The sequence below is a fragment of the Magnolia sinica genome, chromosome 1 (assembly GCF_029962835.1).
Source record: "Magnolia sinica isolate HGM2019 chromosome 1, MsV1, whole genome shotgun sequence".
Classification (NCBI taxonomy): domain Eukaryota; kingdom Viridiplantae; phylum Streptophyta; class Magnoliopsida; order Magnoliales; family Magnoliaceae; genus Magnolia; species Magnolia sinica.
The window spans coordinates 9,968,757-10,112,935 of record NC_080573.1 but is presented as its reverse complement, the minus strand read 5'-3'; the positions used below and the strand labels follow the sequence as shown (position 1 = coordinate 10,112,935).

The 144,179-nt window shown below is 38.9% G+C and overlaps 4 protein-coding genes, 1 long non-coding RNA gene and 2 other non-coding genes across 7 annotated transcripts; 5 read left to right on the top strand and 2 right to left on the bottom strand.

Annotated features, from left to right (window-relative positions):
* Positions 1 to 7,644: 7,644 nt before the first annotated feature.
* On the bottom strand, positions 7,645 to 7,751 carry LOC131221820 (small nucleolar RNA R71). Its single transcript, XR_009159604.1, has one exon. It is a non-coding gene; the product is annotated as a small nucleolar RNA R71 (small nucleolar RNA).
* A 16,664-nt stretch (positions 7,752 to 24,415) lies between these two features.
* LOC131217922 (vascular-related unknown protein 1-like) lies at positions 24,416 to 25,491 on the top strand. The gene is made up of 3 exons (XM_058212919.1): positions 24,416 to 24,819; positions 25,048 to 25,113; positions 25,287 to 25,491. Exons 1-3 carry the CDS (start codon positions 24,472 to 24,474, stop codon positions 25,431 to 25,433), a joined length of 561 nt encoding a protein of 186 aa, XP_058068902.1. The 5' UTR covers positions 24,416 to 24,471; the 3' UTR covers positions 25,434 to 25,491.
* Positions 25,492 to 53,792: 28,301 nt separating this feature from the next.
* Positions 53,793 to 53,899, top strand: LOC131223311 (small nucleolar RNA R71). The gene has a single exon (XR_009160382.1). It is a non-coding gene; the product is annotated as a small nucleolar RNA R71 (small nucleolar RNA).
* Positions 53,900 to 70,927: 17,028 nt separating this feature from the next.
* Positions 70,928 to 143,229, top strand: LOC131239245 (protein disulfide isomerase-like 5-4). The gene is made up of 15 exons (XM_058236855.1): positions 70,928 to 71,107; positions 92,601 to 92,691; positions 93,241 to 93,335; positions 93,847 to 93,904; positions 101,938 to 102,122; positions 115,927 to 115,984; positions 116,090 to 116,130; positions 116,275 to 116,349; positions 120,613 to 120,669; positions 123,789 to 123,855; positions 123,996 to 124,142; positions 127,724 to 127,948; positions 142,205 to 142,363; positions 142,837 to 142,914; positions 143,001 to 143,229. The coding sequence occupies exons 1-15, from the start codon at positions 71,067 to 71,069 to the stop codon at positions 143,076 to 143,078; spliced, it is 1,455 nt and encodes a 484-aa protein (XP_058092838.1). The 5' UTR covers positions 70,928 to 71,066; the 3' UTR covers positions 143,079 to 143,229.
* Positions 106,335 to 108,230, bottom strand: LOC131239283 (protein RGF1 INDUCIBLE TRANSCRIPTION FACTOR 1-like). The gene is made up of 3 exons (XM_058236910.1): positions 107,931 to 108,230; positions 106,847 to 106,921; positions 106,335 to 106,749 (listed from the first exon to the last, which is right to left on the bottom strand). The coding sequence occupies exons 1-3, from the start codon at positions 108,036 to 108,038 to the stop codon at positions 106,591 to 106,593; spliced, it is 342 nt and encodes a 113-aa protein (XP_058092893.1). The 5' UTR covers positions 108,039 to 108,230; the 3' UTR covers positions 106,335 to 106,590.
* LOC131239277 (protein RGF1 INDUCIBLE TRANSCRIPTION FACTOR 1-like) lies at positions 108,268 to 109,103 on the top strand. Its single transcript, XM_058236897.1, has 3 exons — positions 108,268 to 108,575; positions 108,676 to 108,750; positions 108,832 to 109,103. Exons 1-3 carry the CDS (start codon positions 108,468 to 108,470, stop codon positions 108,988 to 108,990), a joined length of 342 nt encoding a protein of 113 aa, XP_058092880.1. The 5' UTR covers positions 108,268 to 108,467; the 3' UTR covers positions 108,991 to 109,103.
* LOC131239290 (uncharacterized) lies at positions 109,536 to 112,155 on the top strand. Its single transcript, XR_009168115.1, has 2 exons — positions 109,536 to 109,750; positions 109,830 to 112,155. It is a non-coding gene; the product is annotated as an uncharacterized LOC131239290 (long non-coding RNA).
* Positions 143,230 to 144,179: the final 950 nt, after the last annotated feature.

Here is a 144,179-nt window from a genome sequence, read left to right as displayed (position 1 = left end):
GAGTTAGCCCTACCCCAGCTAGGTGTATTATTCTGGTTTCATCTAATACACACCCAAAATAATAATAATAATAATAATAAATAAATAAATAAAACCTTATTCACATGTTCATGGGCATGGAGCACGGTTTGGGTGGATCCCCGGTGGGGCCCACTGAGATTTATATTCAATACATCTGCACCGTCCATCCATTTTGAAAGCTCATCTTAGGGCTTGATCTAAAAAAACAATGAAGCAGATCCAAATCTTAGCTAGACCATATCATAGGAAACAATCATGATTGAATCCCCACCCTTAAAAATTTCATGGGAGCCGCTGGAATATTTCTTTTCCATCCAACCTGTTAACAAAGTCACAAAGACCTAGATGAAGAGACCACACAGATATTAGCTTGATCCAAAACTTTTGAGGCCCATGATAGGTTTTTAACGGTCGATCATATTACCACTTTTTCCTGTATCATGGTTCACCTAAAGATTGGATATGCTTCATTTTTATACCATCCACTAAAATGAGTTTTCAAAATGGATGGACAACACGATTATAAGGTACATACATCAGGGCGGTCCCACAGTCAAGGGTCCTATTATAGAGCTGGTCGGGACAGTTTCATGGCCAAGATGGATCAAAAAAGGCTTGGTCGACAACAGAAGTGATTTGAAGTCGGACCTTAAATCAAACGTATCTCGCAATCCAAAATGAGTTATCATACCTAAAATCTAGGAGTTGCGCCTAACGTGCAAAATGCTTAGAATAATTAGGAGAACAGCTTGGTGAAGCCAAACAAGATACTATTTTTGGCTGAAAACCTTGTGCACTAGTAGACATAACGACTGTTGCGAATTCTAGGAGTTTTAATTGTAGTTTGATTATGATTTCTCTCACATTGCTTAGTATTTTTATTTGAAGGGTCGTGAACTCGTTTATTTCAATCATCATTCAATTTCAAATTTTATAGAATTTATTTTTTATTTTCTTATTTTTTTCCTCATGGATTCATAGAGTCTCTGTGAGGAGTCTAGAGAAATTTCATAGATTCGGAACAATTATCCCCTCGAGGGAGACGGTGCTCGCCCTCACGTCCTTTCCCATGATCCCACCTACCTTATTGGATCAGGGATCTGCCCATGGGCATGCATGTGCTGGCATGTGGTTGGTACTTTTCCCCCACTTGAAAGATAACCACCTATATATATATATATATATATATATATATATATATATATATATATATATATATATATATATATATATATATATATATATATATATCGAGGAGGCACTGTAGAGAGAGATGGGCCGTGGATCTGTCTTATTAGACCCAAATCCTATCTAGATTGCACCTTTGAAAAGGCCACAATGCAAAGTATTTGACCTAGAAAGGCAACCATCCTCTCAGTAATCATGTTAGATTGGGCCCACAAAAACAAACATCAAACCCAAAAAGTAGTGGCCTCAAACACATCCCATGTCAATGGCATTTATAAGTATTATCCCTATTAGGGTTTGTATTAAACTAGTATGATTTAATGTGCACGCCCCTGCGGATAGAGTTCCATGCACCTCTCTCTCTTCATGGTATACCTGCCAAACATCTCTGGTAATCAAGGCGTTGTACTAGTGGGACACCACATGGATGATATACGGGTGAAATATCGCCGTGACTAGACAACTCTAATGACTCAATTTCCATGTTGGTTATGGACCACTGCTCTAACCATTCCTTTTGCAGGTCGCTTATTAGCGGACTACGATAATCAATACCCTTGGTTTTCAGGATTTGGCCTATCCGTGTGGTGGTCCACCAGAAGAACAGTCCGGATCACCTGGCCTGTCTGCGACGTGTACCATTGGAGGGAACTACATAAAATTTCGATAAAACAAACTGCGTATTAGCATACTCTTAAACTAATGTGGCAAGGGAGTAGGTTTAGCTAATGGGGGCATGATAATCTAAGACCTTTAATTGTATTAAAATTCCCATCCAACAATGTTTAGAAAACAACCCAAGTCAATCGCAGGTATATCCAGGGATTATTGAATTTTATATATATATATATATATATATGGTCAGATGGGTTTCCTTGCTTAAAATAAGGTATATGGTGATTGTCTAGGGCTAGTTTTAGGACATATTTCCAAATCAGTAAAGGTTGTGACTCGGTCCTGAGTTAACAAGACTTACCAAGGTATTTGATTTGAATTTTGTGGATCCCAGGTGAGATATTCCTTCATCTTTAGGTCAGAAGATCTTACCCAACATAGACCACCTGATTGAGAGCTCAGATGTCTCACACGTATTTTATATTGGTGCTTTTGTTTGTGTGTGGATGGGTAGGATTCCACACACATATAGTTCTAGCAAACCTCGTAATTAACAAATGAATGCATGGAGCTTGCTAAGCCCATACGTGTGTATAAAAATGTTAGTGCACACACCATAAAACGTGCCAATCCGGCACATTGGTACAAGATCTAATCCATTCATTAGAGATATACCACTATTTAGAATCTTTCATCAAAAAATTAGGCCGGTCCAATTGTCAGATGGGCCACCTGATGAACGGAACAGACTTATTTTTGGTAGAGAACATCAACCATGCTAGCACATGAGGTGGCGTGTGCATTAGAATTATTGTACATGCAGTGGGTGTGTGTGTGAGAAAAATAAATACATATATAGATGCACATGCTCTAATAATTCTGAAGTATCATTTTTCCAGTAGAAGGCATATCAAGCTTGAAATCTAGACAAACTGAGTCAACTCAGCAAGTGATGTGGAAGCTAGAATGCTAGATGGCAGCCAGGATGTTAGATAAAACAAGGTAATGCCAAGGCCACGAGTTACAGATATGGACATGACTCCTCACTCATTGTACTGTGCATGGGACCCATGCAAATCAAGACAGAGAGAATCCTGATGTTTATCTGCCTATTTGGCGTCGAAGATGATCTAGGATGTTCTCAGACAGTTCATAATTATTGCCGCGTGTTTGGTAGGAATTGCTTGAGATTTTTCCCGAAATATACTAAGATTTTCTATTTTGATAGAAATTAAATCCATTGTGTTTTAAGAAAAGACTACACAATATGATTGCTTTGGTTAGGTTGGTGTTGCTATGTTTGTCGGAAAAGGGAAAAAGTGGTAAATGGATATTGTTTTCCACTCAACTTTGAATTTGTTCCGTGTAAATGTTCCATTTGTGGGTTTTTAATGGTGTCATTGGACTGGCAATTAGGAATTTCCAAAATCAGCCCTTTTCTTGTTGGTTTTTTTTTTTTTTTTTTCTTTTGCTCTCTCGTGCGCGCGCATGTGAGTGTATTCTATTGCCTTTATATAGTAAAATCCAATGATCGTTTTTGTTTTCTGTGATTAGCAAATTATGACAGTATAGTAATATAAAAGTGCTATATTACATTTTTATACTGTTGAGGGTCAAATATTGCATATCAGACCCAGTTGTTGCATAGATTTACACACATGATACTGTTTATCGGACTAATTTAATCGTGTTTGTAATGCAGGGTGTGTTTAAGAGCCTGGACTGAAAAATGGTGGTAAAATGCATGGATTCGACGCTCCAGAAGCACCAAGGCAAGGCACGGACTCTAGAAGACCAAGAACGAAAGAATTACGCATCAGGGACCCAAGAAAATCAAGGAATTGAAGCTCAAGTGGTCTGAAAAGTGTCCATAATGCAAGATCACAGGGTTCTCACCACCCGATCAGTTCGAAACTCCATACGTGGCCTGAGGACCATAAATGAACCGTACACGTGAAATTTCATCCATTGGATCCCTCTGGAAGTGGTCCAATGCATAGATCAGCCCCTTTAATCGTTATGTGGGACCCGCCTGATATCTGGATATGCTTCAAAGTTGGTCTAGACGGTCTAAATGAGATGGCAAAACGAATGGATGGATTAGATTTTGCTGATACATCAAGGTGGGGCCCGTATGTGATGTGTGTGTGCACAGCACACGTAGACCCGAGCCGCACCGAGCCAACAGAGATGCCGTTTCGCACTGCGTAACGGACGGACGACGTCCGTTTTGAGGATGGTAGTGGGCCCCACAGCGTAATTTTTCAGATGATCCAAGCCAGCCATCTTGTAGAGGGCCATGATTTCTTCAAACCCATGCTAAACTTTTGGACCCATGCAAGCACACGTGCATGATACAGAGGCCATAAGTGGACTGCCCTGCAACGTTCAAATTGATGTTTGGATGATTTCTTCTCTAATTCCGCGTCAATGGACGTTCAAAACTACCCATTCTTGACCGAAATTTCGTCCTGAACCCAATGGACGGGGTGGATTTCTTCAAAAACACCTCTGTGGGGCCCACCGAACACGTCAGCGCCTCTGCGTACGCTTTACGCGCGTCCGGGAAATCCGGAGATTCGGGGGAGTTGTGGGCCACGGTCATCAATCTTCTCGATGATCTGAACCGTCTAAATGATAGAGAGGGAAGATGCATCCACTTCCACGCTGGCAGAATTGATCAGAAAGTGAACAGCGGGCCGCACGAAGTCTCTGATTACTGGCTGCGTAAGCTGACCCGCGCTTCTCTTGCCGATTCCTTGCTGTGAAAGGATTCTCTTGCACGCACCGACTCCAGCCGGGACTCCCTTCCACCGGCCTTGCCGCTATTAAAGGGGAGAAAAGAAGGAAAAAACAAAAGGACGGGAAGAAGAAGGTGAGGAGAAAACGGGGCTGCTGCTGCTGCTCGCTCCCGTTTTTGGCTTGTGAGGAAGAAAGGGCGATCTGGGCTGAGTGGACGATTGAAGGAGTGACTGCTGCACGGCTTGGGAGCAAGACAGGGACGTGGAGAGTTGCTGCTGTACACGGCTTAGGAGAAAGACAGGGACGTGGAAAGGCTGGCAGCGTTTTGAGGATTGGAGGACAGACAGAAGAAAAGAAGACAGGGAGAGAGGATGAGAGAGAAAAGATAAGGAATTTTTCTTCATTTTATTCTCTTTTTCATTTTCTTTTCCTTTCTATTTGTTTTGGGTTTAGGCCAATCATGAGTGGCTAAACCTCTCAGCTGGGCCACGGTCATCAATCTTCTCGATGATCTGAACCGTCTAAATGATAGAGAGGGAAGATGCATCCACTTCCACGCTGGCAGACTTGATCAGAAAGTGAACAGCGGGCCGCACGAAGTCTCTGATTACTGGCTGCGTAAGCTGACCCGCGCTTCTCTTGCCGATTCCTTGCTGTGAAAGGATTCTCTTGCACGCACCGACTCCAGCCGGGACTCCCTTCCACCGGCCTTGCCGCTATTAAAGGGGAGAAAAGAAGGAAAAAACAAAAGGACGGGAAGAAGAAGGTGAGGAGAAAATCGGGCTGCTGCTGCTGCTCGCTCCCGTTTTTGGCTTGTGAGGAAGAAAGGGCGATCTGGGCTGAGTGGACGATTGAAGGAGTGACTGCTGCACGGCTTGGGAGCAAGACAGGGACGTGGAGAGTTGCTGCTGTGAACGGCTTAGGAGAAAGACAGGGACGTGGAAAGGCTGGCAGCGTTTTGAGGATTGGAGGACAGACAGAAGAAAAGAAGACAGGGAGAGAGGATGAGAGAGAAAAGATAAGGAATTTTTCTTCATTTTATTCTCTTTTTCATTTTCTTTTCCTTTCTATTTGTTTTGGGTTTAGGCCAATCATGAGTGGCTAAACCTCTCAGCTAGGGCTAAGGGGTGAAGCTTGTAGCCTGATGGGAGAGATATTGCTGGTGCCCTTTGATTAGATTGAAGAGATTATCTTTGATTTAATTTTATAGAAATATTTTTAGTTTTAATGGCATGTTGTGACTAAAATTACAATGGGCTTGCAATGGCTTTGAATATTTCTTTCTTCTTTTTACATTTACGAAGTCAGGAAGCCCTGTTGTTCATCATTGTCCCATGGGCATGGTAGGATGACAGTACCTTCCTGACCTTCATGGCATGTTGATTGATTAATAATTAGATTAATTCTGTTGTTTGCTTTGTCTCCTAGGCATGGTTTAGTGATGGAATCCATTCTAATTCATACACCTTTCATCTCTTGCAACCTATATCAATGGCAGTTCAGTAAATTTCCATAATTTGTGATCCTGGCACAAGGTCTCCCTAATCTCTACAAGTGGATCCTCTGAATCCCTAGCTTACTTTCTCTGAATTCCTTAAAGTCTTAGATAATTCTTCCACAATTATTTCTTAAATTCTATTTGGTTTAGATCACATCTTAGTCTGGTTCTAGTTCTACTTAGTTTCAGATAACGTACAGGTATCAGTCCCTGTGGATTCGACCTCGGTCTTACCGAGTTTATTACTACATCACAACCCTGCACTTGGGGTGTGAACAAGTTTTTGGCGCCGTTGCCGGGGACTGACGGTTACGTTTTTCTGAAATTAATTAGTTTTAGAATTAGGTTAGGATTAGGATTTTACTTACTTTAGGATAGCAGTTTTTATTTTATTTTATTCTATTCTTTTGAACTTAACCTGTTTTCCTGTTTTGTAGGATCCTGACATAAGTTCTTAAATTGGTAATTCCTTCCTAATTTCTCTACTTCTTCTGTTTTTAGAATTAAGGTTTAAATCTTAGAAATCTTCTAACTCTAGTATCCTCCCTTCTGTAGGAAATAGTTTATTTTTAGAAATTAGGTTATTTCTTTTCCTTTTTAGAAATTAACTTTCTATTTTTAACTCTTTTTAAATCTAATTTGTTTCCTCATTTATTTTTAGGATTTTTTTTTTAGGAACTAACCTTCTTATTTTGTAGGCCTTTAAGATAGAAATTTCTAATTTGGTAAGCTCTTTCCCTACTCCCTATCTTTCAGTTCTCTTTTAATAATCTACTCTCTAGTTTAGATCTTTCCTAATTTACTTTAGAAATTTCCACTTTCTTTTAAGAATTCCTTCTTTTAGAAATTAATTTACTATTATTTTTCTTCTCTTTTTAGGAATCTAACTTATTTTTGTTTTATTTTGCAGGTTTTTAACTTAGGACTCCAATTTGGTAATTTCTTTCCAACTCTCTCTTTCTTTCTAGATTTTCTTTTCCTTTCTTAGGATTAGGTTTTTAATCGAGGGCTGCGAGTGTTTCATGCCCAAGTGGGCCCGTGACGACACTCGACGTCTCTTGACTGAAGGAGGATTGGTTGAGGGGTTGACTATCCATCGCAGGACTAGACACCACTCGAAATCCCCTGAGTTAAGTGAAGTTATGGTTGAAGACCAACCTCCTCTACTTCCACCAAGGGTGGAGGATACCCAAGATGAGAATGAGGTGCAACAGGCACCCCCGCCTCGTACTTTACGAGATTTTCTACAACCGGCGGGAGTGAGTACGCCCTCATGCATGATTTTTCCTGAAAACACAGGACAAATGGACATCAAGCCAGGAGTTATCCAACTCCTTCCCAAATTCCATGGACTTGAATCTGAAAGTCCATATTTACATTTGAAAGAGTTCGATGAGATTATAGCTACATTATGTTTTCCTAATGTATCTGAGGATACAATTAGGCTGAAACTCTTTCCTTTTTCCTTAAAAGAGAAAGCTAAGACGTGGTTACATTCACTGCGTCCTAGATCCATTGGCACATGGAACGACATGCAGAGGGAATTCATAAAAAAATTCTTCCCACATCATAAAACGATTACCCTCAGAAAAGCGATCATGAACTTTGCCCAAAAGGAAGATGAAACATTCTTCCAATGTTGGGAAAGGTTTAAAGATTTGGTCAGTTCATGCCCACAACACGGATTTGAAACGTGGCGCATTACAAATTTTTTCTATGATGGACTGACATCTTCCATGCGCCAAATGGTCGAGACAATGTGTAATGGAGAGTTCATTAATAAAGATATCGACGAGGTATGGGACTACCTCGATAGTTTGGCTGAAAAGACACAATCTTGGGACTATTACCCAAAGTCGAACACCACGTCTAGGCCAACTCAATTAAAGGAGAAGGGTGGATTATATCTCTTGAAAGAAGAGGATGATCTCAAGTGTAAAGTGACTACGCTCATAAGGAAAGTTGAGGCCATGGAAGGAAAGAAGGATAAGGTCAATGAAATTGTTTGCGGCATCTGTGATTGCAACATTCACACAACTGAAAACTGTCCTACAATACCTGCCTTTCGAGGAGTGTTGAATGAACAAGCCAATGCCGTAAATAACTATCAAAGACCTTTTACTGGACCTAACTCCAACACATACAATCCTGGCTGGAAAAATCATCCAAACTTTAGTTGGAGGAATGGACAAACGGCGACTCCTCCAGGTTTCTTCAATCAAAATCCAAATCAAGTGAAACCTCAAGAGAAACCGGTTCAAAATCCCATACAAGAGCTGGCTCAGGCAATGCGGGGAATCACAGATTTTATGCAAAAAATAGATTCTCGTATGACGGTTATAGAAAAGGGGATGCTTCCTGCACAACCTCTCCCCAATCCTAAACCGCAGTACGAGAATAATGATCCCAGCTCTTCAAATCAGATGGGACATGCTAAATCCATCACCACTCTTAGGAGTGGGAAGATCATTGATAAAACTCTTCCGGTTAGGCCCGAAAAGCCTCAAGAACCAAAAGAGGACAACAATGATGGATCCAGTGATGTCCCACAAAAAGTGGAACCGGAACTTTTAGAGAAGCCAGTTGCTCCATTCCCCCAACGGTTGGTTTCACCAAAACCTCTCTCTAACTCTCAGGATATCCTAGAGGTGTTGAAACAGGTGAAAGTCAACATTCCTCTACTTGATGTCGTTAAACAGATACCTTCATATGCCAAATTCCTAAAAGACTTATGCACGACCAAGCGACGGAAAATTATTCAAAAGAAAATCTTCTTGACTGAGAAAGTGAGTGCCATCCTGAAGCAAGACGTGCCGCAGAAATTCAAGGATCCCGGTAGCCCAACCATATCATGTGTAATCGGGAACCATCGAATTGATCACGCACTTCTTGACTTAGGAGCAAGCGTCAATCTGATTCCCTACTCGGTATACAAACAGTTAGGTTTGTGGGAATTAAAACCCACCCTAACCACACTACAACTTGTCGATCGCTCTGTTCGTGTACCAAGAGGGATAATTGAGGATGTGTTGGTCCAAGTTGATAGATTTTACTACCCTGTAGACTTTATCATCCTGGACACCGAACCCATCAATAACATGAGCACTCAGATTCCCGTCATTCTTGGTCGCCCATTCCTTGCCACGTCAAATGCAATTATCAATTGCAGGAATGGTATCATGACTATGTCTTTTGGAAATTTGACATTGGAGACAAACATTTCTTCAATAACGGCGGCAACTCAGAGGATGAGGACGATTTCCACGACATTAACATGATTGACACTTTAGTGGAAGATACGACACCAATGACCTAATCCTCAGACCATCAGGATACGTGCATGGCACACTCACATGAATTAGATGAAGACATGAATAGGGAGAAGTGCAAATAGCTTGCTACTGCACCGGAACTTGAAGTTAACCGATGGAGGCCACAATTTGAAGAATTACCACAAACCGATGTAGTGCCTCTACCGTCTAACCTCAAGCCGCCAAGCTTGACCTAAAACCTTTGCCCTATGATTTGAAATATGCATATTTGGGTCAAGATGAGACATACCCGGTGGTGATCTCTGCCCACTTGGAGAAAGTATAGGAGAGTATGATTATATATTCTCTCATTGTTAATAAAGGAGCACTAGGATGGACGATAGCGGACCTCAAAGGAATCGATCCCTCGATTTGTACTCACCACATATATCTTGAGGATAATGCAAAAACCGCTCGGCAACCACAACGTAGACTAAATCCAAATATGAAGGAAGTGGTTAAGGCCGAGGTTCTTAAGCTATTGGATGTGGGTATTATATACCCTATATCTGATAGTCAATGGGTGAGTCCAACTCAAGTGGTCCCTAAGAAGTCCGGAATCACCATCGTAGCCAATGCTAATAATGAACTCGTGCCAACTAGAGTCACTACTGGTTGGAGAATGTGCATTGACTACAGGAAGTTGAATACCGTCACGAGGAAAGACCACTTTCCTTTACCATTCATTGATCAGATCCTGGAAAGGTTAGCTGGTCATTCCTATTACAGTTTTCTTGACGGGTATTCGGGCTACAACCAAATAGAGATAGCCCCTGAAGACCAGGAAAAGACCACATTTACATGTCCCTACGGCACCTTTGCCTATCGAAGGATGCCATTCGGACTATGTAATGCCCCTGCCACTTTTCAGCGATGTATGCTTAGTATTTTTTCTGACATGGTGGGGCAATATCTAGAGGTCTTCATGGATGATTTCTCTGTTTACGGTCCATCTTTCAGCGAGTGCTTGGAAAGTCTTAAATGTGTGCTGAAAAGATGTGAAGAAAAGAACCTGGTACTTAATTGGGAGAAGTGCCATTTCATGGTTCAGAAGGGAATTGTCCTTCGACATATCATCTCGTCCAAAGGAATCGAGGTAAATAAGGCAAAAATCGATCTTATCTCTAACCTACCTCCACCCAAGAACATCAGAGACGTGCGATCCTTCTTAGGACACGCAGGATTTTACAGGCGATTCATAAAGGACTTTAGTCTCCTCTCTCGTCCATTATGTAATCTTCTTCAAAAGGATGTTCCAGTGGAGTGAGCAATGCCAGGAAGCTTTCACCAAGCTTAAAGGCACATTAACCACGCACCTATCATGCACCACCCGATGGAACCTTCCTTTTGAGCTTATGTGCGACGCTTGATTATGCTCTTGGGGCGGTCCTAGGCCGGAGAGAAAAGACAAGAAGCCCTACGTCATTCATTACGCAAGTAGGACTTTAAATCATGCCCAAGTGAACTACTCGACTACGGAAAAGGAACTCTTAGCCGTAGTGTTCGCCTTGGACAAATTTAGGTCCTACTTGATCGGATCCAAGATCATTATCTACACAGATCATGCGGCACTTAAGTATCTTCTTTCTAAGAATGATTCTAAGCCCCGCCTGATACGATGGATCCTTTTACTCCAAGAATTTGATTTGGAAATTAAAGATAAAAAATGAGTAGAGAACGTAGTGGTGATCACCTTTCTCGCCTTAATACCTCGAGTCCCTTGAGGCGACTCATATCAATGACATGTTCCCGATGAACAATTGTTGAGTCTCTCATTCACCTTGGTTTGCTTGATATTGCTAATTATCTTGCTACGGGTGCTATACCGACACAGTGGACTCGCAAGATAAGAAGAAATTTTTCACGAGGTGGCAACTTTTTTCGGGATGATCCTTATTTATTTAAATATTGCGGACCAAATTCTAAGGAGATGTGTACCAGGCGATGAGCATCAGAGCGTCATCTCTTCTGTCACTCTCAGGCTGTGGTGGTCACTTTTCTGCTAAAAAGACCACGGCCAAGATTCTGCAGTGGGGCTTTTCCTGGCCCACTAAGTGTAGGGACACTCATGAGTTTTGCAAAGCTTGTGAGCGTTGTCAGAAATTGGGAGCATTGTCCCGTCGAAATATGATGCCTTTGAATCCCATTCTTATCATTGAAGCATTTGATTGTTGGGGCATCGATTTCATGGGACCATTCCCCCAATCATTTAGAAATCTGTATATTTTGCTCGTAGTGGATTATGTCACTAAATGGGTCGAAGCGATTCAATGCTGAAACAATGACTACTGCACGGTCATTAAATTCTTAAAAGAGAACATCCTTTCTCGATTCGAAACGCTTCGAGCCATCATTAGTGATGGGGGCTCACACTTTTGTAATAGACCATTCGAGAGCTTAATGAAGAAATAAGGTATCTCTCATAAGGTGAGCACCCCATACCATCCATAGATAAGTGGACGAGCTGAGATTTCTTCTAGGGAAATTAAACATATTTTTGAGAAATCGGTTATCCCAGATCTTAAGTATTTGTCAATCCGATTGACCGATTCTTTATGGTCTTACCGTACTGCATTTAAATCTCCTATTTTAATGTCTCCCTTTAGACTTGTCTATGAGAAAGCTTGTCACTTGCCTGTGGAGTTGGAACATAAAGTCTACTGGGTGATCAAAAATCTGAACTTTAACCTAGACAACACGAGCTCGGTATGCAAACTTCAGTTGAATGAACTTGAAGAAGTCCGGAATGATACATACGAGAACTTGAGAATTTACAAGGACAGGATGAAGGCGTTTCATATCAACATATTCTGTGAAAATCATTCACGCCAGATCGAAAAGTCCTTTTGTATAACTCTCGATTACATCTCTTTCCGGGTAAGCTTCAATCTCGTTAGACCGACGCTTACATTGTTGTCACTGCTTATCCTCATGGGGCTGTCGAGATAAGAGATCCCAACAATGGAAAGGAGTTTAAAGTAAATGGACACCGATTAAAACCATTTGTTAAGAAATTTGATTCAGAGGACATGTCCATGCCTCTGACTGATCTTGTTTACCAGGATTGATCTCCTAGTCTGATGGAGGTATAGGTAGGTTTATCGCTTTCATAGGATTATGATAGTTGCTTTGGTCTGCTGAAGACGTAAACTTAGCGCTCCGGGAGGCAACCAACTCTTCATTTCATTTCATTTTTATCATTAGTTAGTTCAATGTTTGTGGGTAACATTACTGCAAACCCTCACGAGACTACAACTCGTCCACTAGGGGTAACCTAGGGGTTTAAAGGCTTGTTGCATACGCTAAATGCAATCGAGAGCACCTACGAAAGTGGTATAGGTAGGATTTTATTTTGTGTCAATTTTGTTGCCTTTTCTCTCGTGTTGATCGGTGCCCAAGCTGTGATCTCTTGAAAAGTGTCTCTCTATGCATCATCCAGGTACTATCTTCCCATTACTTCTCATTTACTCATTTTGTCCCATGTGCATTGCATGCTTATTTCTTTTACATTGAGGACAATGTAGATTTTAGGTTGGGGGTGGGAGATTAGGCTTCCTAATCAGTATGTTCCTAGTCATGAGCGGAGATTGTGAAAGTGAAAATTTTTAAAAATTTTTCTAGAATTTCATATGAATTCGAAGCGATTTTAACGGCCATCTTGGATTTAGAACTACAAGATGCGTGATGTTGGTACTTTATGACTCTTGGATTCAGTCATCTATCAAATTTCAGAGCTAAGTTTGAATTGTTAATCCATTATTAGAATTTGTAAACATTGATTGAGTCATAAATCCGCAGGACACATCTCGCTTGCATATTAAGGTTTCAGTTCGATATTAAAGGATTAACTTAGTAATCACTAAACATGAAAGGAACCAACTTGAAAAATTGAAAGGATTAGGCGAATGGTCTACACCATAGGTTTGCTCCCTATAGGTGTAGATTTAATTCCCCATGAATGATATGTGAACAAGTTGGGTGTACAGTCTTTACCTTAGGTTTGCTCCCTATAGGTAAGGATTTGATTCCCCTTCTTGACATTACTTTCAATGGAAAAGTCAAAAAACTAGAAGAATAAAAAGATAATGTGTGAGACAAGTTCTGGTTATCGTGAATTCTCCTATTGGTTACCAATGATATCCTTAAATAGAGAAGTGAATTTTAATGTTTCAAGATTAGACTATGCATCTATGGAATTTAATGTTTAGAATTGTTCTAATTGATGGACTAATATTTTGAACTTAATTACGAAGTTACCGTGTGATTAAGTCTAGAAGAGAAAGTAATGCCAACATTCATGAATCTTAGAATTCGAGTATCTGAATTGTTCTTCATAAATCCCTTGAGTTCATAAAAAGTGTCCTGTATTTCTCAACTTATTTTTCGCATACCTTGCTCGGGACTAGCAAGATGCTGGTTGGGGGTTGTGTTGAGGGTCAAATATTGCATATCAGACCCAGTTGTTGCATAGATTTACACACATGATACTGTTTATCGGACTAATTTAATCGTGTTTGTAATGCAGGGTGTGTTTAAGAGCCTGGACTGAAAAAGGGTGGTAAAATGCATGGATTCGACGCTCCAGAAGCACCAAGGCAAGGCACGGACTCTAGAAGACCAAGAACGAAGGAATTACGCATCAGGGACCCAAGAAAATCAAGGAATTGAAGCTCAAGTGGTCTGAAAAGTGTCCATAATGCAAGATCACAGGGTTCTCACCACCCGATCAGTTCGAAACTCCATACGTGGCCTGAGGACCATAAATGAACCGTACACGTGAAATTTCATCCATTGGATCCCTCTGGAAGTGGTCCAATGCATAGATCAGCCCCTTTAATCGTTATGTGGGACCCGCCTGATATCTGGATATGCTTCAAAGTTGGTCTAGACGGTCTAAATGAGATGGCAAAACGAATGGATGGATTAGATTTTGCTGATACATCAAGGTGGGGCCCGTATGTGATGTGTGTGTGCACAGCACACGTAGACCCGAGCCGCACCGAGCCAACAGACGTGGGTCAGCAACGCCGACCCGCGTCTCCTTCCCAAACACGGCAGATGCCGTTTCGCACTGCGTAACGGACGGACGACGTCCGTTTTGCGGATGGTAGTGGGCCCCACAGCGTAATTTTTCGGATGATCCAAGCCAGCCATCTTGTAGAGGGCCATGATTTCTTCAAACCCATGCTAAACTTTTGGACCCATGCAAGCACACGTGCACGATACAGAGGCCATAAGTGGACTGCCTTGCAACGTTCAAATTGATGTTTGGGTGATTTCTTCTCTGATTCCGCGTCAATGGACGTTCAAAACTACCCATTCTTGATCGAAATTTCGTCCTGAATCCAATGGACGGGGTGGATTTCTTCAAAAACACCTCTGTGGGGCCCACCGAACACGTCAGCGCCTCTGCGTACGCTTTACGCGCGTCCGGGAAATCCGGAGATTCGGGGGAGTTGTGGGCCACGGTCATCAATCTTCTCGATGATCTGAACCGTCTAAATGATAGAGAGGGAAGATGCATCCACTTCCACGCTGGCAGAATTGATCAGAAAGTGAACAGCGGGCCGCACGAAGTCTCTGATTACTGGCTGCGTAAGCTGACCCGCGCTTCTCTTGCCGATTCCTTGCTGTGAAAGGATTCTCTTGCACGCACCGACTCCAGCCGGGACTCCCTTCCACCGGCCTTGCCGCTATTAAAGGGGAGAAAAGAAGGAAAAAACAAAAGGACGGGAAGAAGAAGGTGAGGAGAAAACCGGGCTGCTGCTGCTACTCGCTCCCGTTTTTGGCTTGTGAGGAAGAAAGGGCGATCTGGGCTGAGTGGACGATTGAAGGAGTGACTGCTGCACGGCTTGGGAGCAAGACAGGGACGTGGAGAGTTGCTGCTGTGCACGGCTTAGGAGAAAGACAGGGACGTGGAAAGGCTGGCAGCGTTTTGAGGATTGGAGGACAGACAGAAGAAAAGAAGACAGGGAGAGAGGATGAGAGAGAAAAGATAAGGAATTTTTCTTCATTTTATTCTCTTTTTCATTTTCTTTTCCTTTCTATTTGTTTTGGGTTTAGGCCAATCATGAGTGGCTAAACCTCTCAGCTAGGGCTAAGGGGTGAAGCTTGTAGCCTGATGGGAGAGATATTGCTGGTGCCCTTTGATTAGATTGAAGAGATTATCTTTGATTTAATTTTATAGAAATATTTTTAGTTTTAATGGCATGTTGTGACTAAAATTACAATGGGCTTGCAATGGCTTTGAATATTTCTTTCTTCTTTTTACATTTACGAAGTCAGGAAGCCCTGTTGTTCATCATTGTCCCATGGGCATGGTAGGATGACAGTACCTTCCTGACCTTCATGGCATGTTGATTGATTAATAATTAGATTAATTCTGTTGTTTGCTTTGTCTCCTAGGCATGGTTTAGTGATGGAATCCATTCTAATTCATACACCTTTCATCTCTTGCAACCTATATCAATGGCAGTTCAGTAAATTTCCATAATTTGTGATCCTGGCACAAGGTCTCCCTAATCTCTACAAGTGGATCCTCTGAATCCCTAGCTTACTTTCTCTGAATTCCTTAAAGTCTTAGATAATTCTTCCACAATTATTTCTTAAATTCTATTTGGTTTAGATCACATCTTAGTCTGGTTCTAGTTCTACTTAGTTTCAGATAACGTACAGGTATCAGTCCCTGTGGATTCGACCTCGGTCTTACCGAGTTTATTACTACATCACAACCCTGCACTTGGGGTGTGAACATATACCATTTGTTTAAATGCATAAATCAAGACACAATTCAATTGTCAAATGTAGATATGATAAGAGATAGATAAATGTATTTGTAATCATTACAAATTTATCGTATATTAAAGTGAAAATCTTCTATCCAAATACATAAATTAATGTATTTTTCTTATTGATTTGGCACATTACTAATGTAAACATATCATCATTGAATTTTTATCATACCTATTTAAACATCAGAAATTTTCGGTCAAATAACCTATGTGCCAAGAGATGAGTGCTATGATTTGTAATCATTGTACTTTTACAATTGATTATAGTTGTAATTCGCTGTCTAAATAGACTCTTACTGAAATATAGTAACCTTTTTTCTAAAACAAATCAGAAACTTGTACATTGCTCCTATTTTTATAATTTACTTTATTTAAAGAAGTTCTAATGACCCTTGTATAATGCTAATAATGACCACGTTCCGGCCTCTCTTTCTTGGCCATGAAGTTGCATGCAATCCAACAACCATTTCTATTTTTTCCCTTAATTAAAATTAGTGAAACATTATTACATCTTCTAAAACCGATTAGAAACCCATAGATTTAACCTAATTGTATTTATGTTATTTGAAATCATAATGACGTTTTTGTGCAGATAATGGATATGGCTATTCAAGAAGTATATAGATTGTAGCTTAACAAGCAACTGAGCAAAGACCAACAGGCCCTTTGGTTGGTAGTTTTTTTTTTTTTTTTTTTAATTCCCAGATAGAATGTCATGATGATTGATGAAAGAGCAAACACCCACATGGTAGTCATAATGTTCATGAGACAAGAGTCAGGGTGACCATCTTTTCACTCCCATGAGCTAATATTACATTTATTTAGATAATGAAAATCTGATTATATGCAATAATGTTGCAGGTAGAGAAGCTTCTAAAAGGTTTGGAATAATTGATCTGTAGAGATATGCTCACATATGTCAACCGGCCAAGACTCTTCAACTGAGTTAAGAATACCAATATGTACATAAGGACTATTCGATAGCAATTTCCAAATACAAGAGCTCTTCATTTGCTAAGACTGGTGGTAAAGAGTCTTCAACATATAAGGACTCTTTACGTGCATCAGATGGCCAGGATTCTTCAAATAGTAATCTCTCTATCTCACACATAATCTAGCATAATTGTAATCTAAATATTGATATTGTATATAGTTGAAAGGATTGTAATCATTCTCTTTATATAGATTAAGAAAAATCTCTCTCAAAATATACTTTTGAGAAAGAGAGTGACAAAGGTAATTCGGTTGGGTCCTATTTTCTCATTATGAGCCAGCCCACTGTCACCACCAGAATCACCCTTTTGCCAAATGGCCCATAAATCAGAGGTTCTGATTTGATCTAAACTAAAAACTTCCTCAAGGGTTAAAACTGACATGTTACCCTTGTGTAGTTCTATCACGTGTTGCAATGGCATAATTGCTTACTTGATTTTCGGATCTTTTCTATTTTCAAGTCATGCCTTAATATAAGTTTGGCGAAAATGATGAACAAAATAAATGTCATATATATCATTATAATGATTCTAAAACATTTTTTTAGAGGTTAAGCAAAATACTATTACCAACCACGAGCCGCTACAAAACCCAATTTCAAACTGCAAGAAGACAAGAAAAACAGGGTGCAAAAAGCCCATATGCAAACTATAGTAAAATCGTCAAAAGGCTTCACAAAGCATTTTGTTGCAGGGGCTCTCTATAGTAGTTGTAGGAAATTTGCCTCAGGTGAATTGCCACATTTTTCTGAGGTGTGTCACACATCCACGTTACAAACAAAGTTGTAAGAATTTTGGGAGCAAGGCCATGTTAGAAATCAGTATAATCACCCTTAATTCCTTCAATATATCATGCTATTTTTTATTTTTTTTTATTTTTCTAAACTAATAATAATATGCTCTCATAAGCACATATAATGTCAAGAGTGCTTCTATTAATTTTTTATATTTCTGTAAGTCAATTCCACTAATGATGTGTGGAGTGGTATTTGTTTCAACGGATTAGAAGGAGAATCCCAATGACGTGATGACCAAACGCATTTGGGCATGGATTCTAAAATTTAATATTGAAAATAAAAACAAAGGCAAGCGTCCCACTTATTCAGTTTCAATGTGGGTCCCAACAAAGCAATGGTCCAGATTGGATTCTCCTTCACTATAAGTGGGTCGCAAGTGAACCACCTATAGTCATCATGGAGGACTGGATATGATGTAGAGCGGGTCGCGGATAATTTTAGGTCCAAGATGGACCAGAAAACAGCCAATCGGAGGCGGAGGTGATTCGGACCTTTAGAACTTAAAGCAGATGTATCTCGTAAACCGGAATGAGTTATCCGATGTGCTGTATAAAATTTTGGGGTAGGACAAGCTACTTTTAGCCACCCAACCCGCTACGATGGGCTGTGCATGCCAAATTTTTGAAATATCATCAGATGGATGATTGAATTTTTATTTTAATTTTGTTTTTACTATTTGGACTAAGTTTTAATTTGAGTAAAATTCTTCATCCGTTGGGCTTTAAGAGTTGCACCCAACATGAAAAGTGTTTAGAATAATTAAGAGAATTACATCATTGAGCCAAATAGTACACTTATCATTTTTGGCCGAAAACCTTGCGCACTAGTGGAAATCATGACTGTCCGTAAGTTTACTATTTATAGTAAGTCACAATTTTTAGAGGTTTTAGCTCTAGTTTAATTCCGAAACTTATCCACGGGATTTATGTTATTATTTAAGAGGTTGTAAGTTTGTTCTTTATCATCAATAAAAATTATTTTAAATTATTTTAAAATTATTTTTATTTTCTTTTCATTGAGGATTCTAGGTTTCTCTATAATGAGTCCGGAGAAGTTTTGTGCATACTGAACAGTTATCCCTTTGAGGATTACGGTACTCGACCTCACGACGGGAGCAATCCAGCATGGATTGCATGTCCCCCAATACGTCATGATCGGATGATCATAGCCCTTCAAATAATGGCCAGTAAAATGGATGGTAAGACCATTTTTGCAGCACCCAACCATTTTGCTTGACCTTTGTGCAGTTGTGATCATCCGGTCATGGTTAGTTTTGGTCATATGCAATTAGAGCAATTCATCCACTGGACCAATGTATACGATTCATAGTTCAAAAGAGAAACACCAGATGTATAGTCCCGTGGGTAACTGGATGAACGGTTCTGATCACTGATAGAATCTGGGTACAAAACAGGTCCATGTCAAACGACTACAAAACAAATCCACTAATTGGCTGTGGCCATTGGATCCGCATTTAACGGGCGGTACTTTTACGTAGCATGGAGTCCAAGAGGGTTCAGCAGATCAAAGGTTACAATCATAATATATGGACCTGGGAGGCATCTACGGTGGAGGTCCCACGGAACACAATTTAGGCGTTCTGTAACTTGGTAATCCTGCGTACTACCATACGATTCGTGCTCACGCACCAAATGAAAATGTGTGGTAGAAACCTACGGTCACAAGAGTCAATAGCAGTCGCGAATTTGCTACAACAACTGTTGTAAAGACTCCGTGCAACGAGAAGCTCTGTGATGTTTGTGTGAAATCCATCAATCCTTCCAGATCATGCTAAGATATGAAACCAAAGATCAGGCAGATATAAGACTCAAGTGGGCCACACCACGGGAATATTAGTGAAGGGAACATCCACTGTTGAAACCTTCTTGGGGCCCACTGTGATTTATGTGCTATCCAACCGGTTCAAAAAATGAAACCCATTAAGATGAAGGTACAAACCAAATATTAACTTGATCCAAAACCTTGGTGGACCGCAAAAAAATATTCAATCATGATCGTTGCAGTCCCTGCTGTTTCCTGTGGAGTGGCCAGCTTACGTCTTAGATGGACCCTTTTTCTGGTTTTCCATATTAAAATACGCTAAATCAAACGATGGACAGATTTGATTTCACATACATATGAAAATGGGCCCCACGGAGCTTTTCGTTGCACGGGCTTGGAAAATTCGTGTTCGTCAGTAGCTGCCATTCTGCCCTCCTTGCACGTTTCCTGACTTTTCAGCCCAAGTCATTTGTTTTGTAACGGCTGATTTTAACTTCCACAACTACCCTCGGCCAGAGTTCACTCGCTTGACACGTGAAAGCGAACCACACGTGTGTAAGATTGTGCAGTTCTCAGTCGAGCATCACAGTGTAGATTCCCATGCACATTCTGAAATCTGGCAATTATGAAACCATCACACGTACCTAGAATTTGAACCGTTGGTCAGTTCCTCATCAATGTTTAATCTTTCCGTAACTGTGTGGCCCACATGATGGCCATAAATGGTCAAGAAATCAAATCTGAGGAGTGGCTCTGATCTCACACAAGTGTTTTATTTCACGTGTGAGGGGAGTGAACTTTCAAGCTCAACGTATATATAACGCTCACATTCCTCCGCCAGTTAACGAGCAGTCGGACGAAATTGGACTACCCGCCCATCTCAGAAGAATTGAGCCGTAGTAAAATGAAAACAGGATAATGGAAAGATGCAAAATCGATCGACTGCCTTTCCATCTCGGAAGAAATAAGCCGCAGAGAGATGATGATAGGACAATGGAAAGATGAAAGGAAGAATGAGGGCTCTTGTATATCACCTATGTGGCGTTTCCATTCTGATCATTTTGTGGCCCATCCTTATGTATGTATATGATCAAAGTCGTTTATTCGTTTCACCCGCTCATATTAGGGCATAAGCTCAGAAATGAGCAGATACAAAGAACAAGTGGACCACAGCACGGGAAACAAAGGGAACCGAAGGCCTAACTTTGAAAAGTTCTTTGGAGGCTAAGAAGTTTTGTATCCAGCTGTTATTTGTGTATTCCCTTCATTCATGTTTATGTGACCTTATGAACATGTTGGATGATAGATGCACGTCCCTGTGGACCTTAGAAAGGTTCTAACTTTTGACAATGGACGGTCATCATTTTGTGCATGTGCCCTGCAGTGTGATTCACTTGAGATTAAAATCTGCGTCATTTTTTGGGCTCACGCCCTAAAATGAGGATAAACCGTGTGTATCAAACACATACATCATGGTGGGTCTCATAGAGATGATGTGTCCACAATCCCAATGAATTTCTTACATGCAATCACATTTTCCAGAGGTGTATTTAGTATTTCACTCTCCACCAAATATGAAAAAATATTAATTGCTTATTTACCACAAGTTACACGTAGAAATGGAAACTCAAATACTTTGAAATTATCACAAGCACATGCACGTGCATAGAATTTAGGGCCTCTCTTAACAGAATCAATTGGTGATTGAACTAAATTTAACTCGCATTAAAATTGATAACAACTGGCATTGAAATTGGTAGCAACTCCAAAGTCATAATAAATGAATGCCGATTACTTTTTGTCTCCCATTCCGACCTAATGTGGTGGGATTTGATTGGACAATGGACCATTATTAAAGATTGGGCCCACAAATAAAGCATGTTAATTTGAAAGTTGTTCAGTTGTATTCAACTAGGCCCATCTTGATGTAGGATGTGGCTCTCAGATGCACTCTTATCATAGCTATATCAAAAGGAGTCTAAATGGAAGCACAAGCAGGCTATCAAATTTGAGCCCAATCAGACGTAGGGCATGACATAATTGTGCCTCGAGTGCATCCGGTTTGAAGAAATTCAATCAAGTTATGAAGAAATTATTGTTTAAAATATGAACCATAAATCGACCATAACTTTTGATCCGGATATCAATACGGGATGTGCAACCTATGAATTTTGACTAGAACATGTCATTCAAGGCTAACTAACCCACTTTGTGGGTGGCATCTGTCCATTTGTGAGAAAACGTGCACCTCAACTCAAAAATGAAATTTTAGAAGAAAAAAATTGTATTTTTAATATTTTCAATTTTTATAGTTTTTCCTCTTTTTTTTTTTTTTTTTTTTTGAATTTTAGATTTCTATCTTTTTTAGAAATTACTTGTAATCATATTAGGACTCTTTCAGTAAAAGTTTATTTGAAATTTTTATTTTTAGAAATTAGGGTTTAGAAGAGTTTTATTAGAATTAGGACTTTTGTTACGGTTAAAATTTTATTATTTTTGATAATTATGAATTTTAATTTATTTTTTCTTTATTAATGGTGTAATTGAGAAAAATAGACCATAGGCATTATTCAATAAATAAATAAATAACTCAAGTTTTATCACATTTTTCTTGTGGATTCAAGACAATACCCTTGTAAAAATTCAAGGTTTTAATCATTTGAAGCGGTGATCTTCCTCATCACTTTTCTACTCTCTTTCCTGCGTTACATCTTTGGCAAGAGTCTGCCATCTAATTAAATTTCATCCCATCATATTCAGAGGGAGGATGATGTTGACCGGGTAAGTGTCTAATTCACATTCATAAGAAAACCTTACAACGAGGAAGTCCCGCGACGGCCAACCTAGCATGTTTGGCTAGTGATTAAGAAAAAGGTTTAGTCATTAAACTTTATAATTGTCCACACCACGAGGGAATGTAACTTAGTGGCTTGCAGCCTTGCCATATAGATGTAAATAATGAGAGTGGATTAGGTGAGACCGCGATCTCACCCATGACTGTGCGTCCCTTACCATGGGGTTATCATGGGGCCCATTTTGATGTATGTATTATGTATCCACACCCTTTATCCATTTTTCCATATCATTTTAATGCATTATTCCAAAAATGAAGCAGATCCAATTTTCAGGTGGACCATACCATAAGAAATAGTGGTGATTGACCATTAATGGGCTACTAAAGTTTTGGATCAAGCTGATATTTGTTTTTCCCTTCATCCAGGCTTATGTGACCTTCTCAATAGATTGGATGCTAAATAAACACTACGGAAGCATTAAGGTAAGCCCTTAGAAGTTTTTAACAGTAGGATTGTCAATCACCACTGTTTCTTATGGGATGGTCCACCTAATAATTGGATCTACTTCATTTTTGGTATGATGACCTAAAATGATCTGGAAAAACAGATGGCCAGCATGGATACATAATACATAAATCAAGGTTGGCCCCATGGTAACCTCAAAGCAAGGCCACACCATCATGGGTGAGGCCAGGGCCTCACCTAATCGGCTCTCGTAAATAATACATGCTTGCTTGAGGCTGTATAGTTTGCTTATATGTTCATATTGACTGCTGCCTGGATCTTTTTGAATGGTCGGCAGAATTGTTGAGCTATTGCATAGGCTGACAAACAAAAAGGTTGGCATGAATATTTTGGATGCAAGCGCTTCTCTTGTTTTGATGTGGTTTTTTCTCTTGAATAAATTTATAAGGATGCTTTTGGGTTTTCTGCAGGGTCCACCTCAGGTAAGTGGTCTTTTGTTTCCATTCAATTTATAGAGCCCATATGGTCAGTTCTTTGGTTAGGCTCTAACTGTATAGCTTACTTCGATGTATTTGTTATATATTATATTGTCCATTCATTTTATCAATTTATTTTAGGGCATAAGCTCAAAAATGAGGATTCCCCAAAATTCCCAGGTGAACGACACCACAGGAAATAGTGGTGATTTGACACCCACTATTGAAAACTTCCTAGGATATACTGTAATGCTTGTTTGACATCCAACCTCTTTTATAAGGTCATGCCGGTTAGATAAAGTAAAATCACAATTTAAAACTTTCATGTCAGGCAAGAAGTTTTGAATGGTCATTCACCACTGCTTCCTGTGGTGTGGTCTACTTGAAAATTGGATATGCTTCTCATGCCTTAAAATGAGCTGGTAAAATAGATGAATGGCATGAATATACAAGGCATGATATATTAAGGTGTCTCACTCTCACCGCCTGACTGAACTCGATCGGTGTTATATATCTTGGCCTGATCCAATCCACTCCCCTAATTTACATCACATGCTGGGTGGTTCAAGATCGAACCCTTTATGTTTTGAGCTCTACTAAGAAACTTTAGCTGAATGGATGATTTTGACCGTTATGAATTTAGAACAATGAAAATAACTCAACGGCTTGCATTAAACCCCTAAAATCAAAGGTAAGGATCATTACTGAAGCTTGATCATGAGGCAATGGTTTATTTACGTTGGCAGCGATGATACGGACCGTTCAATTATAAGAGTATATCATCTGAGGGCCCAGTAGCTAGCGACACACACTGGATGTTGAGTCGCGACCGACGCAAACAGGATAACTCTCTCTCTCTCTCTCTCTCTCTCTCTCTCTCTCTCTCTCTCTCTCTCTCTCTCTCTCTCTCTCTCTCTCTTCTATAAAAGCCCTTGCAGGTATTTCTCCAAACATATAGAAGAAAAACACCTCTCATTCTCTTCCTTTCGGCCCATCTAATGGAGGACTCTATCCAATCCTCCATGAAGAAAGAAGTTCCATCTTCCCAAAAATCTCTATGTTCTGAAGAGAGTGGTTGGACCATGTATTTTGATGACTTCTTACCAGCAGACAATAGAAATTCAAGCGCTTCTTCTTTTGGCTACATGGGTTCTTCTTCTTCCTTGGTTTCTGATGCTGCTTCATGTGCTGAGGCAGCGGGGAAGCTCTCTGGGCACATCACGCTGCCGTCCGGCCCTACACAGAAAAGCTGTAGGGAATTGAGCTTGAAAAAGAGGAGAAAGAGAGGAGCTTTGGAGGATGAGTCTTTGGAAGATACTGCTAGCTCTCCTGTTAATAGTCCCAAGGTTGAAAGAAAAATGAAAGAAGAGAGAATATATTTACACATTACCACACACCATTTTTCTTGGCAAGGAAAGAAAGGATATTGGTATTAAAAAAAGGGTATTTGCAATAAAAGCCCAAAAGAAAAAACAATGTCCTTTTCTATCTTTTCTTCTTTAATTCCTTTTCTTTGGGTTTTCTATATATAGAGATGTAATTGACTTTCTTCTTTCTTTCTGTATCTGTAATAGGTTAGTGATTTGAAACAGTTGGACATGAGCCCAAGAAAGATAGAAGATGATAAAAACAGTTTTCAGGTAAAACTCAATTGATTCGACTTTTTCTCTTCTTCTTTTTCCCTCCCTTTATTTTTATTTTTATTTTTTTTTTCCTTTTTTCTCTCCTTTTTTTTTTCTGGGTCTTCTTCTTTTGGTTTGATTGTAAGTATTTTGTTTGTAGATTAGCTTGTTGCCTTATTTTGATATTGTAGGAGAAGGAAATTGCTTCTGATGGTTGTTTAGAACTGCAAACAGATGAGAGAAATGAGATGGATTTTGTAGGAAAGGAGAGTACAGAACTGAAGAAAAGGGGACTTTGCTTGGTACCCTTGTCTGTGCTTCTGAACTATCTTGGATAATTCATTATCTGTGTATACCTCTCTCTCTCTCTCTCTCTCTCTCTCTCTCTCTCATGTTCAAAGGCTTTTTAGTTCCTGAGGAAATCAGCCTCGAATATTTGATAATAACATGATCATCTGCAACAATGCCTCGATGAATTAAATAAATAAATAAACACATTAATCCAAGTATTTATACAATGTGTGCTGGCACCTGTGTACATCATACGAACGTATTTATGTATGTCAATGATTAAAATATCATCTGAAACCGGTACATATGTACCAAAAACGTAGACCATAAACTATACAGGCGTATCGGCCCGCATCTGTCTGGAACAGCCTGATACAGGGCGACACAATGCGATATATAACAGTATCAGTGGTGAACGGTATACAACATAACACACCCATTTCAAATCTTGATGTATGGATGGATTATCTACTATCTCCATTTAAATTTATTTATTTATTCCTTTTGAAGTCTTCCATTTTTCAAAGTTACTAAACAAACAATCTGATCAAGATCAAGAAACTTACATTTTGGAATCTAAGAATTTTATTTATTTTAACAATACAGATGATCATGAAAACAGATATCATGGAGTTGCTAAACTCAGTCGATTCTGCATAGAAGTGAAAAACAAAATAAAATTGGTAGGCCTAACACTAACTTAGAAACCATTTTAGTAGTGTTGACCTTTGGATGATTTAAACCATTCATTGGATGGGATAATATGATCAGTGATTGAAAATAATATATGATGGTCTACACTAACCAGTTATTGATTAGTGCCTTTTCAATTTCGGACCATCTTGGTTTGGCCAATGTTCATATTGATTAGATGAATTTGACTTGTGTGTTGCTTCGGATTTTAGAAGCGGCACGTATGGGGATGATTGTTCTATTTCTTTCTGATTTATAAACATTGCTGGTACCGACCCACGTAGGAACCCTGCAAGGAGAAAATACATCAGCATCCTTGCATCTGTAATATCCTTTGGTAGATCCTGCATATTGCGGTTTGTGGGCACCTCTATGTTGATGTCATAGCTCAAGAATCAAGTTGATCGACTGGTCAGGTGGGCCACAGTTAGCAAAATAAATGTACGGCTCTGATCAAGAACTTGGCTGAATTTTAACCCAACTACCTGTTTCCAATTTCGGGGTACCCACATGCTGATTGGACCAACCTGATGGATGGATTAGATCTCACACATATGTGCCATGTTGGCACGTACGGTTGTAGTGCATACACCAGCTTTATTGAACACGCATGTGCACTTAGCAAAGCTCTGGTTATTGTGCAACTATGCAATATTTGCTTATTTTCTAATAATTTTTCTTATTTTTAGATTTTCTAAAATTATATTTTAATCCTTTTTTAATTATATAACTATATCTGTTCCAAATGATGGAGTGGCACGAACCCATGTAGGAATTGCCGGATTCAATGGAACCACCTCCACACGATTCAGATTCCAATTAGGAATTTGTGTACCATGAATGGGATTAGGTCAATATTTTTAAAAAATGGTTATTTAGTGCATGATAATCAAAGGCAGGCAGCTAAGAGAATCATTTCTCTTATACCCAAGAAGAATTATATGATTTCCACTGGACGATAGTGGGGTCCATTTTCAATGGCCCAGATCATTACTTTAATGAACCATCGGTGGATGGACCATGCCTGAAAATTTGATAGGAGAATCCTAAACCTTTCATTTATATTTTGAAAATAGACTGTTAAGAAGAGAAATGCAATGCAGTCCTTATTTATAAACGACCAAAGATTGGGTAGCTACAATCTTCCAAGTTGGAGATAGTTGAATATGCATGGTCCATCCAAGGTGTGGCCCATCTAAGAACAGTTTGGTAACTTGACAACGAAACTCATATCTTCCATGTTTAAACTGTATAAGTATCATTGATATTTATTAAAATGGGTTGCATTTCCATTTTTTTTTTTTTCATATAAGCTCATGTACATTTTGTAATTGAAAAATGACACTTACAGAAATATGAACTGATTCACCTACGTTTGAAACATTAATGTTGCATTTCATGTATTGGGAAGAGGCTGTTGATTTCCTCGAGATATAAGATGAAGTTTTCTAGCCCCACTGGCACCCTCTCTCCATCCACAGCATGGATCCAACCTGAGACACTACCACTCCCCGGTAACCACCATTATTCCATTTCGTGAGGCCCACCTGTGCCATGGATCAGGCCAAATTTTTGGATGTAGGCCTAACATTGGAAGGTGCATCTAACAGACTGTTTGGATGGCACTCAAACATCACAATTGGCCCCATGCAACTTGAACAATTTATTATACATTTAAACGCATGCAATCATACAACCGTTGATTAGAGCTGTACACAAGTCGAGTTAGCTCTGTCTGCTCGCTCGCCTCAGCTTGAAATTAGATTTGAACTAAGTTGAGCTGGTTTTTGGAGCTCGAAAAAATTTCGAGCCAAGTTCCAGCTTGCCGGAGCTCTACTTGACTCGGATTGAACCTCAACTCGAATCGACTCGAATCAAATCAGCTTGGTGACTCGGTTATTTTGATATTGATGTTGCTCGCCGAGTGTTTTATGAAATGACTCAATGAAGTATGACTACCCTTATATCTTGATTTTTATGTTGCTCGCCAAGTATTTGATGAAATACATGTAAAGTGTTGTTACTATTTTGCATTTCGTGAGAAATTGAATACGTAGTTTATGTTTGAGAAGATATGGCACAAACTCGAACTTGACTTGAATTGGCTTGCGTTGCTGACCGAACCAAGCCAAGCTGGCTAGATAGGCTCAAGGACCAAGTCAAGCCAAGTTTAAGCTGGGGTTAGCCACTGGTTGAGTCGAGCCGAGCTACACTAAGCTCAACTTGGTTCAACTCGTGTACAACTCTATCTTTGATTAGTTTGGTTATGAAATGGACAACTGACGCGGGATAACTAACTGTTTGCTCTAAAAGCTCAAACTAATAGAGCATTGTGAACTAATCATTTATCTCACAACACATGCTCCACATCCCATGGGTTAGGATTTCAGCCAAATTTTCCGCCTCACACAAGCCACCTTTTTTTACCTACGAAAAATTTCGTCAGTAAAAGTTTCGTCAATATTTTTTACCTATGAAAAAATTTATCGGTAAAAGTTTTACCATTGCCGACGATATGATTTTTCGTCGGTAAAAGCCTTCACCCATTGTCTTTTACCAACGAATTTGCCGACAATAAAATTTGTTGGTAATTTACTGACGAAAAAATATCATTTACCGACGAATTTTTTCGTCAGTAAAAAGTGCAATTTCCTGTAGTGCTACCTCACATGGGCTACCCACCTCGAATGTGTCCCTGCATCCCATAGGCCACCCCACTCGAGCAGTGTGAAAATGTTTTTAAGGAAAAGTAGATTTATTCAACAATGTGAACCATCCATTCAGTGAGGTCCATCATGGATACTTGTGGTTCTAAAGAATCACTTCGATCAGGTAATCCTAACCATCGTACCAATAGATTGGGAAACATAAAAAATAAATAAATAAATAAATAAAATAAAATAAAAGGGCTAAGTTTTTTATAGATAAAAATCACTGAATTAATCCCTATTATTTTTCCATGGTGACCCACAAAGTATGGACTCGATGTAACGGGCGATCCATCTGATTGACTAGATTGTCCATACGTCCATATGCTCATACTACGCAGGCTGTAGCTTATGTAACTCTAGGAAAGATTATTTATCATGAAACAAGAAGGTTGCTATAGCTGAAACAAGTAAGCTCATCTTCCAGGCAATTGAATTTAAAATAATCAGAAGTGGTTAGAAACCAGACCACTCCATGTGCAGTAGCATAAAAGATTGAATTTCAAAGCTAGAGTCAGTAGGAATCTCTTCAATTCTCTCCTTGTCTTCTCCTTTCTTCTTCCATAGATAATTCCATTGATTTAAAAGACTAATCTTGTTTTTAGCGCATGGCTTTTTACACGTCGACATGTGTCACACTAGTGGCCCTCAGCGCGCCTCGTGGCCCCATAGGCTAGACAACATGTTCCACCACCCACATGTTACAAGAAGAAAAAAAAAAAAAGCTACGACATTTGGTACTTGTATGGGCCACACATGGTATGGACTTTTAAACAAAATCAAGTAAAAAAAAAAATAGTGGGCCACTACAATAATCACCAATTTCATGTCTCATTGAAAAAGTACATTGAAGTGCCACATGGCATGTCGTCGGTCATGATTTGGTGATGACATGAACCAAATGTCACATGATTCTGTTTATTTTTCCTTTCCCATTCTTGGGTTTTGACTATTTCTTCTTCTCCTCCTTTTCCTAGATTTAAGATTGGACGGCTCCAACAACCTCATTAAAGAAAGGTCTCAATTTTGAAAGAAGAAAAAAATAAATGAAATAAAATCATTGTTCCATACTGTACATCATTGCTCAGTTATATAATGAATTCAGGAAGGATGGAAGATAATAAATAAAAAGGTTGGAAGGAAACAAAGGAATGGTTTCATTTCAATCATTGTTACCTTCTGGAAAAAGTGTTCAGATTTGATGGCTATATAGCCTATGTGAACAGCCAGATCCATTCAAAGAACCTTCCCCTTATATAATATTTCCCACTGGTTTACTTTGGAAGAATGATAGAATGGGCAGATTGGCTTTGCACCGTTGAAAAAGTGGTGCTGACTCTTCAAGCTTAAACATTGCATGATTGTAACCTAAATCCAGGCCACCCAAGTAACTTACCCAACTGTGGATGGAGCATAATTGAAAATTTAATCTAGAAAACAATATTAATAATCTGATTTTTTTCCTTTGAATTTAAACCACTCACTATTATACTTTTAACCATTCATTTGATAGTCATTAGTTGAATGGTAGGAAATTAATTGCTATAAGTGTCGTTATAGAAGTATGCTCCGTTGAAAATGGAGCCCACAATTTGAATGGTTTAGATAGTTTTATATCAGTGCCACATGAGAGGAGAACCTCCGTTCTCAAGATGGACCCAGTTAGAAAAAGCACCTGTGACCAAAAAAAAAGAGGCGTATGAAATGTTTGTCAATCATCTTAATTTTTTTTTAATTTTAATTTTTATTTTTTTTACACACACCCAACACACTCACGCTGGTGGAATTTCACCACCTATGGGTACTCGAACCCTTGACCGGGAGTTGAAACTCCTGGGAGTCTACTATCCGAGGAAGCGTAAGGACCCAAAGTTTGTCAATCATTGACAAGGCAGTAAAAAGTTCAGTTGAAAATAGAAAACGCAGAAATTCTGGGTAACGAAAAGTCTGGGTTTAATATGAGTTTGACTCAAAAGATGGAGTGGAAAATGTCTACTTGTGTTTGTCTTGGTTTGTATTATATAAAAATAAGATTAAATAATAAAAATTTACAAAAATAAAATGCATATGAGCAGTATTCTATACTCTCTCTCTCCTCTCCACTCCGTCCCTCATTCACCTCTTGATCCAAATCGGTGCCAACAAGAACCGACTCGGTACTTTTTACAGGTCAGACTTGGTCGGGATTAGTCCAGGCTGTGCCTAGATTCGGATTGGTCGAGGCATACTTCACTCGGTACCAACTCGTGTCGAATTTGGGTCAGGCCTATATCAAAACCAGATCGAGTCAAGTCAGCCCTAACTTGGTCCGACTCAACTCGATGCCAGCTCTAGTCCGAACTCGGTCGGACGATAAGCCGTCTGACCAGGGCTGCTGTGGGGCCCATGGTGATGTGGCTATGGCCACGTGACATTTTCCCTTCAGTACACTGGATCTTTCGAAATCTACTAGTCCCTGGTCCAAACTCCTTGCAAATGGGGCCCATGTTTTAAAGAAAATCACCAATGGTCCTGATCTAAATCATGCGTCAACTGGCTGCAGGGTGAACGATCGACGATTAATTACTGTAGTTCCAGCTGTATGTTAGTGCCATCCAACCGTCTATATATGCACGCCCCACATGTTAGGCCAATAACTCAAAATTCAACATGATTCAAACTCATGTGGGCCACACCAAAGGGAACAATGGAGACATCCACCTTAGAAACTTCCAGCGGAACATGGATCCACCGTGTTGCGTATACGCCGTCAACTCAGTACCCTTTATGGTACTGAGGAAACTCTGCTAGGCCCACAATGGATGTATGTGTCTTATCCACGCCGTCCATAAATTTCTTCAGATTATTTTAGTGGTTGAACCCAAAATTAAAGCATAAAAAAAAAACTTAAGTGGACCACACTACAGGAAACAGTGGGGATAATAACGTCCACCATTGAAACCTTCCTAGGGCCCAAAGTAACGTTTATTTTTCATCCAACCTGTTCATAAGGTTGCAAAGATACGGATGAAAGGAAAACACAAATATCAGATTCATCCAAAACTTCCGTGGACCTCAACAAGTTTTCAACGGTGTGCGTTCAATTCACATTGTTTCCTCTAGTGTAGTCCACTTGAGCTTTCGATATTCTTGAATTTTAGTTCAATTCCCTGAAATGAACGGGAAAAATGGATGGACCCCGTGGATATGACAAATACATTACGGTGGGCCCCACAGAGTTACTCAGTAGGTAATCCAATCTGGTGCGCCCCCCTACAATAGGACGCACCAAAACTCCATCCATCCAAAACTCAGGTAGGCCATACCACTGTGATGGCCCCGCCTGAGTTTTTGGGTCGAGATGACAGATGGGATGTATAGCGAACATGACGCGCAACGGATGAACGGTGTATTCTACATACGTATACCAGGTCTGCCCCACTCAGATCGAACGTTTGTGATTGATCATTCCTCAGGTTAGAAACCAAAAACCCATTTCCACCTGGAGACCAGTTCGGCCTTGTGCTAAACTGGTCACGACCGAGTTGACTCACTTTCCAATGGTATTAAAAGCATGTCTCCTGGACCTTACAAGCCTTGGGGACAATTTATTAAATGGTATCCGCCCGTCAACAGATAATTGGTGAATGTCTAAATCGATCAGAACCGACCATTTGATGGGTCATCTCATGAATAGGTCCATTGTTAAAAATTGGAATGATTGATTGTTTCTAACCTTTCGGATACGACAAAGACTGCCATGATAGTACCCCACCACTTTAAAAGTTGTGGTGACCCGCTCATCTACTGCAAAAACGTGGTGGCACCAGTTTATGGCAATTATAGAAATTTAGGAATGGGACCCGAGTTTCAGGGAGTGTTTCTGTAGCCCAAAGCTCTGTGGGGTCCACTTCGATGTCCTCCGTCTATCAGTTTCTTCAGATCATGTAGGATGAGAGCTCAAGAAGGCAGGTCTAACACTCAAGTGGACCACACCACACCAGTGGAGATGGAAATGCCACTATTAAAACCTTTTTTGGACTCCCTATGATGTTTATATGTCATCCAACCCATTCATAAGGTGATCTCGAAATGGTTTCAAAGGTGGGTGTTCAATCTCCACTGTTTCTTGTGGTGCGGCCCACTTGAGTCTTGGGGTCAGTCTTATTTTGGGTTCTCATCCTAACATGAGCTGATAGTGCTGAATTAAGTAGATTTCAGATGGAGATCAGATTGCAGTTGGCCCGGCACAAAGTGCCTCCACCACGAAACTTGCGTCCCGATTTATGGGCCCATTCGCGGTAGCGCATAATCTGTAATCAAAATGGAGTGGGTTATTATAAATATCTAATTGGTTGGACGGTGATGAATGATGGATCAGCGGGCCAACTTCAAATGGCAAAATCAGAGGGTTAAGATCATTCCTTCAGGGTAATTTTTACCGTCAGTACGCTGGTGACAATGTACTCTATCCATTTTGGAGCCTGAAATTAGCATAATCTTGCCAGTGATGAAAACACGCTGGACGTAGATTTAGGAGACTGACGTGGTGAGACATGAGCCATGTGCTGCGGTTAGAAATGAGCCTTCATTGAACAACTTTCAAAAAGAGTTAGGCAGGGAAGCAGATTGGCTGGTGTACGTACCACATACCACTGTCTTGGCTTTATGTGGGTCCCACCATGAGGTATTTGTTATATCCAAACCATCCGTATGTCCATTTGGTGAGCCCATACAAGGCTTGAACAAAAAAAGAAAAAAAAAACCAAAGATTAAGTGGACCACGCTGCAAAAGGCAGTAGGGGATTGAATATCTACCATTGAAATCCTTTCGGGGATCACATGAGTTTTGGATCAATATGTTATTTGTTTTCCCTCTTCGTCTATGTCTTTGTGACCTTGTGAACATATTGGATAGAAAATAAATATTATGGTTGGCCCTAGAAATGTTTTAACGATGAGAACCACTGTGCCACTGCTATTTGTGAACCACTGTGCCACTGCTATTTGTGGTATGGCTGCTTGAGCTCTGGTTATCACTCATTTTTTGGATCATGCTCCAAAATGATATCGTCAAAAGGATGAACCGTGTGGATATAATAAATGCGTCATTTTTGTGGCCAAGTATCTTTGATCTCCGTTGAAACTGGTGGATGCCAGCTCTTATCTTGGTACGACACATACCCACACCAGCGAGATGAGTGGTGTGTGGTATACCAGCTAATCCAAACGGATTGGCTACTCCCCCGGCCACCGGCCAATGGCTGATGGTTGGTGATCCATGGGCCTCATCATGATGTATGTGTTTCATGCATGCCGTTTATCTATTTTTATAAATCATTTTATGTCATGAGAGAAAAAATGAGATATATAGAAATTTAAAGCGGACCACATTACAGGGAACAATTTTGAATGAACGTTGATCATGAAAAACGTTTTGGGGCCATAAAAGCTTTGAAACAAGCTGATATTTATTTTTTTACCTTCATCTGGTCCTTCACGACCCAATCAACAATTGGATGTCAAATAAACAGTACAACCGGCCTTAGGTAGGAGGATTTTAATGGTGGATATCCAATCATTATTGTTTTCCTACGTGACTATCATTTGTTGTATCCATCCCTAAAATGATCCGCAAAAATGAATGAAATAAATACATCATGCTGAGCACACAGAGCACCTACCATCAGCCACGGGGCTGGTGTCAGGAGAGTAGCCAATTCGTCTCCCAGCTAATCCACTTCTGGTTTGCTGATGCCATGGCCTGGTCAAATCACATCACATCTCAGACCATGGCTACAGTGCTCCGTATTTTAGGAGGGAGCAAATCTTTGATATGGCTTGATTTGATTGGACGAGCTTAGCGTAACATTGGACAAGTGTTCACACCACCTAACTACTTTCAAACATAGGCACGAATGACCCATCTCTGGCAATGACATGTGGCTCAATAAAATGTTACCATGGCATGGCCTCGTCACGTTGGATGAGACCTAGCCTCACCTAATCTGATCCCGTTGGTCCCTCGTCCACTAAATCCTCATCCGGCTTATGAGGTGATAGTTCTCAAGAAAGTAGATTGGGTCTTGCCCTCGTTAGACCAACTTGGTCCAGGGGCTCTGTTGGGCCGCCGTCTATACACTTTGCCATATCATTTTAAGGTAGCAGATCCAAGGCTAAGTGAACTAGATTAGGTGACAACAATATAACCTACATGGAGCTGTAGAAGCTTTGAGCAAGTTGATATTTTTATTTACCTTCGTCTAAGCCGACATGGCTTTATGAGCAGGTTGGATGATAAATAAACATCACAGTAGGCCCTATTGTACCTTTCAAGGGTAGGCATTATTATCATTGACTGCCTCATGTGGCATGGTCTGCTTATGTTTTTGATTTGCCTTAATTTTTTGTCTCATATATATCGTAAAATGATCTAACAGAAAAGACGGACAACGTGGATAAAACCCATACATCACGGTGGCCCTAAAGAGCCCTAGCCTGGACGAAGTCCATCTAGGTGGAGGCAGGACTCGATCGGCTTCCGTTAGTCTACAGTATATTTTAGTTGTCTTATCTTTGTACGGGTCGCATACATGTATGGAAATCCAGAACGTTCAAGTTATTTAATTTCCACGCCCTGGATAAGTCATAACGAGAAGTTCATTGATCCAAAGATCTTTTAACCAGATGGTTTATCTTGTTATATATATCTAGATCACTGATCATTTAATTCCTGACGTTGCATTTGAAGGACACCAATTGGACGGTTAGAATGGCTTGATTAGTGTGACTCTTAGGCAAATACTCCATCCACTATGAGTTGTACAATCCGAATATTCTAGATTTTCTTTAAATAATGGTGTTGAATCATCACCTAGTGTAGGTACCTATCTTTCTTTGGACTATTGTTCTAAGCTTTTCTTGACCGCCCAAAAGTGGATGATGGAGAGAAGCAATGTTTTCTGTATTATGGAGGTGGTCCACTGGTTGGATACTCTGGATATTCAACATTTGCTAAATAATACCCGATAAGCTGGCTCCCTAACTTTCTGAGGATTGCTGGCAAGGTGTGGCCTAGAGGCTAGCCCAATCTGCTTGCCCCTTTGCTCCATCACGTGATGATCCAGGCCGTTCATCTAGAAGCCCCCACATTGTATGATCAACATGGAAAGAGTCTCACTAATTGGACATGCAAAGGTGAGTAAGAAATTGCTTTGAAGGTTGTTCTTAAGCCATTTCGCATGGGTGATGAAATCTTTCTATTAGTGAGATTTCTTCACCATGAACGATCTAATGCATGGACTCTAGATGAACGGCCTGAACCACCACATGGTAAGGCAGAAGGTGCAAGCAAATATAGTAAGCATAAGTCAAAGAAGAAAATGAGTTAATTGAATGTGGCAGTACCAGCACCAAGAGTGGATTGGCCGGTACCAGCCTGCCGGTACTAAAGTCGATACATATACTATATTGGTGAAATTTGATTGTACATGCCACTATTAGAGATGGACTCATGCAAAAATAAATATGTACGGATCAGATATATGGTGTCGGTGTTGCCACGTGGTAAAGAAGATTTTTGAGAAGGCAAATAACATGGGGCCAAGGATATTTTTGGTACCGTAGCTCTCTTAGATAAAGATAAATGGTTGTCCTAAGCATGTCAGCGTCTACGTGCATGTTCATAGATAAGATCATGATCAATAGAGTGTAACCGCTCTTTTTCCTAGCTAGTTGCACATGGTGGAGTTACGTAGATGAACGGTTATTATCTCATCATTCTCCCTAAAGCTTATAAATGCCATAAGTAAATATGAGAGGAGCATCCATTATTCAACAACAAACACAATTATCAATTTGGGGCAACATTGTATATCTAGTACATCCCTGCGTATCTGACAGATTGACATAGCTCGTTGCCATTAGTTTAAATGCCCTTCCATCTACGCATGAGTGAAGGGTGTAAAAGAAGATGGTAGTTTATGAGCTCGTCCACCTACGCTCATACACTGAGCCAACCATATATTGTAATTTTTGGCATTGCCTCTACTTTGCTCATCAAAACGCTGTTCTTGGACACCCAACTGCTCTCATCTAGGCAAACAATTCCACGTAGTGGTAATACATTCACATCTTTCCCAACTGCATCAATTTCTTTTCCTTGTTCATTTCAAGCATATAACTATTGCACCTTTGCAAGTCTTTAGATTTTTAAGGCCAAAAAAAAAAAGAAGCTCATTTGGAGGAAGATCCCCAACCTCTGTCATGAATCACCTGAGTAACGAGTGCACGATAGTGGGCCGAACAGATGAACGTTAAGCCACAACCAAGCCACACTCTGTCTCGACGCTAGGGTCAATGATCACAATTTGAATCAGACCCAATCAATTTTGACATGCTTGCAACCCTTGCACTTGTTCCACAAGGCCGAAATTGAGTACAAAAAGCATGTTTAAAAGTTGTATGGTTGAGGACTAGGCCCATTTATGAAAGTGGCCGCTCATCTAATTAATTAAATCCCATCATGTCCACCAGGCAACACCTGATCCACCTTGCCACCAGGAGGGCTTCCTCTTTTTTATGCCGACAATGACTGGAAATTCGCTTAAGATGTTTTTTGAGAGAGGAATTACCAAAATGCTCTCATCTAATTTTTTTTTAAAGTAGTAAAGTCAAGAATTATGATAGCCACATGGTATATGTATAACATCTAACCGGACCACCACATACAACCTATCATGGTGATCATATGAACTAAAACTCTAGCCAATTAAATCATCGGATGGGCCACACTTGAATTTGGGTGTCTTCGAGTGGTGTACACTATCTATTATAGTTTGGGCTACCTTATCATTGAACCCACCACATTTTCCGCTCATCCAATATTACTCTTGGCATGATACATTTGTTGGACAATTTGGATGAGAGACAGGCCCACAATTCTTGATTCTCTACTTCTTTTAAAAGATTAAACGATTCTTTGTAATTTCTCCCCTTAACAAATAGAGTTGTGCACAAACTGAGTTAGCTCGGTAGCTCGCTCGACTTGACTTGAAAAAGCTCGATTCGACTCGGTTTGAAATTGAGTTCGAGTTGAGTCGAGCTGATTTTTTTAGCTCGAAAAAATTTTGAGCCAAGTTCGAGCTTGCTCGAGCTCGACTCGACTCGACTCGGATCGAACCAGTTCTGTGACTCGGTTATTTTGATATTGATGTTGCTCACCAAGTGTTTGATGAAATAACTCAATGAAGTGTCAGCTGGTGGCAAGGAAGGTATGAATATGAAATAAATACCCTTGTATCTTGATTTTGATGTTGGCTACTGAGTGTTTGATGAAATACTTGTAAAATGCTGCTATTGTTTTACGTACCGTGAGAAATTGAAGGTACACTCCATATGTTTGAGAAAATGTCATAGAGGCTTGATCTTAGCTTGAACTGGCCTGAGCTGTTGACCGAATCGAGCCGAGTTGACTAGTCAGGCTTAAGGACCGAGCAGAGCCGAGTTCGAGCTATAAAATCTACATTAATTACAAATTTTGTGGTAAAAATATATATATATTTTTTAAAATACATGTTTGCAAGCTGCATGCATGAAGGCTAACTTCATGATCCTCACCCAACTTTTAAAAATGCACATGCATGCAAGCATAGAGAGAGATGACAAATGCCAATCGTCCCAGTTACCCAAGCATGGGCTTACTTGTCAAAATTGAAGACCTATGTATGATGTGCAAAGATACTAGCCACGTATTATACACTTTCTTGTGAGGGTGGCAATGGGCCAATCTTTCTGGCCAGCTCATTAGTTTAGTCCAATCATCAAATGAGTAACTATTATAGTAAAGAATGGATGATTTGAAGAAATTTGAGTGATCTAATTCAACATATATCTACGTAGTTTTAAAATACTTGAAATCAGGATCATGTTTATATGATAAAAACTATTATATAATGGATTCATGGTGTATGAAAGGGATACTGAAAATGTTTCGTAAATTAAACCTTTGATCATATTACTCCTTTAGTTATATTCTGGCTTTAGCATATTAGGACTAGGGCTGAGGCTTTTTTAACTTAGTTAAAAATGCAGATGAACACAAGCATAGAGAGAGAGGCAATAAATGCCAATGGTCTTGGTTACCCAAGTGTGGGCCCACTTGTCAAAATTGAAAACCTATGTATGATGTGGAAAGATACCAGCCACATGGATCATGCACTTTTTTCAAGGGTGGTAATAGGCTTAGCTTTCCGACCAACCTATTAGCTTAGTCCAATCATCAAATGGGCACTACAACAAAATCGTTATTTAGTAACAGTTGAAAATCATTTTAATTTTAACCTTTTAGGAATAGTTTTCAACAATTCCTAAATAAGGCGTCGCTAAAAATTAGGAACGATTGAAAACCGTTCTGGAGACCATTCTAAATTTTAGAACTAACTTTTAGGAACGGTTCTATAAGTGCTATTATGTTTAACACACATGTTAAACCTGGTTTGTCAAATTTCGTCTTGTTAAAACAACTTAGCATGGTATTCTTCAAGTTAAAGACAAGTTCATGTTCAAGTTGAAGTCTAGCTTATGTTCAAGTTGAAGTTAAGCTAAAATTCATGTCACGTGGATCAAGATGAAAAGTTCACCTTCAAGTTCAAGTTATACTAAAAATGCTACTAGAAATTCAAGCTCCGAGTGCAAGATCAAGCTTCAGGTGCAAGTTCAAATTCTACTAAAAATGCTAGTAGAAGATCAAGCTCCAAGTGCAAGTTCAACTCATACTGATGAATCTTCTAAGTATAAGATCAAGCTCCTTCAAGAACTTCAAGTTTCTATTCTTATGAAGTTCAGTCCATACAGGTATTTTAAACCCTAGAAAGACCTTAGGTTTAGGGGCTTTCAAAGCATATTTAAATTGAATTTTTATACTTATAATTGTCTAAATTTCGACTTGTCCAAATTCTGTTTCAACCAGTCTAAGAAATTCCTCGACTAGTACAAGAAACATCTGAAATATAACAAAATTTCTTTTGCGTCTTCGACCAGTCGAGTGGAGTCTTCTACCAATCGAAAGTTCCTCGACTCGAAGTCCAGCAATTATAATCTAATCGGATTCTTCTTGTTCAATCAGTTCGACTAGTCAAAGGTCACCCTTGACTAATCGAACAGCCTCTTCGACTAGTCGAGAAGATCTGTTAGATCTTATCCCGTTCGAATTTAAAATTTTGTTGGAACTGAAACTAGTGCTTCGACCAGTCGAAGGAACAAATTTTATGACTATAAATAGAGTCCTTTCTCAATCCGAAAATACAACTTAACCCTATCAAAGCCCTAATTCAAGAGAGAGAAAAGCCTCATTTATTGCCAAGCTATCAAGCGGTATTTATAATTTTATTTTATAGCTTTTTCATTAATTCATTTATCTCAAAATTTTGTCATTCTGATTTATCAAAAAGAGTGTTTACTCTTATTGAGATTTGAGGAAATTAATGCAAATAGTCTTTGGGTTTAAATCTAATTAAATCAACTAGAACCCTAGACCTTTTCTATTGGATTGAACATCAAACATTCGTCATTCAAGAAAAGCGATATACGGCTACAGCTTTTTCTTCAGCAAAGATAAGTATCATTTTATTTTCTGTATTTGGTTTTTTATGAGATAGACAGAAAATCTCATTTGTTAGTTTTTCTGAAATACCCAGAATATCTCAGTGTGGGGTTTTTGTTTGTGATAGCCCTTTAAAATCACAACTGTATCAGATTTTAAAGTGACTCTATGAAAACTTTATTTTTAGTGGAAGCCATTATCATGTGGATTGTGATTATTGGGAGTGGAGTAGGTGTGGTTATTTGAGAACAGTTGGTGTACACACCGAACCACTATAATTTTTGGTATTTGTGGTGAATGTTTACTTTTTGCATATGTGGTGAATGCTTGTAATATATAGTTCTTTTGGTTCTTGCTTTGGTCTGAGATCTTGATCCTTACAATTGTTCGTGAAATAAGGTTGTCCTACAAACTAAGTTTGAATCAATTTTTCAATAGTAGTGAGAGTATATTTCTTGATTTATTTATTATTTTAGCAAGTTAATTTTTATTTGACATAGTCCTATTTACAAACCCACCCCCCCAACTACTAGTAAAAACTATATATATATATATATATATATATATATATTCAATTGGAACCTGTATATTTTTTAAAATATTTGAAATCCAAAGAATATTGCAGTATAATTAAAAATGAATATTAAACAAAAATCGTATGAATTTACAATAAAAAATATATAACATTTATAATAATAAGTTGAAAATGGTTCGAATACATTAAAATAATAATAATAATAATAAATCCTCCATGTGGTCCACTCTTGACTTGACCACACTGCCGAATGAAACGTAGATGACCAAATTGATTGCCCTCTCATCAAGCGACTTCATGCATGTGTGTATCTAACAACAGGGATGACTTTGGACTTCTTCAAGCTTGATAAGTCTTCTGTGAGATTTTTAACCTACCAAAGCCACAACCACAGTCACAGGAAGTTGCAATAATACAATGTTGATATGCAACAAATGAGATTAAGGTAGAAGGTCCAATTGTATACTTACAACACCATCATCTTGTGTATCAATAACTTCTACTCCAAACTCTTTAATAATACTTTTCACGTTCTTTCCACTAGACCCAATGATAAGGTTCACTTTTTAACTTACAAGATAAAGAAAATAAACAAATAAAGAAAGCTGCATCACATTGCATATATGTAACCATAGGAAAAGTTACACTAAGACAACAAACCTTCATAGCATGAATCACTGGAGCATATTTGGAGAGTTTCTTTGTTGGATGGGGTGAGCACTTCAACATTTCAGCTGAAATAAATAAGAAACAAAAAAGTTCATTGAAATTGAATAGTGTTGTAGCAACATGGTAGGCAAAAAAGCTTGATAGAAAAGCTTAGTCTTCCTAAACTGTTATAACCCTTTTCTCAGAAATTGGTCTGAAATGGAATGCTCTTTCAAGACTTCTAACTCTAATTAAATAATTCGATTATTTTTGGGGGTTAAGGTCGAGGTAGTACATGTCCAAAGTCTCTAATTTGTGTATGGGAACTTATATCTATAAAGAGAAAAGGACGGAAGGGTTGAACATGCCGATAGACAACATGCACCTTAAGGAACATTGAGGATTTTTCTTTAAAAAAGAAATTAATTTTGCATAATTGTAATACAACTGCTACTAAATCTTAAAGCCTGATGTAAGACGTGGATCCAGCACATTCCTAACACTCATGGACCGGAAGAAGCCTTTAACACCCTGAAAATTGGGGGTCATGTACACACTCAACTCCCAATTTCTCGGGTGTCACTTATACCCGTTTTTACTAAATTGTGATTAATGAGGTTTAAAGGCGCAGCATGGAATTACTTGGAACATAAATCACATCCACAATACATTTACTGAAATGAAAAGAGGTCAAACATATATATACAGGTCTAAAAATATAAAGGGGGCGCACATGGCATCGCCCAACAAAATCGCAAAAGAATAGTATGTCCAAAAGAATAACGCTGAGTCCACTACTCAGCGATCCAACGCCCCATCTATCGAGCCGGTGAAGACCCGCTCATCAACTGGAAGTAAGAGAACTCATCCTCCTCCTCAAGGCTCGCGTTACTAGGGCCCTCATACTCTGCATCACCTGCATCTACAGGCGAGTCTGGTTGGTGTTTTAAAACACCGTCCCAGAGTAGGAGTGAGTGATCAACTCAATGGGTGCTATTAGTCTTAAGTTATGACAAGCATCAGTTATAATATGAATTTAATGAAAAGCAACCATTCATAAACAACTAACTATTCTTATTAATGCATGTGCAAGATGGATGATATGATGCATGCCCTCGCCACAACGCTCCCTCGAGCGACTCCATCTAACGATCGCATATGACCAACACTCTCTCAAAGCAATCTTGGTTGCCGAGTCGCCACCCTAACTAGTGCGATGCAATGCGATCGTGTTAGTCAAGTTGTTAGTTAAGTTCATTTATCCAGCAGATTGGAAAATCTAGTATACCCCACGTATCAATACCCTAAACTGGTTGCGAGGCCAACACTCCCCAACATATGAGGCCAAGACCCTTCGATCCTTGATCCTGTCGGGTTCTCCATCCCCGACTTCAAGCACATGGGGAGTGCCGAGAAGAAGAGATCGCTTGTGGTCATTACGGGGAGGCGCGTCACCCCAGCGTAGGCCGATAGCTCGAACACAGTGTCTCATTCTACCATGCCTGGCTCACGAGGCGGTGGATCGATTTCAATATGGCTATCGATGGGCTACAATGGTTGTAGGGTATTCCAAGTTCCATACATATATGAGCAAACAAGGTTAACAAATAAGGTTAGTCAGTAAGTAGGTTAGACCGCACAAGTCAGGCGAGCACGTGACGAGCGACATCAGATACAAGGGACCCATGTAGTAGAATTACTGCCACCCGTACACATCTGCCCAAACCCATGGGTCAAGTCCTAACATAGTCCTATCGTTGGGATTACCGTTTCTCCTCATGTTCCTGACCAACCCAAAAGTGTGGTGGTGATCCATAACATACTAACTATTCAGGTTATCAACTAGCATATAAATATCATGTTTTCATGCATCTCAATCATATGGATCAGATACTCCTATTCGGCAAGTTAACATTATCATGAAATAAAGTGCATGTGAGTTGTGTGGGTGGGTGAGGAAGTTAAGCACTTCCTTCATCTTATGGAATCATATGCACAAGAGTAACGAATCATACATACTATGAAGCAACACCATATGGAAAATTCAAACAAAGCATAAGCATGTAATCATCCATACACAAAATGATGTGAGAGGCAAGAACAACATCATGTGAGAACCAAACATACAATTCCATACATTTCCAACAAACAAGTAATTCCTAAGGTTTCTTTAGATTCTCCAAATACATCATCCAAGCAATTACAATCATTAAACTCGTACGATAATTGGTGCTAGGCCACCTAAAGATAATAGTCCGCACCTATGGATCGTTAGAGACTTGGAAAATGACCTAGGAACGAGGGCTTTAAGGTCAATCGGCCAGAATCCCTAAGGTCGTGTTTGAGCAGTGGGATTAGAAGGGATTAGGTGGGATGGGATTCAAAAAATATAATTATTACCCATGGCAGGGATTGTCCCCTGTTGCCATGGGATAAAATTAATGTCATGCTTTGTTGGTAATACGGTGGTATATTGAATGGACATACCCACCATTATTTGAAATTACTGAGAATAACACACATGTGTTATATCTAAACCTTTCATTTTTTTTGTAACCTCATTTTATAGCATGGGCCTAAAAATAAGGTAGATCCAAACTTATGTGGCCCCAAAGAAGTTTTCAACGGTAAGTATTCAGTCCTGTTGCTTTCTATGGTAGGGTCCACTTGACCTTTAGATTTACCTGATTTTTTGGCTCATGCTCTAAAATAATCTTGAAAAAATGGGTGGACGGTGTGGATATAGCCCACACATCATGGTGGGACCTACACAACTTGCTAACATTTAATAAAATTGGCACAAGACCCAATGCAATTCCATCTAATCTAATTCCAAGCTTTTCCATTCTTTTCAAACATGGAGTAGAATTGGCATAAGACCAGATGAATCCCATCCCTCCTAATCCCTTCTAATCCCACTGCCCAAACACGCCCTAAAACAAGCACTTGCATGTTAGAGATCCAAGCCAAACCCTTCTCAACACATGGGTTTCAAGAAAAGAAGGGATAGGGGATTTACCTAGATGATCAACGGACGAATGGGCGGTCGTGGTGGAGGGTTTCTTCTTGGAGAAGGGGTAGGGAGTTGAAAGAGTTGATTCCCTTGGGTCCCACCTAGCTCTAGAGTCCACCTTGCTCCTCCTTCACACTCTCTATCTCTCTTTACTCTCCTTGGTTGTTGGAGAATAGTGGAAGTTATGAGGGAGAGAGCTTGGTTGTTGGAGAATGGAGGAAGTTATGAGGGAGAGAGCTAGGGTTTATTTCCTAGACTTGGGCCCTTTGGCCTTAAGTTTCAAAAACTTCCCAGAATAGTCCTCTAGGACTCCCTATTGGTGTTGGGGTGGCCCTCCCTTAGCCCTCAAATTTGGTGTGTAGGTATCTCATGGCCTGATGAGGGGTCATGCAAAGTTTGGGAGCAAACGGATAAACGAATATGGAGTTTGATCATACGGCTCCGATCTTTAAATGACCTTGTGGGGTCCATTCCAGCGATTGGAGTGGTTCTGGTAGCCCTTTGGCCCTGAAACTCATAGGGTAGATGCTCCATGGCCCGATGAACGACCATGCAAAATTTGAAAACGATCGGATGTGAGGTTTGGTCGTACGGGTCCGATTTGCGATCAACGGTCACCGTGCAACGATCGGGTCTCAGATTTTGTGGACGGGCGTAGAAAAATACATTAGACCTTTACCGTAAATATAGAAGAGATCCGACGGTTGGAAAGCCTGGCATCGCGATTTTATTTATAAGTACCAGATTCCAATTCTGGCATTAGTGGGGTGCATTTGGCAAGTGCCAGATTCTAATTCTGGGTGTCCACTGGGTCCGTGGTCTGCGATGGTCCATAAGCCCAGTGAGGTCTATACTTCCTTAAATTTTTATAATTTTTTGACCTTTCTGCGTCGCGGTATAGCCCACACGGGCTGTTGCTAAGTGTAAACAGTCATCTGGCTTGGCGGCCCGCACTAGGTCCTCTCGTGACTCGTCTAGTCTACTTAGTCGGGCTAATCCTTGATTAATTTACCTACGGTACCTCACCACGAGTAGTTTAAACGAACGGTCCTACGACAAATCCTACGTGGACGCCCCAGGACACTGTTCTGGTTGGACGGGACGTTACAAAGCCCAATGAGAATTTGACAAAATTCATCATAGTTCGATCAGTTGACAGATTTGGTTGATAGGTCGAAATTCCCCCCGAAATTTTAGATTTCTTGCTGGCTAATTTCTGTCAGTTTAGACAGGTCAGCAAAGTTGTCGACAGGTCGAAATACTATTAGACAGGTCAAAATTCATAGGATTTTCAGTTTTAGTCTCTAGACGTTTTTGAGCCATTTCGATAAGTCAACTCAATAGGTCATTAATGACAAGCCGACAAATGGCAGAAAGTTGCACATTTTTTAGAATTTGTTTCCTAGTTTGATTGGATCTCTTTGATTGCATTTTTAGGATTTATTTAGGGTTATTTAAGAATTCTAAACTTGTTTATTTGATAATTAATCAATAAACTTCTTAGAAATTTTTTATTCTCTTATGGATTCAAGAAAACTCTCGTGGATTCAAGAGTGCCTCGTGGATTCAAGGTATTCATCGATTGGGGAAGACAATGATCAACCTCATCACGTCCTACCCTGCATCAAAGCTTCAACCAAAATATAGTTTCATTATACTTTCAATCCAATCTTCCCTAATAAATAAAACAGCTATCATTGATTGTTAATTGACTGCTTGCCTCCAAGTGCAGAGGTTCATAAGTAATATCCTGTGAATACAGGGTCGATCCCACAGGGAGATGAATTGCGAGAAGGAAAAAATCAAATGCAAAACAAACTAAGTAATAAAAACTAAACTGATGATTTGATTTTTGGATTTTTGAATGGATGTAATTCAATTGAATAAAAAAAAACACCCAAGCTTCAAAGTTCCACACATAGATTAATGTTCCAAAATCATGATGACTTGGATAACACAACTAGGATCTGAGCACTATGGTCAGCCTAATCGGAAAATAAAACACTTTAAATATTTTAATAAATGATATAAAAGATTAGAAAATAATAGATTTGCACCATTGACATATATTCTCAAGCGTCAGTGATTTTAAGTATTCAATATCTATAGGATAATGAATATCAAAGAAATATAACAGGTTGAGAACATCTCCTATCTAGGAAATCTGATTAATCTAGGGTAAGTCTATCCATCAATGTAAATCTCATATGATGGAAACATATGGATCTTACAAGAGGATAAAAACAAAACCTAAATAATAGATAATATGCATACACCATTATTCTCATCATTAAAACAATCAATCATCATAATTTAAAGAAATATTAAACCCATGTGCTTCCCTTCTAGCTTGGGCTAGAGGGAACTTAGAAAAACATAATTAAATTGCAGAAATAAAAAGCAACAAGAAAGAAAGAAGAAAAATTGCAAATAAAAAAATCTAAAAGGAAAGAAACAACTTATAAAGCTTTAATAAAACTAAAAACTCTTAAAAAAAATCCCTAAATATTGCTCTTGAATGCTTCTAATGATGCTTTAGAATGCCCTAGGAGGCCCTATTTATAAGTAGGGAACTCCAAACTTCGTACAAAGTTGAAAACCCTAGAAAACGCCTCAAATATACGTATTTTTCCAAAATAGACTTCTCGCTGCATAGTTCGTTTAAAACAGACTTCCTGCTGCGCAGTTTTCCAAAATAAACTTCACAGCTTCAAAATACACTTTTTTAGGATGATTTCAGGATTCTTCACTTCAAATCTTCGATTCTCTTCATTCCTCGCTTGGTTTTCTTGGATCTTTAGCATGTGAATTCTTCAATCTTGATCTCCTAAGATCCATCCATTGCCTTGGTGAATTTGAGCATCAAGTTCTTACTTTTTAACACCTTTTTCAATCCAAGCTTTTAAATTCACCTTGCAACACATACATGAGTAAAATAGAATATTAAGATGATTTATGTTCATAAAACCAAGATATAAATGGCGAAAATTATGCAATATTTGAGTCTTAACACACCCCCCAACCAGCATTTTGCTAGTCCCGAGCAAAATAAGCGAAGAAAAATAAAAATAAGAAAAAAATAATTCTAGAAACAAAATTAAAATGAAAACAAAATTCTAACTACACCACTTTCGCAAGTAATCTCGATTGCATTTAGCATATGCAACAAGCCTTTAAACCCCTAGGTTTCCCCTAGTGGACGAGTTATAGTCTCATGAGGGTTTCCAGAAATGTTACCCACAAACATTGAAAATAAGAAAAATATTTCAACACTATAAAATTTATACAATTATGCCTCCATTAATCATATGAATTCCAAAACAATACTTACCCTAGATATGAAGTTAGCTAGAATCTTAATTTTTTAATCCATTACATCCTTGAGTTCAGAGACCTAATCAAAATTTAGAATAGTTATAACCCAATATCCTTAGATGCTTCGTGACACTAGTCTAACTTTGAGAAATATGTATGTTCCCTATCCTAAATCCTTTCAATCATCCCAAGAATATGAAATCTCTAGTTATCTCATTTTTTTTATGACATTTCTTCTTTTATCATCATATCCTCATTATTATAAACCACCCTTAGATGAAGATTCTCATCGGGTTTGCTTCATAACCTAAGGTATCATACTTGTAATGGTAACAGTAATGGATACTTAGGTATTCTTACTCCGGATTACTGACACAATTGTTATGGTCATTGCATTCATGCTCTATAATAAAAATTTCTTTTTTTTCATCACTCTCTTCTTTTTTTTTCCTTTAATATTCTCTCTTTTAAACATATATCAATGGTACTAGTTCATTCAACCTTGTTTGAATCAAAAGTTGTTATTTTAGTTCACATATCATATTCCTCACTTAGTTAGCTAGGGTGTATTGTGAATTCAGTACATCAAATTACAACTCACTTTAAACTAGTGATTAGATAATTGAACTCAAGTTTATAATTTTCAGTTGTCAGATTTCTGACTACTATCAACCTAGATTAGGTATTAAATTTGCCTTTGGAATTCGCAAAATATCATGTTCACATTCTTATATATAAAAAATATTATTTTGAAAATGTTGAAATTTTTTTTCATAAACCTAAAAAAAAAATTCATAAACCTAAAAAAAAAATAAACTTAAACCTAACTGAAACCTAAAAATAATAAAAATAATAATAAAATAAACTGAAACTCCCAAAAAAAAAAAAAAAACTTACACATGGATGACTATCCACACACCCCAACCTAAAATCTACATTGTCCCCAATGTAATGATAATGTAATGTAGAGAATAATAAAAATAAAAGAAATGGTGGATAGTACCTGCCATGAAAAACTCACCTGCTATGTGACAATAAAAAAATTGAATATGATACAAATCCTACACAAATGCTCCGTCAAACCAGGAGCATCATTCTGAATATTCTGGCTCATGAAGAGGGACGGACTCCTCTCCTAAATGAAAGTTTTCCACATAAGGCTTCAATCTCTGACCATTAACCTTGTACACATTGCCATTACGTGGATTCTCAATTTCAACAGCCCCATAAGTATAAACATTCTTCACAATGAAGGGGTCTGTCCATCTTGATCTTAACTTTCCCGGAAAGAACTGGAGACGAGAATTGTACAATAGGACCTTTTGCTGAGGTTCAAAATTCTTCCTCAGGATATTTTTGTCATGAAAAGCTTTGGTCCTCTCTTTGTAGATTTTAGAATTTTCATAGGAGTCTCTCCTCAACTCCTCTAATTCATTTAACTCTAATTTCCTTTGTCCACTTGCTTGATCTATATCAAAGTTTAATTTTTTTATTGCCCAGTAGGCTTTATGTTCCAATTCCACAGGCAAGTGGCAAGCCTTCCCATACACCAATCTGTATGGAGACATTCCAATCGGGGTCTTATAAGCAGTCCTATAAGCCCATAAAGCGTCGGATAGTCTGAGGGACCAATCCTTCCTATCTGGCCTTATAGTTTTCTCTAAAATATGTTTGATTTCCCGATTAGAAATCTCAGCTTGCCCACTCGTTTGTGGGTGGTATGGGGTGCTCACTTTATGCTTGATGCCATATTTCTTCATCAAAGCCTCAAATGTTCTATTGCAAAAGTGAGACCCGCCATCACTAATGATGGCCTTTGGAGTTCCAAATCTAGCAAAAATATTTTCCTTGAGGAATCGTATGACCACTTTGTTGTCATTGGTCCTACTTGGAACTGCCTCAATCCACTTTGAAACATAGTCCACACCAACCAATATATAAAGAAATCCAAAAGAAGATAGAAATGGACCCATAAAATCAATACCCCAACAATCAAAAATCTCCAATGGTAAAATTGGGGATAAAGGCATCATGTTGCGCTGGGACACTCTTCCCAACCTTTGACATCTATCACAAGCAACACAGAAAGCATGGGTGTCTTTAAACATAGTGGGCCAGTAAAAACCACATTGCAGGATTTTTGCAGTGGTTTTCTTAGCAGAAAAATGGCCACCACATGCTTCCATGTGACAAAAAGAAATAACACTTCGAACTTCATCCTCTGGGACACAACGTCTAAAAATTTGATCAGTCCCATATTTATATAAATACGGGTCATCCCAGAAGAAGTTCCTAACCTCGGTTTCAAAACGCTTCCTATCTTGTAACTTCCAATGATATGACATTTTTCCCGTTACAAGATAGTTCACTATATCCGCATACCAAGGTAATTTAGAGATCGCAAATAATTGTTCATCAGGGAAAGTGTCCTGGATATGCATTTCCTCAGTGGAATCATCTAACACCAATCTAGAAAGGTGATCGGCCACTACGTTTTCTACTCCTTTCTTATCTTTTATCTCTAATTCAAATTCTTGGAGTAGGAGGATCCATCTCAAAAGTCTCGGCTTTGCATCTTTCTTAGATAACAAATATTTCAAAGCCGAGTGGTCCGTGAAAATGACCACTTTGGATCCCAGTAAGTAGGACCTAAACTTATCCAAAGCAAAAACTACTGCAAGTAACTCCTTTTCAGTTGTTGAGTAGTTCACTTGGGCCGAGTTTAGAGTTCTACTCGCATAGTGAATAACGTAGGGCCGTTTATCTTTCCTTTGGCCCAAAACAGCCCCTATGGCATAATCACTTGCATCGCACATTAGTTCAAAAGGAAGTGTCCAATCTGGTGGACGCATGATAGGTGCAGTGGTAAGGGATGATTTAATTTTATTAAAAGCACTTGCACACTCATCTGTCCACTTAAATGGAACATCCTTTTGAAGAAGATTAGTCAAGGGTCTAGTAATAACACTAAAGTCCTTGATGAATCTTCTATAAAAACCAGCATGCCCTATAAGTGATCTAATATCTCTAACAGTTCGGGGGATAGGTAAATTAGCTATAATGTCAAGTTTTGAGCGATCTACCTCGATTCCATTTTTGGAGATAACATGGCCCAAAACAATTCCCTTTTGAACCATGAAATGACATTTCTCCCAATTTAAGACAAGGTGTTTCTCTTCACACCTAGACAAGACAAGAGATAAATTGTTGAGGCATTCCTCAAAACTACTCCCAAATACAGAGAAGTCGTCCATGAAAACCTCAAGAAATTTCCCAACCATATTTGAAAAAATACTTAACATACACCGTTGGAAAGTTGCTGGGGCGTTACACAATCCAAATGGCATCCGTTTGAAAGCAAACGTGCCAAATGGACAAGTGAACGTGGTTTTCTCTTGGTCTTCAAGGGCTATTTCTATTTGGTTATATCCAGAATATCCATCAAGAAAACTATAAAAGGAGTGACCTGCTACCCTCTCTAAAACTTGATCAATGAATGGTAGAGGGAAATGGTCCTTCTTTGTGACTTGGTTCAATTTTCTATAGTCAATGCAAACACGCCAACCAGTGGTGACACGTGTTAGTATGAATTCATTATTAGAATTCTACACAATAGTTATTCCAGATTTCTTTGGGACTACTTGAGTTGGACTCACCCAAACACTATCGGATATTGGGTAGATGATTCCCACATCCAATAATTTAATCATCTCATTTTTACAACTTCCATCATGTTTGGATTGAGACGCCTTTAAAGTTGTCTAATTGGTTTGGCGTCATCATCAAGGTGGATCCGATGGGTGCATATGGAAGGGCTTATACCTTTGATGTCAGAAATGGTCCAGCCCAAGGCTCGTTTGTGGTTCCTTAGAACTTTCAACAATTTAATCTTTTGATCCTTCTCTAAAAATGAAGAGATCACCACAGGATAAGTTTTATTTTCACCTAAGTATACATACTTAAGCTCATTTGGTAGTGGTTTTAAATCAAGTATTGGATCATTGGTTGGTGATGATAGAGTTCGCAAGTCCTCGATAGATAGGATTTGAGTGCGCGGTCTCCATTGGTACATACCAATGTCCTGGGGGGTAGTGCTCTCATTATCATCAGAAATTTCAGCAAGCACTTTTTCTAAATCAGAATTTTTCAAGTCTCCAATGACTTGAATCAATTCATCAGTCAGACTAGGTTCTAATTCCTCTTCTTCTATCAAGCAGTCCATGAAATTCAACTCATGTATCTCATTATTATCAATGGGCTGCTTACATAGATTGAAAATATTTAGCTCTAGAGTCATGTTACCAAAAGACAAGTTCATCATTCCATTCCTGCAATTTATGATTGCATTTGAAGTTGCTAGGAATGAGCGGCCTAAAATGATGGGAACTTGAGCGCTAGCATTTACACATGGTTCAGTGTCTAGTACAATAAAATCCACGGGGAAGTAGAATTTCTCCACTTGGACTAGCACGTCCTCTAAAATTCCCCTTGGTACCTTAATAGAGCGGTCAGCGAGTTGGAGCGTAATCGTGGTTGGTTTAAGCTCGCCTAACCCCATTTGTTTGTAAACCGAATAAGGTACTAAGTTGACACTTGCACCCAAATCTAACAAAGCATGTTCAATTTGAAAATTCCCAATAATACAAGGAATAGTGGGACTTCCCGGGTCTTTGTATTTGGGTACAACCCTTTGTTGAATTATAGCACTCACTTTCTCAATAAGGAAGGCCTTTTTGTGCACATTTAATTTCCTTTTTACAGTGCACAAATCCTTGAGATATTTAGCATATGATGGAATTTGTCTAATGGCATCAAGTAGAGGAATATTGACAGTAACCTTTTGGAGCACATCCAACACCTCTTGATATTTCATGGGGACAGTTGGATTCCGAAGTCTAGATGAGAACGGAACTGAAGGCTCATATTACTTAGTCTCTTTATCCTTTTGCTGTTGTGGCTCTTGAACTATAGCCGGTTCACTATTTTCTTGAGACAGTGGCTCATCTTCTAATATTTCTACCGGTTGCATTATCTTGTTATCGACCTCTTTTCCACTTCTCAAAGTAATGATGGCCTTAGCTTGTTCATGATGTAGTTCACTTGGATTTGAGTCTCCAATGAAATGTGTTTCGAGGATTTGGCACAGATTGAGAAGGAAGGGTGTCTTTTTCCCTAGCATTTAGTTGAGTCTCAATCCTATTCACATCTGTCTTTAATTCCTGATTTGATTGGATTAGAGACTAATTCATTTGAACTTGAGAGTTCATGAATGTGGTCAATGCATCCTCTACAGATGATTGCTTTGGTGGGAGCACATATGGTGCATTGTTAGGTGCCCCAAAGAAGTTATTTTGTGGAGGCATTTGAGGTGCATTGGGCGCATTCATTTGTGGTCCATTCCTCCAACTAAGATTAGGATGGTTACGCCAATTTGGATTGTACGTGTTTCCCAATGGTTGCATAACTGACCTTTGGTAATTATTTATAGCATTTGCTTGATCATGCTCATGCGTGATATTTTGTACAACTGAGATTATTGGACAATCCTTTGTGTCATGGTCTGTACCACCACAAATGCTACAAAAATTACCTAAGGAAGTGTTTGCTTTAACCATATCAATCTTCCTAATTTCCAAAGCTTCGACCTTTCTAGCCAATGCAGCGAATTTTGCATTAAGGTCGTCTTCCTCTCTTAGGACATATATTCCCGCTTTCTCTCTAGGAATGGGTCTAGTTTGGTCTGATTTAGCAGAAACATCCCATGTCTGAGTATTCTCTGCTAACATATCTAGAAAATCCCAAGCCTCATTATGATCTTTATCAAGGAAGGTTCCACCACACATCATCTCTATGAACTGACGGGTATTCATGGTGAGCCCCTTTCGGAAAGCATCAATCACGTGCCATGGTTCATAACCATGATGTGGACAAGTAATTAGAATGTCTTTGAAGCGCTCCTAAGCTTGAAAAAACAGTTCATTCCCCTTTTGGGAGAATGACATGATTTCTTGTTTTAGTGCATTTGTTTTGTGCTCGGGAAAGAACTTTTTCAAAAACTCTCTACTTAAGGCTTGCCATGAAGTGATGGTATTAGGTCTTAGAGAGTTGAGCCATGCTTTGGCCCGATCCTTTAGAGAAAATGAGAATAACCTAAGCTTAAGTACATCCCTATTGCCATTATTTACTTGTAACGTTGCAATTACTTCCTCAAAGTCCTTGAGGTGCAAGTAAGGGCTTTTTGAATCTAAGCCATGAAATTTAGGAATCAATTGAATCACACCTGGTTTAAAATCAATGTTCCCTGTGTGAGCAGGGAACACTATGCAAGATGGTAAAGTTGATCTCTCAGGGTGTAAATGTTCACGTAAAGTCCATGGTTGGTTTAACACATTCCTATGAACTTCATTTTCATCCTCAAGAGGAGGATTATTTTGATTTATAGTTGGATCTGACAGATTTGGATTTGGATTATCAACTGGGTCTGCCATGGAATTCAAGTGATGTTGAGTGCCTCTTCTAAGTGAATGATCAAGGCCTGGAACTAGTCCGCCTTCGGAGGAGAGTCGATTGTTTTGATCCCTACTCCAACGGGACATAAACCATCCACACCACACAACAAATATTACTAATTCAAATAGCAAGTATGATACTTAAAATAAAAATAAAAACTTAACCAAAAACCCAGGTGGCAGGGCCGACCATGAGGGTTCAATCCACAAAGCAAAAATAAATCAACAACCCAGGTGGCAGGGCCAACCATGAGGGTTCAATCCATAAAAAAAATAAAATAAAATAAAAGTAAAACTAATGCAGAAATTAAACTATTCTAATCGGAAAAATAGATTCAGCGGATGTCTTTGTGATCAAACAACAACTGTAGGACAACCATAGCACTTGGGTGATAAAATCCCAAGCAGGGTAACCTTATGTCATAGTTAGTGCTTGAAAGACCCAACTAAATTTATTTTCAAAGAAAAAGGAAATAAGAAAAAAATAAAAATAAAAAAAATAAAATAAATAAAATCTACAGAAAATCTGGAGGGTTTAGAAGAGAACTTACCTTAGCTATCTTGCACAGATCTGATCTATCTCATTCTCTCCCCAGCAACGGCGCCAAAAACTTGATTGCTTACCTCCAAGTGCAGAGGTTTGTAAGTAATATCCTTTGAATACAAGGTCGATCCCACAGGGAGATGAATTGCGAGAAGGAAAAAATCAAATGCAAAACAAACTAAGTAATAAAAACTAAACTGATGATTTGATTTTGGAAATTTTGAATGGATGTAATTCAATTGAATAAAAAAAACACCCAAGCTTCAAAGTTCCACACATAGATTAATGTTCTAAAATCATGATGACTTGGATAACACAACTAGGATCTGAGCACTATGGTCAGCCTAATCGGAAAATAAAACACTTTAAATATTTTAAATAAATGATATAAAAGATTAGAAATAATGGATTTGCACCATTGACATATATTCTCAAGCGCCAGTGATTTTAAGTATTCAATATCTATAGGATAATGAATATCAAAGAAATATAACAGGTTGAGAACATCTCCTATCTAGGAAATCTGATTAATCTAGGGTAAGTCTATCCATCAATGTAAATCTCATATGATGGAAACATATGGATCTTACAAGAGGATAAAAACAAAACCTAAATAATAGATAATATGCATACACCATTATTCTCATCATTAAAACAATCAATCATCATAATTTAAAGAAATATTAAACCCATGTGCTTCCCTTCTAGCTTGGGCTAGAGGGAACTTAGAAAAACATAATTAAATTGCAGAAATAAAAAGCAACAAGAAAGAAAGAAGAAAAATTGCAAATAAAAAAGATCTAAAAGGAAAGAAACAACTTATAAAGCTTTAATAAAACTAAAAACTCTTTAAAAAAACCCTAAATATTGCTCTTGAATGCTTCTAATGATGCTTTAGAATGCCCTAGGAGGCCCTATTTATAAGTAGGGAACTCCAAACTTCGTACAAAGTTGAAAACCCTAGAAAACGCCTCAAATATACGTATTTTTCCAAAATAGACTTCTCGCTCCATAGTTCGTTTAAAACAGACTTCCTGCTGCGCAGTTTTCCAAAATAAACTTCACAGCTTCAAAATACACTTTTTTAGGATGATTTCAGGATTCTTCACTTCAAATCTTCGATTCTCTTCATTCCTCGCTTGGTTTTCTTGGATCTTTAGCATGTGAATTCTTCAATCTTGATCTCCTAAGATCCATCCATTGCCTTGGTGAATTTGAGCATCAAGTTCTTACTTTTTAACACCTTTTTCAATCCAAGCTTTTAAATTCACCTTGTAACACATACATGAGTAAAATAGAATATTAAGATGATTTATGTTCATAAAACCAAGATATAAATGGCGAAAATTATGCAATATTTGAGTCTTAACATTAATCTGTACTAAGAATCTGCTTCCACCCAGCTTACTTGGAGAGGTGCTCGTTCCATAACATGTAAAGTAATTCCTTCCACTTGTCATAAGAGATATCAAATAATAATAAAAAGTTATTGACTTGTATCAATTGATAGGGCAGGACTTCTAAAATGTAATATAGAGATATCAAGCCAACTGCTGTCTTTTCAATGCACAAGAAACAAAGTATCTCTTGAAGAAGCTGAATTCTGTTGATTTGATCTTTAATCTTGACATTTGTGTCCATCTAAAATGCAGTGACACCATTCTCATTGCCAGCAACCTGCAATGCTAAAATCACATATTATAATTGCATTCATATTCATGCACTAGTAATGTAGCTCAAGCAATTGAGCACCATTACATGTAGTAACCAATGATCAAGTACAATAGCAGTAATTGAAAATCCAAACAACATCAAAATCAAATAAATATGCATCAAATAACTTGAAACACCCCAAATTCCACATGAGATTTCCTTACATATAACAAAGAAGATGCAGAAGTATTCAAAATTCAAAAATAACCAATACCATATAGATCAAACCTAGAAATAAAAAATTTTAAAATAACATGGTGCACTTGCATGCTTCGTTTGGTTTATTCATCAGGTGAGACCTACAGTGAACATGGCCCTAGAAAAAGAAAAAAAAAAGGAAAAAGAAAAACAAGCTAGTCCACCAACTGATGTAGAGTGGATCACAGACACTTCCATGGTAAAGATGGAGCAAAGAACGCCGGAGCAGAGGTGGAAATGATCTCGACCATCAGGACCTTAAATCGATCCTATCTCGCAAAGTAGGATGATTTTTTTGACATATTATACATTATTTTGGGTAGGAGAAGCTACTTAATGATGTAGAGTGGGTCGCAGATAATTTCATGGCCAAGATAGATCAGAAAAGGCCCGGTCGACGACATAAGTGATCCAGACCGTCAGACCTTAAATCATGCGTATCTCGCAATCCAGAACGAGTTATCCGACGTACCATATATGATTTTGGGGTAGGACAAGCTACTTTAGCCACCCAACCTTGCTATGCCGGCTGGGTTGCACACGCCAAATTTGCGAAATACCGCGAGATCAACTGTCGAATTCCCTTTTTATTTTCGTTTTTACTATTTATAGTAAGTTTTAGTTTCAGTATAACTCTTCATCTGTTGGGCTTTATGAGTTACGCCCAACACGAGAAGTGCTTAGAATAATTAGGAGAACATAAAATAGGACACTCACTATTTTTGGCGGAAAACCTTGCGCACTAGCGGAAATCACGACTGTCTATAAATAGTAAGTCACGAATTCTAGGAGTTTTAGTTGTAGTTTGATTCCGAAACTTCTCCCATGGCTTAGTATCCCTATTTAAAGGAGTGTAAACTTGTTTGTTTCATTCATCGATCAAATTACGAATTTTATAAAATTTATTTCTATTTTTCTTGTTTTGTTTCTCGTGGATTCGGGAATTCTTTGTGAGGAGTTCAGAGAAGCTCCATGGATTCGAAACAGCTATCCCCTTGAGGAAGATGGTGCTCGATCGACCTCACGTCCTTCCCTACATCACTTAAGCCAACCAACCTGCAATGCCAGGTTGCCCAAGCCAAATTTTCGAGATTCCATAAGATCGACAGTCAAAAGTCCCATTTAATTTCATTTTTACTATAAATAGCAAGTTTTAGTTCGAGTATAACTTCTAATCCTTTGAGTTGTAGGAGTCATGCCCAACATTAAAAAGGCTTTAAAAAGTTAGGAGAATAACATGGTTGGGCCAAATTAGGCACTTATCATTTTTGGCCGAAAACCATGAAGCCTAGTAGGCAATATTTAGTAAATAGCCAAATTGGGTTAGCTACTGATGAAATAAGATAATGCAAGGAATATCATCTGCACTAAAAACTAAACATATGATAATCATAATTGTCCCATCAATTAAAATACAAATCCAAGAGATACTTTTATTTTCAATATTTGTACAAACATCCATACCAAACATAACACAATTGAAACAAAATAGAGATGGTAAAGATGATGTACCTATAAGTTGCTTCCATTGATGTTGCATCGTGAATGCTAGCATGATAGTCCTCCTAACCATTGAGAGACATTGCATAATTAGTTTTATATAAACACATTTGATCAAGTAACAATCTAACATATACAATTTGATGATATACCTATAAGTTGCTTTCATTAATGTTGCATGGTGAATGCTAGCATGATAGTCCTGAACATTGAGAGACATTGCATTAGTTTTATATAAACATATTTGATCAAGTAATAAATGCAACATGAATTTCTGAGTATCTGCATATCAAGCGTCATCATATGCAGCCAGATATGTAGCCTGAATATAATATAACACCTCTTTTCCCATATATGTATGGACCATCGAATCATTCGATGTTAGGGTGTGTTCATGGTGTGCCCAACTGATAACTGGCTGAGATCATGCACACATTAACCATGATGTTACATGTCGTGAATTGCCTTGGTAACATGAATAATATCCGTGCCAAACATTGAAGCAGCCAAGTTCGTACACCTAAGAAAGGTTGGTACCCCTGGGTCATCAGTGCATAAGGTCAACGGATGAATTACTTTATAAAGATCGACTGCATGATCAAATTATATATATATATATATATATATATAAGGTCAACGGATGAATTACTTTATAAAGATCGACTGCATGATCAAATTTTATATATATGTATATGTGTGTGTGTGTGTGTGTTACTAAAAACAATATGGGAAGTTCTAGATAATGTGGAAACATATGCTACAGCCTACTTCAGTGGCATCTTATAGACAACAACTAATTTCATCATGTGGTTTACATGGCATAGTGGCCCATTATCCCAATGCAACCATTCATTGGGTGTGTTTTGCTCAAGTTGGAACACTATGCATGGATCGCATTGCCTGTTCTTTCCCACTCACTGATGCTAGTTGCAAATGGTCTCTTCTAGCATCCATTTGTAAGCTATCGAAAGGCTAAGATATATAGTCTGATCAGTAGCGATTTTTTCTATTGCGAATCTACAAACCACCCAACAAACGGTTTGATCATGGACTAATGAAACATTATGCCATGTGTCAGGAGCTCACACAAGAAGCACCAATGCTCCGGTGCACCAAATATATAACCTGAGCTTTGTTAAGCGCACATGTGTGTGCAATAAAGCTCATGCATATATATGCCATACATGTGCCAGCATGGCATGATAAATCTGACCTCAAATCCATCCATCATAATAGCACCATTACATTGATGCCCTAGTCCAAGAATCAAATTGATTCCCTCTTCAAGTGGGCCACAGTTAGCAAAACAAACGTACGGATCTGAAAAGCTTGGCTGAAGTTTCCTTCCCATCCACCCCTTTCCAATATTAATTGGGCCCACATGCTGAGTGAATCAGATCTATTTTTGGCAAAACATGTAGAACGTCAGATTAACTTGATGGATGGATTGGATTGCCCATCTATGTGCCATGCTGGCATATGTGTGGCATGTACATGAGTTTTACTGCACACACGTGCGCGCCTAGTAAAGCACATTTAACCTTTATAGAAAGGGAACAAAAGACTGAACCGAAATGATGATCATCTATGCAAGAAACTTGCAGTCTTGATATTGGATGATTTGAAGAAATTTATGAGTGATCAAATTCAAAATATCTATGTAGTTTAAAAGCACTTTTGAATTCGGCATAATATTTATATGATAAAAATAAATATTATATAAAGGGATTCATCAAGGATAAAAAGGGATACTGAAAATGTTCCATTAATTCAAACTATTTCAAACTTTTAATTGATTCTATTACTCATTTACTTATAGTCGGGCTTTAGCGGATTAGGACCAAGGCCGAGGCTTTTTTGACCTAGTTAGGGCTAGGACCAGGTCTTAGAAGGCTCGGGCTAGGATTTCGGGAACTTGGACCAACCTAACCCAACCTAGTTCAGCCCATTCCGACCCCTAGTCCCAGCTCATGCCTGACCACTATGGATACTAGTTTCATGGATTCTATATAATTGAGTCCTAGATTAGATATACTTAGACAGTCCGTGCAAGTAGGTCTAGACTACTGTGCCTCCACATTGTGTACTATATTTTTGTCCTCCATCAAGACGGCCCCACTCTATATGTTCTTGACATCGGTATAGGATGTATAATGCACATGGAGAGAGGAAATGAATAGCCAAAATTGAGAATATATATCACATATATTCGAATATATGGTACATGTCCAGGGCCCCTTTCGGTTGTGTGCCATCCAACCCTATCCAACCTATCCTTTATATGTGCCACTCATGTTAGGTCTCTATCTCAAAACCCAATTTTAATTTGCGGCACAGTAAAGCAAGATGATCAAAGGGAACAACTAAGAAGATTAGGAAGGGTGACACCCACCATAGAACTTGCCAATGGAATGTATGGTCCAACGCGTGCATGGGTCATCCAACTCATTCATCAGAAGAGCCCCACCAAAATGCCAGCCATTTAGAAACACATGTCAGGCAAATCATGTGAATATATAGGTTTTAGACATGATGGGCCTATCGTTTTTAGTACTGTATTGGTTTCCTGCAAAAGTACTGTGTTGGCCGTGGAAAATATCTTTCTTACCACGAGTTAAGGACTATTGCGTATAGGACACTATTTCTCTTTTCACAACCAACTTATTTTTTGGTGGATAGCCAATAGCATAGATTCTTGGGTTTGAGGATTGTATGGGTCAGCTTTAAGTTTCTACAAGTTAGGCACATGGTTCATTGATATGATGGGATCCATCTTAGATGGCCTATACACCCAAACGCTTTTGATCAGGAGGTGATAGCTACATAATATCATCTTCTCTCTCTTTTTTTTTTTGGTTGAATAAGAATAGTTGTTGCGTTCTTTTCCTAATCATTCTTTTATTGTTTGTTTATTAAAAGGTTTAGTTCTTGTTTGTTAAAGGCCTAAAAATGAGTTCATCTCATTTTAGTTAATGGTAATGGCATCTCTAACATATTTACTAGTAATATCAACTCTTACATAATTATGACAATACATTTTAGTTAATTTGTAATTATATATTAGAGATCTTAATCTGATCTCTAATACATTACTAGTAACATAAACTCTTGTGTATTAGATATTAAGATATCTAATACATAATTATTGTTAACAAAAGTGAGATAAAGCCAACTTTAGGTTCCTACCAAATGGGGCCTTAAGGTTTAGGGTGCCCTTGATAGAGAGAAAGGATGGAATAGGGTTCCTGTAGCTGAACTAATTACTTGCAATAAGGCTTAGATGATGATGACGACGACGACGACGATGACGAGGAGGTTTAGGGTGATAAATCCTGTGTCGAAAAGAGTCTTTGCCAAAATCGAAGTTATATATAATCCCATATATGGACCGCATATGTTAGGTCTGTATCCCAAAATTCAATTTAATTTAGAATTCAGTAGGGCTAGATGAAAGGGAATAATAGGGGATATTAGGAAGGGTAACAGCTACGATAGAAACTTTCAGATGGAATGTGAAGTCCAACTTGTGTATATGCCACCATCCAACCCATTCATCAAAAGAGCCCCACAAACACGAAGGGATACACGAAAATGCAAGCCATTTAGAAACACATTTCAAGCAAACCATATGAATATATATGTGCTTTAGGCATGGTAACATGCATGGTGGGCTTACCGTGGCTGGTGGTAGAAAATAGGTATTTGGCCACAAGTTATGGTATCATTCCCTATATACAGGTCATTATTTATCTATTCACAACCAGCTTATTTTTTCTAGTGGATAGCTAATAACATAGGATCTTGGGTTGGAGGATTGTACCGAGGGGTCAACTTTAAGTTTCTACAAGTTGGGCAAATGATTCATCGAGGCGATGGGATTCACATTGGATGGCCCATACACCTAAACTCCTTTGATCAAGAGGTGATAGCTACATATAATTTCATCTTTATAATTATATTATTAAATAATAACTATCTTTTTTTTTTTTTTTTTCTAACCATTGTTTTCCTGCCTATTTATTAAACGGTTTGCTTCTAATTTGGTAGGTCTAAAAATGAGTTTATCTCATTCTAGTTAACAATAATTATTTATCAGAGATCTTGATCTCTGATGATGCATAATCGATGGTAATATGAACTTCTTATTTATTAGAGATCAATATATTTAATACATAATTACCGTTTATGAAAATGAGCTTAATAAGTCATTTTTAGGTGCCTACCAAATATGCCCTTAGGGTTTTAAGGCACCCGTGATGGAGTGGGATGATGGAACCGAATTCATGTAGCCTAACCAAATCAATTGCGATAAAGCTTAGACGATGAGAACAATGAGGGTTTATGGCCGCAAATCCTATGCAGAGAACATGGGCTTGCCAAAATAGGAATTACACATAATTTCGATTATGCAGGAGCCGTTCCCAAACAGACCTACAATTAATGGCCCATGTCAATGGTTATAGGTTATGACCCAATCAAAATGGACCCTATGATTTGTATTCTTTGGATCAATTGAGTACAGCAAATAACTCATCTGAAGCATAGTCTATTATAAAGGCATTATTAAGTTTCTGTTTTAAGAAAAATAAAGCTTCAGGTTATGTTTAGATGGATTATGAGTACCTGGCTTGTTTGAATTGGATAAAGATCTATGGTGGGGTCCATCAAAGCCTCTGATTGTGACTAGTTAGGCAACTGTTCAATCACATGAACAAATGAGACACAATCATATCAACTATGCTTTCATATGATGCCAGTGCAATTTTTTTTGTATTCACGAAGATAGTTTTCAAACCCAAACACCATCTAGTTAATTTTTGATATGTGTGCTATGTAAGCCATTTGGTATGCTGGTAGAGCATGGAAGCTATGCACATGTGGACAGGTGCAGCACATGTGGTGTGTATCTACAAACATTTTACTGCCCAGATACTGGACCCGCCATCTTCTAGACCATGAGAAGTGCACTCATTCTCAATGGACATGTGAATTTTGTCACGAGAAATTAAAAGGAAGCTTGCATTGAGATACTCATGGTGCTCCTTGCCCTTCTATCCCACCACTTGATGATCTAGATTGCTCGTCTAGAATGCTAGCCCTATCGTAGACATGCTATGTGTAAAACCACAGAGTAAAAACTCTTACAATCTACACAAAGGCAAGTTACTTTAAAAGCAAGAGTTTGATAGCTATATTATTCAAGAATGGAGAATTAAACTTTCCCTCTAAATTATCCTGATTGAATTAGTTTCTATGCATGGTTATAGATTTCTTTATAGATCCTTGAATTTTTCTATTTAAATTTTATTCGGGATAAGACAAATATACGTAAAATCATAAGAGAATTCTCCAATTTTTCGTGAGTTATTATGGTATAAAAGCAGTTCATCTAGGCCATTGATCATTGAGCCCACTGCTCCAAATAACTTTCCCATCTCTACATTTCACCTCCCACCATTGTGGTCCTCATCATTGTTATCACCATTGGTGAAACCAACTGGAACCAAACCATCCCATCAGCATAGAAATTGTCTGCCATCACTTGCTCTTGTCAGCGCCATCCAAGGACCCATCCCCGTCCGCAGAAGCGGATTGGTTGATGTACCACACACCAGCTATATAGCCGCTGTAGGTACGTACGATGTCGTGCGAAGACGAGCACTGACGCTCCACGAGCTTCCTGTTGTACGAACGGTTCAAAGGAGATCAAAGTTACATGGCCTCAGAGTGATGTATTTATTATATCTACACCGTTCATGTATTGTTAGAGATCATTTTAGAGCATTATCCAAAAAAAAATGAATCATATCCAAAGATCATCTGGACCACACCAAAAATAGCAGCAAAGATAATGATTTTCACCGTTAAAAATATCTTAAGGCCCACCATAACATTTATTTTCCATCCAATTTGTTCATAAGGTCACAAAGACCTATATGAAGAGGAAAAAAAATAATCATATTGATCCAAAACTTCTGTGACCCCAAAAAGGGTTTCAATGGTAGGCATTCAATCCCCCACTGCTTTTTGCAGTGTGGTACACTTGATAGTTAGATCTGTCTTATTTTTCGTCTCAGGCCTTAAGACGGGCTCACCAGGTGGATGGACGCTTTGGATATAACACATACCCCATGATCAAACCTACCGAACTTGCTGACATCATAGCTGCTGTGAGGTACACCAGCCAATCCGCTTCCCTGGAAGTAAACCTATAACACCATCCCCTATGCTATCACCACAGTAACCTACCTTCAGTTTTTCCCTCCAAAATATCCTGATTGATTTATATATTTTGTATAGTTGTTGATTTCTTTCTTTGTATATCTTTATTTAAACCTCATTTGTGATAAAGCAAATATACAAAAAACCATAAGAGAATTGTTATGGGTAAATCCGAACCAAGCTGCATCAGGTTAACTTCAGCGTCAATGAAGAAAGCCTCGGACAGGTAACATCTGAGCTGAGGAAAACATCCGACTCGGGGGGTTCTGGTAGAACTATACGCCGACCCAATCTTTTCGTCACCTCGTGAGTACAACATCGGAGCAGTAATAATACGTCCGAGCTGACCCGTCCTTCACATCCGAGCCGGATCGTACTCCGCGCTTAACCGACCTGATCCTCTACTTGAACATAGTCTCACCCGTGGGCTCGTCTCGGGTCACCAAGTGGGATCCGAGCTAGGAGGTCGGTTCAGATGGGAGCCTGATCAACGACATCATTTAATGAGTCACTTCAGTAACGCACGACTAGAGTTATGCCTAGCGCACGATCTCTGGGTAACTGCCAACTATCGTGCTAACGTAATCCTCGTGTGATGGCTATGGCCGTGCCAAGATTGTCGGACACGTTCACTACGACCCTCACGTACAAATATGGGTCATTTCTACGGTAGAAGGTACGCAATCTCTCGCACCCTCACTCCTACCCTACTCTACTTAGACCCTGTTTCCTTAGCCTGACTTAGGCATCAGAGGGTCCCCTGCTTGAGCCAGGGTCTCCTTTGTTTGCTCCTTTGTGCAAAATCAGGGTTTGCTCCGAGCACCGAAGGTTCGGTGGAGGATGCTACAGATTTTTACATCAACAAGAATTATTCAATTCCTATCTAGCTATCAAAGTCCTCTCAAAAAATGTATTTAGTTTTTAATTAGCTTAATTAATGTAACATAGCTTATTTTACCCGAACCTTCAAAATAAATTGCCTAGATCGTAATACATTGGACAGGAAAAGTGCAAGCTTTCATTGAATCTCTTTTATTTGTTTTCCATCCACCAATCCAAGTGAGATTTTTCATATAAATGGTTTGGATTATTGTAAGATTACCCAGCGTCAAAGGCATGTATTCATGCAAACCTCCCTACCAATGGTAGCTACTTAGCCCATCTGCCATAGGTGAAATCTAGGCACTTCGACCAATGTTCCTTTCCCAAAATCTGCCTGTCCTTTTATCATGTGGACCACCCATGCATGCCTATCACAATCTCCACTGTTCCATGTGGTGTAGCCACTTTGAGTTTTGGATTGAGATTATTTTGGGCTCATGTCCTAGTTGTTGTTGATGTCTCAAATCTGTAGATAGCAGAAGTCTATTGATGCCATTGACAAATATTTGATGCTATCGGAAAAATTCAGAAAATTTATATTTTATTGCTGGAATGTTTTAGTGTTTTCTCGATGTCATCGAATGTATTTGATGCCATCGATAGATCATCGATACCATTAAAGTTCCATCGAAAGTGTCATCGAGCGCACATGCAGAATTGTGAGAGTGCATGATTTGTTTTCTATTCCGGTTGTGATGTTACGTTATCTTATATATAGTGGGTGTAATTGAGATATGGGTATCAAGGGAGGTGTTTTAGATTTTCTAAATTCGTTCCTAAGGGTTTTAATGGCATAGCTTGGCTTGTAAGGAAGATTAGATGCCTGTTTGAATCGGTTATTTCTATCTCATGTAATTTTCTGCTATCATGGTACATTACCTTGTGCCATGGTATTTTTCCGCAAAGATTTTCTCACATAAAATTTAATTTGTTTGTGTTTAAACTTGATTGTACGATTGGAATACTTAGATTGATTTATTTGTGCGTGCTTTCATGGATCCCAACACTGATATAAGATGGTGAATATGATGGATAGAGTCCGATGTCACTCATATGATAGTGGCCCCCACGGAAAAGGGGACTTGATCATGGCTTGTCTGGAATTCTTAAAAAGTAAAGTGTGGAAATGGAATACACTGGTCCCTGGAAAAGCCACGAAAAGTTGGAAATGGATGTTTATCTGTCAAAGGGACTATGGCTGTCAACGGCCACGCCTATTCAAACTTTTGATTTTACTAGGCCCGAGGCCCAAATGGGACTTCTTCGTCCGTTCACAGATACCATTTTCAGACTTTTCCGTGGACGATCCCGATCTTACTTATAAACTCACGTGGCCCACCAATGAGTAGACAAACCAATATTGGGTAAAAACACAACACATGGTGGGGCTCGCGTGATGATGGCCCACCTCAGGCACTTTTGGAGGCATATTTCACTGAAAGATCACCTTGAATGGCCGATCAACGGTGCATGATGGGCTGCTCTGATCTTCTCCATGTGCATGTGGGCCCACCGCCCACCAAGGTTTAGATGGTTAAGATCGGGTATTAACAACTGGATCTTGCAAACTTAGAAAGAACAATGCTATCTGTCAATGGGCCAGGTTCGGGCCTTGCAACGTCTGGTCAAGCCAAGCCCACAAAAGTAAGAACTACGCTCAGCCTGGGCATGTGATGGGCCAACACGAACTGGCCCGAGCGCGGCAAAGGATGATTTGCATGTTTCGGGTCTGAATCCGGCCTGAATCCAAGCTCGGCCAATGCTACCCTCTTTTGTGCAAGATCTAGGCCGTTCATTAGGCATGGTATTAACAAAGTGCCCTTGAAACATTGGATTGGCTAGGCTGGGTTCTCGCAGGATAACGGGTTCTTAGACATAGGCCAAGCCCGCCCAATTAATGAACGGCTTTAAATTTTAGTCTCGGGTCCAGCTTCAGGCCTAGTATTTCATCCCAAGTCCAATCTAAAGAGGCCCAACGGACCAGATCGACCCATTGAAGCCCCATTTACAGCCAACCATCGGATGCACAGATTTCCTGTGAGGGAAGCTAGGTAGGGCCCACTGTGATGTTAGGGAGAAATCGACCATTACATCTGTTCTGGAAACAGTAGGTAGTGAAATACCTACTGTTTCAATGGCGGATGTTCAATTCTCACTGTTTCCTGTAGTGTGGCCCACTTGTATTTTGGATATCTCTCATTTTTTTACCATCTCCTAAAATGATCTAGAAGAACGGATGGACGAAGTTGATTTCTCGTAAACATCAGCAGTGGGCCCCACCTAGCTTCCATGCGCGAGAATTCCGTGGAAAGGCTTTGCAGGAAATCCGCCTCCCTGAGGATCAGCTGGCTAAACAAAAGCGGCCCATGCATGACAAAGTGGCATACATGTAGGATGTTGATGTCATTTATCAAGTGGGTCCCACGGACAGTGTTCCTGGAACGCGGCTTCTGTGGATCCGGGAAGGCACCCAGCTCTATGTTTTGGGACTGTGGGGCCCAGTTTGATGCGTATATTTTAAATCCATTCCGTCCATCCTTTTCTTCTTCAGCACATTTTTTAACTTTATTTGAAAACGAAGTAGATATAAATATCAGGTGGACCACATTACAGGAAACAATGGTGATTGAACGCCTACCATTAAAAACTTCTTGGGGCCACGAAAGTTTTGGATCAAGCTGACACTTGTGTTTTCCCTTCAACTAGGCCCGTGTGACCTTATCAAAAGGTTGTATGGAAAATAAACTTTATGGTGGATTGTAGGAATTTTTTAACGGTCTGCGTTCAATCACCACTGTTTCCTATCGTGTGGTCCACTGAGACTTGGATCTACTTCATTTTTTGTTTCGTTCACTAAAATGATATGTAAAAATAAATTGACAGGGTGGATATAAAAATATAAATCAATATGGGCCCACAGTTTACGGATCCACCGTAGCGGCGTACGGATGGGCTTTTGAGCTGCGCGCTTCGAACGGCACTTTTCAATAAAAACCGGCTTTTGATAGAGCGCACTAAACTGCACTGTCGCTGGCATACAGATGAGGGTCCCAAAAGGACACGTGGAATGCATCATATCCATACATCCAAAATAGTGGACCCACTATCGATTCATATTTCACATAAAATCAGAGACAAACCCGGCATCTGATTAATGGAAATTTATTTTATCAAATTTGGACCGTCTAGCGCTTTTATCTTTAACAGTCCATTAGTTTCCCATCAGTCGAATAGTTATAATCATATTTCCAATTTAAGTTTTGGTTTATGATCCATCTACAGTGGGTCCCACTGTTTGGAATGTTCGGATCTTAGGTACATGCCACGTGTACGGTAGGGAGCCTCGATAGAGTGGCACACGTACACAAGATCGGAATACCACTCGCGCACGTGCGCTAGAGTGGCACTTTTACACGAGATCCCGTCCGTTCATTAAGTAGGCGATAGGCCCCTGTTTAAGAATCGTGGCAAAATTTCCATCCGAGTCCTGAATAAATGGCTGCGCGTGTGATGGCTATAAAAAGTTGACCAGTTGTACAGGTTCAATGTCCCTGGAAGGGTAACGGACCTTAATGGTGTGGTGACGTCACCAAAATCTGTGGGCCCTACCATGATATATATCTTATATCCACACCGTACATCCATTCTGATAAATCATTTTAAGAAATGCTTTAAAAATGAGATACATCCTAAGCTCAAGTGGACCACACTACAAAAAAAAAAAAGAAAAAGAAAGTATCGGGGACAATGACGCCTGAAACCTTCCCGCGGCTTATCATGATGTTTGTTTACCATCCCACGGTAATACAGGCCTGGATGAGAGGAAAAGACGGATATGAACTTGTTACAAAGTCCTTGGGAAAATTTCAACGGTAAGCATTCAATCTCCACTCCTTTCTATGGTGTGTTCTACTTAACCTTTGGATCGCCTCAGTTTTTGTCCCATGCCCTAAAATGATCTTGAAAGATGGATGCATGGTGCGATTATGACACATACCTCATGGTGGCCCACAGAACTTGGTCACGTAAACAGTGTCGGGGCCGTGTGCCACACCACGCAATCCGCGTCCTCTTGTATGGTGAGACTTCAGCGTCTCCGTGAAGATAAGGGGTCGTTTGGCACCTTGGATTGGAGGGGATTGGAGGGGGTTTCAAATCCCCTTGTCGTTTGGCAGCATAAAGCAACTGGGGATTGCCAATCCAAGGGGTTCCCAATCCTCTCTTTGAGGGGGTTTGTAATCCAAGGTGAGAGCTTGGATTACACCTAAAATCATTTCAATAGTTGCAAGGATAAATGTATGTCACTGTATACTATCATTCTACTAGGCACATGGCCCACTAACGATGATCAGCACCGTCCAAACATTGTTCATATAGATCAGCACTGTCCAAATATTGTCCATCACCGTCCAAACATTGTCTATACTAATCAACGATTAATTATCATTGGTTAGTCACTCAGACATGATGTTGTGCTTGCGGTCCATTTGAGACTTGGAATTTCATCATTTTTAGGCAAAACATATATTTTAGCGGGCTTATCACAACCATAGTGTCAAAAATTATATATCTCATTAATTGGGGATATTAAAGTTGATTTAGTAATTAAATTCAAACCCCTGTAAATATACCATGTATAGGTATTTTTGAATTAAAGTTGATTCACACTCCAGGGTGCCAAACACACCGAGAGGATTGCCAATCCAGGGGGTTTCCAATCCTAGGGGTTGCGAATCCAAGGGGTTCCAAATCCACGCTCCCAAACAGGCCCTAAGAATTCTTCGGGCGCGACTCCGCTCTGACCCGAAACAAGCGATGTGGACGGTACCACCTCTCTGTATACATTCTATATCCACCGTCTATCCGTAATCCCAGCTCATTTTATAGTATGAGCCCAAAAATGAAGGTGGACCATATCACAAGAAAGAGTGATAAATTGTTATTAAAAACTTTTTGTGGGTCATAAGAGTGTTTTTGTGTTTTCCCTTCGGTTGGATGTAATAAATAAGTTGGATGAGAAATAAACATTACACTGATGTATCTTTACATCCAAACGTATCATCCCTTTTCTCGTATCATTTTAAGTTATAAATGCATATAGCATTAAAGGCCAGCTGCCTTAAATGCAAAAGTGATCTATGGTGTGGTCCATTTAAGCGTTGGATATGTCTCATTTTTGTGCTGATGCCTTAAAATGATCCGAGAAAAGGAATGGACGGCTTGGATGTACAGATAAATCACGATGGGCCCGCCCGCAGAACCGACCGTTCGGGGTTAGAGACAGGCGGGGGTAGGAGGCAATCCGCGTCCAAAGTTTTTAACCGCGGGCATTTAATCACCACTGTTTTCTGTAATGTGATCCACTTGAAATTTGGATCTGCATCACTTTTGTTCATTGTGCACTGAAATGTTCTTGAAAAATGGACGGACGGCAGCCCACGACACCGACTAGTAAGTACCAAGATCCGAGTCGAGGATAGTCGCCCCAATTTTCGTAACGGTGGTAAACTAACAGGGTAATATCAAGAGTAAATTACATTCCGAGATCTCAGTTCCCTTGCTTCCGCTGACAGCAGACGGATCTCTCTCCCTGTCCGTCTCTCTCTGGTCTCTGCAACCATGATCTCCTCCAGCAAGATCAAGTCCGTCGACTTTTACAGGTCAGATCCTGTCTCATCCACCTCTCGATTCCTGCCTTCCATTTTCACTCCATATGAAAAAATCACACATTTGTTTTCATCAAATCCAAAATAGGGAAAAAGGAATTCTGATTTCGTTTCATATGTAGAAGTGTTTCTTTTCATGAGTAGATTTGATACATTTTCATTTCAGTTTCGTGGTTTCATCTTCTTGATTGTTCTGATTATCTCCCAGATTTGGGGGAATACTACAGTGTGATTTTGCTACACTATAACGAAGTGTAATCGACACATCCAGAATACACGTGGCATGACATATGTCGATCCACACCCTCCAAGTCGTTGGCTCCACTGTCATGCAGCACAATGTGAATGCTGCACACTGATTGAGCAGTCCTTGCTGTCCGATCTGTGTCCATCGAATGGACAGATGAAAAGGAAGGAAATAGTAAGCTGTCCAAATTAAAAAGGGTGAAATCAGATTGTTGAGACCATTGGACCGTTGCGATTTTTTGGTTTGTGGTCATTATCATCATCTAAGCCTTATCCTAACTAATGGGGGTTGGCTACACGAATCCTGTTAGCCTAATCTGCCATTCCACATTAATTTGGATGATCTAGATAATGGTTGAAAATTGTTTTTGGCATATTGCATCATTCAACACTGATATGTGGTCGTATTGCCCTGTATCGCATTGTATCTGACAGCGTTTTAAATAGCGAATAGCATGTAGCATAGCGCTCATCCCTCTGAAGAGTGAGGCGTGTAGTGTAAGCTACAAAATACTTCTAGATTTGTAATTAAGGTTATGCTTGGTTGTAACAATTTCATGATTTTTGCATCAAAGTAGACTAATTAATAATGAAATTAAACAAAATTTCATGATATTTGGTGCAACCAAGTGCAACCTGATGTAATAGGAAAGGCAATGATTAAATAAAAAGGTAAAGAAGGAGCAACAAAACTGATTTAATACTATTACTTATATTATTTTACTAAAAGCATTGAAAAGATTAACTAATTTTGATCAAAAATAGAAAAATGTAACAACGCTACGTAGCATGCGCATAGCGTAGTCTATATGGCGCGTAGCTTATGCAAATTAATCATGTAGCGTAGGCTACACGTGACTTAAGCTATTTTCATCACCTACTTAGTGTTAAGGCTAAGTTACGCTACGTAGCGTAGTTATTTAAAACACTGGTATTTGATTGTATCGGGCATATACACTTGTATTGTTCATGAACGATGCTAGGCGGTATGTACCAGTTTCAGACGATACTTTAAACCTTGATCTGGATTGATGTACATGCAAGGCATGCATACTGCTAGGGCTGTCAATGAGCCGGGCTCGGGCCAACCAAAATCAAAATTTTGAATAGGCCTGGCCCGAACAGTTCAGAATCCAGCCCAAGCCAGCCCTAGGCCTGGCCCGTTGATGGCCCTACATATGGCTGTTGGCATTGTTACACTCACAAAAGTTGTAGCATTCTCACTCCCTGGTCTATCACTTTATTCAAATTTGAAATTATTGCATGATAGTTGTTTGATTTCTACACAAATTCTGGCATGCACATGGTGAGATTTTGACGGTGTTGTCGTGAATCAGATGTGTAGATAGTTTATATACAATAATTGTATTGGGTAGATATTTTTTATTGTGTTGAAGCCATGGTTTCGAGTCATTTGATTCAGGAAATTAGTATTGAATGTTTACTTTAGTGGGATGATGTGGGATTTGGAGATAATTTCTGATGATGTGGGAATCTTGTTGCATAATATGGATGAAAGAATTTGGGCCCATTGCAGTCATAGTACATTCTCGTCCAAAGCTTTTCTTCAGACCATCTCTAACGATCAATGTGTATTCACTATTCCCCTTATACTAAAGTTTGAACTATGTTCGTGTTGTCTGGAGTGGGGCTTTTGCTTGTTAGCTATGGTTTTCAACATCCTATCTTTGGATCCTTTAAAAAGCAAGAACCCTGCACTTTCTAAGATAGGCTCTATGTATCAAGAGTAGGGTGTCCCGTATCCATTACGATACGGCTGTATCGGCTGATACGTAACGGTAACAGCCGACATCGTTACGTGATACAGGGTCGAAACGGGTACCCCCCGATTCTGTGACCGTTACGGGCCATAACGGCCGTTGCGGCCCCCTTAACAGCTGTTACGGGCCTAAAGAAAAAAAATAAAAGGGAAAAAAAGAGGGGAATAAAAAAACATACCTTTTCTTTTTCTTTTTTTCTTTCTTTTCTTCTTCTTCTCGGATTGCTGCGGCTACGGCCTTGCGGGCCTTCTTCTTCTTCTTCTTCAGCCCCCCCCCCCCCTCTCCCTCTTCTTTCCCTCTTTTTCTTTTCGGTTTCCCTCTCTGGTATCGGAAAAAGAAATCGGAAGCGGATTGGCTGGTGTACCACACACCAGCTATATAGTTGCTGTAGGTATGTGTCATGCTAAGACGAGCGCTGACACTCCTCGAGCTCCGAGTTGCACAAATGGTTCAAAGGAGATCAAAGTTACCTGGGCTCCACCGTGATGTATTTATTATATCTACACCGTTCATCTATTTTTAGAGATCATTTCAGAGCATTACCCAAAAAACGAATTATATCCTAAGATCGTCTAGACCACACCAAAAATAGTAGCGAAGATAATGATCTTCACCATTAAACAATTCGTAGGGCCCACCATAACGTTTATTTTCCATCCAATCCGTTCATAAGGTCAAAAAGACCTAATGAAGAGGAAAAACAAATTCTATATTGATCCAAAACTTCTATGATCCCAAAAAGGGTTTAAATGGTAGACATTCAATCCCCCACTGCTTTTTGCAGCGTGGTCCACTTGATAATTAGATCTGTATTATTTTTCGTGTCAAGCCTTAAGATGATCTCGTCAAATGAATGGACGGTTTGGATATAACACATACCTCATTATCAAACCCAAAGGACTTGCTGACGTCAATACAGCAGCTATATAGGTGTAGTACAAGTTACATGGTACGCTAGTATCGCTTCACGTGCCACGTGGGCACCACCATGATGTGTGTATGTTATCCATGCCGTCCATCCATTTTGCCACATCATTTTAGGTCATGATCCAAAAAATTAGTAAGATCCAAATCTCAGGTGGACCACTCCATAGGAAACATTGGTTATAGAATGCTCACCATTAAAAATTTCAAAATTTCTTAGGGTCCACTGTAATGTTTATTTTCCATATAACCTGTTAATTGGGTCACACTGATGTGGATGAAGGGAAAACACACATGTCAGCTTGATCTAAGACTTTTGTAGCCCCCAATACATTTTTAATGGTGGACGTTTAATTATTGTTGTTTCTTATGGTGCGGTCCACCTGAGCTTTGGATCTGCCTCATTTTTGGGCTCATGCCCTAAAATTATTTGGCAAAATGGATAGACGGTGTGGATATAACCAGTGTTCGAAATATCGGTATCGCACTATGTATCACACCCTTGGGATACAGATACGTATCGGTTATCGCACGGGATATATCGTTTGTATCGCATAGTTTATCGCACTTTTTGGGAAACATGGGGAAACATTGAGAAAATGGTTGAATTTTTTAATGAAACTTTGGGGATTGTTAAAAAAGCCCTTAATACACACTTTTAAATCATAACGTCTCAAAAAAAATATGCACATAATAAGTTTCCTTTGTACAGGGTCCTAAGCTATGCGATGTTTAACTGAACTAATGCAGCTATATTTAAATTGGATGCATGATATTTATAAATATATCATAGTCATGTATGAAAACACAACCAATTCATTGAAAAGCAAAAGAAGAACTGAAGAAGTAAAATTTGAGAAATATACATATCAATGATGGGGACTAGTTGTGGTCTAGACCCACATAGAGTTGCGCGGTGGCTCGTAATCATCTCATGCCTTAAAATTATCTTGCCAAATGGATGGACGGTGTAGATACAACACATACATCATGGTGGGCTCCACAGAACTTGGTGACGTCAATTCAGTAGCTAGTCTGGCTACGCAACATGTCAGTATCTAATTCGTGTCCTATGCAGGAGCCACGGTCGGTGCTATGTGGGCCCCAACATAATGTATTTGTTTCATCCAATCCGTTCATCCATTTTTACGGATCATTTTAGGATTTAATAAAAATAATTATAGGGATATGAATCTCAGGGGGACCACACCACAGGAAAACAATAATGATTGGATATCCACCATTTAAATCCTCCTAAAGCCCACTGCACTGTTTATTTGACATCTAATCTGTTGATTGGATCATAAAGACCTAGATGAAGGGAAAAAATAAATATCAGCTTAATCCAAAGCTTTTATGGCTCCCAAAACATTTTTAATGGTCAGCGTTCATTCAACACTATTTCTGTAATGTGGTCTAGATTATATTTCGATATACCTCATTTTTTCTCTCATAACATAAAATGATCTATAAAAATAGGTGGACGGAAAGGATGAAACACATACATCATGGTGGGGCCCACAGAGCACCAACCACCAGCCATTGGCTGGTGCCCATGGGAGTACCAATCCGTTTCGGATGCGGATTTCCTGCGAAAGCCTTTTGCAAGAAGTTCCTGCGTTGGGAACCCAGGTGGGGTCCACTGTGATGTTTGTGAGAAATCCTCTCCGTCCATCCGTTTTGTGAGTGCATTTTAGGATATGAGGCCAAAAATGAACCGTATCCAATACTCAAGTAGGCCGAAAACGGGATAATTGAACGTCCACAGTTGAAATCTTCGTGGGCCATCAGAAGTTTTGAATCATGCTAATATTTGTGTTTTCAGTTCATCCCAGTAAGAATGACGTTATTAACGGTATGGATGGCATGTAAACATGATTGTGGGCCCTAAAAAGATTTCAACGGTGGAAATCATTATTCCAACTATTTCCTATGGTATGGTCCACTTGATCTTTGGTTATGATTAAATTTTGGGCTCAACCGTTAAAATAATATGGAAAAACCGATGGACGGCATGGATGGACCACATACATTAAAGGTGGGCCCAAGTGAGTTTACTGAGACCAAAATACCCCTCCTTCTACAGCTGCTTACCCTAACAGTCAAGGGGTATTTTGGTCAAAATAGCAGCTTTTGAACCCTAATGAGTCGCTTTTTGAAAACTAAAGTTTCCGGCCAGCGAAAATAAAAAAGGCATCGTATGGACTCGTCCGTTCCTCTAATTGTTTCTCTGATTTCCCCATCCGCGCCCCTCTTTCACTTTCCCTCTCTATTTTTATTTCCAATCCATGCTGTCTGATCCGTCTTTCACGCACGCAACCCCTCAAATCTCGTTCCGAAAGGAACGGTTCGTCGATCCGGCCTGATTCCTTGCCGGAATCTCCGAGAAAGAGAAGAAAATGGCAAGAAAATCATACTTACCTGTCGAATGGCCCACTTCCGATCATCGCTACAGCCAGGTACTCTCCGATTTCTCTTTTTTTAAAAATCTAATTCAAATTTTTGGGTTTTTTGGTGCAATATCGACGATATATCGGCAGATATTTGGGTTTTTTGGTGCGATATTGATGATATATCGGCCGATATCTGGATTTTGGATTTTTTTGTATCTTCCAGGGGTTATCGCGAGTGTATCGTCTCGCAGTGGTGCGATAACGATAATATCGGCCGATGGTATCGATATTTCGAGCACTGGATATAACACATTCATCACGGGTGGGGCCCAAAAAACTTTGCCACTCATGTGCTACACTTCACAATCCGAGTCCCGCCTAATTCGGACCCTTAAAAAATTGTACATGAGACATGTATTAACTTAAAATTTCCCAATTAAATTATGGACTGTAGTTGCTAACTCACAATGCCAAAATCAAATTGTTTGAATAGTTTTAATTGTTAATTTGTGGACGCTTATTTTTTAAAATAGGGCCTTTTGATTTTTTACATGATTCATTATCCAATAAATGTCCACCAATTCATAAGTGGGATAATGCTAATAAATTGCATGAATTTGAGGCTGATTTGGGGCATGGATTGGTCCTCCAAGTTAGCCCCAAATTGGCAACGCTATCTACTTGAATTTAATTTCATTTTTTTAAAGAACTATTGAGAGAAATGATATTAAATTGTTAAGTATATAAATTAGATATTTAGAAAATTAAATATATGAATTTTGTAGTCAAATTCAGGTTATCTGGTTCATAAATTCATCAGACAGTCCGATACAACTTCTCACCAAAGAGTGGACCGTTACACCACCATAAACATGTTCCAATTTATAAATGAATGCATATTTGGAATGCTTAGAATATTCCGGGTTTAATCCATATATTTTTATATTTTTTTGGCAAAAATAAAATAAAATAAAATTGCACCGTTACGCTCTCGTATCGCTGTTACACCCCTGTATCTGTATTGGTATCGGAGGGCACTGTTACGCCAACTAGTACCGATATGGGATACCTTGGTCAAGAGGGCAAAGTAGTCGGTGGATCACCTTTATGTGATTTGTGAAGTGGCGACATCAATTTGCAATTTCATATGAACTCTTTGGCATGTGTTTGGTTCTTCCCATGATGATTGCCCATCTAATTGAACGTTTAGGATTCAGGCCCTTTTTTGAATTGTAGAAAGATGTTATGGAGTATGATGCTCCCATTAGCTATTTTGTGGGGGCACATGGAAGGAACATATAAACGATGTTTCTATTTATATCAAGGGAAGGAATAATCGATGTAATTGAAGTCGGTGTCGGAGTTCTTTAGAAGTGCAAAGCCGGATGTAATGAGTTGGGCCTCAAGTTTGGAGGCTTTTGCAGACTGTCACCTTTCCCCTTTGTATTGGTCTTCGCTGTTGTAATCCGCCTTAGATTTCCATCTTTGGCCTTTTCTAATAAATATCGTCATCTTTCCAAAAAAAAGAAGAAAAAGAGGAACATATAAACATCTTGGACAGTAAGAAGGCTATCCTAAGATTTGGTATTGACATCAGTCAATCAAAGTTTAATGGTTTTTGTACTTAAATAAGGAGTCATAACATGTTGCATTGGTGGGTTTAGAAAGAGAAAGGGTATCCACAGTCAATGGGCTTGGGAATAAGAAAGTAGTGCATTGTGGTTTTTTCCATCATTTGATTAATGGAAACTTAATATTGATGGTAGTTAATGAGGAAACCCCAAAGAGCTGCAATAAGATGAGGTATAAGAGATCATGGACCTGAGGTGAGGTCAAGTTAGCTTTTTATGAGCTGATTTTGATAAATTTTGTCACCTTTTCATCGTCATCTAAGCGTTATCCGAACTAATTGGGGTCTCGACGACATGAATCCTTTTCCGCCATTCCACTCTATGAAGGGCCATAACTTCAGCTAGACCATAGGTCATCAAGTCTTTTCTTACTAACTCCACCCACGTCCTTTTGGCCTTCCCCTTGCCCTTTTAGAGTATTCAACTTGCATCAACCCACTTCTAACCTGTTCTTAGTCTCTATTGGACATGACCAAACCATCTAATTCTACTTTCCCTCATCTTATCACATATTGGTGCTACTTCTAAGTTCCCTCAAGTGCATGTCACAAGCTAAGTCTGCCTATTACAATTTTGTAGCCGCACTATGAGACTCTTTTCTTCCGAAATTGTGATGGTATGCGACCTCGATAACTTATCAATTTAGTCTCATTTTCTGCTATGACTCAATCAAGCCAATGTGCTGAAGCTTTTGAACAGTGTATTAAGGAGATACATGAGAAAGTTGGACGAAAGATTACCCTTAGTAATGAAAATTACAAGGGTCATGTAGACGTTCGATGACGTTTTTGTACAACTTCAAGAAGGAGATAGGGTTATGGTGTAGCTTGAACTTGAGAGGTTTCCAGCAAGCTCTTACATCAAGCTCCATTCCAGAAGAAGAAGCCATCCAGATACCCGATATACCATGCTTGTTCGAAGAAATCATTGAAGATATGTTGGATGATCAAATGGTTTCCACACGCCAAGGAAGGTATCAGAAGTTTCTCGTCAAATGGAAGGGTCGATCAAGATCTGACAGCACGTGGATCTCAATAGATGATTACATGCACATCAACTTGGAGCTCTATGAGGAGCACATTGCCATTAACACAATGGAGTCGAGTTTTAAGTCGGGTGGAATTAATGCAATTGCGCCACATCCCATACGTTTGCATAAGAAAACGCCCAATTTCCTTTTTGTAGTTTCCTTTCTTTCATACATTTATATTAAGAAAATATCTCTATGTTAGGAAGCAAGTATTATTAGGTTTTCATATTTCAGGGATTTCTTATTTTAGAGATCTTGACTGGCATGGGATTCTATTTTTAGATTTCTTTGATTATGCTAGAGATTTTCTCAAGGAGGAAATGTTGTAAACACTCATTATAAATAAGGCATAGGCCCTATGGAATAGGACACAATTGAACGATATTTTCTTTGAGAAAGTTCTCTCGTTAAGCTTGCTCACGGTCATTGCATCTTTTTTCTTGTGTGATTCGGGCTTTCAATCTTGTACATTGGATTTTAGAGCAATTAGTTTCTTCCTCAATCTAGTTGCATTAAAAGATCACTCGGTTTTAGCCCAACAAGTTTGCTTTGCACAGCCAATCATAAGAAAATATACACTATCCACTTAAACTATTTAGATGGAACACAGATGTGGCGTATTCATGACATCATGTGGAGATTATTTGGTGTCTTTGTTGGTTAAGCATTGTTAGAATGGTCACACGTGTGATGTGATCACATGTGTGGGCACATTGACATGTCCAAATGTGTGACATGATCACACGTGTAGTGCTTGTAATATCGATACTATCGGCCGATATTATCGTTATTGTGGGCCAGCGTTACGAAACCCCTTAGAAGTCTCTCGGAAATTTTTTTAAAAAAAAATCATGGAATCCTATGTATCGTGCGATATATCGCAAAATATCATGAGATATTGGCAATATATTGCACAATAATTCTTGATATTCCAAAATTTTGCTTGATTTTATATGCGATATCGCAAGATTGTAGACACCTACCACAACAGGCGACATCTCTTCTCATCCAGAAATTGCATCTCTTCTCGCCGTGCATGATGGGATTTGGGTTTGGATTTGCCAAATAAAAAGATTTTCAGAGATATTTTTGGGAAATTAGATTGGAATTACCGGCGAGGATTCGATTAGGGTTGCGGACTTGCGGTTGTCTTTGACAGAGAAGAGAAAAGTTAGGGAGCGGATTAGCTGTTATGCGGGTAACGGCGTAGTGGGTGTTAAGCTCACCGTGTGGGGCCCATCTTGATGAATGTTTTTAATATCCACGTTGCCCATCCGTTTTCTCAGATCATTTAAGGATGTTATGCCAAGACTTAAGCAGATCCAAATCTTGAGTCGACCACACCATTGTAAAAAGTTGTGAATGACCATTAAAGGCATTTTGTAGGCCACAAAAGTTTTGGGTTAGTCTAATCTTTGAATTTTCCCTTCATTCAATTCTAGTTGATCTTATCAATGGGTTGGATGACAAATAAACATTATGGATCTACTTTACAGTGGGCATTGGGAAATTTTTAATGGTGAGCATTCAATCATCACTGTCTCATGTGGTGTGGTCCACCTGAGATTTGGATGTGCTTAATGTTTTGGACCACGTCCTAAAATGGGCTGGAAAAAAGAATGGACAGAGTGGATATACAACATATAATCAAGGTGGGCCCTACAGTAAGGGTAACACTGACTAAGTTGTTACTTTTGTAACACCTAATCCACGCCCTTGGATTTGGTGCAACTCGGCTTCACCAAAGACGGTGCGGCCCTTATGATGGGGCCCACCTTGATTATGTTTTGTATATCGATTTTGTCCATCCATTTGGATATATCATTTTAGGTTATGAGACAAAGAATGAGGCAAATCAAAAGCTCAAGTGGACCCCACCACAAAAAACAATGGGGATTGAACGTCTACCATTAAAAACTTCATGGGGCTACAGAAGTTTTCGATCAAGCTGATATTCGTGTTTTCCCTTTGTCCATATCTGTCTGACCTCATGAATAGGTTGGATCTCAAATAAACATAATGGTGGGCCCCCATAAATAGTTTCAAGTTTCAACGGTGGGCATAACTATCCTTGCTGTTTTCAGTGGCGGGGTCCACTTGAGCTTTGGATCGGCGTCATTATTTGAATCATGCCCCAAAATCCTCTCTCCAAATGGTTGAACAGTGTGGATACAACACATACATCAAGGTGGGACCATGATGGTAGGGTCCCACCCGCGTGGATGTTCCGTGTAGGCTGTGGATTGGGTACTAACCCCACTAGGGCGGGCGCGGCTTCGGTGGATCCCCAGATCCATCGAGGTGGGTGGGATCCTTGACCGTGGGACCCATCTTGATGTATGTTCCTTATATCCACTTCGTCCTTTGGTTTTGAAAACTCATTTTAGGGCATCATACCAGAAATGAAGTAGATCCAAATCTCGGTTGGGTCATAATACATGAAACAGTGGTAATTGACCACTAAAAACTTCTCATGGGCCAAAAAGGTTTTGGATCAAACTGATATTTGTGTGGTCTGTTCATCTAGGCTTTTGTGACCTTATCAATAGTTTGGATGGCAAATAAACATTCGGTTGGCCCCCATGAGGTTTATTATCACGATTATTTCCTGTGGTAACCTAAGACTTAAACCTGCTTCATTTTTGGGATCCAGCCCTAAAATGAGTTGTAAAATGTATGGACGGTGTGGATGTAATACACATACATCAAAGTGGGCCCCATAGTTATGGGTCCACCAACCTTAGTGGATTAGGGGATCCACCCAAAACTACGCCCGGACGCGGATTGCCTGCTGACTTGAGGTGGCTACCGGATAGTGCTCTGTGGGCCCCACCATGATGCATGTGTTATATCCATGCCATGAATATATATTTTTAGATTATTTTAGGGCATGATCCTGAAAATGAGGCAAATCCAAATCTTAAGTGGACCACACAACAAGAAAACAATTGTAATTGAACGACTGCCATTAAAAACATCCTAGGGCCCACTCTAATGTTTATTTGCCATCCAACCTGTTTATCAAGTCACAAAGACCTGGATGACGTGAAAACACAAATATCAACTTCATCCAAAACTTGTGGCCCTGAGAAGTTTGCAATGGTAGGCATTCAAATACCACTATTTCCAGTGGTGTGGTCCACATGAGTTTGAATTTGCGTAATTTTTTGGATTATGGTATAAAATTATATGGGAAAATGGATGAACATAGTGGATTAAAAACATACATTATGGTGGTGCCTATAGACCACCATCCAGTAGCTATTGGCGACTGACAGTGTCAGTAGGCAATCCGCTCCCCACCAGGACCTAGCCAGAGACGGACGGTCCTGTGGGGCTCGTGGTGGGGCCCACCATGATGTTTGTGAGAAATTCACTCTGTCCATCCATTTTTCCAAAGCATATTAGGGCACGAGCCCAAAAATCAGGAAGATCCAAAGCTCAAGTGGGACGCACGACATGAAACTGGGGATTAAACGTCCATCATGCCCATTGTTTCTTGTGGTGTGGTCCACCTGAGAATTTGATTTGCTTTATTTGTGGGCCCATGCCCTAAAATGAGTTGGCAAGAAGGAATTGGTTGTGTTTTCATACATGTCTTGGTATCAATGTTGTCAAATCGCATACGCGATTTATTTTAAAAAAAAATAAAAAAATTCTAAAAATTCTAAAAAAAAAAGAGGGAAAAACTTGTCTAATTAGTACACATGATTGGATTGGGTTATTTTACTTATTTCATTATAGTTTGAGTGTTTCATTAAGTGATATATTTAATTACTTATATTGTATTATATAAATTTTAATAAAACAATCAACAAGCTACATTAAAAGATAATTAATTATTATAAACTTCGAACAAAGAAATTTTAATGATAAATGGATAACTTGAAATAACTTACAAGTTATAACTTACAACTTAATTTACAAAAAGTAAGCACAACTTATAAAATACAAAAAATTAAACATAATTGAAATAATTGTAGAGAGATTAGAGTAAGAAAGAAAGAGGTGTAAGAGAGAGAGTAAGAGATTTAGAGCTTTGGAGTAAAGAATAGTGAAAATGGAGGGGATATGAGTGCCTAATTATAGGCAAAGTTCTCCAATTTGAAAAAATAAAAAATAAAAATAAAAATATTCCGCTCTTGGCTATTGGAAATATGCGATCGCATATGCAGTATGCGATCGCATATTTATCGCATATAAAAGTATGCCATGGCATACTTGCGCATATGCGATTTGATCAATAGTTTGCGCATATGCGATCGCATTTGATAACAATGCTTGATATATTTATAAATGTTATGCATTCAATTTGAATATAGTTGCATTAATTTAGTCAGAAAGCACATAGCTTAGGACCCTATATAAAGGAAACTATTATGTGCACCTTTTTTTAGATGCTATGATTTAAAAGTGTGTATTAAGGTCTTTTTTAACAATCCATGAAGTTTTATTGAAAAATTCAACCATTTCCCCAATGTTTCCCCAAAAGTGCGATAAATAATGCGATACAAACGATATATCCCATGCGATAACCGATATGTATCTGTATCCCAAGGGCGCGATACGTTGCGCGATATCGATATTTCGAACATTGCACACTTGTGACCATCATGTTTGGGTCTAGTCTTTGTGCATAGGTTGAGTATGCATGAGCTTTTGAGTCTATGGTAGTGTGCTTATTTATGTTTCTTGGTGTAAGGGTATTTTTGTAATTTTCCCTTTTAAGTGAAGCCCTTCTAATAAAACAAGAGGGGTAGGGGCGTGTGAGCATTAGATCTCTCTCTCTCTCTCTCTCTCTCTCTCCTCCTTACATTCTTTCTTCTAGATCAAGAACATGGTATCACCTATCAGAGAGACTTTGATCCGAATTTTGCTTCTTGATCTCTCTTCTTTACCTCAATTCCTCTCTTTTTATTCTTTTTTCATTCTCTAGTGGGAAACCCTGAAGTGTTTAGGGATGATCTAACCTAATCTCTTCCGAGTGTTGTACCCCCACGTGATGGGTGGTGAAATTGTGTTTAACAAGTATGTGTAAGGCCTGCTTTTGCATTATACCCGCGTGATGGGACAAAGTGGGCCATCGTTCATCTAGTGTGCAATTTACGTGAACTTTCTTGAAGCATGAAATCAGATTTGAGGGCTGAAAATTCAGAAGTTTGTGAAGACCCTCCTTTATTGTGTTGATCGAGACAAGTTGAAGTCGGAAATAGGTATTGATTTAGTACATCTGTTTGTTGGAGAATTTGTGTTGAATGAAAATTGTTGTTATTATTCAGATGGATTCCAAAAATGATTCCAAGAGTGGTATTTTATCCTCAATAGATTTGGCGCCCCTCCAAATAACATCAATGAAATTGAATGGCATAAACTATCTACAGTGGTTCACATATGTAGAAGTTTTTCTGACTGGAAAGAGGAAAGTTAAATATTCGACATCCCTCAAGCCTAATACCATTGTGGCAGTATATGATGATTGGGTGGCAGAGGATGCCCAAATTAGGGCATTGTTGAGGAATAGCATGGAATCACATATCAGTGCCAATGTTATCATTCTCAAGACTGCCAAAGATGTCTAAGACACCTTGAAGGAGATGTATTCTAGTGATAAAAACTAAATCGGTATTTATGAACTCCTACAGAATATATTTGCATTTCAGCACGGAGATAAAAGTGTGGGAGAATATTATTCTGCATTACGCGACATGTGGGAAGAGTTGAATGTATATCAACCATTGTCAACAGATTTTGAGGTTATGCTTAGGCAAAATGAGGAATTTCGTGTTGCTAAATTTCTCTCTGGCCTTCGACTTGAGTTCAAGCCTGTGAGGTCCCAGATTCTTGGAGGTAGTAAAATTCCCTCAGTGAGAGAAGCATTCGCCAGAGTATAGAGGACAACCGGCACGTCTACTCATAATCCTACTTCATCAGATTGTTTGACTTTTATTTTTGAAGTGGGCAGAGGTGATGTGAGATTTCGAGATGGCCATGGTTTAGGCGGTAGAATTGGAGGTGGTCGTGGTCGTGGTGATCATCATTGCACTCATTGTGGCCTCAACAATCATAATATTGATTCATGTTGGGATCTCCATAGAAGCCTGTTCGGGCTAATCAAGTCAACTCTTTGGAGGATAGTTCAGAAGGTTATGCATCCAATCTTGTCACTCTTGCTGAGTCGACTACTTCAGGTGACACGGTCACTATGTCTAAGGAAGAGTAAGCCAAACTTTTAAAAAATTATTCCACTCCTGCGTCTTCCTCCACTGCTAACCTTGCTCAGTCAGGTACATCTTATCTTACATTTTCTGACTGTACTCCACGGATTATTGATTCCGGTGCTTCCGATCATATGACCAGTAAGTGTAATTTATTGTCCATGTTAGTCCAATCTTCATCCATTTCATTTGTTACCTTGGCCGATGACACTTCGACTAGTGTATCTAGTGAGGGTTCTATATGTCCTACATCAGATCTTTCATTGTCATCAGTTTTGTATATTCCAAAGTTCCCATTGAGCCTATTATCTGTAAGTTTACTAACCAAATCCTTGAATTGTTCCGTCAAAATTTTCCCTTCTTATTGTGAGTTTTAGGATCTAAAGATGGGGATGATGATTGGTGGAGGGCATGAATCTAATGGACTATACTATCTCAAGAATGAAATGACTGAAGCTGGAGTTGCATTGCAAGCTAACATCTCTCTACATCACTGGCATTCCAGTCCTGGGCGGTGTTTTAAATAGCGGTAGCGTGTTGCGTAGCGTTCAACCCTCCATAGCGCGTAGCGAAATAGCGTAAGCTACACAATACTTCTATTTTTTTAATTATATATATATATATGATAAATATTAAATAGTAAGAAAAAAGCAAAATATATAAATGTCACATTCTTCAAAATAAAAATCCCAAAGTTAAGAGCATTAAGTACAATACAAGTATAAAGAACATAAAACCGATAGTAACCGGCATTTTAAAAGGGAAAAAACTGAAAATACCAAGTTATTTTGTCTCCACATCGAAAAAAATTCAAAAAAAGGTACCCTTTTTTTTTTTGGTCTCCACAGCCGATCAGTTTGCGTCTGGAAGCAATTTTTTGAACTCAAGATTGAAGAAAGGGGAAAGGAGCAACGTCAGCACCGTCAGTTCACGTCTGGAAGCATATTTTCGATCTCGAGATTGAAGGGTGGGGAGAAGAGCAGCGTCAGAAGCTTCGGTTTGGGCTTGGAAGTTGATTTTCGATCTCAAGATCGAAGGGTGGGGAGAGGAGCAATGTCGGTTGGCTGCGTGGGTTGCATGGGGTGCGTCGGTTTTGGTTTGGAAGCCCTTTCGAATAGGGTTTTTTTTTTTAAAAAAAAAAAACTTTAGTTGTTGGTTGTGGTGTGAGTTCACCATTGTTTAATAGAGTGAAAAAAAAAAAACACATTACAGGTAGCGCACGCTACCTGCGCTACACGCTACGAAGCCGTAGCGTACGCTACGACCCCTGTAGCGCACGCTACAGGGGATATATGCTACCTGCTACGCTACGCGACCGAAAACACTGGTCCTGGGTACCCATCCTTAGCTAATTTGAAGCATCCTGTCCCGTCTTTGTCCATGTGTCTAAATTTGAATGTGAAGCTTGTGAATTAAGCAAGTATCACAGAATGTATTTACTTTCCCGTGAAGATAAAGTTAGTGATAAAGTCTGCCGGCTAAGAAAGTCAATTTGTGGGTTAAAGAAGTCTCCACGTGCGTGGTTTAACAAATTTAGTTATGCGATAATGCAGTTTGGGATGAAATGTAGTCAAGCTGATCACTCATTCTTTGTTAGGCAGAGTGAGACTGGCACTCTGGTTCTTATTGTTTACGTGGACGACATCATTATTACTGGAAATGATAGTAAAGGCATATATGACTTGAAGAAGTTCTTGCAGCAATACTTCTATACAAAGGATTTAGGCTATCTTCAATACTTTCTGGGTATTGAGGTAGCCCGATCAAAGTTGAGAATTAATTTATCACAAAGGAAATATGTTATGGACTTGTTGGAAGAGATATTTTTACTAGGGGCTAAGCCAGTTACAACTCCCATGGATGCAAACTCCAAGTATAGATGAAGGAGACTTTTTTGATGATCTAGACAAATATCGCCGGTTGGTTGGAAACAGTGTTTAAATTATCGGCGATATTATCGAATTATCACAGATAATTTCAGTATTTCTGGAGTTCCGACACCGAAACTCCCTTTTTTCGTTTCTCTTCCTAATATTGCCGATTTTTCAGAGATTTTATCGATTTTTTGCGAAAGTCCAGTTGTCAGTGAGAAATCGCGGGATAACTGTAGCAAACAACCCATTTTCAACGATAAAAGGACCGATAACATCGGGGTGTTGTGTAAATACGCAAAATATCCCAAAAAAAGGGAAAAAATGGGGAAACTTGCGGATTTCCGTACCTGTAGAAAAAGAGGTCCAATCGTAGAAGAGGATTGGTGAATGGAAATTGCGGTGGGCCAATTGATTGATCGGTGTGCCGTAAGTGCCATCCAATCTCTACTTTTCACTTTTTTTCTTCGAATACTCAAAATTTTCAAACCTAGAGATGATTTCGGCGAAGAATCTGCTGAAGATTAGGGACTTGGAGAGACTTTCTGTCGAAAATTTAGGGTTTCGAGGGTTCCCTTCCGAAACCCTCTTCCGTTTCGAAAACGCAAGCTCTGTTCGAGACTGAAGGTGGAGGGGTTCCTTCCAGGGGTTTTTACGGGCGCGGATTGGCTACTGACAAGTTGAGTCGCGAGACTGCTACTGAAGTGACGTCACCAAGTTCTGTGGGCCCACCATGATGTATGTTTTGTATCCATGCTGTCCATCCATCTGGAGAGAACATTTTAGCATAAGATCCAGAGAATGAGTCACATCCAAAGCTCCAGTGGACCCCACCACAGAAAACAGTGGGGAGAGTGACACCACCATTAAAAACTTCTAAAGGCCACTAAAGTTTTCGATCAAGCTGATATTTGTGTTTTCCCTTCTTTAACGTCTTTGTTAACTTTTGAACAGGTTGGATTTCGATAAAACATCATGGTGGGCCTTCGGAAGGTTTCAACGGTGTACATCAATCTTCCCTCTGTTTTCTGTGGTGGGGTCCACTAAAGCTTTGGATCTGCCTCGTTCTCTGGGTAATGCCTTAAAATAATATCTCCAAATGAATGGACATTGTGGATACAACACGTACATCGTAGTGGGGTCCACAAAACTTGGTGACGTGTAGCGAGTCTTACTACTCAACCTGTCAGTGTTTGCGTTTTGGGAACAGATTGGCTACTCCCCCTGCCATCGGCCAATGGCTGATGGTCGGTGCTTTGTGGGACCCACCATGATGTATGTGTTTCATCCATTTCGTCCATCTATTTTTCCATATCATTTTAACTTAAGAGACCAAAAATTAGGTATATCTCAATCTCAAGTGGACCACATTAAATGAAACAGTGTTGAATGAGCGTTGACCATTAAAAACCTTTTGGGGGCCATAAAAGTTTTGAATCAAGTTGATCTTTGTTTTTTCCCTTCATTTGGGCCTATATGACCTAATCGATAGATTGGATGTCAAATAAACAGTACAGTGGGCCTTAGGAGGATTTTAATGATGGATATCCAACAACTATTGTTTTCCTTTGTGTGATCGACCTGAGATTTATATCCCTCTCATTTTTGGCATCAAGATATAAAATAATTTAAAAAAAATGAATGAACGAAATGGATGAAACACATATATCATGGTGGGGCCCACAGAGCACTGACCACTAGCCCTATGGGAAATCAGACTGGGTACTGAGTTACTTAGTGCGCTCTCTCAGTACGCTCTTATCGTACTGAGTAAACTCTGTTAGAACCATCGTGAATGTATCTGGTCTATACACACCGTCCATCCATTTTCCATCTTATTTTAGGGGTTGAGACCAAAATTTAAGCATACCCAAAGATCAAGTGGACCATACCATTGGAAACAGTGGGAATAATAACTTCCACCGTTGAAACATTTCTTGGGCCCATAGTGATGTTTATTTCTCATCCAACCTGTTCATAAGATCACACAGACATGGATGAAGGGAAAACACAAATACAAGCTTGATCCAAAACTTTTGTGGCCCCTAGGAAATTTTCAACGGTAGATGTTCAATTCACACTGTTTCCCATTGTGTGTTCCACTTGAGGTTTGGATATACTTCATTTTTAGGCTCAAGCCCAAAAATTATATATTAAAATGGATGGACGGAGTGGATAAAATACATAAATCACGGTGGACCCCACAGAGTTTACTCAATACACTTAGCCCACTGAGTTACTCGGTACGTAATCTGCTTCCTTTTAGCGTCGTATTATGCGGGTGCGAACATCAATGGCGTGTGGAAGTCACCAAGTTCTGTGGACCCCACCATGATGTATGTGTTATATCCACGTGGTCCATCCAACTAGCGAGATCATTTTACGTAGTTAACCCAAAAATGAGGCAGATCCAAAGCTAGGGTGGACCACACTGCCAAGGTAGTGGGGACAATGATTCCTACCGTTGAAACCTTCCTAGGCACCCACAGTGGTGTTTATTTGTCATCCAAGTTGTTCATAAGATAACACAAAGATGGATGAAGGTAAAATAAAAAAATGACATGGATCCAAAACTTTTGTGGCCCCTAATGATTTTTCAATGGTAGGCATGTTCAATTCACATTGTTTTCTGTGGTGTGGTCCATTTGAGCATTGGATATGCTTCATCTTCGAGATCAAGCCTTAAAATTATCTTGTAAAATGGATGGATGGGGTGGATAAAATACATATATCACAATGGGCCCCACACAGTTGACTCATTACGATAAGGGTACTGATTTATGTTGTGTGCACGTGTCACTTGTTTATATTGGTGGATTGATGGGTCGATGTTATGTGGGGCCATCATAATGATAAATATTTTATCAATGTCGTCCATTTATTTTGATAGATAATTTTAAGGCATGAGCTCAAAATGAGACGGATCTGCATGACTGCATCTCAGGTGGACGTGGACCACACTAAGGGAAATAGTGGTGATTAAATGCCCACCATTAAAAACTTCATAGGGCCATTGTAATGGTTTTTTATTTTTATCCAACCTCTTGATTAGGTCACACAGATCTTGATGAAGTGAAAATATGATTTAGATTATGTTAGAATTTGTCACATGTACCATTTTCAAATGCTAGGTATCAAGTGTCATACGCAGCCAGAGTATCAAATATCATGTTGATTGGATAATCTGATCCATCCTTGATTTGGCATCTTTGAGTTCATTTACTTTTACATGTCTTAATTACTGTATGCCAGCTGCATTTGTATTATATAAACTCATTTTGGTTACTATTTGAGTGATTTCTTACGATAGCGCATGCCTTTTGGCCCCCATTAAATGGAAATTTCTAATTTAATGCATTCTTTTTGCTATTTTTTCATTTATGAATATATAAATATGTGTATTTAGGTATGTCCTGAAGTTTCACTAAAAAATTCCACCATTTTCTCCACATTTCCCCTTTTTTCCTTGCATTTCCGGTTATCGGCGATATTATCGGCGATAACGATATTATATCTTTATCTCCGGCTGGCGAAACTTGTAGCGATACCGACAACTCGAACACTGGTTGGCAAATTGATCTATTTATTACATTGCCTGATATTACTTATCGAGTCAGTGTAGTTAGTTAGTTTATGCAATCCCCTTGCGTATCTCATACAGAAGCTGTGGTCCGCATACTTAAATATTTGAAGGGTGCCCTAGGTTGTTGAATTCTCTACAAGTGAAATTGACATCTTAGAGTGGAAGGATTCTCTAATGCCGATTGTGTTGGATCTCCTTCAGATAGGTGATCCACCACAGGTTACTGTACCTTTGTAGGAGGTAATCTTGTTTCTTGGAAAAGCAAGAAGCAACAAGTTATTGCTCGTTCTAGTGTAGAAGCATAGTATAGAGCCATGGCCCATACCATGTGTGAACTTGTGTGGCTGTAGACATTGATGAATTAGGTTTTGTGGTTGATACTCCCATGCAGTGTTCGAATTATCTTCGATATTATCTTTATCTCAAGCTCAGCGATACCGATAACACTTGTAGCGATACCGATAACGTTGGTAGTATAAAAAATTTCAGGTATTAGCAATGTATTGCTAAGTATTGCCAACGTATCAATATCGCTAATGTAATCACCAATATTTTCAACTATGTAACTTTAAGTGTCAATTGTATTGCCAATGCATCAATATCGCCAATGTATCACTAATATTTTTTACTATGTAATTCTAGGTAATGCTTGTATCATAGTGTATCGGGAATATTTCAATAATATCGCCAATGTATTGACATCATCAAAATTTTGTTTATTAGAAAAAAAAATTTTATTTCAATTTTTTTCCACGGGGATATAATTGTATGTAGTGTTCAATTTGTCATTGATAATGTTGATAATATCTCGATATTATCGATATCGCAGCATGCGCGACATTGAGACCGCAATCTTTCGTTTCCTTTTCAATTGTTGATGATTTCTTGGTGAAATATCATGTGTTATTGATATTTTGCAATATCAAAGGATGTTTGGATGGAAGGTTGGATGGTTAAATAGGCCCGATGGGATGGTTGGACTGATTTCTTACAACAACACATGCTTTTAAGGCCCTTTTTGTAATTTTTTTATTTCTAAATATGCAAGTATGTACATTTTAACATCTCCTGAAGTTTCGCTGAAAATTTCATTGTTTCCCCGATGTTTCCCCACATTTCCAGTTATCAGCGATATTATCGGCAATATCGATATTGTTTCCATATCCTTTGCCAGCGAAACTTGTAGCGATACCGATACTTCGAACACTGCTCCCATGAACCTATATTGTGATAATCAAGCTGCATAACATATTGCAAATAATCCAGTTTATCATGAGAGGACCAAGCATATTGAAGTAGACTGTTACTTCGTCAAAGAGAATGTCGCAAACAAGGAAATATCTACACTGTTCATCAAATCTAAAGACCAAGTTGTTGTTATGTTCACAAAGGCTTTAAGTTGGTCTCATCTGGACAGGTTTTTTGACAACCTGGGCATTTATGATATATATGCTCCAACTTGAGGGGGAGTGTTAGAATGGTCACACGTGTGGCCATCATGTTTGGCTCCAGTCTTTGTGCATGGGTTGAGTATGCATGAGCTTTTTGAGTCTATGGTAGTGTACTTATTTATGTTTCTTGGTGTAATGGTATTTTTGTAATTTCCCCTTTTAAATGAAGCCATACTAATAGAACAAGAGGGGTGGGGGCGTGTGAGCATTAGATCTCTCTCTCTCTCTCTCTCTCTCTCTCTCTCTCTCTCCCCTTACATTCTTTCTTCTAGATCGAGAACAAACATGTTTAGTGTGGACCATATTGCTATTATCTTGAAAATATCATATATCTTAGATACTCATTTTCTTCCCAACTACAGGAAAATTCCCAGAGATTTGACAGAGGCATCATTATCAGGTGCAGGGCTATCCATTGTAGCGGCACTCTCCATGGTGTTTTTATTTGGAATGGTAAGGTTTTTGTGCACCTTTTCTTCCCATGGATTTGAAGGTCCCATATATGACAAAGGCTAGAACATGGTGTTTGTGACTTTCTTTCATTTAATTTATTAGTGGTTTGTGTTTCCTACAAGTGGCATATGTGTATGAGATCTGTACCAATCATCAGGTAAGCTATGACCTTGGGTAGGTGCTAACAATTTAATTTTTCTGTTGAAGAGCATTTGTGGAAAGAAAATAGATCCTTGTAAAAAAGTCTAGGACAATGCATTTGCCAGTCTTTTTTTTTTTTTTCCTAAAAAGGCCTCCAATCTGAAGGCAATAGATGTCCAGTTTAGTTCATGACCCATCCAAGTTATAGCCAACCTGATGATTGGTTTAGATGTCATATGTGTTTGCCCGATTCATGAAAAGCAAGCCACTGGTAAGTTAAGTGAAAGAAAGTGGCAAATAATTCGAGCTATGGGTTATAATTTGTTTTTTAATGGGTCTTTCTTAAATGCAACTTATTTCTTTATGTCTATGACCTGAAAGACAACTTATGAGATTTTTGTTTTTCAGGAATTGAACAACTATTTGACAGTTACCACAAGTACATCTGTTGTTGTTGATAAGAGTACGGATGGGGAATTCTTACTCATCGAGTTTAATGTAAGGTAAGAGCTTTGTACGATCAATGCTATTTGATGCTACTTCATCTTACTTACTGTGTTTTGGATCTTGATGCATGCTTTATTTTGTTTCTCTACTGTTGACCCTACTCAACATTCAACATTGGCAGAATCTCTCTCTCCCTCTCTCTCCCTCTCTCTCTCTCTCTCTCCCTCCCTCCCTCCCTCTCCCTCTCTCTCCCTCTCTCTCATGTAATGTAAGACAACTAGTCATTTTAAGAATGGGTATGATCTCTCTCTCTCTCTCTCTCTCTCTCTCTCTCTCTCTCTTTCTCTCTCTCTCTCTCGTATGAGTTTGCATTTTTAGTATTACGATGGCCAGCTTTCCTTGTCAATATGCATTAACAAGTTTCTGCAGGATCTCGATAATTAATGAGATTATGATTAGTTGTTCTTCAGATCTTTGAAATTTCTCAGTTTAGCCTCTACTGCAATCTTTTAGTTTTCTTTCTCATAAAATCTTCTTGTTGCTTGACCCCTTCTAATTTGTTTGTAGTTTCCCAGCACTTTCATGTGAATTTGCCTCAGTTGACGTGAGCGATGTGCTGGGAACTGTAAGTTTCAGTCATTCAGCTTATTCTTTATTTTACATTTATAAAAATAAATTAGATTCTATCATTTTAGGCATTAGTTATTATATGGTTTAATGGAGCTTTACCATGTTTAACATGCCCCTACAGTTTTTGCACTGCTGTAGGTAGTTCATGCTATATGCATTTGATGGAATGCTGCTGGCTCCCCTGCTTAAATGTTAGCATTAACTGTTTTTGTGTTTACTCATAAATTGTATTCTTAGAGCAAAGTCAATATTGGATGGTGCTTAACAGTAGAAAGTTATTATAAAATGTTATATCAGGGAGTTTGTACAGTACACTGGTTTCTACTTTGTTCAAATTAGGCTGCCCTTGGTTCAGTGATTCAAACTTTTGATGATCGGCCTCACCGTGGATGGCCCATGCACCAAAAATCCCCAATTGGAAAATCCTTAACCTCTGTAGTCAGAAAATATATGGTTATGAAAGGAAATACAACCAGTGGTCTCAAAGAACCAAGAAAATGCCAACGGTTTGATAGCTAGCATCTTCCAATCTGGGGGGTTTTCGTTTTGGCCAGCAATCGTGCAACCTACCATTTCAATGGCTTGGATTACTGAACCATGGATCCCATTTTAACAACTGAAGAGCTGAGCATTGTATTGACTCAGATGAACTTCAAACACTGCTCTTGGCATCATTCTTGATGTCCATATTAAGAAAGAGAAGATATCAAACACACGGAAGAATTTGAAGTTGGACTCACCCAATACTTGCTTTAAGAAATCACCGATCAAACATATAGACCAACTGATGATGAATACAAAGAACCATTCACTTCTCATTCATGATCTCTACCCCCTCACTTGATCTTCAAATCTGACCATAGACGCACAATGGCCCACTTTAAACCACCATGATCAGTTGTATGTGGAAGTGGGCCTCAAGCACATTCATTAGGCACAGCTCCCCAAATGGAGGTTGAACAATGAATGAAGGTGATTTGCGAATATCAGCCCCCTAAATTATTTATGGTTTGAGAGAGAGAGAGAGAGAGAGAGAGAGCTCCATGCAAAGTGGTCCACTTGTGAAGTCATCACCGACCATCATGGTCCATCTATAATAGATATTTTCATTTTTTGATAGTTTCATTTCAAGTAGTAGCAATAATTTTAATGATAATGACATTTAGGGCCTGTTTGGTTTGGTGTAAATGGTGGTAAAAACATAATTATGGCAAGTGCATGCTGTTTGCAATAAAGTGGGAATTTCACCTTGAAAAGCGGAAAATTCTCAACGTTATAATAGGTGGGCCCCACCATGATGTATGTATTATATCCATGTTGTCCATTCATTTTTTGCATATCATTTTAGGGGATGATCCCACAAATTGAGACATATCCAGAGCTCAAGTTGGACCACACCACAAAAAATAGTGGAAATTGAATGTCTGCCATTGAAAACTTATTGGGGGTTACAAAAGGTTTGGATCTTCCTCATTTTTGGGCCCATGCCCTAAAATGATCTGAAAAAAAAATGAATGGATGGCATGGATACTACACATATATCATGGTGGAGCCCACATAGAATACGTGATGTGATCAGAATCTCTTTTTGAATCACGCACTTGTCAAAGTCTGGAAATACCAAAGTCATCATTACATATTTACCACCATTTACATGCATTTACAGTTAACCAAGCGGACCCTTACATACTATAGTTACATTTTAATTGGTGAAAGTGTGAGTTCTAATGTAAGAACTTTGAGGTAATGGCAATGAGTTGAATATAAGAGGTATATTGAACGATTCCAATATCAATAAAAATATAGGCATTTATGGGTTTATTGCAAAAAATTGTTGTGTCACTTGCAAAAATGTTAATGCCCTAGCATGAGCTTGAAATGTCAAATTGTTAGGATTGGGAAAAAGATGTGGGTAAAGTTTGACACTGGTTGCCAATTTGATGCAACCCTCATTTATATCTGGGCCTGGGAATGACAACGAGAGAGCAAAACTCACTAGTGAAAATTTAAAATTTGTTAGAAATTATAGTAAAAATTGAATTTTTGTGAACAATGTGGAAGTTTAAATAAAATTCCACAGCTAATGGAGAAGTCCCATCCATTTACTCCATTTCTTATAATACGAACTATGATCAATATCATATGGCCAATCTGAACTTTCTTGATATTAAAAATGATTCCTTATCCACCTCCCTTGTGTCCAAGGGATACATGGGTAAAGTATCCCTTAGGGCCTATTTGGATTCGCTGAAACATAAATTGAAGGAATGCCATATCTGCCAAAACAGTGTTTCCATTGTTCTTGTAAATTTCCTGGAAACGCCAATTTCATTCCTTCCATGTCTTGAAAAATGCTCATTTTTCATTTCCTTGCCCATATTGAAGAAACTTGTTTTTCAAAAAATTGAGGGAAAGGAGAGGAAACTACCCATCACTCTACGAAGTGCTCCACATGTCAGCCACATGTGCCACCAACCATCCTCAATTGCCTCACATGTGTGCCACTGTCCATGTTCAAGCACCCCACGTGCCTCCATCCCACATCTTCAAAGTGTGGCACTATCAATCTTAAAGCGCTACACGTGACAATGTGACACATGCACAACACATGCCATCTTCAAGTGTTAATGCTGTATGGGCAACAAGTGGTGTTGTCATCATCGACCACAGTACACCCCACTTTTGCCAATGTGCCAGTCCGCTACATGTGCCACTGTCCATATTCAGCTGCGTCACATGTCCCACATGTGCCAATATGTGACATGTGCATCATGTGCCACCGACCATCTTTAAGTGCCCCACATGTACAACATGTGCCATTATCCATCATCAAGTGCCCATGATGTATCAATGTCCGACATGTGCCCAATGTGACACATGCCATAATTCGTCATCTGCACCACACATGTGCGATCTTACATGTTCAATTTCCATTAAAATTTTCGTTTTGCTAAACAACAAATTTGGAATTGGTGGAAACTTTTTCAAGAAAATCTTGTTGAAAAAAATTAAGGGGAAATAGCTTTTCAATTCCCACAATTTTCTAGAAACAGTGATTCTTGGGAAACATCATTTCTTTTTTACTTTTTTCTTTTATTGTTCTTCCACAAATCCAAAGAGTCCCTTCAGCAACACCATTAAAATAAAGGCCCTTGAGTAACAAATAAGTAGGAGAAAACTATTTGCCCCTTTTAAAGCAGAAACATGCTTAAACAATGTAATTTATAATGCTAATAAATTAGATGTCTAAAAAATGGCGATGTTTCAAGATATATTTCATACTAAAGTAGAAATCCATATCAGTGTTTTTAGTAGCGCTGTAGCGTAGTGTGTAGTGTACGCTACGTAGCGTAGCGTAGCGAAAATGCTACGTAGCGGACACATGTAGCGTAATTCCCTAGTAGTGTAAGCTACAAGGTATGTATCGTAAGCTAGCGTACGCTACATGCAGTGTAGCGTGGATAGCGTAAGCTACCTGAAATCTCATTTTTTTTTGGTTATTTTTTCTATGTTAGTTAAACGCCTATTTTAAAATGGTGATGACTTATACCTGTGACACATGACACTACATTAACCTAATCCGGGCCATCCAAATTGTGGTCAATATCGTAGATAGAGCACTTAGATCAATCCGGACCATCCAAATTGTGGTCTATATCATGAATTTGTGATGTTTCAATAAATAAAAAAGAAGTCATACTTAGAAATGTCTAAAGGCAAAGAGAGGGATTTTGCATGAAAATAAGTGGTCGATGATTCAGATTTGTAGTCAAGAACTCATAGAAATTATGCATTTAGTAAATTTTATCATATGTTCTATTATTTTAATAAAAAATATTAAGGATTGTGTAGTTTACGCTATACGCTATGTAGCTTACGCTACACACTATAGAGGGCCAAACGCCATGCTATACGCTACACGCTATTTAAAACACTAATCCATATATACATATCATCGTTATGCAGTTTTCAGTATCTTGGATATCACTGATGTATCCCACGATATATCTGTTATCCCAGCTGGGCAATTCAAAACCGACCTTTAATATCCATTTTTCATGGTATTGTGCAATACATTTCATGATATCGCGATATATCCACTCTCCCTTGATAAAATCTTAATGTACCATGTGATATATCGATATCGAGTGCAATATCGAAAGGGATAAAAGGAAACCCGTGCTGTTTGATCTGTAAAATCCTGAAAAATTCATAAAAATCGACTCTTTTTTTTTTTTTTTTTTGCAAAAACAAAAAATTTCTTTCTAGCACATTGTGAGGTGATTTTGACCAATCCTCTCTAGTTTATTGGAAGAAAATCCTTGAAATCGTGATCGGAAGCTTCTTGGGGCCAGATTCTAAAAGGTGCCTATTTTATATTATTAATTTATTTTTTCCATTTTTATATGGTATAAATATTGTCAAATTGTAAGAAATCCATAATTCTTCATGTTTTACATGAAAATTTATGGATTTGGAGCTTTGATTTCAAGTTATGGGGGAGATGGGTAAAATTCACAATTTTCCCAAATTTTCCTAAATCAGTTACAATCTTAGTGTCCAAACACAAAATCAAACATGCATATAACCTTATCTACACATTCTTGGCAATTTGGGGATTTTTAGGGAAAAAATTAATTAAAAAATAATTGAAAAATATAATTAATATATATATATATATGTATAGAGAGAGAGAGAGAGAGAGAGAGAGAGAGAGAGAGAGAGAGAGAGAGAGTAATGCTCACACACAACTAGTTGGACAAATCAACTTGGTCCAACTAGCTGGGTATTAAATAGCAAAAAATTATTTTTCTATCCCAAGTGATATACTACATGTGAGGATCCGTAATATCATGTTTTACATAAGTATGATAGAAATTATATGTCAAAGATCTGGTTTGTCCATTAAATAAGCCTACTAATTATATTTTATCTACTAAAATTTAATATACTATCATCATCACTGAAGCCACGCATACAAGTTGAATATGTACGGCTAAAATGAATTTCTAATAGCCCCATTTTCTTGTAAATAAATATCATACCATTAATCATTAAAAATAATAATTTATGTCCTTCACTTGTTTAAGGGCCTGTTTGACCGGGCGAATCCCATGGGATTAGGAGGGATGGGATGGATTTTAAGGTAATGATGGTGGTGTTAGTGGATTGGTTTAGGATCCATGGGATTGCTATATCCCAGGACAAGTTCACTGGGTCTGTTTGGCATGCCCGGCATATCCCTGGATTTTACCTTCCAATCCGTCCAACCAAGGGATGGGATCAATTTTATGGTAATGATGGTGATGTCAGTGGATTGTTTTAAGCTCCATGGGATTGCTTATATCCCAGGACAGGTTCACCGGGTCTGTTTGGCTCGTCATGCATATCTCGGGATATCGCGATCCCATCCCTCCTAATACCGTGGGATCAGTCCAGCCAAACAGGCCCTAAAAGAAATCCTACCTAATTAATGGACCGGATTTCTTATACATTTACTGCATCGCATAAATACATCACATGTGTGCAGCTTCCTAATTCATCCCATTTTCTCCTGACATCCATAGCCTAATTTACATATTAACTAATGTTAATAAATGCTCTTGTGCGAAAAGAAGCTACACGAGGTTACCTTGCGAAAGGAGTACCCAGCTTGGGTGGGCCTCAATGTGGTGTTAAAGTAAAATCCACCCCAACCATCAGGTGAGTCACCCTCTGTTTGACCCAGGGCCAAAAAAGCTGCCCATCTTTATTTCAGATGGGCCACACGTATTGGAAAATTTTTATCGGAAAATCTGACCCGCTACACTGTTCCCTAAATGTGACCCACTTGAATCACATGTGAGCTTCATTTTTTAGCCTTTAAGCCAATCTTTTGGTTTCGCATCTAATGGGTGTAATCGATTTTACATACACATTATAGTGGGCCCTGTAAAAATCGAGGGTGGATGTCTCTCTCCCAACTATTTTCCTTTGTGTGACTCAAATTAATAACATATTATCTGATTTTTTGGCTACTATCTTAACATAGGATTACACATCTAATGGTTGGATTTGATCTCATATACACATCAACGTGTGGCCTCCTAAAATATCACTGCTGGCGTCCCTCTCGCACCGGTTCCCAGAAAATAGACTAGTTCCCAGACCGATACCTTCTGGAACGGACTTAGATTGTGTAGCGTACCACACGGCATGCGCGTCTATAGATGGCAAAGATCTGTGTGCCTCACTGATGTATTTATTTTATCCACACCATCCATCCATTTTCTCATATTACTTGAAGGCATGGCCCCAAAACTGAGGCTGATACAAAGCTCAGGTGAAACCCACCAAAAGAAACAGTGGGAACAATGATGCTCGGCGTTGACACCTTCCTAACGCCCACCATGATGTTTATTTGCCATCCAACCTATTCATAAAGTCAAACAGACCCGGATGAAGAAGGGAAAATACAAATATCAGCTTGATCCAAAACTTCTGTGAAACCCAAGAAGTTTTTGAAGGTAGGCCTTCAATCTCCACTTTTTCTTGTGGTGTGGTCCACTTGAGCGTTGGATCTGCCTCATTTTTTGGATCATATCCTAAAATGATTTGAAAATATGTATGGACGGTGTGGATAAAAAGTATAAATCATGTTGGGACTGATTTTAAGTCCCTTGATCTAACATTGGGTGATCCACTTGATGGTGGAAGTGGATTTCAAATTAACACCATAGCAGGTCCATCTAAATGACCAACCTTCGTGACTTATCGAGTGGTGCCACAGCGCGGACAACCACCCTCCTATTTTTACAGGCCCACCATGATGTGTAAGTAAGATTCACTCCAATCATTGGATGCATAGTTCCATTATGGGCTTGGAGCCAAAAAACCATGCTAACCTTTGATTCAATTCAGCCACAGCAATGGAAACATTGGGAGAGACGTCCACCCTTGATTTTTACCAAGCTCAACATGACAAGCATGTGAAATCTACTCCAACCATTAAGATGACACACTAAAAATCTATGCATAATGTCCAAAAATCAGGGGCATACATGATTCATGTGGGCCAAACCAATAAAAATAGTTTGGAGGGTGAGTTTTCCTTGTACACTGTCTTCAATCATGTGGTGCACATGAACCATAGATGAGGCCGATTTTTTTAATGCACGGTTCTAATATAGGGTGACTCACCTGATGGCTGGGTTAGATTTCACTTTAACTTTATAATGGGGCCACCACCGCTGGCTACTTTTCCTCTTAGAATAACTTTTCTGTCTTGGTATTAAATAGCATTAATTAGTCCTTGAATTAATCAACTAGTTGGACCAAAATGCACTGTCCAACTAGTTGTGTGTGAGCATTTCTCACACACACACACACACACATCAAAATCTGCAGGTATATTTCTAGTTTTCTACTTATTCTTTTACTTTTGAATGCAATGCCTGTGTTCCTCTTCTTACATTTATATATTTTACGAATTGACTTTGAATATAGTTGCATTAGTTCAGTCAAAAAATGCCCTATACAAAGGAAACCTATTATGTGAACTTAATTTTTGTGATTTTTTTTTAAATTTTTTTTTTTTTTTTAAAATTTCTAAGTGTGTATTGGTGTCTTTTTTAACAATCCCTGAAGTTTCATTGAAAAATTCGAGCAATTTCCCAATATTTCCCAACAACAACAATAAATTACACAATACAACCAATATATCCTGTGCGATAACTGATATATATCCGTATCCCAAGGGTGTGATACATTACACAAATAACAATGTGGAAGACATTGCACGAGCCCACCCTGCTACCAATCAATGATATGTTGTATTTCTAGTTTCCAAAAATAATGCTACCTATTTTATTTCTACTGGATTATGGATGTTTTTTATATGCCGGTCGACCTTCATTTCTGTTTCAATTTGAAATACTTGTATAGACATTGCCAGTCACTTTTCCATCTGAAATGCCAATATTTCCACTCAAAATTTTTTTCCCTGGTCCTTGTTAACAGTCACCTGAATCCAAGTCCTCTGATTTGCAGAACAGGCTAAATATAACAAAAACAGTTAGAAAGTTTTCAATAGATCACAACTTAAATCCAACTGGTTCTGAATTTCACCGGGGACCAATCCCAAAAGTTAAAAATCATGGAGATGAAGTCGACGAAGTATATGGCGAAGATTCTGTTGCACTAACTTCTGCTACTTTCGACAGATATGCTCATGAGTAAGTAGGCAAGGGCTTAGTTCCAAATTCTTCATTATTGCAACTGAATCTATTTATTTTCTCCAACTGTATTTTATTGACTATTTTTTCTATTCTATTATGTGGTGGGTTGTTGAAGTTCTCTCTATTAAACATCTGTGATTTGGGAGTACTTTTAAACTAATATGCACAGATTCTTCATTGTTCTAGATGCTAAACATATCATGTTGGACTCAACATGCTCCCGAATGCTGGTAGGTTATAAGCAAATGTGCTACCTGAACAGTTATGCTGAAGTTATGGCCCTTGATAGAGTGGATTGACAAAAAAAGATTTATGTAGCCGAGCCCAATTAGTTGGGATAAGGCTTAGGTGATGATGATGATGACTTTTGTGCTGACTTCACTGTTTTTAAAATCCTATCAAATTTTAAGACAAGAAATGTTATAACTTATAGGCGCCTAGAACAATATCTTGTTTAAATTGAATAAACTTTAAAATAGAACGGTCTGATGTTCCAAGTAAAAACCACAAGACTGAATACAGATAGTGTGTGCATTGTGCCTTTTATTAATTTCCTTGTCCTATATTTTCAGAAATTGATCATTTTGTTGCCATACCTGTTTTGTGTGACCGTATCAAATCATCAGTGTCTACACCTGGGTCTCATAATGTACTCTGGAATCATGTTGATAATGGAGGTGAACATTATTTTTAGACAACTGAAATTTTATTAAGATACCCACTGAAAAGCGAGAAAAGAAAACAACCCAGCACTAGGACTAAAAAAAGAAAAAAGAAATAGCACCCTTTGCTGAATTACATTAGGAGCCCAAACCAAAACAAGACCCTTAACTTTGTTGATAATCCCTTCCACCGAAGAACTCTCATTCTAGAAGCACCGACCTTTCCCCTCCCTCTAGATAGACCAAAATAAAGCCATGAATATGATAATAAATCTCCTCACAACGTTCTAAATTTCCCTACTCCATCCACATGCTAAGCTCACAAGAGGTCTTCAATAGTCTTCGGCATCACCCTATATATGTGAGAAGATAAGGAAAACTTCCCACACTTTACATGCAAAAGGGCAGTGAATAAAAAGGTGATCAATTGTCTCCGCATTCTCTATACACATCAAACCGATATTAAGGAGGACGAAGGATCTCCTTTGAAGATTATCAATGGTAAGAACTCTCTTTCTTCCAACTAGCCAAATATAAACTGGGGGGCTCCATAAAACCAATGATGAAACAGATGAGGGGGTCCCAAGTGCGAGGCAACTCATTAATCAAATTGAAAAAACAAGCGAATAGAGAACTTTCCCGAATGATGAGGTATCCAAATCATTGAATCCTCTTCTTGAGATGAAGGGGCCATATTCGTCAGACGGTCCAATAAACTGACCAACTCTACAATCTCCTTATCCATCATGTCCCTACAAAAAATTGGATTCCAAACAACAGAACCGTTGCAAATTGAGTGACAATGGGCTATAGAGATGAACCAATCTAGAGTGAGACGAATCATTCTTGGAAAAAGATCTTGAAGCATGCACCCAATTGCCACATGAAGCATCTACCCAAAAGACAGATAAGATGGCCATTCCCAAGCGCAAAAGGGCGATCCCTCTATGAAACATATGATCTATCGACGCAATTGCTTTCCAAAGACTAGAGGCTCGATATAGTCAGCAGATGCTGACTTGCATCAAGTCTTCGCTATGAATGCATAGAAAAGAAAGAAAGCTAGACTCTATGTCTTAATACAAGGATATAAGGAACAAATGAGGGGGTCCTAGGTGCGAGGCAACTCGTTAATCAAATTGAAAATCGAGCGAACGGAGAATTTCCCCGAATGATGAGGCATCTAAATCATTGAATCCTCTTCTTGAGATGAAGGGGTGATGCAAGCTGATCTGGGCCCACAATCCATGGGCCAGGCCCAAGACCATTAATCCCAAGTCCAACAGTTGGTCCATCAATAAAGAGGCCCAAGCCTCATATTTAGGTAGCTAGCCTATTTAGGTAGTTAGCTAGCGAAATCAATTTGCTAGCTATAAATAATCCATTAGTCAAATCCCTTTTATTTATTTTCCATATTTGTAATAAGTCATTGGTTGTCAATGACGTTATGAATTTTCCTTATATGTATGTTTCAAAGCTTATATAGGGGCCTGTGATTAGTAGTGTCAAGGCACCTTTGAATTGAATTAAATTTCTACAATCGTTCTCTCTATTTGTTTGATTTCTTGTGCTTAGGTTGAAGGTGCCTACACTTGAGCGGATCCTTCCCATCTGCAGGTTACGCCAGTTTGGTATTAGAGCTAGCTTCCAACGGTTGGGTTGAAGTCTTGGATCAACAACAATCTCGATATTATTGTTTTTAGGTTCTTTAATCATAAAATTCTGCCTATTTTTCTTTATTTACTTCATTGCATCCATTCCTCCTATACCCCCAATCACCTTTTTTCTTTTCTTTTACAAAATCCAAAAGTCCAATTTACTAGGGGAGACTTTGCCAAAAAAATTTCAGCCATCTACCTCCACAATCCAACCCATTAAAACCCAAAATCAGCCATATTCCAACCCATTAAAATCCTCAAAATCAGCCATATTTCAGCCCATTAAAACTCTCAAAATCAGCACCATTCCAACCCATTAAAACTCCGAAATCAGCCCTAGCCCAACCCATTAAAACTCCAAAATCAGCCATAGTCCACCCATTAAAATCACAAAATCAGCCCATTCCAACCCATTAAAAATCCCCAAAATCAGCCATATTCCAACCCATTAAAACCCCCAAAATCAGCCCTATTCCAGCCCATTAAAACCCCCAAAATCAGCCCCATTAAAATTCCAAAATCAACTCATTCCATCCCATTGAAACCCCCAAAACAAAAATAAATAAATAAATAAAGAAATCAACCGTATTCTGTCCATTACTTTCCGACGTCATAATGTCTACCCGTGGTGGTAACGTCTATCGAGGGAGGCTCAACGGCGAGACAATTGCATGACTGAGCTATTTGCAAGGGTAGCCAGCCTGGAAATCATTGTTGACCAAGTACGTGGAGAAAAATATTGTGAGCAACCTGATCCTATCGGAGATCCTGATGGTGATCCAAACCCACAACAAGGGTTTCAACTAGAATATTCAGCAAATCAAAATGGTATGGGTCCTCAGCAATCTGTTTACGACTTTATGTAACGGCTCTTTGCGGAGAGGGCCCATGACACCGCGATAGAGATGCCTAAGAAACATGATATTACCAAGAAAGTATGGGTTGAAGTTTTGGACTTCATGGGTTGTCTTGATGCAAATGCTTAGGTCGATTGGATTACAACGCCGGAAGATTATTTTGCATGGCACGACATGGATGATGTCCTGCAAGTGGCCTTTTTGAAGGTTAAGTTGAAGGGCCCAGCAAGAATTTGGTGACGAAGCATTGATGACAACAATCTCATCATGGGTCATCTTGTTATCACCAGGTGGGTTGACATGAGAGAGAAGTTGGAAAGTATTTGCCTTCAGATTACACGGATACTCTTCTACAGGTCCTTGTGTTTAAATAGGGAACTTTATCGGTGGATGACTACATCGAAAAGTTCAACGAGCTTTATGTCTGTTTTAAGCTTGCAGGTACAGACTGTGTAACAATAACCGCTATCGGGCAGGGTTACGCCAAGAGATCCATTGCGAGATGGTTATGTATGATTTCAAGTCAGTTGATGATGTTCATCGGAAGGCTCGATGAGTTGAACAGTAGCTGCAACAGCATACTTTCCAATGTTTTGGTTCTCCAGTTGGGGAACCTTCTATGGGAAGGGGTTTGGATCTGCATCTCAACCAGACTCCAACGTAGGGCTACGATCACCTCCCCACCCTTTTTAGCCACCCCCACAGATACAGGCTCAGCTTATAAGGCAACCTCAACCTTTGCAACACCATCCGCCACAAATTTCGTACCCAGGGCAACTGGTGGTGCAGGGACATGACAATGGGAGGCGAGGTCCTAAATCCTAATCTTAATCCTTCCCTTAGAAGAGAACGGCGGGGCATTGATTGTTACCATTACAAAAAGATGGGGCACTTTTCTAATGAGTGTCCACAAGGTAGGAACCTCCATTACTACGGTAATGAGGACACCTATTACCCAAACAACCATGAGTATTACGATGAGCAAATCGAGATGGAACAACCCCAAGTAGAACCTGCATCACAACCAAATGACCCCCTGTTGAAACCGCGGTTGAAGCAGTGGATAAAGGCCCTACTCTTATCATACGCCGCCTCCTTACCACCACCGTAGAACCTGCATCACAACCAAAAGGAGCACTTTGCTTTCGCTCCTTCCGACAATGGTAGGAATTCACAGTCGCGGAGGTATTTCGACAGTCCGCCTTCCTCTCTCACTAGATGCTGCACCTGGAATGGTAGAGGAGAAAACCCAGATAAGGAAAATGCACGAAATGCCCTGAAGTGGGGTTTAATTTATGGTTGTGACCTTGCAGAAAAGAGAGCAGAAAATATATGGGTCTTGCAGACTCCTCTCGCAGGTATAGCAGCTGTTGCCTGAGCTTTTAAAAGGTCGAGATTGAGGACGATGGTTTAAAAATACCACCTTTGCCTTATTTGTCGTGTAAGACTACAAAAAATAAACCAATTTAAAACAAACAAAAAACAAAAGGCAAAAAAAAAAAAAAAAAAAAAAAAACAAAAAGGATTCTTAGGAATGGATTTACTTGAACGAAGTTGCAATCAATCAATTTCTCCAAATCGTCCAATTGAATGACATCGTGGTAAACATATCGTCGAATCTAGCGAGAAAAATGAAAAGAAAAGAAAAAAAAAGCATTAGAAGAGGAAAAGAAGAAAAAGGGTATTTTGAATTGTAATTTGTTCTCTTTTGGATATAGGTACTTGGAGGAGACAATGAGAATGGTGGAGAGAAGCAATGAGGGCAGATGCTGGTGTAGCAATCTAAACAAAAGATGTTCGTTTCGTTCTTCCTCATCATCTCATGCATTAGACACGCGTTGAAGAACTTCTCTCTCAACAGAGCTTCGAGCTAATGTGGAAAAGTAGAAAAACTCACCTACAAAAAAACCGAAATATCAACAACATTCGAATGAAAATATGCAATAGAAGCTTGAAAAGGTCCTTATGAGAAGAAATGGAAGAAAGAAAACCCAGCATTTCGCCTTGTGAAAATGGGAGAAAATGAGAGAATATGCTGTAGAGAAGGGTAAAACAACCCCAGGTAGAGCCTACATCACAACCAAAAGGAGCACTTTGCTTTCGCTCCTTCCGGCAATGGTAGGAATTCACAGTCGCGGAGGTATTTCAATAGCCCGCCTTCCTCTCTCACCAGATGTTGCACCTGGAATGGTAGTGGAGAAAACCTAGATGAGGAAAATGCACGAAATGCCCTAAAGTGAGGTTTAATTTATGGGTCTTGCAAACTCTCGCAGGTATAGTAGCTGTTGCCTGAGCCTCTAAAAGGTCGAGATTGAGGACGATGGTTTAAAAATACCACCTTTGCCTTATTCGTCGTGTAAGACTGCAAAAAATAAGCCAATTTAGAACAAACAAAAAGCAAAAGGCAAAAAAGAAAAAAAATGGGATTCTTAGGAATGGATTTATTTGAACGAAATTGCAGTCAATCAATTTCTTCAAATCGTCCAATCGAATAACATCGTGGTAAACATATCGTCGAATCTAGCGAGAAAAATGAAAAAAAAAAAAGGAAAAAAAAAAACATTATAAGAGGAAAAGAAGAAAAATGGTATTTTGAATTGTAATTTTTTCTCTTTTGGATATAGGTACTTGGAGGAGACGATGAGAACGGTGGAGAGATAAGCAATGAGGGTAGATGCTGGTGTAGCAATCCAAACAAAAGATGTTCTTTTCGTTCTTCCTCGCCGTCTCATGCATCAGACACGCGTTAAAGAACTTCTCTCTCAGCAGAGCTTCAAGCCAATGTGGAAAAGTAGAAAAACCCACCTATAAAAAAACCGAAATATCAATAGCATTCGAATGAGAATATGCAACAGAAGCTTGAAAAGGTCCTTATGAGAAGAAATGGAAGAAAGAAACCCCAGCATTTCGCCTCGTGAAAATGGGAGAAAATGAAAGAATATGCTGCAGAGAGGTCAGCATATTCTCTCATTTTCTCCCATTTTCACAAGACGAATGTTGGGTTTTCTTTCTTCCATTTCTTCTCATAAGGACCTTTTCAAGCTTCTGTTGCATATTCTCATTCGAATGCTGTTGATATTTCGGTTTTTTTTGTAGGTGGGTTTTTCTACTTTTCCACATTGGCTTGAAGCTTTGCTGAGAGAGAAGTTCTTCAACGCGTGTCTGATGCATGAGACGGCGAGGAAGAATGAAAAGAACATCTTTTGTTTGGCTTGCTACACCATCATCTGCCCTCATTGCTTATCTCTCCACCGTTCTCATCGTCTCCTCCAAGTACCTATATCCAAAAGAGAAAAAAATTACAATTCAAAATACCCTTTTTCTTCTTTTCTTCTTCTAATGCTTTTTTTTTTCTTTTCATTTTTCTCGCTAGATTCGACGATATGTTTACCACGATGTCATTCGATTGAACGATTTGGAGAAATTGATTGACTGCAATTTCATTCAAGTAAATCCATTCCTAAGAATCCCATTTTTTCTTTTTTTGCCTTTTTTTTTTGTTTGTTTTAAATTGGCTTATTTTTTGCAGTCTTACAGGACGAATAAGGCAAAGGTGGTATTTTTAAACCATCGTCCTCAATCTCGCCCTTTTAGAGGCTCAGGCAACAACTGCTATACCTGCGAGAGGAGTCTGCAAGACCCATATATTTTTTGTTCTCTTTTCTGCAAGGTCACAACCGTAAATTAAACCTCACTTTAGGGCATTTCGTGCATTTTCCTCATCTGGGTTTTCTCCTCTACCATTCCAGGTGCAACATCTGGTGAGAGAGGAAGGCGGGCTATTGAAATACCTCCGTGACTGTGAATTCCTACCATTGCCGGAAGGAGCGAAAGCAAAGTGCTCCTTTTGGTTGTGATGCAGGTTCTACCTGGGGTTGTTCTACCCTTCTCTGCAGCATATTCTCTCATTTTCTCCTATTTTCACAAGGCGAAATGTTGGGTTTTCTTTCTTCTATTTCTTCTCATAAGGAACATCTTTTGTTTGGATTGCTACACCAGCGTCTGCCCTCATTGCTTATCTCTCCACCGTTCTCATCGTCTCCTCCAAGTACCTATATCCAAAAGAGAAAAAATTACAATTCAAAATACCCTTTTTCTTTTCCTCTTCTAATGCTTTTTTTTCTTTTCTTTTCTTTTCATTTTTCTCGCTAGATTCGACGATATGTTTACCACGATGTCATTCGATTGGATGATTTGGAGAAATTGATTAACTGCAATTTCGTTCAAGTAAATCCATTCCTAAGAATCCTTTTTTTCTTTTTTGCCTTTTGTTTTTTGTTTGTTTTAAATTGGCTTATTTTTTGCATTCTTACACGACAAATAAGGCAAAGGTGGTATTTTTAAACCATTGTCCTCAATCTCGACCTTTTAGAGGCTTAGGCAATAGCTGCTATACTTGCGAGAGGAGTCTGCAAGACCCATATATTTTCTGCTCTCTTTTCTGCAAGGTCACAACCGTAAATTAAACTTCACTTCAGGGCATTTCGTGCATTTACCTCGTCTGGGTTTTCTCCTCTACCATTCCAGGTGCAGCATCTGGTGAGAGAGGAAGGCGGGCTGTTGAAATACCTCCGCGACTGTGAATTCCTACCATTCCCGGAAGAGGAAGGCTGGCGACGGACCACTGTTTTCTGTATACGGGTAAAATGCCAGGACAGGTTATTTAACATGATCATTGATGACAACAATGCAATGAACATTGTTTCTCAAGAGATGATTGATAAGCTCAAATTACCAACTGAAAGGCATCCAAAACCATATAAGGTTGCGTGGGTCGACAACACTGCCATCCCCGTGAGTGTTTGGTATCATTTAAAATTGGCATATATGATGATGATATTTGGTGTGACATAATTCCGATGAATGTCACCCACATCCTTCTCGGTCGACCTTGGCTCTTTGACCTAAAGGTACAAAGTGACGGTGAAGCTAATACGCATACTTTCCTATGATGAGATCATTGTATCCTTCTTTGCCTGTTGCACCCTGTGTCACCTTCATCCATGCCTTCATCATCGACATTGGTTGCTCTTTCAAACTCCCATGTTCTCACCATGCGGAAGTTTGAACAAGAGAGCAAGGAGAAAGGCGTAATGTTCACCCTAGTCACAAAATAGATGCAAGAGCCTATTATTGACTAGGATGACCCTATTCCTGATGAAATCAAATCTATGTTGCATGACTTCCAAGATTTGGTCCCCAATGATCTGCCTGAGGAGTTGCCTCCATTGCGGGATATTCAGCACGCTATAGGTTTGCTTCCCGAAGAATCCTTCCCCAACTTACCTGCATACCAGATGAGTCCCGTCGAGCATGCTGAGTTGAAGCATCAGGTTGACGAGTTGCTTAAAAAGGGTCACATCTGAGAGAACTTAAGTCCATGTGCAGTGTTAGCCCTCCTTACTCCCAAGAAGGATGGAAGTTGGTGCATGTGTGTAGACAACAGAGCTATTACTAAAATCACAGTGAAATACTGTTTCTCCATTCCTCGGCTTAATGATGTGTTGGGCTTGATGCCAGGTGCTAGCGTCTTCTCCAAGATTGATCTTCACAATGGATACCACCAGATTCACATCCGACCTGGTGACGAATGGAAGACGACATTTAAGACGAAGGACAGTCTTACGACTGGCTGGTTATGCCATTCGGTCTCACAAACACGCCTAGCACTTTCATGCGTGTCATGACCTAGTTGTTGCTATCTATTTTGACAATTTTCTTATCTATAGTAACTCAGTATGTATAGAAAGGAGCATCCCAATCACCTAAATCTTCTCTTTAGAGGCCTTTGTTGTGAGCGTTTTTTCATTAACTTTAAAGAGTGTACCTTCATGAGTACATCAATGGCCTTCTTAGGGTACATTGTCTCGTCGCAAGGTGTCGAGGTGGACCCTGCCAAGGTGAAAGTCATTGTTGATTGGCCGACACCTACCACTATCTCTGAAGTTCGGAGTTTCCATGGCCTCACTACATTTTATAGACGTTTTGTATGGAACTTTAGCAACATCATGGCCCTGATCATCGATTGTATGAAACACAAGGAGTTTCGATGGTCAAGTGCAGCAAGACAACCATTTGATAGAATCAAATGTAAGATGACTGATGCTCCAGTCTTGCGCCTTCCGAACTTTGAGAAGGTATTTGAGGTGATTTGTGACGCCTCTAACATCCGCATTGGTGGAGTTCTCAGTTAAGAGGGCCATCTAATAGCTTTCTTGAGTGAAAAGCTCTCTGATGCAAAGCAGTGGTACTCCACTTATGACTTGGAATTTTATGCCGTTGTCCAGACTCAACGGCATTGGCGTCACTATTTGGTTGGCAACGAGTTTGTCTTGTATTCTAATCATGGAGCACTCAAGTATCTAAACTCAACAGAAAATGAGTGCTCGTCGTTTCAAGTGGAGCGCATACCTTCAAGAGTTTTCTTTTGTCATTCGTCACAAGGCTGGTACGAACAATTAGGTTGTTGATGCATTAAGTCGTTGTGTGCATCTATTGTAATCGATGATGGTCATCCTTCTACGATTTGAAGAGATATGGCTTGAGTATGTGGGTTACAAGGATTTTGAACATGTTTATACAGGCGTTCTTAGTGGAGAGCTTGTGAGACACTCACATTGCAGCATTCATGATGGTTACTTGTTCTTGGGAACACAACTTTGCCTACCCAATACATTCATCCGCGAGTATGTTGTGAGGGGGTTACACGCCGGTGAGTGTAGTGGACACTTGAGCCGTGATAAGACCCTAGCTCTCATTGGATATTGATACTTTTTGCCTTGTATAAAATCAGATGTTACAAAGATCTATTGGTTTTGTAGGGTTTACCAACTTGCTAAGGCTCAAAAGAAAATTAGTAGATTGTATCAACCAGTGTTTGAAATATCGATATCACGTTACGTATCACATCCTTGGGATACAGGCACGTATCGGTTATCGCACGGAATATATTGTTTGTATTGGGTAATTTATCACACTTTTTGGGAAACATGGGGAAACATTGGGAAAATAGTTGAATTTTTCAATGAAACTTTAGGGATTGTTAAAAAAGACCTTAACACACTTTTAAATAATAACATCTCAAAAAAGAAGTGCACATAATAGGTTTCCTTTGTATAGGGTCCTAAGTTATGCATTGTCTGACTGAACTAATGCAACCATATTCAAATTGATTGCATAACATTTAGAGTGTATGTGATGATCATTTCATCAAATACTATTAAATACTTTAAAATTAGTCTCAATTGATACCTGGTTGAAGGGAAATTTCGAATATATATATATATATATATATATATATATATATATATAAATAATTTTTAATTAAAAATGAATTTTCTTTTTGAAAATTGACAAGGACTTAAAAAATCAGTAGCTCAACCCTCATACATGCTTGATTTCATGTTTGGAGTGCAACATTGCAAGCAATTTGAGAGAAAATTGGGGAAATTTTGAATTTTCCTCAAAACTTTCCTAATCTGGCCACCTACACTCAAAATTTGAAATTAGAGTGTATGTGATAATCATTTCATGAAATACTCCTAAATATGGAGAACATGAAGAACCAATGAATATTGAAATCAAAGCTCTGTCATGCAAAACATGAAAAACCAATGGATTTGTAACCATTTGACACTGATTTAACGTAATTTGAACAAAAAAAGGGATCAGAAATTGAAAATGCTCACCGGATCGAACATGTGGGATATATCGGCACTACCTATGTGTTTCGTATCTCCTAGGTGGGATACAAGATATATCGTGGGATATATCGACCGATATTGGCGATATTTAAAACATTGGTATTAACAACCATTGCCGATTCCACATGCTTCGTGGGAAGATCTCAGCATGGACTTTGTCCTGAGTTTGCCAAAGACCGCTCGGAAAGTTGATTCAGTATTTGTAGTGGTTGATCGATTTTCAAAGATGGCTCATTTCATACCATGCTCGAATACAACAAATGCTCTCATGATTACTCAATCATTCTTTCGAGAGATTGTTCATCTTCATGGGCTTTCAAAGACAATCGTGTCTGATCGTGATACCAAGTTCATGAGTTATTTCTTGAAAACTCTTTGGGCAACAATGAAAACCAAGCTTCAGTTCTTTAGTGCATACCACCCTCAGATTGATGGTCAAACGGAAGTAGTCAATCATAGTTCAGGCAACTTACTATGGTATCTTGTCCGTGATCATATAGCTACATGGGACCTAGTAATATCCGTAGCTGAATTTGCTCATAATAATTCAGTCAACAGGTCTACAGGAATGTCACCTTTTAAAGTAGTAACTAGTATATGACCGCTTCTTCTAGTCGATTTGGTTCCTCTACCCGTAGAGTTGAGACCAAGTGAAGAAGTTGATGACTTCATCCGCCATATGCAACAAGTGCATGACGAAGTTCGACACAATATCACCGCAAGTAATGAAAGTTATAAGCAACATGCAGATACAAGACATCGCTTTCTTGAATTTGTAGAAGGTGACCTGGTCATGGCCCATATTCGTCCTGAACGGTTGCCTCCTAGCACTTTGAAGAAGCTCCATCCTCGCAATGTGGGACCATTCAAAATCATAAAGAAGCTCAGTGCCAATGTTTATGTTTTCGATCTCCCACCAAATATACCTATCAATCCTACTTTCAGTGTAGAATATCTTTCCATCTATCATGGGCACCATACTGATGATGGTATTGAAGAATGAGCCATCACACTTCCAACCGTTTTACCACCTATAGACACGATCGTTGATGTTCTTGATGACCAGATCTTCTCCACGTGTCAAGGTTGTTACCAAAAGTTTCTCATCTGTTGGCAAGGACGACTTCTCTCCGATGCTACATAGATCATAGCTACTAACTTCCAGTGTTTGAATCCTGACTTCTATGAGCAATCTCAAGCCATCAACTTGCCGAAGTCGAGTTCTTCCAAGCGGGGGAGGACTGATGTAAGCTAATCTGGGCCCACAATCCATGGGCCAAGCCCAAGACCATTAAGCCCAAGCACAATAGTTGACTCATCAATAAAGAGGCCCAAGCCTCCTATTTAGGTAGCTAGCCTATTTAGGTGCTTAGCTAGCGAAATCAATTAGCTAGGTATGACTAATCCATTAGTTAAATCCCTTTTATTTATTTCTCATATTTGTAACAAGTCATTGGTTGTCAATGACATTATGAAATTTTCTTATATGTATGTTTCAAAGCTTAGATAAGGGCCTGGGATAAGTAGTGTCAAGGCACCTTTGAATTGAATCAAATTTCTGCAATCGTTCTCTCTATTTGTTTACGTTCTCGTGCTTAGATTGAAGCTGCCTACGCTTGGGTGGATCCTTCCCATCAGCCGGCTACACCAAGGGGCTATATCCTTCAGATGGTCCAATAAATCGACGAACTCTACAATCTCCTTATCCGCCATATCCCTATGAAGAGGATTCCAAACAACAGAACCACTGCAAATTGAGTAACAATGAACTATAGAGATGAACCAATTCAGAGCAAGACGAGCCATTCTTGGAAAAAGATCTTGAAGCGTGAGCTCGATCGCCACATGAAGCATCCACCAAAAGACGGATAAGAAGCCCATTCCCAAACAAAAAGGGCGATCCCTCTATGAAACATATGCTCTGTCGACACAATTGCTTTCCAAAAACTAGAGGCTCAATATAGAGAGGAGCTATTCACATACCTCCTCCCCTCCCTTACCTTTTCTTGAAACGACTCCTTAGTTTTGGGGTTAGCAAAAAATATAGAGCTGGCGTTTGAGGAAAAAAAATGAAATGGATGCTATGACTGACCATGTGCTGAGTTGGAAGCAAGTCAGCACACCAGACTTGCATTGAGTCTTCTCTATGAAAGCATAAAAAAGAAAGAAAGCTAGACCGTGTGTCTTCATAAAGGAGCAGTGTGAACATGGCTTTTGTGGTGTTTGTGCACGTGAGATTCATTTGTCTCTGGGTATTGTTCCGTTCTTGCTTCTTCTAATACAATGAATTATATTTGCCTTCTAAAAAAGAGAGGACCCTTGTATATCTATTTAACTTACATAAAATGTAGACAGAGAGAACTTGCAGAAGCTTGATCTGTTTATAGCATTTGATGGCACCCTAGCGTCAGAATGAATAGCATAACCATCAATAAAATTAGCTGCAACTAAAAAGGGAAGGAAGGAGGAGATCTTTTCAGACAGAACCAACATTCTTTGGCAAAGTCAGTCTGTTAAAACATTTATGTTTTATATAAAGAATCTTTGTTTGAACCCTTTTGAAGACTACATATATATCCTTCAATTTGTTAGACTTGTAAGTGTTAGCATTTTATTGTTTAATATCTTGCTATGGCAGAACTAAATAAGAAACCTACCATTGTACAAAATATTCATGCATATAATACTAGTTGAAACCTTTATGTTGGATAATGAAATTGGATAATTCACATTATTATTGATGTCTCAATAACTGTCAAATCTTAATACTTTTTCTATTGTAACCTTAAGATATTCAGTTTATTTAAGTGTTTTTTCTTTTTTTTTAAAGTGTTTCTTAAGATATTCAGTTTTTTTTTTCCTTATACCTATTGTATGGTAATCTTAAGATATTTGGTTGATCTAAATGTTCTCCTTTGCAGATACCCAGTTTTGGTAGTCAATTTTTATGCTCCTTGGTGTTATTGGAGTAATCGTTTGGTAATCTCTCTCTCTCTCATGTTTTATTTTGCTACCCCACGAGTAACTACAGCTGTTTGAGGTGTCTTTGCTACATACAGCCTCACCAGTGTTTGTTTGTTGCAGAAACCATCATGGGAGAAGGCAGCTAAAATAATTAGAGAAAGGTGCTCTTTGGGATTCTCTGTAATTTTTATTGAACATGAATGTTTCCAAACAGTACACTTGTTTCTGCCTAACTGCGAATTATGTTTCCTTGATTTAGTCTTGAGACCTCCTTTTAAGAAAGTCATTGGGTTTCATTTCTTCAGATATGATCCTGAAATGGATGGACGAATTATCTTGGCCAAGGTTGATTGCACTGAAGAGGGTGACTTATGTAGGAGGTATTCTCTACATTACCATTTACTCATTGTAAAATGGATGGACCATCAAACTAATGCAGTGTCGAAATTTTGCAAGGGTGATCCTTCTGCTTCTTCTTTTTTTTCTTCTTTTTTTAAAATTTAATTTAATTTAATTTTATTTTATAACAAACACCACATGGGCACTCCAACCCATGACCTCGGTTTCGAAACCCACAGGGTCTACCACTGAGCTATGAGTAGGGACCCAAGGTGTTCCTTCTGTTTGTTGGTAGGGATCTAGATTTCTTTTAGGGGCATTTTGATTTATGGAAACGACAACTTGTGGAAACGATTTCAATGAAACAGTTGTCTCATGTATGGTAGATCCAGAAGAGGTGGATTGCATTTCCCCATGGATTCACTTTCTTCACTTCAACCTGTTTTTCTTTCCTTTCTTTCTAGGAAAAGGGAATCCTCGTGGCTAGTTTTTGGGTTCTTTTATACCCCTTTCAAACCCTGCTGCCAACAGTGGTGGTGTTGCCCACCCATTATGAAATTGAACTGGTAACCCCTAAACCAGAGTCCGCATATAAGCGGGTAACCACTAAACCAGAATGCTGATGGCAGAGCCACTCAACTTCGACACCTTATGTATGTTAGACTTTGTTGATCCTGTCAACAAGATTTTTACTATTTAAATTGGTGCTATCTCTGCTGATCTGCTGAAGATTATTGAATGATGGTCTCCATCTCACCTAACCACTGGATCAAAACATAAGAGTTGTTAAATGAAGACATGCTTCACTACTAGTCCCTGCCCCCTCCTGAGCGGTGGTTGTGCCAGGCTTTTCCCAGAAGAATACCCAAGTTAGGAAGGAAACTTCAATCATGGAATTTGCAATGTTTGGTCGATTTGCTTATCAGATCCTTGCAGAGCCTGAAGTTCATATTGCCTTGGTGATTATTTCGATCTAGATCCTCAGTAATGTTAGGTTCCAAAGTAGGGAGTGCAAATATCCAATATGACAAGAATCACCCTTAGTTGGATGATCCTTCTAACTAGGGGCCACTTCCACTTTGAATCTTCCTCCCACTCCCATTTCCTAGCTGTTTATATTCGCCAATATTTTGAAACTCATGCCCGCTCCCACACCTGAATTTGTGGCTGCATTGCTTCAAGCTTCCTGCAACTCTAGATTCCCCACCTTTGATGTAATGTCCCCAAAAGATGAAAACTAAGCTGCAGATGATTAGGCTGTTTATGACGACTTTTCCCAGAACTCCTCTGACCCTGCACAATCATCTCTGTGTTCACAACTGGCATCTTCTGAGGTGGAGAGAAAGAGAACATGCCCCCCTTTACTACTACTAGTTTCTGTGATGCATGCCCGCTTAGCTCAGACCACTATGTTAGTGAATTCTTGTGTGCTCAGTCCAATTCTTGCAATGAAGTTTTGGTCTGTACATTTGTTTGCAAAGATTGTAAGGAACCCATACCTCAATAGTCACAAATTCAGATAGAGTTTGCAGATGTTTGCTTTTGAGGAAGCACCGCAACTGCTTATTGCATTCGCAAAAGACTTTTGTCTGAAGTCCCTTCCACATGAAGAAATGGCTAGGGCTGCTAGTATGCTGGGACTGTCATGGAATCTACTGAGCTGTAGCTGTTCTTGGGTACATCCTATCCCTACTTGAGGAGCAAAGCTTCAAAATAAGATAGCCAACTCAATGGGATCGATTTCCACGGTGATCGCATTGTACATGGAAGATCATGTGAGGTGGTAAAGATCCCGAGAAAGATAGGGTGAGGGGAAGCAGCTGTGGATTCAGGTGTGAAGGTGCGGAAATGTTAGGAAAAAATGTTAGCAAGTATTAATGTCTAAGAAGCCGGAGCAGAAGCACCAGTTCCCCAGTGTTGCACCCAGTTTGAAGGTTCCGTTATTGATCAAATAGGTGAAGCACCTTTCAAAAAAAGGTGAAGCGTTTCTGTCCAGTACGAATTCTGTGTGTTTGTACCTTATTATGGTGCAAATTTGTGTAGCACCCAACTGGGCCCACATCCACAGTGGACCATTGGATAGAGGCTGCATTGTTGACTGCTTCCAGCACCAATAACTCCCCAATCAGCTGATTGTAACCTTTCAAATAAGTGCCTGCAACAGTTGTACCCAGTGTTTTAAATAGCGTGTAGCATATAGCATGGCGTTTGGCCCTCTATAGTGTGTAGCATAAGCTACTTAGCGTATAGCGTGAGCTACACAATCCTTAATATTTTTAATTAAGATAATAGAACATATGATAAAATTTACAAAATGCATAATTTCTATGAGTTCTTGACTACGAATCTGAATCATCGACCACTTATTTTCATGCAAAATCCCTCTCTTTGCCTTTAGACATCTCTAAGTATAACTTCTTTTTTATTTATTGAAACATCACAAATTCATGATATAGACCACAATTTAGATGGTTTGGATTGATCTAAGTGCTCTATATACGATATTGACCACAATTTGGATGGTCCGGATTAGTTTAATGTAGTGTCATGTGTCATAGGTATAAGTCATCACCATTTTAAAATAGGTGTTTAACTAACATAGAAAAAACAATTGAAAAAAATGAGATTTCAAGTAGCTTACGCTATCCACGCTACACACTACGCTACGTTGTGTGCTACATGCAGCGTAGCTTACGCTACATACCCTGTAGCTTACGCTACTAGGGAATTACGCTACATAGCATTTTCACTACACTACGCTACGTAGCGTACGCTACGTAGCGTACGCTACATGTGTATGCTACATAGCATTTTCACTACGCTACGCAGCGTACGCTACAGTGCTACTGAAAACACTGGTTGTACCAGATATGTATGAGGTGGCAATAACAAATGCAAGGACCACTAGTGGAGAGACAAGTTAGTTCCTAATTACTGTAGGCTTGCACCAAGGGTCGGCATTTAGCCCGTACCTTTCCATATTGATTATGGATGAATTAACCAGGCATTTGTAGGAAGAGATCCCATGCTATATGTTGGGCGTAAACACAAAGCTAGACTTATGGACGGATGCTCTAGAATCTAAAGGATTTAAAATTAGTTAGATTAAAACAGAGTATATGGAGCTCAATTTTAGTAACAATAGGAAAGTTAAGATTGTTGACCAAAAAGTTTCCTAAAATGATCACTTCTAATACCTTGGGTCAATAATGTGTGAGAGTGGAAAGATTAACAAGGATGTTGCCCATAGAATTCAAGCTCCGTGGAAGAGTAGAGATGTGCCTCTAGAGTTTTATATGATCATTGTGTACCACTCGAAGTGAAAGAAATTTTTTATAGGATAGCTATAAGACTAGCCATGCTTTATGGGAAAATTTGTTGGGTTGTTGAGGAACAACATGTTCATAGGATGAGTGTAGCTAAATTAAGGATGTTGAGATGGATGAGTGGTAGGACGATAGAATCATGAATGAATGCATTTGAGGAACTTAGGAGTAGCACCAATAGGCAATAAGATGAGGCAAAGTAGACTTAGATTGTTTTGGTCATGTGGAACGGAGACCAAGAATTGCGCTGGTTAGATGGTGTGAGTTGGTACAAGTTAAAAGGCTCTAAAAGGGGAAGGGGAAGGCCCAAAAGGGCGTGAATGGAGGTAGTAGGAAAGGACTTGATCATCTATGGTCTAATGTCTAACTGATGGTATTGCCCTTGATGGAGTGGAATGGCAGAACAAGATTCATGTAGCTGACCCCAGTTAACTGGGATACGGCTTAGATAATGATGATGATGATTTGATATATGGTGGATTCCTATCCCCACTTTTTGTTGGTCATAGGTGGAATCAGTTGGGCTCCGCATAGGAATTCACATTGTAATAATGTACAAACAATTTGCACTGGATCACAGCTCGTGCTTTTTTATGCAATTCAGGGTATTGTCTCTACTCTCTAGGCTAAACATTTTGTTCATGCATGTGGTAAGAGGTGAACCGTTTGGCATATTCCTTGTGCAAAGGGGGCATGCACTGAATAAATCTTTGTAGACAGAACAAGTTCCCATGGCTTGATGTTTCCTTCCCTCCATTTGTAAACAAATTTTGTTACTTCCAAATATATATATATATATATATAAATCCTTTATTTTTGCATTCTCATCAATATCGGAAAGCTAACATTTGCGATCTCACTTTTCTCTACAGTAGTTTATGTTCTCTGCAATTCATCACTATTATTTTTGTTTTAATCATTTCTATCTCTTTTCCTGCTACAGAAGTAAACAAATTGTCTTGATACACATGTTTGCAGGAATCATATCCAGGGATATCCATCTATCCGTATTTTTCGGAAAGGATCTGATATTAGGTAAGCAGAATTCCTTCATCTTTTCCATTTGAATCGTGTGAATTATAATATCATTTTTAAACATGCGGTTCTTGCTTTTACTTTTATCACAATGCAAGAGTCGAACGAGAGTAGGAATTTTACTCTCTTATAGAAACTTGGGAACCTGAATTTTATGCTCTGATTCTGGCAATTTAATTTCATCATTCTCTTTTTTACCTACTCCGTATCAGCTCATGTGAATTTACCCACAAGCTGTAAGCTATTTTAGTGATCATCATACAATTATTGGCTTCCTTCATTGCAATTATCACAAAGATTTCACGGGAGGAGAAGCTTAGGGATTTCAGACCGATTAGCCTAATTGGGGGTCCTTACAAAATATTGGCTAAAGTTCTGGCGACGAGATTTAGAAGTGTTCTTAGCAATGTAATATCTAACACTCAAGTTGCCTATTTTGAGGGAAGACAGATTCTAGACGGTGTTCGTATTGCTCACGAGTGCATTGATTCTAGGCATAAGGAAGGCTTAAAGGGGGTGGTTTGGAAGTTGGACATTGAGAAGGCTTATGACCATGTGGACTGTAACTTTCTGGATTACATGCTTGGCAAAATAGGGTGTGGTGATAAATGGCGGCTTTGGATTAAAGAATGCATTGGGTCCGCTATGTTCTTAGTTCTTGTTAACAAATCCCCCAAAGGTTTCTTCAAAAGCTCGAGAGATATTAGGCAAGGCAATTCGCTATCCCCTTTTCTTTTTGTTGATTGTTGAAGCCGTGAGTAGAATGCTATCCAAAGGGCTGGAAGTGGGTTTGTTCAAAAGTTTCAAGGTGAGCCGAGTGGCTGATCCTATTTCCCACATCCAATTTGCAGATGATATACTTTTGTTCTGCGATGCAGAAGAGGTGAAGGTTGATAGCTTGATATGGTAATGAGGTGTTTTGAAATGGCATAAGGGCAAAAGGTTAACTTAGCCAAATACGAAATGCTTGGCATTCACATGGAGGAAGACAAAATCAAGAGCCTTGCCGATTACTATGGGTGCAAGGAGGGGTCCTTCCCCTCCTATTCGGGGCTTCCTCTTTGCATAGGAAAGTCGGCCAAGCATCTTTGGGATAGAGTCGTGAAAAGGTTTGAGAGGATGTTGATGGGTTGGAAGGGGTGGTACTTGTCCTTTGGTGAGCGTATCACCCTCATTAAGGCGGCATTATCAAATCTGCATCTCTACTTCATTACGCTCTTTAGATGCCTGAAAGCAGTCCCTGCTCACCTCAAGAAGCTCAGACGTGATTTCCTTTTGGGGTGACACGTTTGAGAAGAAAAAATTCCATCTGTTTGAATGGGGTGAAGTTTGAAAACCCTTTTGAGGAAGGTGGCGCCAATATTCGTCACTTGGATCTAATGAACTAAGGCTTGTTGGGCAAGTGGTGGTGGCAGTGCTTTGGGGTGGAAAGGGAGGCTCTTTGGAGAGAAGTCATTGATAGGAAATATGGGTGCTGATGGTGGGTTGTCGACAAGGGATTTTCTAACTACAAAGCGTCAGTAGCATGGAAAGGCCTTTCTAGTGTGAAGATCAAATTCATTGTTAGGAAATATGGGGCTCGATGGGGGGTTGTGGAGAAGGGATTTTCTAACTACAGAGCATCTGTAGCATGGAAAGGCATTTCTAGTGTGAAGACCAAATTCAAGGAAGGTATGGCCCTCTCTTTGGGGAATGGGGAGGAGATTCGTTTCTGGGAAGATGTGTGGAGGGGTGATGTACCTCTTCACATTATTTTCCCATTAATCGCTTCGCCTTGCCCCGGACCGTAGTATCACGGTGGATAGATGTTATGATCTTTTTGGCAAGTCGGTTGTTTGAGACCCGCCTTGCTGTTGCAACCTTTAGGACGTCGAGATGGAAGACCATGTCACTTTGTTGGATTGGTTGAACCCCTGTAAACCTTTAGTGGACGAAAGTGATACCTTGCTTTGGACCAAAGATAGGTTGGGTAAATTTTTGGCTCAGTCTTTCTATCATATGCTCCGCACTTGCAATGAGAAGATAGGATTCATGCACCATGTGTGGCATTACAGCGCTCCACCCAAGGTCGGAGCTTTTACTTGGCTTTTGGGGAGAGAGTCTTGATGATCGATGATCTCCAAAAAGTGCTCCATGGTTATCCCTACCATGTGCCTATTGTGCAAGTCCAATGCCGAGTCAGTTAACCACCTATTTATTCATTGTCCCTTTGCTAGCTTCATTTGGGATTCTATTCTCGCTAAGTATAATATGTATTGGTCCATGCCCTATGACATGGGAGACCATTTTTGGCTTGGCACGGGGTAGCTCTCCGGAGTTATGCTCAAGCCATGTGAAGGTTTTGTCTTCTTGCAGGCTTTTGGTTAATTTGGGCAGAAAGGAACGGAGGATGCTTCCGTAACGAAAGTAGGAGGGTCGATTGGGTTGCTAGCAATGTTTGGTTTTCTGGTGGTGAGTGGGCGATGAGCAACGGTTGGAGGGGGCAACTGTAATTTTTTCTCCTTTTGGTTTATTTGATTGTCTTTGTAGTTTTTTGGGCTATATCTCTGTGCCTTTTTAATGAAGTCTGTTGTTGTCTTTCGAAAATAATAATAATAATAATAATTTTGGCGAACTCATTTTGGTGACTGAAAAATGCTGAATTCTTTTTGTTCTTATGTTCTTCTTCTTCTTCTTCTTCTTTTGTTCTTTTTCTCTTTTGGGCTCTCTGGCTGACATTCCCTTTGCATATTATCATGGCTCATTAAAATTGTAAAGCATTATCTACCAGCAGTAATTTATATAAATTTCAGGTCACCAATTAATTGTAACTGAGGATTTAAATCAATGGAAAAAGATAAATGATGAAGTGCACTCCCTCAAAATTAACCGATTCTTGTATGGGCATAACTGTTTGTGGGCCAATGTGTTCTTGTGAGTTGTCCCAGTACCATTTTACATTCTTAAAATATCATTTCAGAGTTCCATAACCAGCACTGTTATGTTGATTATAATTTTTCTGCTCTGCTTACATCGGGTAGTTGTCTATAAATTAAACTGTTACTTGTGTATTCCTAAACGTCATTTAAGACTGTTGTTTTAATTTCAGTAAGTTGCCATTACAATAGTTTCTGATGCAGGGATAACCACGGACACCATGACCACGAATCTTATTATGGAGAACGCGACACTGATAGTCTAGTCACGGTATGGATATGGACTTGTGCTTTCTTGGTGGTATTCTACTTCTTGTCCACTAGTGCCATTCGGATACTAGATAGGAATATGGTTCTTTGCATCATGTAATCGACTGGGCCAAGTGCTTGATTTAAAAAATTTCATTGCAGACAATGGAAACCTTGGTTGCTCCTGTCCCCATGGAATTGCATAAACATGCATCAGAGAATAATTCTACAGATACCGCAAACACTGCAAAGCGTCCTGCCCCATTGGCTGGAGGATGTAGAATAGAAGGTTTTGTGCGTGTAAAGAAGGTAAAACTGCTCTTATTTTCTTGTTTATAAAAATAAATTTATAATAATAATAATAATAATAATTAAATAACATCTAGACATTCTAATATTTTTAATTAATTTTCAATAATTTTTAATAGATTTTTTTTCAAAAATTTCAAAAAGTTCCATCAATCTGTGGATCCGCATTCAACCACTCTGTTTTGATTTTTCCACAATCTAATTGCGAGTTAAATGGGTGAAATGGAAGGAATTTCGGATTTTTCTAATTTCCCCAAATTCAAGAATTGAAGGTCGAAATCAATGATTGAGCATGCAAAACATCCGAAATCATGGATTGTGAACTTCATTCTATTGATTCCAAGCAAATTAAATAAGAAAAAATTGTTTAAATTTGCAAAAACTCACCAATTTGAATTCTATTACCGCACACTTTCTTATCTCTATTTCCGCACCCAAATAACATTCGCTCCAAACAATTGAAAAGGAATGGTTGAAATCCCATTAGGAAGTTAATAGAAGCAAAAATAATAAATAATAAATAATAAATAATCAGGAAAATATCTATTTTGGGGTTAGGGCTAACACTGATGAGGTGTTGTCGATATGTATCAAGCGTATCAATGATACATTGTAATATGTAATGTCATCGCAATGTATTGATATCTTGTCGATACATTGTGATATTTTGAGAAATATCATACGATATTGGGTAGTCTATGAATTACAGCCAGGTTTCATATCTTCCAGGTTCAATACCGATAGTATTGGCCAATACTATCGAGACTTAAATCAATGCAATATAGCAGTGTTCCAATTATTGGCAATATTATCGATGGTATCAGTACCTTTGGGTCGGAAATATCGAAACCCCAGGTAGGAAATTTCCAAATATCACTGATATTTTGGATAGTCCGGCGATTTCTGGGAACAATATCGATATCATCAATATATTACTCAAGCCTGGTTATTTTCCCTGGTATTGGCGATACTAGATACTAGGGAGACTTGGAAATTTGCTAGAAATTCCCCAAAACTTCCCAAAAATCGAAGTTTTCATCATTTTTTGTAGGGTTGATTTTATTTATTTTTGGTTCTTTAGGTGATTTTGACCACTCCTTACATTAAGTTTTATTAATTGCATTGGGTGGTATTTGAATGCTATAAACTCATTTTGGTTATAATTGCACTGGTTTTTTTCCGACATCACATGATTTAGGCTCCTATTAAATGAAAACTTATTATGTATAGTTGTTTTTGGCAATATTTTGATTCCTAAATGTGCAAACATGTGCTTTTAGCATCTCTTGAAGTTTCACCAAAAATTTCCACCTTTTCCCCAAGGCCCTGTTTGGATTAGGTGAAACTGTTGGAAAGGAGAAAGGGTTTCACGAGAGACCCTCTTTCTGCCATTTGCTTAGTCCCACACAATAGTAAAGGGTCAGAAATTGCGTTTCCTACCCCGAAATTTTCCCTTAAACCAGTCTATTTATTTTCTCAGCTAGCCCCGTTGGAAACAAAGATTCATTTCTCCTTTTTCTAGCTGATGTGAAGTTTCAGAGACTTTTTGGAAGGAGAGATTTTGATACTTTGGCAGAGTATGATAGATAATATATAGGCCTTTAAATTTGCATATATTCCATACTAGAATTTCTAATCAAACTGTCTAAACTGTCTACTATTTCAAATGTATCATGAAGCAAGAGTTCTGATTATTTGATTATCTGACTATTACATAGATTGGTGGAGCTTTATTGGACGGTTAAAATGAAGAGTATACAATGGCCTTAATTCAGCTTCCAAGTACCTACAATCAAAGGATGGATTTGTCCAACCAATCTATTTTTTGGACATAGTGACAATGGGTCTCACAATTCAGTCAGTTTACCATTTTCAAGTGCCTGCTATTCATACATTTGGCAGACTATCAAATAGCTCCCCATTTCAACAAGATTTATGTAAAGAGGTGACATGGTAACTTTTGTTGAGCACCACGTGGTGCCTAATGTTTTCTGTTTGTAAGATCTACTGTCTATCAGGTGCGCGGCATGCACCCCTTACTGTTGAGTAGTGGGACCAAAAATCAGCCCGACCGATAAGTCTGGTGGGCCGTGCCATAGGCAACAATGGGAAGAAGATGCCTTCCATAGGTTTGTGTGTGTGAGGTCAACTGCAGTGTCCATGTTCCATCTGACCCATTTATGTAGTTACATTGTTCCAAATGGTGTACCCTACCTGAGTTTCGGATCCAGCGAGTTTTGGGCTATAAGATGAACATGAGAAGCCTCATCAAATCAAGGATGGGACACTTGAGAAATAGTATTTTTCTAACTGATTTGGAACATCCAAATTTCTTGAGGAAAAATGTTGTTAATAACCAAACATGGAAAACAGTGTAAAATATTTCCTTTCTCATGCTTTCCTTGAAACAAAACAAGGTTTCTCAGGAAACGATATTTCCTTTCCCATACTTTCCGCAAATCCAAATGTTTCCCTCAGTGATATTTTTCTGGGTATGGGCCATAGTGTCGGCAATAGCGATACATGTTTCTGTATCCCCAGTCTTCAATACATGTTACGATATCAATACTCTGAACACTGCATGATGCTAATTCCATCCTTAAGAGTATGGGAAGAAAGAGCTCTTCTGGATCCATCTATTCTTGGGATTGGGCAATACCATGTAGAAAACTGGCATTCTGATCCCTTCGTTTTTTGTTCATCTTCGTATATCATTCCTACAATGTCATCTTTCAAAAATAAAAAATAAAAATACCGTCCCTATCATGTGTCGATAATGTCTCACTTCTATAATGGCAAAAGAAGTTGAACTTGCATCTTTTGTACCGTAGTGGTTTACCTGCATTTAACGTGTGCTTCAAAGAACATGCCCCTTTCTCGGGTCTAGGTAAGGCATACCATTTACTTGTGTACCGCAACAGGCTAATTCCATTGCAAATCAAGGGTTCAAGCTTGTAGCTCAATAGTTGACAGGGCCTAACATTGAGGTTTGAGCCCAGCTTATCTATCAAAAAATAAAAAAATAAAAAATACAAAACTTGAAATCAATAGACTTAGCACTTGTCTACAGTGATCAGGGCTGCTTATTGGTGGTTTATCATGTGGATATTGGGATCGGACTCAGGCTGCTATCCACTCATGAAAGGTACTGCTTGACTAAAAATGAGCAATGCCCACATTCAATAGATAGGACTAGCAATAATGTCAGGGTCAATGTTTTCCAACCACTATGATTTGTGGCCAATTGCCCATCCCTGTGGTGGCCCACCAAATCAACAATCCCGATCACTGTGCTGTTTACTATGTGTACAGCATGGCACTTTATAGTATTTTGAAGTTGCTGTAGCATTTCTCAGTTTTTTCAACATCCCACCAACCCGGTACTTCAAGAATTGAAGTGGCTGGCTGCAAATTTGGACTTCATGATAAAAATATTTCCACACAACCATTTAAATCACGAAAAAACCTCTAGCTTTTCCATTATGTAACTAGTCTGTTGTTGTTTAAAGAATTCTAAGGAAATTATCACAATACTTTCTGTAGCCTCGGGCACCTTATTTTTGAGCTTTCTTATTGTGCAGGTTCCTGGCAACCTTGTCATCTCAGCGCATTCAGGAGAACATTCATTTGATGCTTCTCTAATTAATGTGTCACATGTCATCTCCCATTTTTCATTTGGTAGACAACTCACCCCCAAGCTGCTGACTGAAGTGAAGCGACTGACACCTTATCTTGGTGAAAATATTGATCAGTTGACAGGCCGAGCATACATTACTAAGCACGGTGATGCAAATGCAAATGTTACCGTAAGTTCTAGAAGTCCCTTCATCACTTTCTTTATAGTTGTTTCCTTGTTCTGATACTATAGTAAACTATGACAATCTATTGGGCTGACATCTTGATTCTATCCAAGGTGTTCCGTAAGGGTAACGGTGGCCGTAACGGCCACCACCGTTACCTTTACGATACGGGGCATAACGGCTATTACGGCCTCGTAACGGCCGTTACAGTCTCTCTTTTTTATTTTTTTATTTATTGAAAAAACCCCCGAAAAACCTATATCTGTCCCGTAACGTTGGTTAAAAAGTATGAAAAACTTATATATGTCCCATAATAGACTATTACAGGGCTATTATGGCCTTGATAGGGGATATAACCATCCATTAACGGCAATTATGGGTTATTCTTTTCAATAACGGCTGTTACAGCCGGTACGACCTCGTAAAGTGTAACGGTTGCCATCGTTACCTTCACGTAACGGCCTTTACGGCACACCATGATTCTATCCCACGACTGTTTGCAATAACTAACTGTTTCCAAAGCTACTAAAGATGAGAAATATGGACTAATTTGTTCTTTTTTTTATACGTTTTCCTTATTTATAATTTATACAATGGGACATTGAACAGGCCGAGCTAAGAGTCCTGTGGGGTGGGGTGGTTGTATAGGACTATGCCAAATTTATAAAAAAAATAAAAATAAAAAAATGCGGAATAATAAAGAAATCAACAATGATAGCACTTATCAATTCAAATAGCAGAAATGAATAGCAACCTCAATTGTACAAGTATTGAGAGGTTAATACAGATGTTGTTCTAAGGACAACCTTACACCAAAAACCAATGGCTTATGGTAGGACAACCTGATTCCTAGAACAGTCTGTGTATCAAAATCTCAAACCGATACAGAGGAATAAAGAGTCAAACAGAAATAAATTCTACTGCTATTACAACATTCACTACATATACTGAAAGTAAATTACAATCATTCACCACAAATGCTGAAAAATAAATTACAACATTCACACACTTAGCCACATTCAACCATTCACAACTCCAGCAATTATAGTAGTTCGCTTGTGTGTACACCAACTGTTAAAAAAACAGTCACACAACTACTCCACTCCCAATATCCTCACACAGTGGATATCGGCTTTCACTATGAAATAGGTTTTCAAGGTTCACCTAAAACCTTCACAATTGTGTCTTTCAAGTGGGCTTACACAATTCAAAAACCCCACACTCTGAGATTTTCTGGATCACCCCAGACAAACCAAAAAGGAAAGAGAGATTTTTCTGGCACAACCTCAAAAACCAAAAAGAGATTTACAATAACGTAAATATACTTATCTAGATATTCTCTTTTGATGAAGCCCGGTAGAACCAATTCGGTGTAGATGTTCAATGTCCATATTCACTTATGAAAGGGTTCTAAGTTCTAAATGATTTTTAGATTAAATCACCTTGGGCTAGCTTGATTTGATTTTGATCTCAAGAAAGGGGAAAGCTTAAATCCCTTCTTCAATTAAGATTGGAATAGAGAATTCAAAATCAAATGCAAAAAGCTAAAGTAAAGAGAATATTAAATGAACACAATATAGCTTAAGAATATCACAAACTGATCTCTCAGAGTAGTGTCTTGATTTTGCTTAAATGACTTACCAAACTCTAAAATTCGTGCTCTATTTATAGGTTAAAAAACTATTCACTCCACTGACCCGGAGGTCAGTTCGACTGATCGAAGAACCAACAAGAATTCAAAATTTCGGGCGCAATAAGATAAGACCATTCCACGACTGGTCGAGTGGCTTGCTCGACTGGTCAAGTGGCCTACTCGACTGGTCGAGCCCTACACTCAACTGGTCGAGTGGGACCAAAAATGGTTGTTGGGCTTTGAGTCGAGCCTGCTCGACTGGTCCAACACTGTTCACTCGACTGGTTGAGCAGTCTCCAGGACTGGTCGAGCCAGTACTAGGACTAGTCGAACATAGGCTAAGACTAGTCGAGAAAAAGCCTATAAAATTATATAATGACCCAAATTAAGTATTGAATCAATATGACCTAACCTATGGTCAATCTAGGGTCATTCATACCTTATAGGTGAAATTTGAACATTGAAACATCGTTCGCTTCAATTGATAGTTGATCTTGAAGTACATGAAGCTTGACATCTTGAAGTACTTTGAAGCTTGAATCTTGAAGTACTTGTGACTAGTGTTTCAACTAGAGTATATGAGCTTAAGCTTGAGAAGATTACTTGAGCTTGAATTCTTAAGTAATGCACATTGTCTTGATATAGTTGAAGCTTGAAAACTTGATCTAGTACTTGAACTTGTATAAGAATCTCTTGTTCTTGTACTTGAGCTGCTTGAACTTGAATTGGAACATCTTGAACTTGTACATGAATGTAGGTAAGGATAATATAAAGTTGAGCAACACAAGATACAGATTCCAAGAGGTTTTGGTACTACAAAATTTGACAAATCTAGGAGCTAGATAAGATAGCATTTACAATCTCCCCCTTTGTCAAATTCGTGAGAAAACCAAATAAATAAAAATATGCATAACACACACAGTAAAGAATCATGCGCCATATATGCACAACAAAGAATCAGGCATCAGTTACAAACTGGTCAGAGAATCATGCACCAGTTAAAAACTGCAAACCAATACTCCCCCTTAATACTTACTCTATAGAATCTAAGAGGAGAATTGAAGAAAAAATTTGCTATCACTTATCACCTAACCACATTCTCCACATTTCCACATTTATCATAATGAAATAGGCATGTCAACACAAATTCTCCCCCTTTTTGTCACAGTAGGACTAAGGAAAGAACCTATAAATGGTGATGGAAAACATAAATATTGCAAGATAACATTCAAACAAGTCCACAATTAGAAGAAAACATGTCCAAGAATCTAAAGTTAAGAGAAATCCAAGTATTAAAAGTTATTACATATCAGATATTCAAAACTAATCCGAACCTGAAGGAGCAGGTATGGAAGGATCAATTTGATGAAGTCCCTTGTTAATGTGCCTAAGATATTTGCGTATATATTTAACTTGCATTTCTTGGGACACATGCATACCTTCTACTTTTTCCTCAAGAGAACCAACCGTTCATCAAAATCAGACGGTTCAAAATCAAGATCTGCTGCAGAGTCGGATTCAATCTCATCAAAGATGTCATCTATATTGACATCATCTGGAGGTAAAGCACCCTCTTCTTCATTTGCTTCAGCAGCTCCACTAGCACCCTCATCAACTTGGCATGGGGCCAACTTCAAATTCATCTTGTTAATGTTAGAGTTGTTGAAGGGTAGATGGTGAATGGGAGCTTCTCCAACAGGCTTAACCACTAGACTATGAGTGACTAATACAGTCATAAGATAAGCAGAAGGTATATCACTGTGACCTGGGTGGAGACGGAACTGAATCATGATATAACAAATAAGAGAAGGAAGACACAGAGACTCCAGTAATGATAGAATGAAGAATACGAACCATGAATGTAGTAAGCTCGGTTTTCTACCAGATCTCGGGTGGACATTTGAAATGAAAATCCTATGAAGAACCCTGTATCTGGGTAACATAAACTTAGAAGCGAGCGCATTCCCAGTACTCTATTCCGCATCCATATTACATAAATCTCTAGTGAGCATCCGCTTCTCAAATTTAGATGGTTTTGCGAAGAGTATTGATGGGAATATCGTCATCATTGACTGGAAGATCCATTAATCCAGAAATGAGGTGACGGTCCACATCAATTGGACCTTCTCTAGTAGAAATTGTAAACGTAAGATTCTGAGTAGAGAAGTTAGTAATACAAGCATACATGGCTTGCACAATAGAGCGGAATACCAGACCGCCCCAATGTAAATGTTATCCCATCCTACAGATTGAAGGAGTAGAAGGATACCAAAAGGTGCTAAATGATCAATGTTAATAGTCCGTTCTACTGTTACGTTACGTAAGCGAATATCCTGCACATACTCGGGATCTTCCTCGGGTGACCGAAGATGGCGCACCGTGATAGGAACCGAACGAGAAGAAGAGGGACCACGAGATCCTTTCTTCTTGCTTCTACTCTCCATTACAACAAAGAAATCAAGGAATACAAAGATTGCAAAAGAGGCAAGAAGGGTTTCTAGTACAATAGATTTTAAGCTAGAAAACCCACCAAATAATCATAAAGCTTGAAATAAACCACACAAATGAAGAAAAGGAAGTACAAAGGACTTGAATTTACAAGGAAATTGAAAATAATGCACTAATCATGGAGGAATCGAAGATGGGTTCGACCGGTCGTGGTAGGGCTTGTTGGAGAAGAACCAAATGAAGAAAAAAAGAAGTGATTTTCCCCAAATAAAAGGCCAAACCTGAGATTCACGACTGGTCGAGTATATACTCGAACGGTCGAGCCACGACTAGTCGAGTGTGTACTCGACTGGTCGTGCACCACTAAAAATGTGCAATTTTGCTTCTTATTTGAATTTTAAAATTTTCAAAATAATAAATATATACATTATGATACAAATAGGCACAAATCATTAGTTCATATTGCACATATCAAGATCAAATTTTAATTTTGCTAACCTATTTTTGTCGAGCGGTTTTGTGAATGTCTGCAAGTTGATTCTCGGTCTGAATATATTCCAATGAAATTATCTTGTCTTCCACCAATTCACGAATATAATAATATCTAATGTCAATATGCTTGGTTCGTGAATGCTGAATTGGATTCTTAGAGATATTAATTGCGCTCGAATTATCACAATATAAAACTATGGATTCTTGCGCAATTCTGTAATCGCTTAGCATTCTCTTCATCCACACAAGCTGAGTGCATGCATTACTAGCAGTAATATATTCAGCCTCAGCTGTGGAGAGCGATACGGAACTTGATTTCTTACTTAGCCAAGAAACCAAACAGTTCCCAACATAGAAACAATCACCGCTGGTCGATTTACGATCATCAATGTTAGCAGCCCAAGCAGCATCTGTGTAACCAGCTAATTGCACACTAGTATCATGTGGATACCAGAGACCAAGATTAGCTAAACTAGTAACATATCGCAAAATCCGCTTAACAGCAATCAGATGTGACTCTTTAGGGTCAGACTGATATCTAGCACAAATTCCTACGCTAAAAGCAATTCAGGTCGGCTCGCAGTTAAATAAAGTAAACTACCTATCATACTGCAATACAACTTAGGATTCACACTCTTACCTGTTGAATCCTTAGAGAGTTTTAGAGTAGTACTCATTGGAGTATCAAAATTTTTCCTACTCAAATCCAAACTTTTTAACTAAGTTTAGAGCATATTTGGTTTCAGAGATAAAGAAACCATCAGGGAACTCTTTGACTTGCAACCCTAGGAAATAGTTTAATTCTCCAACTATGCTCATTTCAAATTTAGACTTCATAAGATCTGCAAACTCAATAGTCATGTTAGCACAGGTAGATCCATAGATAATGTCATTAGCATAGATTTGCACTATTAGAATGTGATCATTATGTTTCTTTACAAACAGTGCCTTATCAACACTCCCCATCACAAAGTTATGACTTAGTAGAAACTTAGTCAACTTTTCGTACCATGCCCTGGGAGCTTGTTTCAAACCATAGAGTGTCTTTTTCAGGCGATAGACATGATTAGCATGCTTAGGGTCTTCAAAACCTATTGGTTGTTCAACGTATACTTCTTTATGCAAATCACCGTTTAAGAACGCACTCTTTACATCCATTTGGTATATTTTGAATTTTTGAAAGCACGCAATGGATATAAATAGTCTGATTGATTCAAGACAAGCTACTGGGGCAAATGTCTCATCATAATCAATGCCTTCGATTTGAGTGTACCCTTGTACAACTAGCCTAGCCTTGTTTCTAATAATATTACCAAGTTCATCAGACTTATTTTTGAAAATCTATTTTGTTCCGATAATATGTTTATCTTTTGGTCTTGGAACTAAGTACCAAACATCATTCTTAACAAACTGATTGAGCTCTTTTTGCATAGCTGCAATCTAATTTTCGTCAGTAAGAGCTTCTTTTACGTTAGCCGGTTCTATCTGAGATGTAAAGCACACGTAGTTGCACATATCTTCAATTTGTTTACGAGTGCGTACACCAGTGAAAGGGTTTCCAAGGATTTGATCAGAAGGATGATCTTTAACTGTTCGTAGTTCAGTATTAATTTGACTAAATGAAGAGTCTGGTTTATCAAATAAAAGGACTTCATCATTTTTTGAACTTGAGACAGGTGTATTCAAGTGATCAATTATAACCACATTAATGGACTCTTGAATTACATCAATCCTCTTAATAAGAACCTGATACGCTCGACTATTCAAAGCATACCCTAAAAATATCCCTTCATCACTTTTGGTGTCAAATTTACCCAGATTTTCTCGGTCACACAAGATGTAGCATTTGGTGCCGAAAACTCGAAAGTATTTGACAGTAAGCTTCTTATCAAACCACATTTCGTAAGCCGTTTTACTATTTGATTTTCTAGTATAAACGCGGTTAATTATATAACAAGCAGTATTTACGGCTTCAGCCCAAAGATTTTTAGGAAGCTTCATACTGTTTAGCATTACATTTGCCATTTCTTGAAGCACTCTATTTTTTCTTTCCACTACACCATTTTGTTGTGGTGTTTTGGGAGCAGAATATTCATGTGATATTCCCTGATCACTGCAAAATTTCTCAAAACTGCTATTTTCAAACTCAGAACCATGATCACTACGGATCTTTGTGACTTATGATTCTTTTTCAGTTTGGATACATTTAAATACCCTTTTTACTTCATCTAGAGTTTCTGATTTCTTTCTTAAGAAGACTACCCAAGTATACCTGGTAAGTCATCAACAATCACCAAAATATACTTCTTGCCACCTCGACTCTCCGTTCTAGTTGGTCCAATGAGATCCATGTGGAGAAGTTCGAGTGGTTTAAATGTGGCTTTGGAGTTTACCTTTTTGTGAGCACTCCTAGTTTATTTACCAATATGGCACTCGCCACATATTTTATCCACTTTTTGTACTTTGGGTAGACATCTTACCAATTCTCTTTTGCTCAATCTATAAAAGTTACGGTAGTGTACATGTCCTAGGCGCTTATGCTATAATTCGGTCTCATTGGTTTGGACCATGTAACACGATAGATCAGATGAACTTGAATCACAAACAATGTAGCAGTTTTCAAAAGTTCTGTGACCAATTAATATTACAGAACCATTCTTATTTAAAATTTCACACCCTTGGTTGGTAAATTTTACACTATGATTATTAACGCATATTTGAGAGATGCTTAATAAATTATGTTTTAAACTTTCTACATATAAAACATTCTCAAATAGAGGGAGGTTAAGAAGTTGAATTGTACCTTGGCCAACAATTCTGCAGTTGCTACCATTATCGAATGTAACTGAACCATCAATCATGTTTTTAAGATTGGTGAACAGACTTTTGTCACCTATCATATGTCTGGAGCAACCACTGTCTAGGTACCACTTTGAATGGCTCGAAGCTTTGAAAGCAGTGTGGGCAACCAAACAAGCAACCTTCGGGACCCATTTCATTACAATTTTGGGTTTAGGAGTATAGTTGGTCTTCTCATATTTATAGTTGTTATAAGTCCGACCCACTGAGTTAGATTTTAAGAGCTCAAGTAAATCAACAATTTTCTCAACTAAAGGATTATGATTCTGATTTTTATAGTTAATATGGTTGCTTTTAGGTTTTAAGGTCTAAAAAGTTCTAGCATTTTTAGAATTATTTTGATTCAGACTTTTTCCTTTTGAGTTAGAAGATTCCCCTTTAACAAATTTAGGTGGAGTATTCTTATATTTGGGAGAAATACTTTTATCATAGCCCAATCCAGATCGATCGCCACATTTTCTGGATCCAGATAAAAGTTTTTCTAATTTAGGATCACCTTGGGCATACTTCCATGTGTCTTTCAAACTCAAAAGCGAAGAGACTTCTAGTTTTAGCTTTTCATTTTCAGATTTTAAGTTTTCAACTTGGGAGGTTTTGAAATCTAATTCGCACTTAGTTTTTTCAAAGTAATCTGAAATGTGTGATTTTTCTAAGACTAGATTATCAAAATTCTCTTTTAGTTTTGAAAACTTTTCTTTCTAAAGTTTTAGCTTTACAGCAATTTTGCAACTTTCCTTGTATAAGGCATCATAAGCATCTTGAAGATCTTTTTCATTTTCATGGTCACTATTCAGATTTTCTTCACTGGTTGAATCATCATTATCTGAAAAAGTGAACTTGGCTAGAGTCATTAGGACTTTAACATCATTAGCCGACTCGATTTCAGAATCTTCTGACTCAGAAGAGACTTCAGAGCAGGAAGATTCATCCCATGTAGCCAATATACCTTTCTTTTTAGACTTGTCCTTCTTAGGACATTTGTTTGCTAGATGCCCATATTCTTGGCAGTTGTAGCATTGGCTGTCTTTTAAAGATTTCCAATTTTTAGATCTAGATCTTTTCTTTTCAATAGGTTTTTGCAAATCAACCCTCTTTTTACTTTTGAAAATCTTATAAAACTTTTTAGCTAAAAAAGCCATATCATCTTTAAAAGTTTCTAAATCAGAATTACTATTTTCTTGAGAAATTTTAGAAGACTTAGGGCGATGGATTTACCTTTAGGAGCTTTAAAGTTTAACTCGTAGGTTTGTAAAGAACCAACCAGTTCTTCTACCCTCATATTATCCATATCATGAAGTTCCTGGATCACGGTCACTTTTGAATTGAACCGTTCAGGCAATGAGCACAGTATCCTTGCACAGACTTTACTTTCTGGGATCCTATCACTAAGACCCCACATAGAGTTGACATTTTCATTTAATCTTGTATAGAAGTCCATGAAAGTTTCACTTTCTTCCATACGTATTTTCTCAAATTTAGTTGTGAGGATTTGAACTTTAGATTTCTTAATAATTGTTGTACCCTCATGTGTCATTTCCAAAATATCACAGGTTTGCGTTGCAGTATCACAGGATATAATTCTCTTGAATTCATCCGGTGATAGTGCGCAAGTAATAGCATTTAAAGCCTTTGCATTGACACTACTCTCACTTTTCTGAAGAGCGGTCTAAGAAAAGTAAGGTGTGACTTTTACAGTTTTAGATCCGTCAGTACCAATTACTTCTGTGATAGGAGGGGTCCAATTGGTCACTGTGGCGTGCCACACGCTCTCATCCATGGATTTTAAAAAAATTGTCATTCTGGCTTTCCAGCAGGCATAATTGGAGCCATCAAATGGTGGAGGCGTAGTGACTGAAAGGCTATCAAAATTTGACATCTTAAAAAGCTCAGATCGATTAGCTAAGGAAATGAATCCAAATAGAAAAATGAAATCGAGCTTTTAGGCTATGATACCACTTGAAAAGGCCGAGCTAAGAGTCCTAGAGGGGGGGTGAATAGGACTATGCCAAATTAAAAAAATTAAATGCGGAATAATAAAGAAATCAACAATGATAGCACTTATCAATTCAAATAGCAGAAATGAATAGCAACCTCAATTGTATAAGTATTGAGAGGTTGATACAGATGTTGTTCTAAGAACAACCTTACACCAAAAACCAATGGCTTATGGTAGGACAACCTGATTCCTAAAACAGTCTGTGTATTAAAATCTCAAACCGATACAGAGGAATAAAGAATAAAATAGAAATAAATTCTACTGCTATTACAATATTCACCACATGTACTGAAAGTAAATTACAGTCATTCACCACAAATGCTGAAATATAAATTACAACATTCACACACTTAGCCACATTCAACCATTCACAACTCCAGCAATTATAGTAGTTCGCTTGTGTGTACACCAACTGTTAAAAAAACAGCCACACAACTACTCCACTCCCAATATCCTTACACAGTGGATATCGGCTTTCACTATGAAATATGTTTTTCAAGGTTCACCTAAAACCTTCACAACTGTGTCTTTCAAGTGGGCTTACACAATTCAAAAACCCCACACTCTGAGATTTTCTGGATCACCTTAGACAAACCAAAAAGGAAAGAGAGATTTTTCTGGCACAACCTCAAAAATCAAAAAGAGATTTACAATAACGTAAATATACTTATCTGGATATTCTCCTTTGATGAAGCCCAGTAGAATCAATTCGGTGTAGATGTTCAATGTCCACACTCACTTATGAAAGGGTTCTAAGTTCTAAATGATTTTTAGATTAAATCACCTTGGGCTAGCTTGATTTGATTTTGATCTCAAGAAAGGGGAAAGCTTAAATCCCTTCTTCAATTAAGATTGGAATAGAGAATTCAAAATCAAATGCAAAAGGCTAAAGTAAAGAGAATATTAAATGAACACAATATAGCTTAAGAATATCACAAACTTATCTCTCAAAGTGGTGTCTTGATTTTGCTTAAATGACTTACCAAACTTTGAAATTTGTGCTCTATTATAGGTTAAAAAACTGTTCACTCGACCGGCCCAGAGGTCAGTTCGACTGGTCGAAGAACCAACAAGAATTCAAAATTTTGGGCGCGATAAGATAAGACCGTTCCACGACTGGTCGAGTGGCTTACTCGACTGGTCGAGCCCTGCACTCAACTGGTCGAGTGGGACCAACAATGGTTCCTGGACTTTGAGTCGATCCTACTCGACTGGTCGAGCACTGTTCACTCGACTGGTTGAGCAGTCTCCAGGACTGGTCGAGGGTCCAACAAAAAATCATGAAAATTAGTAACAAACGTTGGACTAGTTGAGGAAATTCTTGGACTGGTCGATCCAGTACTAGGACTAGTCGAACATGGGCTAAGACTAATCGAGAAAAAGCTTATAAAATTATATAATGACCCAAATTAAGTATGCAATCAATATGACCTAACCTATGGTCAATCTAGGGTCATTCATACCTTATAGGTGAAATTTGAACATTGAAACATCATTCGCTTTGGTTGATAGTTAATCTTGAAGTACATGTAGCTTGACATCTTGAAGTACTTTGAAGCTTGAATCTTGAAGTACTTGTGACTTGTGTTTCAACTTGAGTATATGAGCTTAAGCTTGAGAAGATTACTTGAGCTTGAATTCTTAAGTAATGCACACTGTCTTTGATATAGTTGAAGCTTGAAAACTTGATCTAGTACTTGAACTTGTACAAGAATCTCTTGTTCTTGTACTTGAGCTACTTGAACTTGAATTGGAACATCTTGAACTTGTACATGAATGTAGCAAGGATGATATAAAGTTAAGCAACACAAGATACAGATTCCAAGAGGTTTTGGCACTACAAAATTTGACAAATCTAGGAGCTAGATAAGATAGCATTTACAGACATTACTCTACTTAAGTTTCTGGGTCAACCTGCCTAAATAAAAAATGTTGTGCGGCCAATTTCTGTTCCGACTGAATCCCCAAATTCTCTGTGAGAAGCATTCACAATCCCCCAATCTAAGTTTGGTTGATGACTGCAAAACTCTTCCATTATGACTGGCAGTAAGGAGGCAGAGTGGATTCTCATGAAGGGATTCAACTCATCAGCGGCTAAGAGAGATACTCGCAGTTTTCATTGCGGGTTTCAATCCAAAGTGGAAATTGGAAGATGTAGCATCTTCATTTGAAACTTATGGGAAGATAACAGAAACCTCTCTCCCAAGGAATAAATCTACGGAGCAGCTTAGAAGATGCACCTTCATCATATTCTTGTATCTTGATGAAGCACTAAAAGCTGTTGGGTTGATGGGTGATCAGTAGGTGCGTGTCTGGCCCTTCATGTAAATTTAGCTAAACACGATGAGTTGAGTAATGAAGCTATCTTTCAGGCTAAGAGAGATGTTGACAAGAAGGGGTCATGAAGCCAAGAAGATCAATTAGTAAGGATGAGCTGAGCGTTGTCAGTTCTGACCTCAATGGGAAAAAGGAAAAAAAATAAAAAATAAAAAATCCTACAGAGATGTGTGTGAGAAGATACTTGGTTCTGTAGGGGCTTGGAAGGAATCATGAAAGGAGGAGGAGATTGGTGGTGAAAGATTCTCTTACAGCTAACAGCTGATATCTTTTCAAGACTTGTCTTGTTGGACAGGTTGATTTCAATAGAGTGAAAATGGAAGACTTGAACAAATCATCTAATGAGCAGTGGAAGACCATAATTCTAGTGGCCATTAAGAAAGTTGACTTGTGCCCTTCTTATTCTTCCTGTTGTCTAAAGGGAAAGCTGTTAGAGTGCTTAACGAAGACTAGATTGTTCTCAAGGGTCCAGTGCTGAGCCCCTCTCACTGGAGCAAATTGGTAGAGACATCCAGAAGATTTGCTTGGTTCAAAATGTGGAGTGTTCTTCCACCACAAGCATGGGGTCACGAAACATTTTTTGGCATTGGGTGCTACATTGAATGGTATCAGACGTTAATCCCCTCACAATCAAAGATATGGATACGAGAAGAGTGGAAATTTTATTTGATGCAGTAGTGACTTCAAAGGCATCAAAATTAGGGAAGAGGGGGAAGATTCTATTAGTGTGGAAGATCATAGTCTAGTTCTGGTGCGTGTCCTGACATGTCCACCAAATTCGATGGTGATAGCAGTAGAGGATTGACTAGAGGTGAGCCTACTGCAGAGGAGGTGATGTGGGAACATGGGTCCCCAGTCCCCTCTCTTGATCTCGAGTGAAATGGATGGATGCAATGCGGAAAGGAGCTTTAGTAAGTAGCGAGAGAGCTGTTGATGTGGGTCCTATATAAGGGGATGCGGAGGCATGCTCCAGGAGTCTTGCATCTACTCCCAAAGCCAAGGGGGACAAGTGTCATGTATGTTGGAAAAGGTGGGGGAAAGTAGGGAAGGTGTCAATTGCTTACACGAAACATTGATGGCGTCTCAAGAGATGGCGGCTACAACAAGGAAGCTTTAATCCATTCAAAATAGGAGAAATTGTCATGAGATATTGGGGGTGATAGAGTCTTGAGCTGAGTCAAAGTGCAGGGTCTTGGCCACTTTTGAGCCATAAAACTTATACCCCGAGGCGCACGTAAAGAGAATCGAGGCATGGCCTCCCAATTTGGGCTGATTTGAGCATGAGATATGTTGATTGCAAGCCAAGGAGTCATCAACCCCCATGTTAGAGTTCTAGAAGACCCCAACCATATGCTAGAACAAGTACAAAAGGTGGGGCAAGCAGATGGAGAGATGCTCAATCAGAATGCAGAGTTAGAAGTGATTAATTTGGGTGTTAAAGGGCTATTTGGCAGAGGGGTAGGGGTTCATCTTGCCCCCGATCTGTTTATCACTGTTGACAGATGTTGTTCATCTATTGGCAGGTCAGTCATTTGGTCTCCTCCTTGTAGGAAAAATCTCACGGATGATGAATTCAATGAATTTCTTATCTTGCTCGACCCCCTAAAGCTTTACCTGCCTTCAGCCCAAGATGAAGACTCGTTGATATGGACAGCTCATAGCTCGGGTTCTTTCTCCGTGCGCTCCTTTCATGAGCTAGTTGCCAAGCCTTCTTCGTCTCACCCCTTTCCTTACCTCCAGTGGTCTTACGGCGCTCCCCTGAGAGTTGCGGCTATTGTTTGGCTTCTAGGGAGAAAAAGAATCCTAACCATAGACAACCTTCAAAGGAGATCTCTCATTCTCCCAAATATTTGTTTGTCGCGTATGAAGGATGCGGAGTCTATTGACCACCTTTTCATACATTGTGCTTTTGCCCGCAAGGTGTGGGATCACTTTCTTTGCATTTTCCAAATCTCTTGGGTCATGCCAAAGTCGGTTGATCTTCTTTTGTGGGCCTGGGGGTATCGTCAGTAAATCCCGGAAATCTGCTTGGAGACTAGTGGCAATGGGAATCAGCTGGTACATGTGGAAGCCTCGCAATAGTCACAAATTTTTGCCTTGATCTTTGTTTTTTTCCCGCATTTGCAGTTTTTCAATAAATTTCCAGTCGTCTCTCAAAAAAATCTGTGGAATGAAAGGAACTGGAGAATCTTTGAGGATAAAGCCATTCCAATAGAGTACTTAGACAAGAATTTCATGGGTTTTCCTTGCAGGATTTTGACGAGGATTGGGCTCGTTTCCTTGAAGACTCTGTTTAGAGCATGTGGGGTTGGGGCTTCTGTATACGGCTGTGCTGTGTTTTTTTTTTTTTTTTTGGTTCAGTGACGAGGGTCACTTAATGCTTGGGCATTGTTCTGTGAATAGCTGTTTTTTCTTTGGTTTTTTAATAAAATCACTTCCACATCACCTGTGAATACAATTGCATTGATTCATTGCTTTATATTGTTTGAATTTGCAGATTGAGCATTACCTTCAAATAGTAAAGACTGAGGTCATTTCAAGAAGACATTCTCCTGTAAATAAACTGCTTGAGTACGAGTACACAGCCCAAAGTAGTTTGGCGCATAGTCCAAACATACCGGTGGCAAAATTCCATTTCATGCCCTCTGCTATGCAGGTCAATATCCAACCAACTACATCATCACAATAGGGGATGTGAATCTCATAATTTTGAGAAATGCGAAGGATATTTGCACAAACAGGATTCTCAGTCCTCTTCGAATAACACATGTTAGTTCAGTGATGTGTGCAAGATCTAGGCCATTCATCAAGGGAGCCCCACCATGAACATAACAAAAAATCCAGCCAGTCTGCTTATTACATGAGCCACATGTACATTGAATGATGGCTAGTGTTTAGCTTTCCAAAGCCATGTGTACGTTGAATGATGGCTAGTGTTGAGCTTTCCTTTTTTATCATACACATGTAGCAAATATGATCAGTGAACCAGCCTGATTGTTGTGCCTGGAGACGTTCAAGGCATTTCCCAACTGATGAATGACCTGGATATTTCCTTGCCTTATTCAAGTAAATAACTTTAGCTGGACTCCATAATTTTATTGCCCTTACCTCTTTTCTTTTGGGAATTAGGTGCTAGTAACGGAGAACCAGAAGTCATTTTCGCACTTCATCACAAACGTCTGTGCTATCATTGGGGGCGTTTTCACAGTAAGAATCTGATCTGTAGCGCCGTGGCCATCCCATCGAATATAAGCACCTCCTTTTTTCTGAAAATTCATTTCTATGGATTTCAGGTTGCCGGTATATTGGATTCGATATTGCATAATACTCTCCGGCTGGTGAAGAAAGTTGAGTTGGGCAAACAGTTTTAAACGGGAAGGTGAGATTTCAACAATTGAGAACTGCTAATTTTCCTCCCCCTTGTTGGGGGTCTGGTGGTTATAATTTGTATTTTTTGTAGCCAAACCAACAAAGTTGTAAACTACAACAGTTTCTCATATAGAAAGATTTCAAGTTCTGGAATTCAATGCTTTTACCATCCAATCGAGCGAGCGTTGGATGCAATGAGACAGGAAGTAGGCTCACATGTTCCCTTTTGCTACCCATGAGATTGTGTGCATACATATCTTACCACGGAGTGGTGGTTGTTGGGAATCCTATGCAGGTTAAGATTTTGGTTCCTGCCAACTTTTCAAATTTTGACAGGAGATGTGCAGGGGGATTCCTGCAACAATCCATGTATTAGGAGAAATTTGGTATGCAGCGTTGTGGGGAAATGGGCCACAGATCTTTTCGAGATTTTAAGTTTGTCCAGACCACAAAATACATAGCCAGATGTATGCTGTGTCCGTTGTCTATCTCCAACTCCATTTTCATCTTGAATTTCTGATGATATCGTCCCTTTATTCCAACAAAAATAAATAAGTAAATAAATAATAAAATTGTATTAGGGATTCTAAGAAAGGACCCAAGATTGATTAGTGAAGCTGTTCTCTTTCTTAACACATTGCATTTTTACATCTTATTTTCATCAAATGTCTCCTGTGTTAGTATTTGCATGGAAGGGGTTTGGATTGTATTGTTAGTCTTTTATATTTTTTCTGCTCAGATTGCATTTTTACGGGTTAGAAACTCAAAAGGGGTTACGGACAAATGTTATGGTCTGGGTTGTTGTTCCATGTGAATGTTGAGATACCATTCAAGATTTCTCTCACATTTTCACTTGTATAGACTCCTGTTGTTTCCCTTGCACTTGTTTGAGTAAAGGTTTCAATTGGAAGTATTTAGGTAGTGCTTTGATTTTGACTTTTTTTTTTACACACCCACACCACATGGACACTCAATCCCATGATCTCAGCGTTGAAACCAAGTCTATATACTACTGAGCTGTAGAGCCGGACCCAAGTGACACTTGGATTTCAACTTCTTGAATTGTCAGATCTTGCATACTTTCAACAAACCAGAACACCAAT

Excerpts from the sequence above, each read along its gene's own strand:
- LOC131239283 (XM_058236910.1), bottom strand. The coding sequence starts at position 108,038 with ATGCATGAGACGGCGAGGAAGAACGAAAAGAACATCTTTTGTTTGGAT. Across the intron at positions 106,922-107,930 it reads GTTCTCATCGTCTCCTCCAA|ATTCGACGATATGTTTACCA; the intron begins GTACCTATATCC and ends TTTTCTCGCTAG. Across the intron at positions 106,750-106,846 it reads TTGATTGCAACTTCGTTCAA|TCTTACACGACAAATAAGGC; the intron begins GTAAATCCATTC and ends TATTTTTTGTAG.
- LOC131217922 (XM_058212919.1), top strand. The coding sequence starts at position 24,472 with ATGGAGGACTCTATCCAATCCTCCATGAAGAAAGAAGTTCCATCTTCC. Across the intron at positions 24,820-25,047 it reads CTCCTGTTAATAGTCCCAAG|GTTAGTGATTTGAAACAGTT; the intron begins GTTGAAAGAAAA and ends TATCTGTAATAG. Across the intron at positions 25,114-25,286 it reads ATGATAAAAACAGTTTTCAG|GAGAAGGAAATTGCTTCTGA; the intron begins GTAAAACTCAAT and ends TTGATATTGTAG.
- LOC131239245 (XM_058236855.1), top strand. The coding sequence starts at position 71,067 with ATGATCTCCTCCAGCAAGATCAAGTCCGTCGACTTTTACAG. Across the intron at positions 116,350-120,612 it reads GAGGGTGACTTATGTAGGAG|GAATCATATCCAGGGATATC; the intron begins GTATTCTCTACA and ends ACATGTTTGCAG. Across the intron at positions 127,949-142,204 it reads ATGCAAATGCAAATGTTACC|ATTGAGCATTACCTTCAAAT; the intron begins GTAAGTTCTAGA and ends TTGAATTTGCAG.
- LOC131239277 (XM_058236897.1), top strand. The coding sequence starts at position 108,468 with ATGCATGAGACGGCGAGGAAGAATGAAAAGAACATCTTTTGTTTGGCT. Across the intron at positions 108,576-108,675 it reads GTTCTCATCGTCTCCTCCAA|ATTCGACGATATGTTTACCA; the intron begins GTACCTATATCC and ends TTTTCTCGCTAG. Across the intron at positions 108,751-108,831 it reads TTGACTGCAATTTCATTCAA|TCTTACAGGACGAATAAGGC; the intron begins GTAAATCCATTC and ends TATTTTTTGCAG.